This window comes from Calliphora vicina, chromosome 2 (genome assembly GCF_958450345.1).
Source record: "Calliphora vicina chromosome 2, idCalVici1.1, whole genome shotgun sequence".
Taxonomy (NCBI): Eukaryota; Metazoa; Arthropoda; class Insecta; order Diptera; family Calliphoridae; genus Calliphora; species Calliphora vicina.
Window position 1 is genome coordinate 53,615,086 of NC_088781.1, and position 144,179 is coordinate 53,759,264.

A 144,179-nucleotide genomic window follows, 5' to 3' on the forward strand; every position below is an offset into this window, starting at 1 on the left:
GACGAAAATACAAAGAAAACAAGTTAGAACTCAATTTTTTTCACCAAAAAACCGTGAAATGTTTTTTACAGTTTTTTGCTTATATCTCGGCAATAATAGACCACTTATTATTATTATTTATTTGGGGTTTTTCGAATGAAAATTTAAGAAGAGAATTCGTTATTTATAGAATTTATTTCTTATTGAATCATTCTAATTTCTTTAAATCTATAACAAAATAGCTTCAAAAATGTATTAAATGATTACATTTTTCTTCAATTCAAATCCATTATTTTTTTTCAATTAATTTTGTAAATACAAACAAAACTGAATCAAACTGAGTTAATACAAATTTTATCATTCAAAGTTTGAATAAATTCTGTTATTAATTAACTTCAATATTAATTCAGTTTAAACAAAGGCTTTTGAATGAATCTAAAAAATTAATTATTAGGAATTGATTTATGGAATGAAAGGCTGACAGAAAAAAATTTCCCGATTCCTGGGAATCAAAAAAGGTCGGGAAATTAAAAACCCTAGGTATGTTTCCCCCTGGAAGCAGGTTTGATTATTAGTTTTGTTCTGTTTTAATCATAAATAGCTTTTGTTTTTTGGCTTACAATTGATAATTTCTTTTACTTTATGTTTCAATACAGTTTTACTTGGAAATCATTTGTTCCAATTTCTGACATTCCTCCTAAAAGTTTTGCCAATACAATCTATTATTTTTTAATAGAACAATTGAATAAACTTTAAAGCAATTTTTACATGTTTGCAATAAACAATTAATTGCTACAATTTTATAAAATGAATGTAGTACATACATAGTTTGGCCAATTCAAAAGATTTCCAAATTCTAAACGAAAATTGTAGCAACAAAAAAAAACAATTTATTACAACAAAAGTAAAGCTAAAACTGAAGCAGTGGCCCAAAAACAACTAGACAAATATGTAGAATAAACTTGCATTAACACTGTTTACTAACAGAGCAAAATAATTAACATAACCTGTTAAATTTAACATAAACAAAAACAGAAACAGAAATACTCAGAGAAAATTGTTATTGTTAGCTCTCTTTCTCTTGTTATGATATTAACTCCCTCGCTGTTAACTGGTTATTAAAGCAAAGCAAACGTTAACAAAAACCACTCTTGTTTTGTGTGTTATTTATTTTTTGTTTGGGATTTAAACCACTGTTAGTTTAACAGTTTACTAACAATGTTGATTTTAATGCCAAGTCTTAAGAAGATACATTTTGAAAAATCTGCAGGAATGTTTTTTCTTGTTGGCCATTGTTGAATTCAGTCACCTGCAAAGGTTCCAACGCGCCACAACGTGTTCTGTTGTCAACTCGCACTGTACGAATACGAAAGAAATTTAGAATTAACATTTTTTTTTTATAATTTTCAAATTTCCATATAAGAAAAAAAAAAGAAAAGCCCAGCCGTAACGTGGCATTTAAATAAACAAAAACAGTTTTTCAAACAATTTATTTTTTCGTTTTTTAATTTTTGTTTGATTTTCAGTTTGCGGTTTTTTTAAGTTTTTAAAAGTTTTTTCGTTCTTAAAATTTGTGTTTTTTTTATTCACAAACGACTTGAGTGTGTGTGTGTTCAGTTCTAACAACAAAACAAAAAAATTCTGATTTTTATGGTGCAAAAAATTGTTTGTGAGAAAAAGTGGTAAAAGTGTTAAAAAAAATTCTAAATAAATTTGGCCAACAAAAAAAATAGAAAAAAGAAAGAAAATTATAAGTAACGGTTAGTAAATATGTAGTTTAGTGTTTTATTTTTAGTTTGTTTTATTTTATTTGTAACAATTAAATGTGAACCTGTCTTGTCTTGCCAGTTATCAGGTGTATTTTTGTATTCCCCCTCCTTATCTCTCACATTGTGTGTGTTTTTCAAACATGTTTCAAAACAAAAACTAGGAAATAAACGAATTATTCACCCCGTCTCTTAAATGTTTTTTTTTAGTGGTCAGACGGTCTTAAAACTACAACAAGAATAAACACATACTGCTCAATTCTAAACAACATTCTCCAGCTTAAAAATAATAACAAAAAAGATACAGCAACAACAACAACACAATCATCATTATCATGATAAATAACAATAACATTGAATGAATGAATAAATAAAACATTTTTTACCCACAAACTCACACACTTGTGCTCGCTCTCTCCCCTCATTATTTATAATTATACAACAACAAAAACTCCATACATATTTTTCTATTTCACACCAACAAACAAACACACGCTCACCTAGAGTGAATCAAAAAGAAATACAAAAAACAAACTCTTACTCTAAATAAGAGCCTGTGTTTTAGAGAGAATTAAATGTTAGGAAAAACTGTCTATTTATCCAGCCAACTAACTCTAACTAATGTTTCTAATATTTTACAACAAAAATTACCTGTTTTAAAACAACAATAACAACAACCACACCAGTGTTTCGTTTATGTGTGCGTGTTAGTTTTCTTTCATAAAGTGTGCGTGTGTGTTGCCTCAAAAGAAGTGCTTAGAAAAAAGAACGCGGTCAATTCGCTTGATTCGCCTTAAACAATCAACTAAAGCCAACAACAACAACATCGAGCACAAGTAAAACACAAACAGCAACTTAATTTTTTTCTTCATCCAACTCCAAGCTTGTGGGGATTTTATGAGTGTGTCTCTAGTTTTTTTCTAACTTTAATCGGTTACTGTTAAATTTGAAAACTATTTTAATCGATTAGAATTTGTTTGGACTATTTAATAAAAATTCAATGAACGGTTTTTTGTGAAAAAGGAATCTATATAAGGAAATTAATGTGTTAGAAAAGATAAAATCAGGAATTATTGGTTAGTGTTTTGTAGAAGGTTTTATATCTTTGAGTTTGAAATTATAAAAAAAATGTGGTACAAATCTCAAAATATGTAGTTTAAAAAAATCGTAAATTTAAAAGTTTACGCGGGACATTGTAAGTGGATTTTTAAATTCCTCGAATAACTACACAAGGCAACAAAATCGAAAACATTTTAATGTACAAATATGGTCCAAATTTTAAATTCTATATAGAAGTTTTTTTAAAAAAAAAATTTTAAGAAAAATTATAAATTTTTTATATGTTTCTCCACATAATTAATGATAACTCATAAATGATTAGTCCGATGTTATTAAAATAAACTTAGGAAAATTTAAATTTACATAAACTTTAATCCGTTTATATATTGCGATCCAATCGGCTCAGTAGTTTCGGAGTTATAATTACAAAATAAAGCAAAAAATGTATTTTTTACGTGAAAATAGCAAAATTTTTTTGTTTAAAAAAATCATGAAAAATCGAAAACGGCAAAAATTTTCAAGATTAATTACTTCATCGCAAGGCCACATGTAATAGGAACATCATACTATATCTATCATAAATATCAATTGATTATTTTCGAATTTATTCAAAATTTTAGTTTTTTGTTTGATATACATTACATTGAGTAGATAATGTTCTTTTTTCAATCGATTGAATTTTAAAAACATTTTTCGCGTGCTATGTATAAATTTTTACATATATATTGTGTTGCAATCGGCTCAGTAGTTTCGGAGTTATATTAACAAATTGAAGCATAAAATATATTTTTTACGTGAAAATAGCAAAATTTTTTTGTTTAAAAAAATCATGAAAAATCGAAAACGGCAAAAAATTTCAAGATTTAGTACTTCATCGCAAGGCCACATGTAATAAGAATAATATAAGATATCGATCATAAATATCGATTGATTCTTTTCGAATTTATTCATAATTAAGTGAATTCGCTCATTTTCACAAAATTTTAGTTTTTTGTTTAATATATGTACATAAAATTGAGCGTTCTGAAACGTAAGCTATTTGTATAAAAAATACTGGGGAAAAGGTTTGAAACTTGAATTTTTTCCATATAAAATCGTTTGTCGCTGCATTTTATGAAATGAGGCCCTAAGAGTATTTGATTTATCTATTGTTTTTTTCTATGTAATTAAAATATTTAGTTAAACATTTATGTTTACATACAATTATCGCTCATTTCATTCATTGAGTACTTTTGGATAATTTTAGTTCATAGTTCAAAAATTTAACTAAGTGAGCAAAAATATTTGAACTAGTTCATTTAGCTCAATCAAGTGAATCCTACAATTGAACTATTTTGTTCATGAATTACCCAAGTCTAATGTCTGTAAATTAAAAATGAGTTCAATTACTATACCAATTTTCTAAGTCATTTCTAAAAAATCTCGAAAATAACTACTTCTAATAAATTTATAACTTTTTGAAAGGTATTTAATCGAACTCTAAAAATAGTATGACAACGAATAAATTCTTCGATATCTACAAAACTAAAACTTGTTTAAAGACCAGCAGGAAGCAATAGAACCATACTTTTATAAAATGTCTAACATTTTTATAAAAATCATATAAGAAATTATAAGTTACTAATTAGTTTATAATAATTCAGAATAACTACTTAATAAGTCGATAGGGTATATTCCTGTATTGATGTCCGTAATTTCAACAAATATTAGTGCTTTGATATTGATGTGAAATTAATGTCTAGTTACCTTTTAGGTATATTTATCTGCTGGATATCTATTTGATTGAAATTACGGGCATAATTACGGAAATAATTAAAAAACTGTATTAACTGATTTCTAAAATATTTGAAACAAAGAATTCGAAACCGATTTTTGTGTTTCCTGTAAATTTTGTGAAAAAGTACTTGGCACGTAAACATCAGTAAATAATGATTTATTGATGTTTACAAATTAAATTTTTTAGAAATTTAAAACAAGAATCCAGAGAAATTTTCTTTAAAAACTTCTTCATTTTATTAGTTTTATATTTTGTAATAAAAACAAATAAAAAATCGGGCTTAGTGCTTGCTAATCAGAGCTTCGAATTAATTTGGTCAATTTGAGCTTAATTCACTAAAAACATAATGCAGAATTAAATATTGTCAGCCATTTATTCCATAAATCCATTAACAACATATACAGAATTATAGCTTCATGCAAATGCCATTATTTAAATTCATTCAATCATAACAGAATTTATTAAATTTTTGTTAATTAAACATTTACAAAATGAATTGAAAAAAAAGTTATAATAGATTTAAATTGAAGAAAAATAAATCATTCAATACATTTTTAAAGCTAGTTTGTAATGGATTTGTATTCAATACATTTATTTAGATTCAATAAGGAATTAATTCTGTACATACTGAATTCATTAACGGAAAGAGACAACTTTTATTTGATTTTGAAAATTAATTCCGAATTAATTAATAACCCTGTTTTTAAAATAACAAGTTTTTAAATAAACATGTATGTAGATTTTATTATTGAATTATTCCTTAAATATCCGTACAATGTTCGATTTCATGTGCAAAATTGGTGTCAGAAATACAATCAATAAAATTTTATTAGAATTTTTTTTTGTATAAAATTGGTGAAAATTTATTATTTGAAATTACTGTCTTTGGTTACTAATAATCTTCGTTTTTTATTGTGTTTTTTTTTAATTATTTAATATTACTGGTATTCAAATCGAAGGAAAATAAAGTCACGGAAGTCAACAAAGACTTGACGAAAATAAAATTTTTAATTCAAAATTCAATGATAACACAGTGCAAAAAACACACGATCATAGAATCAAATCTACTACTACCAACACCCTATACTCAGTTTGTCCATTTTGGTGACCAATTTTTCTGAAAATCAGTGGGCCCTTAAAAAATTATGTCATCAGTTTTTGGCCAGCTAATTCAAACTAGGTGATACCGCTTAACTTTATATGCCAAACAGTTTTGTTAAAATTTTTTACCAAAAAATAGCTGCACGAAAACACTTTTTTGAAAAAATATAGGAAGAAACATTTTTTTTTTAACTTTTTTTAGAATAACCGGGAACTCCAAATTTTTCACTACCAATATTTAGCAAAGTTGTAGCTACGGTAAACCTGAACAACTCTTGTTAACATATCAATGCATTCTGCTTTTTATATAAGTAGTTGATATTGCTGAAAACCATATAACTTTAAGATTAATATTTTAGTAAAACTAAATAATTTTGTAATTTATTCAAGGACGTCATTTACCTTGAAATCTAAATAAATTATAAAATTGTGATTTTCCATCAAGAAAAATATAAAATTTTAATTAATGTAAAATTTGAACAGTTAAAGATATCATAACAATATTTGGAACTAATATAGATCTAAATGTGCTTAAGTCAACGGCATTACAATTGTTGGCATTCTATGTTTTCAAATACCGAAATTTCAAAAACGAGAAAAATGTGTTCCAAAAAATGATTATTTTTTTCGAAAAGTGCCAACTTTGACTTTATTTACATAGTCATAGTAAAGAAGATTTATATGTATTTAAACAACATATACTTAAAAGCTATGCAATTATGAAGCTTTTTCGATGATCGGTTCTTTGTGTTTTTATAATTTTTTACTTAATCCTAATTATTTTTTTTCAAAATTGACAAAGTTTGAACAGTACTGCGGGGATTTTATTTTACACGCTTATTCATTAAGTTCTCTTTCCGGATCATATACAAATTATATAGTCCCGAAGAAAATTTTTTTCTATAGACGTCAAAATAACGTCAAATATACTGCCATTTCTACATATTCCAACTTTGGATTCGTATAACTCTTCATAGGGATGAGATAACTGTTTAAAATATGTTTATTTTATTCAAATTTTATCGCTAGCTAATATTTCTTGTACTAAAAGAGATAACCTACACAAATCAGTCATAATTCGCTCAACTTATGGACAACTGTTTTATAGCAAAATTGATCTGATGTTTTTGTTTGAAAATATGGATGATCTGGTTGCAACAGGATGGCGCTTCGTAACTCAGCCTTCGATTTATTGAAATCATAATTTGGCGTTAACTTACTTAGATGGCTATAAACAACCATTTAGTTCAGTAGCCTGATTTAGAATAGTTTTCCGTGCGCGTCGATCAAATGCTCTTCGCATCCAATTTCTAGAACAAAATTTTGCTTAAGGGGTTTCTCAATTGTGGGGGTGGTTTTTATGTTAATCGATTCTAAAGAAAACATTTTCCAAAGACAATGCATAAATCACTAAAATTCTAGCAATTTTCTTGAATGAACAATTTACTTTAAAATTCAGTGAACAGTTTTTTTGTTTAAATCTTAGCTTAACATTGTTATTTTCCTTAGAAATCTGTAATTAAAAATTAAATAAATGATTCAGAAACCCACAGAGAAAAATCCATTAAAACCATTATTTAATTCCATTTGTAATCATTAAAACAAATCGAATAACCGATATTCTTTTGTACATCTTTTCAATAAATGGCAAAGAAAAGAAAAAGAACACCATTATAAACAAGTTCTTGTGGTTGTGGCTGCTGCTGCAATTTAATTACCGTTAGTGTAGTGTAACAATTTATTAGAAGCTGAGTTTCAATTTTTCTCTACTTGTTCTATTTAGAATTTAGCTTGTTCTTGTTAATGATTTATTGGCTGCCATTTTAATGTTAGACTCTCTCTCTTTCTTTCAAACTCTCTTATAAGCCAAATTACTCCTATTAACTGTTTCTTATGCTCTGTTATTGTTGTTTTTTCTAGCACTTCTTCTTCTTCCTTCAAGTAATATTTTTTCAATATCGTGTGTGATCATCATTTAGTTTTTAATACTGTTTTTTTTATTCAAACAATTCAATAATTGTTGTTGTTTGGTGGTTCTTTATAATGTTTTTTTTTTCTATTTTTACACAATATAAAGTTTTCAATCGTATTTAATTTCAGTTTATTTCAATTCATTTTATTTCTCATTAATTAACACCTTAACTAACGGCAGTTTTGTGGTTTAAGTACATCATCAGCATCATAATCATTATTATTATCAGCAACATGGTTTTAAATTTATTGTAGTTCTTCTTATTTTATTTTTATATTTTCTCGGTTTTGTTTTTTATTTTTGTTTGTGGCACGAGTAGTAAAACTTTGTTGGTTCGTTTTTGGGAAAGTGTGTCTGAATGATTTTAGTAGTGCTCCAATAAATTGTAAATTATTTTATTATTTTTTCATTTTCTTCGTGCAAAAACAAAAAAAAAATAAAAATAATAAAATAAACTATGTATTTTGTTTTATTTTATAAATAATAAAGTAATTGTAATTGAAAATTGCTGTGTTTAATGTCAAAATTGACTAAAATGTGTTGTACATAAAACTGAGTATTAAAAATTGAAAAATTTAAATTCATTTAATGCACTTTTTTTTGAGTGTAAGTTGAAAATAAAACATGATTTTTCTTGTTTATGTCCAATGTAAATTTGTTTTTTGTTTGTGGACCTGTGTGTTGTTGTAGAGCAAACAGGTTGTGTGTTTATTTTTAATGGTTGTTGTTTTTGTTTATGTTTTTACGTGAAATTGGAATTTTAACCCCTTTTGAAACCGGGTAATTTTGAATTTAGTGAAATATTTAGAAACAGTTTAAAGCGGGATTATTTTAATTTTGTGGAAAATCAAGAATAATATACAAATTTTTTGAAATTGTCATAATTTTGGCTTGATCTCTTCTTTTTAAATCCCGCGAGGCAATATTGCGATAATTCCATAAAATGTCTATATTAAAAACTCGATTTTCCTTTATTATTTTTGTATCTCCTTTACTGAACTAATGGTTCCATATGTGTGAAAATCATAAACAAACATCTAAACTTTCAGAAAAATTACGTTTCCCTCCATTCTGTGAAAGATTCTTGAATATAGACGGATTTTTCTAAATTAAAAATGTTTCTGTAAATTTACCCCCATATGCATAAACAGTTTAAAAATTTATCAAAAGTTTATAAAACAAATTTTGTATGGAAATTTTGTTTGATAAACCTTTGATAAATTTATAAGCTGTTTATGTATATGGGCAATTCCATATCATCGTACGTGACATTTGTACGCCTATAGAGTGGAATAGATTTTGCAAAAATAAGAGTATCTGAAATTAATATTTGGTGTTTATGTTCCATTCAGATGGTAATAGACTTTAAAATAATAAAAAGTTCGTTCGTTCTTTTATTTTTTGTCAAACACAAAATAAATAACGCGGCTTTTGACAGGAGTCAACTGACAGGACTTATTGACCCACCATCGTACTGTGGTTTAGAAACGTTTTTTTTTGGAAAATAATTTTGTATCTGGGAAACTATTGGATACATTTCACATGGTTGGTGCTGAGGTGTAATGGGGGCCAGTGCGTGCATGGCCCCTCAAACTCCATTTATGATCCGAATGTGCTGAAATTTAAAATATAAATAGTTCTTGAGAAGATCTACAAAAAATAAGCTTACAGAGATATTTAGGTTTATTGATTTTTTTTAAAAAAATTTTGCTCGATCTTTTTATGTTATTTTATATATCAGCTATATTGGCGATAAGACAGTTATCTTGTCTCTCTATAAAATGTTTTCCCCAAAAAAGTCCGTATTTTTTCTTTTGTAGAAAAAAATTTTATTCGGGACTATATACAATTTTTATATGATCCAAAACGAAAACTTAATACAAAAGCGTGTAAAGTAAAATTTGTGGACATACATGAGGAGCCGCAGAACAAAAGCTACTTTTTCGCACATTTAAAATTTTTGGGAAAATGTTTTATTTATTTCGCCCTCTTAAAAAACTGCATGAACTTGGAAATGGTAACAAGTTTCTTACTTATCAATAGATACATCTAACTGCCATAAGTCACCACGTTAAATGTTAAGGATGTTTGATATAAAACCATTTAAATATCGGAAAAAGATCCTTTTGTTAAAAAATAAAAAAAAAATAGTACGTTTTGTTAAAAACAAAATTAAAAAGTATGTTCTTTATGAGTTTTTTTTAACGATAATATTTTAAATGAATGTTTTTAATCCTGATCTAATATACATATAAACAAATTACACCATTTACTTAGTAAAAATATTAAAAAATGTTGCTGACTTGATTGTTTCTAGAAGATTTCAACCCAAACACTATAAAAATACCATAAAACCAATTTTTGATAAGATGCGAAAAAGTACCTTTTGTTCTGCGGCTCCTCAACAAGTACCCCAGATATCTATATATATAAAAGTGAATGTGTGTCTGTATGTATGTATATTTATTATTATTAGTTTGGGATCTATAGACGGCTAAACGGCTGAACCGATTTGCTTGAAATTTTTACAGTATATTTATGTATGTCTGGAAGGAGCTATAGGCTACTTTTTGTTTTGAAATTTTAAGTGGGCGTGGTACCTCCCATACAAAGTTAATTTTAAAAATCTAATATTTTGGAAACTATAATAGCTATAGTCCTCAAATTTTGCATGAGCAATTCCACTGTTTGTTTAAATATTTGCGGCAAAAATGGGAGTAGTAGCCACAGAGGGCGAGGCACCTCCCATATGATGATTATTTAAAAAATCTAATATATGGGGATACAATAAGAGATAGAATCCATACATTTTGTACGGATATTCTACCATCAATTTTAATATTTAGGACAAGAATGGGCGGACTAAAATAGTGGGCGTGGCACCTTCCAAACAATCTAAATACTAAAATTCATATATATCTGTATAATTGTAGTATGTAAAGCGTTCAAATTGTGTATGAACTACTTATTTACGCCAAAAATGGGCAAAATAGCAATAGTGGGCGTGGCACCTCCCATAGATGTGATGAACAATTATATATAGGGACAGCTATAGCAGCTATCAATATTAATATTTAGTACAGAAATGCGCGGACTACCAAAAATATTAAGTAAATGTTATATATATAAAAGTCAATGTGTGTTTGTTTGTTTGATTGTTTGCGTATTTGTAATGGCACTCGACTTACAGTAAGGCAATTAATGAACAACAAATTTGCTGACTAATTCTAGAAAATCCATGTTTTTCACATGAACAGAAACTAATTTTAGATAGACTAAATATATTGTAAATCTTTACGGTACGGGTAGCGAAGCACACCGGGTTTTAGCTAGTATTAATATATTAAGTAATAAATTCTAAAAACGCAAAGCACCGATCCTCGAAAAAGCTCCAATATTTGTATAACCCTATATATGAGGAGCCAGGAAAAAAGGTACTTTTTTGAAAATTTAAAAATTTTTGGAAATTGATTTTTTCTAGAAGATTTCAACCCAAATATTATAAAAATACCAAAAAATCAATTTGTAGAAAAATTCGAAAAAGTAGCTTTTGTTCTGCGGCTCCTCATATGTTATTTTTGTTTTGTTTTTTGTTTTTACTATCAAACAGTAAACTAAATTTTTGAAACACAATTTCCCTGTTTAAGAAATTTCTTTAGTTGAAAATAAAAAAAAATTAAAATTATAATGCGATTGATTGAAGGACTTTTGGATGTATGTATATTATTTATAAATTTAGTTTTGATATCTTTAACCGTTAAAATTTTATATTAATTGATATTTTATATTTGTCTTCATGGAAAATCACCATATTATAATGTTTTTAGTTTTTAAGGTAAATGACATCCGAAAGATTGATGTAATTATCTAATTTCACTAAAATATGAATCTTCAATAAAAAAAATATCAAAAAACTCTTCAGAAGCTTCACAAATCTTGCCACCTTTCAAAATTTTTTTATTTTTTTCATTTTAATTTTTTTTTTTATTCGGAACTTAAATGGATTTTCGAATAAATTAGGTTTTTGACAACAGACTTATGGCTCTTTCTTCTAAACAAAAATATATGTATGTATATTTGATACATCTAGAACCTATTCCGACTCATACAGTATGAAGATCACAAGTTCTTGACAACAGACTTTTGATTAAGTAGATACTAGGCTATTCGAATTATTCGATTTTTCTCTTGTTCGAATAAAACGAATAATTCGAATAAGAGCTTTTAACTTGTTCGAATAATTCGATAACACGTTTAAAATTAATCGAATTATTCGAATAATTTATTTTTTTTTAAAAAGTAAAGAATGAAGTTTTGATGTCCGTTTTTAATATTTTATTGTTAAAGAAAAACAAAAAATAACGTTACAGTTAACAATTCAAGTATTGATGATGTTGAAAAACATTCGAAAACAAAGTCGAAGTGATCAGATTAACTCCCGAACAATCTACAAAACAATTGACTAGCATACCCTTTAGTTTCTGTTTGGAAGCAATGCTTTAAAAAATTTGAGTTAGTTGGACATGATCCTGAATTCAAATAAAATATAAACGTATTAAGAAGTTTTTTATGTCGTTCATTAATTCAGGTTTTAAATTGAGTAACTAATTCTTTAGTAAATTAATTATTCACTAATTCTAAATTATTTATAACAAATTGTATTATACTTCAAGCTCTATCAACGTTGCTGAATCTTTGCTTAATAAAGTGGTTTTGGGGAATTGCACAATAAAGGGAATCTGTCCAAAGTTTGATATCATTGTCAGTGAACGTGGCTAATTTGAAGTCAAGCTGTGCATGATTGACGCATTTAAAAATAAAAGTGTATTACCATGTTAGACAAAGATGTTCATAATCAAGTATAAGACGAACTCCATGCTTTTCTTGCAACAAAACGTTAGTTTGCAATATTTGTGTATATCATTCGATTTATTAAATATTTTTCAACACTTATGTACGCGGTTAATAACAACACTTATATACGTATATTTTAAGATCATGTCCTTCATCTATTTCAATGTAATTATTATAAATGTCATTCTCAATATCACTTTCGACGATCGTTTCAAAATCACATTCTCCATCACATTCAACTCCACTTTAATCTAAGTTAAAATTTTGATTATTAATTTAATTTCTAATATTTCGCCAGCTAAAAAACAAATATTTTATTCCGTACCTTTTATTTTCATTGGTTCAAGTCCTAAGTTAAAAATTTTGAAAGATTTGTTTTTAGAATTGTAACTTCTTGCAGTAATATTTATATATTTATAGAAGGAGCTATCGGAACACTCATCTACAGTGATCGAAAGTCCCTTTGTCTTTGGTTATTTCAGAAACAATAAAATTTTTGTGAGTCATTATTACTTATTTAAATTTGAAATTATGAAAAATGTTAAGCAATTTAATAAAATTAAATAGTATATATGAACATTTATTCGTTTTGTTCGATTATTCTACATAAAATTGTTCGAATTATTCGTTATTCGAAAATGGCCATTTTTAAATTGTTCGAATAATTATTCGTAAGAAATTATTCGATTAATCGAACGATCATTAGTCGAATGAATACCCTAGTAGATACTTATAGAGAAAACCTTTTTTCTATTTCAGTATTTTTTCTTTAAATTGTTTAAGGATATTTACTCCCGATGAGGCCATAAACATATCTTACTAAAATTAACCCTCCGTTAATCGCAACTGATCTGGTTGATACAGGCAAATATCTTTTTATTGTAAATTGTTTTAAATACCTTAATTTTACTGCAATTTTATTTTTATTATTCTTTTAAATACTTTGAATTTAATATTGTTTTTAGGTTTTCGAAATAAATAGTGAAGAGATTATTTTCAAACGCGTCTTTCTTTTATTGATATCAATTTGATACATTGCGACTAGTCTCTATTGAAAATGATTTTAACTAACGGAGGGTTAATGGTTTAAAATCTACAAAAAGTCTGCTTGAAGTTTATGTCTCATATTGAAAAATTTGGAATTTAATTTTTCTATTTTCAATAAATTTTATATGTAAAAATGGATTTTAAAATCAGCTTTTACTTTTATTTTATTTTTTAAATTTTTTTAAAATTTTGTTCTTTATAACATTTACATAACTTTCCTTTACTTAAATTTTAAATTTATTTAAATTTCTATAAAAAACCAGCTAAAAACCTTAACAAACAAGTTCACAAAACAACCTAAAAAGTTTATTATATTGACACATATAAAAATTGTGGCTTGACTGCGGCGGCCACAATTTCCTACCTTTAAACAACTACCAACTACATAAATAGTTTCCCATTTAGTTATATGTTGGCTGTACTACTTAAAATTCACATTTTTTTTATTATGTGTTGGCTTTTTTCTTACTTCTAATAGACACTAAAATAAATTATTGAATAATGACAAGCGCTACAAAGAAAGAAAACTAAACAGGAAATTAATATTTCTTTTGATTTTTTTTTTGCTTTTTTGTAAACAACAAAGAAAATTATAAATTGTCTTTATGGTAGGGAAAATGCTTTTCAATACATTTTCTCTGTCTATCGGGAAATTTAATCACAAGTAGTGACAAAAAAAATAAAAAAAACCTATATTAAATCTTTTAAATCTCTAAGAAAAACACTTCCATTTTTTTTATTTATTTTTCTAGTAAGGGAAGCAGAGCAATAGACTATTTAGTCTTAAGCTTTAACAACAAAAAAGATAACCGAAAATGTCATGACTTTTGAGAATTTTGTTGGTGGGTTTTTTAGAAAAAAGGTCAGGATTTCTTGCTTGTTTTAATATTAAATAAAAATTTGGTTGAAAAAACTTAAGGGACTTTTAGGAATGAAGAAGAAATAACAAATAGAGGAATGAGAAAAAATACGCTAAATGAATTAAAAGTAAAAGTTTGTTAACAAACACACCAACTTAAACTAAATAAAGTTTGGTAAACCTTAACAAATACAAATACAGTATACGAACACACTTGCATAAACAAATTATCTGCCCCATGCTAGAAAAGAGAGAATACTTTAAATCTAAGCATCTCAGGAAAAATTTCAGGAAATGTTAACCCATATTTTGGCTTACAACTAATAAAATTGTCCAAAAAAGCAATAGTTCTTTATCAATTCTTCGATTCTACTGACACCGCTTGATTTTATTAAAAGAATTTGACAATTTGACCCCCTCATCTTTACAGAATGAGGATGACAAGTTTTACAGAATGAGGCTGATTTACAACATTATAAATTTTCGAAAATTGAAAAACTAAAGGAATAGTTTTGAATATTTTCTACTAATTTCTATCAATTAACAACAAATTAGCTTCTGTTTCAATAACATGCTTTCATTTTACCAAATGGGGCTGATTTAAAAATCTTTAAAAATTGACCGCCCCTAAAAAACAATTTAAGACAACAATTATTTAAAATTTTTAAACAATTTTAACCGAATTTTCTTTTATTTATTTTTTTTTCTAGAACACCAACCTCTACAACAACAACTCGAGCAACAATTTAAATTCTTTACAACAACACAAAAGAAAAGTAACGAAAGCAACAAAAAACGGAAAAGAAAATAAAAAAAACATCTACGGCCTTCTGCAACTAATCTGAATTAAACAAAGAAATCTGGCTTAAAATAGCAGCAAAATAAAGAAGAAAAATTTATTCAAAAAAGCAAAAAAAAAGAAAGAAAACCGAGTTAGAACCTTAGTAAGACGAGAAAAAAAGAAGTGTTTACTTTTATTTATTTTCAAACAAATTTAAAACAGCCAAACCAACATCAAGAATCATCATTATCATCATTTTCGTTTTTTATTCTTTAACAATCTTTACTTTTTTTGGCATTTACTTAATCATTTCTAACCAAAAAAATTAACAAAAAAAAATATAAGAAAAAACTTATCACAACGCCAACAACAACAAATTTGATAAAAGGTAAGTTAGTAAATAAATTTAGAAATATTTCCCTTTAAACATAAATTAAGATTCAAAACAGAGACACTAACATGAAAAAAAAGTAAAGAAAATCCACAAACATGGAAAATTATAGATAACGAATGAAGAATGTCTTTAACATAAAGCAACAGCAATGACAATTAACTATTGTTTAGCATACAAAGTTGATAAAGAGCCGAAGACTTGGAAGAAAATTAGAAAAACCAAGCGTCACAGATCTAATAGAGCGATAGACAACACACACAGAACTAAAAAACAGACAAAAAATAATGATTTGAATTTAAAGGAAGTGAATTATTTTTAATAATAAGTAGATTTGTATCCAATAAAATAATAATTAAAACTACAGGTAGCTAAAGTTGACACTATCCAGCTGTTCTAGGAGACTGTGTCAAACTAGTTATTTTAGATATCATTTAGGATTACAACTAGTTACGTAACTAGCTACGTGACTAGTTAGTTTAACACGTGCATATCCTAAGCAGAGGGTTGACCCTTTTGGATTACAATGAGACTTTCTGATAGCTGGTCCAAAGTAGTCAATGCATTGGATTCACATACCGGTTTCGTAGAGTCAGTTACCTTACTAGCTTGATCAGCGACATAACTAGAAAGTCCAATAACCAATGGCTTCCTACTTCCTCCGACTACTGTCCAATAAAAAAAGGGAACACAATTAAAATATTCACTATTTCGCTACTGACAAAACAATGGAAAGTTTTAAACTTCTGCAAGAAAGAAGTGTAAAACGAAAATAATATTTAAAAGATCGATGTAAAAATCATCCTGTTTACAGTTATTTTAAATTCTGGTAATTTTTCACAATTTCTTTTTCTAAGTTTTTCGCATAATTGCTTTTTTTAAAGTTAACGAAAATGGCTAAAGTTAAGATTTGTGAAGACTTAAAAAATAAAATAATTAACGATTTTAAAGCTGTTTTAAAACAAAAAAGTATCTGTGAAAAATATTCAATAAATAAATCAGCAGTTTCAAAAATTATAAAGAAATTTCGTGAGACCGGTTCTGTAAAAACTCAACGTTTAAGTGGAAGACCTCGTAAGACTACTCCTAGACAAGATAATTAAATAGCGAGAGAGTTCAAGAAATTCCCAAAAATAACTCCTCGAGAGGTTGTTAATAGCCTAAAATTAGAAACAATTACCCGAACAGTTAGTCGCAGGGCAAATGAGGCTGGTCTTGGTTGCTATCGTCCTGTGAAAAAACCCCTCATTTCTAAAAAGAACCGTTCTGCTCTTCTACAATTTGCCAGGGATCATTTAAACTGGTCGATACAGAAATGGAATACTGTCCTCTTTTCCGACGAATCCAAATACAATTTAAGAGGCAGTGATGGGAGAACATTTGTAAGACGACCAAAGGGAAAAAGATTAGATAGAAGATTGGCGGTGGCAATATTATGGTATGGGGATGTTTTTCAGGGCAAGGTATGGGCCCAATTCATATTGTAAAAGATACCATGACAGGTATAGGATACAGAACCATATTAAACGATGTGATGTATCCATACGCTGAGGAAAATATGCCCCTAGTTTGGAGATTCCAACACGACAACGACCCGAAGCACACACGCAGAGAAAAAATATAGTTGGGCATGGTTACTGTAACCATTTCAATATTTTTACAAGTTTTTTAACAATATTATAGTCACAGTAACCATTTACATGATTGTGGTAACCATAATATGGTTAATTTACGATTCACATGATTGTATCAACCATATATATGGTTACAGTAAACAAATATATGTTTGCAACAACCATTCATATGATGAAGGACTTATCATATTATGGTGCTCTCGGCTTAAGGCTTATCATAATCTGAGAACAACATATTATGATAAAATTATTCATCATAAATATGGTTGCCACAAACATATATTTGTTTACTGTAACCATATATATGGTTGATACAATCATGTGAATCGTAAATTAATCATATTATGGTTACCACAATCATGTAAATGGTTACTGTGACTATAATATTGTTAAAAATCTTGTAACACTATATAAATGGTTACAGTAACCATGCCCAATTATATTTTTTCTCTGCGTGCACCTCAAGGGTTGTAACCAAGTGGTTACAATCCATCGAGGTACGTGTTTTGAAGTGGCCTGCCCAATCGCCAGATCTCAATCCCATAGAAAATCTATGGGAAATTGTAGATCGTAAAATAAGGACCCAAAATTACACACGGAAAGAATATTTATCGGAGGCGGTTATAAGTGAATGGAAAAATATTTCAAAGGAGACCATTGACCCTTTAATTGGTTCAATGCATCGTCAATGTGTAGCAGTTATAAAAAATAAGGGATACCCAACAAAATATTGAGTTATTGCAAAGTTTAGACCATATTTGTTAAAATAATACCTAAGTTTCCATTGTTTTGTCAATGCCGTAATAAAGAAATCTTTTAATTTTGTTTTCTCATTTTTAGAATTTAATTAATTATGTCCTTTGGTTTTTGTTAAATTATGTTAATAAAAGTATACAAATAAAATACTACAAAAATTTTAAAATTTTTTAAAAAATTATTTCAGATTTTAGGCCACTACTGAAATATTTGGAAAAGTTTCAATTGTTTTGTCAACCACTGTATATCAACACAATTTGTATAAATCTAGTTTGTATGAATTACTCACAAAAAAGTATAGTATAGATTGCTTGGAGACAAGTGTCTCCACGCTAGATTAGATGGGATGTATAAAGTAACCAATTGACTTCTTTCTGCACAACAAATAATCCAAAATATATAAATTGAAGTCAGACATTAGTGACAATTACTGTCTATATTTAATACTTTGACTACTTGATTAACTGCTGGGAACTGTATGAGAATTATATCAACACAATTTGTATAAAACCAGCATTTACGAATTACCCCCAGTAACACGAAGTCTGGTTATGACAGTTTCCATACAAATATAATTTAGTTATGGCATAACCAGGCTTCGTGTTAATGGGGGTTACTCACAAAAAAGTGTAGTACAAACTAAACGTTGAAAGTGACTACACTCTACATTACTTAGAGTCACTTAAGTGACAATTGACTTCATGCTTGATTATCAGGAATGAATAAAGTAACCAATTGACTTCTCTCTACACTACAAAGAGTAAATACATGTGAAATGACCCATAATAGATAGACTATAAGGCATATATCGTCCCCTTAATAAAACAATAGTGTATAATTTGTTTGCCATTTCGAAATAAATGAGATTAAAATGTTTGTGTTAGTAGACATCTAGAACAAAAGTAATATTTCAACTGGTCTTTTGAACCACTTTGTGGAAGTAGAATTTCACCAAATTTTGACCACATATAGAATCAGTTATGTAGATTCTTATTATGCAATAAACAAAATAATGGTTAGTATATGCTTATACACTAGGTATTGTTTTATTGAGGGGACGATATAATTGATAGTCTATAAGGCATATATTGACTACTTGTTTAACTGCTGTGTACTTGAAAGAACATTGTATTAAATTTAAGAGAGAGTAGATGGTCATTGGTATAATTGAAGTTGTTTACATTACAATAGGTTTTAACATTATGCTCAATTAACTATCTTTGTTAGTGAATAACCGGAAGTTGTAATTTTCTATTCGTTTTCGGGAATTCTCACACATTAGATTAATTCTTATTATTACAAGGTATGACAAAAATAGATAAATTTTGAAAATATTCTTAATTAATTAAAATTTTGTCAGTTTTGTCAGCAGCAAATAAAGTTTGAAATGTTTTAGTTCTAATAGAGAGTAACAAAATAGTTACGTTCCATTAATTTGCATTCCCTTCATCAAGTTTGTATTATTTACAATATTAATTTGTGATACCTATCATGTGATATTGTCATCATTTCCTTATATTTCACGACTCAGCGGCTAGGCTTACCCGACTCTTAGGCGTTCGGCACAGATCTCTGCTGGTTGGTTACGATAAGACAATAAACATAGCATACATTTTAAGACATTTTTATCTTTTTTAAACAATTGTGAAATATTAGGACATTATGACAATATGACATGATAGGAGACCTAGTGAATTGACCATATATATATATATATATATTCGCAGTCGCTAAAGCGATGTCTGTCTGTTATGTTAGGTTTAAAAGACAGCCAGCAACTGAACTGCCCAATACCGCAGTCTTATTATTAGATATAATCAAGACAAAACATCTACCACTTCCCCCTCGTCTTCCTTTTCAAAACTTCTGCAGAAGTCATTAAAAGACTGATGCAATCTGCTATCACGGCTACCAGACCCCGCTACCAGTCCCGTATGAACTCTATCATAGCCGCCGACTTACGATAATCGTATAGGGGCCACGTATGCTTAGATATCGAGCAAGTATACAAAGTAGAGCATCTGGTCTGATCAAATCCACAAAGTTTCCGCTGTACAAGAGACATTATTAAAATGGAACACCAAATTGAAGTTGGGGAATTTTGACATGAATCCATCTGTATAGATCTCTCGAACAGGTCACATATTGAAGGTGACTTACCCGTTAAGGATATATGAAATTGTCTGTCCAAGAAGGTGTGCAATAGCCGGCAATGTCCTGAGGTCCATCCTCAGAATGATCCTGAGGTCGGTGTTCCTGAATTCAGAGCCAACAACAGGGCCATAAGATCGACAGGCAGCCAGCGCCTCGAAAATCGAAACAATTTTGAAGGCTTTTTAAATCACTACACAATTTTGATGTATTGTGTTTCCAGTAGTACAAGTATGGTCCAAATTTTAAAGTCTATGGAGAGGCTTTTTTTAAAGTTTTAAGTAAAATTATAAATTTTTTTTGACATTTCTTCACACAATTAATGATAACTCAAAAAGAGTTAGTCCAAAGTTATTCAAATAAACTTATAATAACTGAGATTTACATAACCTTTATTAGCTTCGGAGTTATAATAACGAGTTTAAGCAAAAAATAAATTTTTTACATGAAAATTTAAATTTTTTTGTTTTAAAAAAATCAAAAAAAATAGAATGCGGCAGAAATTGTTCAGATTTATTACTTTGTTTTAAAGCTACATGTAATAGGCATAAAATGAGATATCGATCGTAAAAATCGATGGATTCTTGTCGAATTTATTAACAATTAGGCAAATTCGCTCATTTTCACAACATTTTAGTTTGTTTTTTGATAAACATAAAATTGAGTAGTTAATGTTCCACTTTCAATTGACTGAATTTTGAAAACATTTTTCCCATACTATGTACAAAATTTCATATACATATTGCGTTTCAATCGGCTCAGTAGTTTCGTAGTTATAATAACAAATTAAAGGAAAATCATATTTTTTATATGATAAAAAAATTTTTTTTGTTTTAAAAAAATCATGAAAAATCTAAAACTACAGAAATTGTTCAGATTTATTACTTTATCGCAAAGTCACATGCAATAGAAACAAAATCAGATATCAATCATACAAATCGATGGATTCTTTTGGAATTTATTTACAATTAAGTGAATTCACTCATTTTCACAAAATTTTAGTTTTTTAGTTTGATATACATAAAATTTAGTAGTTAATGTTCTACTTTCGATTGATTGAATTTTGAAAACATTTTCCCCATGCTAGGTACAAATTTTCATAAATACATAGCATTTTAATCGGCTCAGTAGTTTCGGAGTTATAATAACAAATTGAAGCAAAAAATATATTTTTTATGTGAAAATATCAAATTTTATTGTTTTAAAAAAATCATGAAAAATCGAAAACGGCAGAAATTGTTCAGACTTGTTACTTTATCGTAAAGCCACATGTATTGGAAACAAAATAAGATACCGATCATAAAAATGGATGAATTCTTTTCGAATTTATTCACAATTAAGTAATTTTGCTCATTTTCACAAAATTTTTAAAGTTAAAACTGCTTATAATCAGTGAAGTAGTGTCCGCATGATCTTTTCGATGGTCCCGATTTATACTGGCATGTTTAAGGCCAGTTCGGAAATATTGTTTTTTTAAGGTTCCAAGGTAAATGAGTTTTTTTTATTACTGAAGTCTTTTTATAATTTCTCCAACATTTTCTGCTCCACATTTTTTGTACATAATTTTCTCACCCTGTTTCTTAATGGCTTTTAAAAATATAATTAATAGTTCATTAGATAATTTACTGTTTATTTTACGACTTCCATTACTCTAAGGCTATAAAACAAGAATCATTCTAAATCTAATTGTTGTCTAACCTTTGCCTAACTAACACTAAAACAATTAAATTAAACAACAAAAATAAAACTTCATGAAATTGTTCAACTTGTGCCAAAGCTGCAACAAATTGTTGATGAACTTTCAAAATAATCTTATTACAGTTTTCAATAAATTCAGCTTTAACATATTCGGCTTTAAATAGTTTAAACTGTAAAACTACATTTACTTTTTTTAACAAAACTATCTATAGCTCCTCTATTCTATTACTAGCAACTGCAACCACCAGCTGATGTTTGAATTCACGCATATTTGAAAATATAGAGATGTTGCATGTATTTGTTGCATTTTTCCAATAGAAAATTCCCATAGTCATGTTTTTCTTAGAGTATGTTTTGTTTTTGATTTTTTTTCTTGTGTAGAATTATCAAATTTCTCTGTTATATTTAGTTTCGTTTTTTTTTGTGGATTTTCTTCATGTAGTTTTTCTTTTGACTAGTTTACAGTTTCTTTTACGTTTGTTTTGTTTTTCTTTTTGCCAAAACTCATGCTGGGTTTTCAGCATGTTCTTGCTTCCAATTGTTTTTTTTTGTAAACTTGAAATAGTTAATGCTTTTTTAAGCTTAGATTTTTAGGAAACTGTATGAAAAACGCCAACAGTTCGAATGCAATGTTGTAAGAATATTTTTAGTTAATGTGAATTTAACTACACATCTCAGTTAGTTAAACCACGATTTTCTACACTGGCAGAAAAATATAGGAAGAAAAATGTGTTAAATCCTAATAAATGCTAATGATTTTATTATTTGAAAAAGTGTTAAACATTGTGTTAACTGCTACATTTGGATTATTAGAAAAAATCAAGTTTGCCACTTAATTTTCCTCTTTTGCTCTTCACTGTGCTATTATATTCAGCACAAGTCCCATAGTGCCTTAAGCTCTTAAACTAATACAATTTAGATTTATATTCAAATGTGCTATAGAATTTTGTTTAATAAAAATAACGTGGGGTTGTTGCTATTAAATATATCATAATATTAGCTATTGTTACCTTTTCAGTTTGCACATAAATGAGTGCAATTATTCATGTATGAAGCGCCAGTTTAACTTTCTCAAAGAAGGGTGTGCAATTATCAATTATGCACGAGTACAAGTATGATTTGTTTAACTAATATTCTTTAAAGTGTAAACAGTTAGTAGTATTCTCCCAACTAAACATATATGAATATAAAAATGCACACTTGCATAATTATATACACATTTACATTATACAGTAATTTGTTATAGAATTATGACAGTTCCAGAAGAAAAGGCTGTATTTATTGGGTGTATGACTTCAAAATGAGAGATTTTTTTTAATTTTTAGTTTTATTTTGAAAAATTTGTACAATATAAATTTCTTCAAAGTATTGGCCATAAATACATATGACCTTTTCCCATCTTTCTGGCAACAAATGATTCCGAGCCAAAAGAACTGTTCATCTTTTTAGTCCAAGAATGAATCAAGCCACAACAAATCAAGAGACTGTTCTGCATCGATCGAAACAGCGGGTGTGACAGAACTTTCCAACCACTTCATTTTGAATACTTTTTAACAGGCATTGCAACATGTGGCCGAGTGTTGTCATGATGGAATATTACTGGGCGTTTTTCCGTCACATACCTTATTTTACGCTTCGAGGTATCGTAATGGATCCATTTGCAAGTAATGATTTGGTGCAAAATAGATTTTGTTTTATAGTATTCAAGCAGCATTTAAGAAATGCAAAAACGTCTTTCAAGACCTCTCGGCTTCAATTTGTATGGTACCCAATTTCCTTGCTTTTGGATGAATTCTGATGCTTGCAAACGATTTGAAATTACTGCTTGAGTGGCACCCAAAGATTTTGCAAGCTGTTGTTGAGTTTCTTCATGGATAATGCCTTCAATTCTTGGTCTTAACAAACTTTTTTGGCTGGCCTGGCCGATCATTGTCATTCGTTTCAAAATACCACTTCTGAACCGCAAAATGCTGCTCTCGCATTTGAAACTGATGGAACACATTCACCATAAGCTTTGGTGAGCAATTAAATTAAAGAAGTAAAACAAAACTTCACGCATATGACGATTCGTTGGCACAAAATTCGACATTTTCGAAGCTAAACTTTGTTGTTCAATAACTAAGTGAGAATAAATGACAGATACCCTCCAAAATTACATATAGTTATTAAAAAGAAAAACCACGTTCTAAATTTTTAAGTCATACACCTAATACATTGGAAAATTCTTAGGTCAGACAAAAAGAGGGAAAAACTGCAGTTATTTCTTAGAAAAATTAAAGCAATCGATAAATTTTCTTAAGAAAATTCAAAATTTCGATAAATATTTCATAGAAATTTCAAAATTCCCATAAATTTTTTATAGGAAGTGCAAAATATCGATAAATTTTCTAAAGAAAAGTAAATTGAAAATATCGATACATTTTGTAAAGAAAATTAAAATATATCGTTAAGTATTCTGAAAATTTATTTTCGATCAATTTTATTGATAAATTTTCTAGTAATTTTTAATGTAAATTTAACATCCAAAGAAAATTCAAAATATCGATTAATTTTCTAAAGTAAATTGAAAATATCGATAGACATTTTTCTATACAAAAATGTAAAATATCAATAAACTTTCTAAAGAAATTTTAAAATATCGATACATTTTTTTAAAAAAAATTTAAAATATCGATAAATTTTTCATAGAAATTTCATAATTCCCATAAATTTTCTATAGGAAGTGCAAAATATCGATAAATTTTCTAAAGAAAAGTAAATTGAAAATATCGATACATTTAAAAAAAAACAAGTATGAGAGCTATATTCGGCTGTGCCGAATCTTATATACCCTTCACCAAATTATACTTTAAAATAAAAATTTTAAATATTTTAGGTAAACAAAATTTTAATTTTTTTTCCTGTTGTTTTTTCGAAATTGTTTTTTTAAATTTTAAAAAAATTTTTTTTTTAGATTTCAAATTTTTTTTTTAATATTTAGTGAAAAAAAATTTTCCGATTTTGACCAAATTACTATGGTCTTATATACGTCGTTGCACAGGTCTTTGAAATATCTATCATTAGATATCCATATTGTATATATTAATGATTTAGTAATCAACATATGGGTCAAAAATAGGTCAAAAATCGAGGTTGTCCTGGTTTTTTCCTTATATCTCAGCCATTTGTAGACCGATTTTCTCGATTTTAAATAGCAACCGAGCCGGAAGAATTTCGGTGATATTGATGTATCATTCGTGTATGTAAGTTATTTGCGGGCTTCAGAAAGTTGTTTCAACACACAGACGGACATGGCTATATCGACTCCGCTATCTATAACGATCCAGAATATATGTATATACTTTATGGGGTCACAAATGAAAAAATGTAGAAATTACAAACGGAATGACAAACTTATATATACCCTTGCCACTCATGGTGAAGGGTATAAAAATCAAAATACGATAAATTTTTTTTCCATAGAAATTTCAAAGGAAATAAATTTTCTAAGAAAATTTCAAAATATCGATAAATTTTCTAAAGTAAAATGAAAATATCAAACGATTTTCCATACAAATTGCAAATTTTCCCATAAATTTTCTATAGAAAAATGCAAAATATCGGAAAATTTTTTACTGAAAATTCAAAATATCGATAAATTTTCTAAAGAATTTTTAAAATATCGATACTTTTTTTTAAAGAAAATTCAAAATGTCGATAAATTTTCTTAAGTAAATTCAAAATATCGATATATTCTCTAAATAAATTTTAAAATATCGATACATTTTTTAAAGAAAATTCAAAATATCGATAAATTTTTCATAGAAATGACCAAATTCTAATAAATTTTCTATAGAAAATGCGAAATATCGATCAATTTTCTATTGAAAATGAAAAAATGTCAATAAATTTTCTAAAGAAATTTCAGAATATCGATACATTTTTTAAAGAAACTTCAAAATATCGATAACATTTTTATAGAAAATTTAAAATATCGATACATTTTTTAAAGAAAATTCAAAATATCAATAAATTTTCCATAGGAATTACAAAATTCCTACAAATTCAAAATATCGAAAAATTTTCGAAAGTAAATTGAAAATATCTATAAATTTCCTAAAGAAAATTCAAAATATCGATAAATTTTTTAATGAAACATTTATTCTCGATAAATTTTATTGATAAATTTTCTAGTCAATTTTAATGTAAATTTAAAATGTCATTAAATTTTCCAATGAAAATTCAAAATATCGATAGAAAATATCTATCAGAAATTCAAAATTTCAATGGAAATTAAAAATATTGATAAATTTTGTATGGAAAATTTAAGGTAACGAAACATTTTTACAGAATCTTGAAAAGATCCATAATTTTTTATAGAAAATTGAAAATTTAGATATAGTTTCTGTAGAAAATCAAAATATCGCTATGCTTTCTATAGAAAATTGAAAATACCGATAGAAGATTTATTGATGTTTTCTATGGATTTCGATAAATTTGTGTTGTCGATAAATTTACTGTGTAAAATTAATGTTATCGATAAATTTTCTAAATAAAAAAAATCAAAATATCGATAAACTTTATCTAGGAAATTAAAAATATCGATGAAATTTCGATGTAAATATAGAAAATTTTAATTATCGATTAATTTTCTATAGAAAATTAAAGTTATTGATAGATGTTCCCTTGAAAATTAATGTTACTGATTTTTTTTTATATAAAATTAAAGTTATTGTTAATTTTTTTATATAAAATTAACGTTATCGACATCTTTTTTATTGAAAAGTTATGTTATTGAAAAATTTTCTATAGAAAATTAATGTTATCGATAAATTTCCTATTTAAAATTAAAGTAATCAATATGTTTTCTATTGAAAATTAAACAGTCTGTTTGATTGCTTGCAACTTTTACTATTTTCCAATATTTTGTTTACTTTTCGTACTGAAAATTTCTAAAGCTTGAAAAAATAGTAATAACTAGTAAACTAACGAACGAACCAAAAGCTATCGGCAAGTTTTCTATAGAAAATTAAAGTTATCCACAAGAAAAAAAATTCATGTTATATGTAGATTAGAATTTGTTTGTGACCAGGTCTCTTTATTTGTTTTTCGGGTATCATTATTTTTCTGAAGGTTTTTGCGTAAATAAAAATAATGGCGTCCTTTTTTTTTGGCAAAATTTTAACTCCTTGTGGTGGTTCAACGCACCTAAAGACGCGCATTTTAAGGAAATTTTTCTGTAATTTTTCTCCCAACCTCTTCTCGTAATTGATATTCCCATTTTTATATAGTGCGGTCCCCAAACTGACAAATTCTATATCCATATGCATTTAGCTTGAGTGCATCTTTGGTCATAATTCAATGATTAAATATTGTACATTACTGCTCGCATTTATCTAATATGAAGCATGTAATGCTCTTAGTTTAGCTGTTGTTGGTGGTTTTCGTGTGTAAATTTTAGCATTTTATACATTTATGTATGATGGGATGTAAAATGCATGTGTGGATAGATGTTTGTTTGTAAATTGCACCCGCAGTAGAGTAAATTGCTTAGTGGTTGTTGCTCTTAATGTATGTATGTTTGTAGTTGTTGTAGTCAACTATGTTGTTGCTTGTTGTTATTATTATGTACGAGTATTTTTGAATTTGTAGCATTTGTATCGTATTTGTGCATTTATTTATTTGTATCCTCTAGTCTCAGTCTAAAACTCTGAAATGTACAGAGGTCATTACTCTCCTCATATAAAAATATATACGTATTTACTAACATACTAATGTACACACACACATACCTAGTCATACATTAATGGATGTGTGTGTTTGTATGTATGTTAACTCTATTTTATTTTTTTTCAACGAATTTTTTCTACTCATGTTGTTGCTGTTGAATATTTAATATTTGTGTGTTTTTTTTCATAAAAATTTTGTTGCATTTATGTATTTTTCTTCTTCTAAATTTGTTGTAAATGCTCTTAATGATGTTGTTGTTGTCGTTGTTGCTGCTTGGTTAGTTAGTTTACCAGGGATAAACGACCAGCAACAACAATCATGTTTTGATAATCATTATAAGTGGGTACATTTTACATTTTACCTTTTTATGATTTCTTTGAGCTGTCTCGTGTTTTCGAGTCGAGTGGAGTTGAATTGAGCTGTATTGGGCCTTTTAAAATGCAGCTAAATGTGGTGTAATTTTGCTGGCCATTTAGACATTTTAACAGTCGTAATTATTTAAGTATCTCAAGAACAAATACTCATAGTAAGCAGAAGAGTTATAGAAAGGAATTATTTGTAGGTGCAAAGGGAGCCTGGACAAAATTGTTACATTTTGTTACAATTTTTTTTGTTGAAGTTTTTTGTATTTTAGCTGGAGTAGATGATAATGATGCTAGAGGCTGCAAAAATAAATAGTGAAATAAAAGCTGTTTTGAAAATTAGTTTTTGGAGCAAATTAAAAATGAAACAATTGGGGTATGAAATATTAATAAACAAATATATAACTTCTTTATGACAGGTCTAAGGATACATATTCTATAGCAAATTAAAGTTATCAATATAATTTTAATATAAAATAACAGTTGTTGTTAACAGTTAATAAAAATCTAGATTATCGAGAAATTTTCTATAGGAAAATAAAGTTAAAGATACATTTTCTATAAGAAATTAAAACTTGCGATAACTTTTTTTATATAAAATTAATGTTATTATTAACTTTTTTATATAAAATTTAAGTTATCGATAAATTTTCTATAAAAAATTAAGTTATTGATAATTTTTTTATAAAAAAATAAAGTTATCGATAATTTTTCTACAGAAAATGTATGTTATCGATAACTTTTCTATAGAAAATTAAAGTTATCGATAAGTTTTCTAAAGAAAATTTAAATTATCGACAACTTTTCTATAGAAAATTAAAGTTATCGATAACTTTTCTACAGAAAATGTAAGTTATCGATATAAAATTATAGTTATCGGTAACTTTTCTAAAGAAAATTAAAGTTATCGATAACTTTTCTATAGAAAATTATAGTAATCGATAACTTTTCTATTATAAATTAAAGTTATCGATAACTTTTCGATAGCAATTTAAATTATCGATAACTTTACTATAGATAACTAAAGTAATCGATAACTTTTCAATAGAAAATTAAAGTTATCGATAATTTTTGTATAGAAAATTAAAGTTATCGATAATTTTTGTATAGAAAATTAAAGTTATCGATAATTTTTCTGTAGAAAATTTAATTTATCGATAACTTTTCTACAGAAAATTAAAGTTTTCGGTAACTTTTCTATAAAAAATTAAGTTATATATAACTTTTCTATAAAAAAAATTAAGTTATCGATAACTTTTCTACAAAAAATGTAAGTTATCGATATTTTTTATAGAAAATTAAAGTTATCGATAAGTTTTATAAAGAAATATAAAGTTATCGATAACTTTTCTATATAAAATTAAAGTTGCCGATAAATTTTCTATAGAAAATTAAAGTTATTGATAATATTTTCTATAGAAAATTAATGTTATCGATAACTTTACTAAAGAAAATTAAAGTTATCAATAATTTTTCTTTAGAAAATTAAAGTTATCGATAACTTTTATATTAAAAAACAAGTAAGAAAGTATGGTCGGTCAAGCCCGACACTAAGTAAAAGAGCAAAAACTTATTTGGAACGCAATTTGTGGAGATACATTTATAAATTAAACATTTATGACCGATAAAGTCCAATTTCGGAAGGACATTTGTATGGGGGCTAGGTAAAATAATTAACCGATTTCAGCCAGTTTCAAAAAAAAAAATAAAAAAATATATATGATATCGATTAATTTTCTATAGAAATTAAAAGTATTTGATATTTCACTCTTAGAATTGTTAGATTTTATTTGTCTCTAACAAAATTTGATTTCTATTTTAAGTGTTATTATTTTCTTTAATATTTACGGTCCAATGGAATGTAAAAATTGGTCTTAGCAAATAAATTTCATCTACATATTTGATATTTAAAATATTTTTTAGTGCATAGGTCTAATTTTTTTGAAAAATTTTGTTATAAAAGGGTTAAGTCCAAAATATTTTAAATTACAAAATCATAAATTAGCAACCCAAGGAAGTAATCCACAATTAAATATTAGAAAATAGAAAAATGTTTTTTTAAGAAAAAATTTAAACAAATTTGTGACCAAAATCTAAATTTCCTCCAAATTTCCATTTTTCAAAAAATTGTTGAGAATGCAAAATATGGGATTTTCGTATCAAGTTGTAATGGGGTATAGATGTCAGACAATTTTTATATTTTACTAGCTGTCCCGGCAAACGTTGTTCTGCCATAGCTCACACAAAGTTTGAACACTCCCACTATAATAGTACTTCACATATGCAATAAAGTATTTTTATATTGTATGGGAGGTGCCATGCCCATTGCTCCTATATGGGTCAATTGTAAATCTAAACCATCCAGGGACCCACTGAAACACACACAACAAATTACATCGAAATCGGCCCAGCCGTTAAGGAGGAGTTCAGTTACTAACACACGTACAGAAGAATTATATATATAAAGATATTTAAACATCTATGGGTAAATGGAATACAAAAACAATTTTTTTATTGCATTTTTGGCCATTTAATTATTAAATTTTTTTTAAAATAATTTTAGGGAATCCTACTAAATGGTTCCATTTACCATTTAATCATTTTAATACTTTACCACAATCAATTTAAAATTTTGCTGAATTTTTTATTTAGATGAAATTGATATAATACGCAAATTATTAAACCAATTTGTAATATTTATGTTTATTTGCTGTATTAACAAGTTTATATGTAATCGAATAAATCTGATAAATTCAAAACCAACTAACATGTTATTAGAGATTCAAAACTAAAAACCTTGTAATAATAATAAAACTTGTTTAAAAAACAAACAAAAATACAATTTGACATTTGTCATCCAACAGATCAAATTATATATAGTGTCAAGTGAACACACTCACATAGAAATGAAACTAAATCTTACTTAACCTTCAACTTTATTATAAAGATTTGCGATGAAATCTATAGTAGTATGAACTGCTTGCTATATTATATTTCTACATAAATACTGAGACATGTATAAATATAGCTTAGCGTTTTATATTATTAAAGCTACAGATAGTTATCATACCATATTTGTAAGTGAGCTCTTTTTATACATGTGCCCATATGATTTTAACTTAAGATATGACACCTTCATACAAAAATAAAAATACTTGTCGCTGGATTTCTGTTTGATGTCTTTTACATACATATTTATTTATCAGGAATGGAAAATGAAATATTTGATATGTATCAAAATAATAATAACTTTTCTCAACCCCAGAGTACTAACTAAAACTGACATGGAATAGACTGTTATATACAAATGTTTCTATAGAAACAAATTATTATGCATAAATGTTTCTATACAAAAACTGGTATACACAAGAAAACTGCTATACACAAGTTTTTCTATAGAAAAAAATGTTATACCAAAATTATTCTGTAAAAAAACTGTTATACTCAACACTTTTACATGGAAAAAAGTGTTATACACACATTGCACAAAATATTCAATAGAAAAGCTGTTATACAAAAATTTGTTAATAGAAAAACTGTTATACACACATTTTTCTATAGAAAAACTGTTATACACAAATGTTTCTGTAGAAAAAAACTGTTATACAGAAATTTTTCAATAGAAAAAATTGTTATACACACATTTTTCTTAAAAAAACTGTTATAATCAAGTTTTTCTATATAAAGAACTGTTATACACACATTTTTCTATAGAAAAAGCAGTTGTACACAAATTTTTATGTAAAACAAACTGATATACTAAAATTTTTCTATAGAAAAGACTGTTATACATAAAATAAAACTGTTATAAACACATTTTTCTATAGAAAAAACTGTTCAAACTGTTATACACACATTTTTCTATAGAACAAAATTTTATACACAAATGTTTCTGCAGAAAAAAACTGTTATACACATTTTTTTCTAAAGAAAAATATTTGTATAACACAAATTCACAAATTTTCTATATAAAATACAGAAAAAAAGTTTTTCTAGAGGAAAATCAATTTTACATAAATTTGTCTATAGTTGAAGAATATCAAATTTGTCACAGTAGTATCACGGTACTTTTCAACACAAAATATTATAAAAATAGTACAATCGCATCAACTTTTCCATCCCTGTTATTTATATACACACAAGTTTTATTACTCATCTTTTGATTTTGTTCAATCTCTCTTTTGTTAATTTATTTTCTAATTTTTTTTTCCTTCTCTATAAATAAAAATCATAAAAAATCGTGTTAAATTGACAAAGTGAAATCTTTAAAGTAAACCTTATGACAGTGTAAACTAAAAAAAAATCAAAAGCTTTAAGCTGTAAAAGAATTTTCTAAGTAGTTTTTAGAAAAAAAAACTGCATAAAAAATATTATCGAATTGCCACTTGAGCACACAGTAAGACGCTCAAAAAACTGTTCTATATTTCCAAGATTGTTTTTTTTTTTGTAGTGTAATGTTATTTTTTTGTTTGTTATCTATCTAAAGATTGACTGAAGTGTGTTCAATTCAATGGTGATTCAATTAAAATGTTAAAAGAAAACAAAGAAATTACAAAAATGGCAAAAGCAACTAAAAAAAAAGAGTAAGAGTATTCAAATTTGATTTGGCCTAATTTGAATGTTCTTATAAAACTACAGGAAGCGATAATAAGATAAGAACACTGCTATTATGGCTATATATAAAGCCTGTTTTGAAGCTCAAATTAGTTAAAATTTAACCAGAACACTTAAATTTAAGTACTTAAAAAAAAACTCCGATAGATTTTGAAGTTTTTAGGAATACTGACCCGCAAATTACTTATGATTTGAAGTAACTAGAAAATACAGTTCATAAAGTACACATATGTATGGAATAGTCTATTGGAAATATAGCCTCCATGGTTTTACTGGCACATACACTCTCTTCAACCGCAATTTTCCTTGACCATTTTTCATAAATGTGACTGAATTTTATTGATGCATCGTTTTAATTTCATCCCTCAATGTACGATTGTGGGGTTTCACAAACCCTACACTGTCAGCTGTTTTATTGTTTGGTTGTCAAAACTATACTGGACTATTGGCGTCTGATTCATGTATTTTGGGATACCCTATATATAACACTCTTTCCATTATTGTTTCCTGTTCAGGCTTATTACACCGTTAATAGTTTCACTGTCGAGTTGACAGTTTATGGTTTCATCCACCTTAACTTAAACAGTGCTTATGTACTGTCTCCTCAGCAACTCGCTGTTACTACTTATGTAAACAGCGCCACCTTCTAGAAGTGTCATAAATAATCTAACATAAATTCTAGAATGTTCCATTTCCACAATGATTACCTAGAGCTTTTAAATATGCTTCACAGTTAATGTTGTCATTCTCATAAATAATGTTAATAACAGCGCACAGTGGTATGAGAAAACAAAAAAGATGGAAATAAATCTGTAACTTCGAAACCCTTAGTCCAATTTGAATGAAATTTCACATGCGCAAAGAGGAAGTGTTGTCGGGTTTAGGTTTTGAATTTGGACCTCCTAAAGTACGACACCTCGGGTATGTTCAATTTTAAAAATGATCCTATTTCTTCGTTATCCTAAGTATTGAAAAATTCCAAAAATGGGATTTTTTCGTTTTTGGGCTATAATATCCATACTTGAGGCGGGGTTATCGGAACCCTTTACAAAATAATTAAGAACATATTGGGCCATCTAAAATAGATTATTATAATTTGATATAGACTATGCGATTTGAGAATTTTAGCTCTAAAGTTGAATTTTACATAAAAAATAAGCATTTTTTGAATGGACCTGGTCTCCTCGGTATCAAAAATTATAATTTTTTTTTTCATTTAAAATATTTGATGTAAAGTTAGCTTTTTATAAAGTATAAATTCATTATGCATCCTCTTAGAATTTTTTTAGATAACTTAAAAAGAATAAAAGTACTTTTTTCCCCAAAAAATAGCGAAAAATCGCCTTTTTTATTTTTTTAAATTCAAATGCATGTAACATTGGACTCAGTCATGATTTTTAACCAATTCTTTCTTTGTTTGATATATACATCTGTTGTTAATTCTATAAAAAAGTGTAGAAAATCGGGAAAAATTTGGAACCGCTGTCATCAAAAAACTGGAGTAGGGTGGGTAAAAATGTTGAAAATTTAATTTTCAAATGCGAATATCTCCTAAGCTATAAAAGATAATTGATTGCTACAACGAGGTTTTATGTAGTGCTTGATGAGAAGATTCTATATATGTAAGTTTTTTGAAATCGCAACACAAACGAAGAAATAGGATCATTTTTTAAAATTGCCAAGACCGGGTAGTAGTAGAAGATGTGCATCATCGTCACCTCCTCTATTTCGTCATGAAAACTCCTACAAAATTAACAATATGTGAGTTTCAGTCTCTAGCATGCACCACAGATATTCCGTAGTCGATAACGTGGAATGTTCATAACACAAGATATCTCAAGTGATCATTTAGTTTGCACGCAATCACAGAGTTCCCCCTAGACCTTTCGTTTGCACGATAAAAACGATACACCAATCAATCGGTCAACCTTATCATCTATGAGTGTGAGAAATTCCGTTCAATGTGAATCACTTTGTCCTTAACTTCATCAATCATCAATTAAGAAAATTGTAAATTCAAAGGAAAATTTTCCGAATTGGTTCTATAATAACTAGTTCTAGAACGAATGCAATCAGAACCACTTAAGTTTCTTTAATGACAGCCTTGGAACTAGTGATGTCGCAATTTTGTGGAACGCTATTGAGATTCTAAAACACTTCTATAGGGTTTTTAAGGAACTAGTGCCTTGACACTAGTTATACATTAGTTCTTTAGAAGAATTATTAGTTCTGAAACAAATTGCACACGGTGGACAATGCCGATATTGTGTGACTTGCAAAGAACACACAATTGACAACATTTCGCTCTTTACTCGAGAGCCAATATATCACGAACGGTCAGCAATAGCACTTGGATACCCTAGCACAAATATCAGTCATTTCACCAAAGATCTTGATCTGGGGATCAATGGATAACCGTAGAACTAGTGATAAGACTCTAGTCAGCTGAGAATTTAAATTAATAAACTCTAACCACCAATGAGGCCAGTGCAACCTCGGAGCCCTGTTTTCGCTCCATATTTACTTTTAGAGCATAACATCAGGTGTAGAGTGACCAAAAAACCGGTTTACGGTTTAACCGAAAAAGTGTGTTTTTGAAAAAACCGGTTTTGATTATTGTCTTTAAAAAAACAGTTTAAACGGTTTCGGTTTTTGTCTTAAAAAAACCGGTTAACCGGTCTATATTAAATTTTTATTTAATATGAAAAAGGTCTCCTTAAAACTATTTTTATTTAACCCGCCAGTGGTGTCGCAAATTTTACTTCCATAAATGGTGACCTCGGTCTAATGCACTAACAGTTGAATCTTTTCTTTTAAATTTATGTTTTTTGACAATAAAACACAGATGTTTAATCAGTTTAAGATCTTTTCCTTCAATTTTAAAATTCATAAAATTTTTTAAAAACAATAACGGAGAATACATTTATTCGATTTTTTTAACACACCCGGTCTAAAAGACATATAGGTCACCATTGGCGGGTTAAGAATTGTATAATAAATCTTTGGAAATTGATATAAATATATTTCATTAAAACCAGTTAACCGTCTTACAAAAACCGATTTGTCAAAAAACCGAAAAGTTAAAAAAACGAAAACCGGTGGAGTTTACAAAGATGAATAAACCGGTTGACCGGTTTTGGATACTCTAATCAGGTGTGAGTTTTCAATAAGGAATTCCTTTTCAATGGAATTCTCTTTTGACATCTTTTACAAGGGTCACGAATAACTTGACAAATATATTCGTTAAATATAAGTCTTCTAAGCCCAGTTCTTTAAATTAACCACAGAAAGAATAGAAATTCATCATCTACATTGTAAACTTGTTCCTAACCTAACAATTTTAAGCAAAAACAAGTAAGAAAGTATGGTCGGTCAAGCCCGACCATATAATACCCTACACTAAGTAAAAGAGCAAATTTTTCTTTTAAAATTTCAATAATTTATATTTTTGAGTGATTTTCGGAAGTGGGGTTATATGGGGGCTATGACCAATTATGGACCGATCACCATGAAATTAGGTCGTGTGATTTATGTCTATATTAAAGTTAACTATGTTGAATTTTGTGTGTTTACCAACATTTTTAAGCGATTTATGCACGTTAAAGTGATTTTCGGAAGCGGGTCTATATGGAAGCTATGACTAATTATGGACCGATCGTAACAAAATTTGGTGACATGAATTTGTGTATATAAAACTTATTTGGAGCGGAATTTGTGGAGATACATATATAAATTAAACATTTATGACCGATAAAGTCTAATTTCGGGAGGACATTTGTATGGGGGCTAGGTGAAATAGTGGACCGATTTCAGCCAGTTTCAATAGGCTTGGTCCTTGAGCCGAAAAAATAATATGTACCAAATTTGATCGAAATACCTTCAAAATTGCGACCTGTACTCTGCGCACAAGGTTTACATGGACAGCCAGCCAGCCAGCCGACCAGACGGACGGACGGACGGACATCGCTTAATCGACTCAGAAAGTGATTCTAAGTCGATCGGTATACTTTAAGGTGGGTGTTAGACTAACATTTTTGGGCGTTACAAACATCTGCACAAACGCATAATACCCTCCCCACTATGGTGGTGTAGGGTATAATCAGTGTCGCACAGTGGTATGAGAATAAAAAAAGAGGGAAATAAATCTGTAACTTCAAAGAGGAAGTGTAGTCGAGTTTAAGTTTTGAATTTGGACCTCATGACCCCACCAGGAGCGGAACCAGGGGTTCCCAAAGTAGGACATCTCGGGTATGTTCATTTTCAAAATTTTTACCCACCCTACCCCAGTTTTTTGGTGACCGCGGTTCCAAATATTCTCCAATTTTATCCATTTTTCTTGTATAGGATTAACAATAGATCTATATATCAAACAAAGAAAGAGGTGTTTATTCTTTTTAAGTTATCTAAAAATTTTCTAAGAGGATGTATAATGAATTTGTACTTCTTGAAAAGCTAACTTTACGCCAAATATTTTAAATGAAAAAAACATTTATAATTTTTGATACCGACGGGATCAGGTCCATTCAAAATATGCCTATTTTTTATGTAAAATTCAACTTTAGGGCAAAAATTCTCAAATCGCATACTCGACATCAAAATATAGTAACCTATTTTAGATGGCCCAATAAGTTCTTAATTATCTTGTAAAGGGTTTCGATAACCCCGCCCCTATTATGGATATTATAGCCAAAAAACGAAAAAAAAACCATTTTTGGGATTTTTCAAGATTTTTTTGGAATTGCGGGATACTTGATAACAAATTTCAAAATTTGTTTTTATTTTTCCATTTTAAATAGAAAAATCTACATAACTGTGAAATTTCATTAAAAAATATTCATAAATAAAAATTTTATTTCAATTTGAAAAATTTGTATCTATGCAAAATTCATGGAATACTTTTTTGTCATATTTTTCAAAAAAGTATTCCATGAATTTTTTAATTGTAAAAAGTTATATACTCTTTTGAAAAGTAGACAAAATCCGCTATCCATTGATATATAATATGTCTACATTGTCTTTTTTACGTGGCAAATTAATTAGGGAAAACTTAACAACTCGCAGAGAATTTACCTAACATAGAAATTCATAAAAAAGCATGTTGCCTACATAATAACATTTTTATGAATGTAAATAACAGTGCTAGGTAAATTCTCAGCGAGTTGTTTAGTTTTCCCTAATTTATCTGACACGTAAAAAACATAAGGTAGACATGTTATACATCAATGGATAGAGGATTAGTTATGGAACTAATACCTTTTTTGTTGGACTATTAAAATGTTGACAAATAATTTATTTAATTTTTTTGATAAAAAAATCTTTAAGATTTCTTTCATTAATAAATAAACTCTAACTACCTTTTAAATTTCTGATTTAAACTAAATTTAAATAATTTAATTTTCATAAATTCTTTTGAATTCCAATGAATAGCTCTTACATATGGCAATTATTAATAATAGCAAATAATTTTATTCTGTTTAACTTAATAAAAAAATACAAGAAATTACAAAACAAATAAATTCTTAAACCACATTGGTCTTATAAAATGTGGTTAAATAACGTCTAATTCACCTGGTTTTACAAAACAAAGCGAGAAAAAGAAAAAAAAAACTTTTTTTGTTTGAAAGCTTAATAAAGAAGAAAGAAGTAAATAGAAAAGGAAACTTTTGCTATTATAACATTAATCCACTTAAGTGTAGTTGTAGATGTGTTTGAAACCATGCGTGTGTGTAAGTAAATTTTGCTTAACGTATAAAACTTACTAAAGTATTTCTATTTTAGCAAGTTATATTTTTATTTTCATTTGTTGCAAGTATAGAGCTACTTACTGTTATATAGTTAGATACCTACCGGTATATCCTTGCTTTTGGGTTTTATTTTATTTTGTTTTTTTTTTGTATAAAAATTTCAATTCAATTGAGTTCTAGTAACACACTCACTTATATACATGTGAATGTATATTTATGTACATGTATGTAGTAGTTACTTTGTGCTTACACTTGGTAAAGTTAATAAAATAAAATGAATTACAAGAATATGAATGAAGTAACTAGTAATAATTTTAACCTTTTTTCAAAATTTTACTTGTTTTTCAGCCATAAAGAATTTAACCTTTAACATTTTTTAATAAGTTTTATATTGCATAAACAGATTGTTACTTACCCAGCAGTTTTAAAGATTCAAATATTCAAACTTACTCTAGATTATGTCGAGCTTACCATGATTTTGGTTACTACATACAGTTTTTTCAATTGACACCCTTTGCATTACCATTCACCTATAAAATCGCTAGTTTGATATCATTATTAACTGAAATGATCTAATAATTCCACCAGTAAATGGTTATGCAGAGGGTGAATATTCCACAATTATATTGCCTTCATTTGACACTCGACAGTTGTATGTAGATTAATGATGCTTTATTTTGTATCTCAAATATTCTCTTATGCGCAACTAAATAGTTCCAAGCACTGCACGGCTTTGCATTTAAAAGAGTGTGGTGGATATGAGTTTCTACATACTTACTTGCTACATACTTTGCGAGCACATTTTGATGCATATAACAGCAACATTCACATTCAATTTTAGCCACTCATTTATCTCTTTATGTTGTAAATTTTATATATTTTTTTGCATGTTTTTATAGAATAAATTTTTGTAAAAGTTAATAAGTTTTTTTTACATTTTTTTTCATACGAGTTGCTACCATTACAAGGCAGGATAATATATGGAATGTCATATGATATGTAACATATTTAACAAGATACAATATTTTGGGAACTTTTTAAACAAAGGATTTGATTGAAGGGCGTCATTATTTTGATATCTTTTAAAATGGTATTTCATTAAATTTAAATAAAAAAAGTGTGTATGAGAAAGTCGATGATCCAGGTCAACCATTTGTGGGGGCAAATTTAATTTTTCATGCTCCCTGGATCCGCGCCTGGTATGAGATAACGAAAGTATTTATATTGAAGCACAGTAACGCCATTTGAGTTTTTTCGTTGAAAAAATCATAACTTTTGAACCAAATGAGATAATCAAAAAATTTAAATGGAATATGATAGATAATTGATCAGCCTACGAAATGAGTATTTGAAAGTGGTTTTACACCTTTCAGATGCCTACTTATGGGTTAGCAAAGTTGAAATTTGTGGAAAAATCAATTTTATAAGAAGTAAAATAAATATTTTTTAAAATTTTGATTTTTTACGTTTCTTTTTAAATTTAAAGCCTTTTATGATTTAAAATTATTCCAGAAAAGATTAAAAAAAATTTTAGTTGGTTTTTCTCGGTTATATGTCACTTCTGAAACCATGTCTTTTTTAAAAATTTTATCTCTAGCCAAAAATGGGGCAAGAACGGGCAGTTGGAACATTTTGCATTAGGTAAAGAAATAATCAAAGAATTTATTTTGAAAATATGGCAAATATAGAAATTGATAGTCGTTTTTTTATTTTCCATCACAGTTGAGAAACATTGAAAAAATGGATAGTTGGTAAATATCATTTACCTGGACAAATACAAAGCATACAGCATAATTTTTGTTTATTCTTTTCATAATATGTAAATAGATCTATCAATAGAAGCAAAAGTAATGACGATCCGCTACATAGTTTTCGACATATTGTATCTGATTACTTCAAAATTGTCTGTTTTTTGAAAACTGAAAATCAGTAAACTTTGAATGGCTATATCTTCTGAACCAAAAATCTAATTGTATTAAGAGTGGCACATTTGAAATCGTTGGACAATTTACTGTATAATAGGTTTATACAATATGTTTTAGGGGCACATGGAATTTTTGTTTTTTGCAACCTCACTTGTTCTACATATGTGCGACGGTGGCTGGCTCCCATCTAAAATATCCAATTTCCCACGACTTTGGCGGATAAATCAGGCTGAATTTGAATGATGGCTTGCTGTGGTTTTTGGCTCATTCGCAAAGACTTACGACTTAAGAAAACCACACAAGAAGAAATTTAACTGGGTTAATGCTCATGACCACGGTGGCTAGATCACATCACCTCTACGTGCGATGACCATGCCCTCAAATCGCTCGTGCATAATGACCAAAGTTCTATGAGCTGTGTAGCACATAGCGGTGTCCTGTTTGAATCATATGTCGTTGATGACCTGGCCAACGTCGTTCTCAAATAAATATGGACTGATTTTGGTCAGTTGAATTTTGTACTGGCCCAAGTCACGACACAAAAACAAAAATTATAGAGAATTATAGTTAGAAAACAAATTTTAGAACAATCCGAATAGAAAACAGTCAAAAAGCATTTTTTTGGTATATTTTCATAAACTTTTTATAAACTAATAATTGAAATTAAGCTATCAGAAAATTAAATTTATAACCATATAACGAGGGAAATGCTGTTTATTAGGGTGTCAAAGTAGACCACTTCGAGTTTGAAAAAGCATGTAGTATGTTTTCATGCCCTTCATCTAATTTCTAAACTACTGATACCATTGCAACATTAATTATAAAGAAATTATAGAGTAGAAAACATCTTTTAGAAAATTAATCATATAGAAATTGTAATGCAAAACATGCTGAGTTACAGGGGGCCAAAGTTTACCACTTCGGATGTGTAAAAGCAGCTTATTCCTTCTGATATATTTTCATGCCATTTTTATTTTATTTCTTAGCTATTAATCCAATTTAGCAAATTAGTTTTATGGCCATTATATTCGACCCCAGTATGAGTTACAGGATTTCAAAGTTGATCATCTCGAGTTTGAAAATGTCCTTTACTACTACTTCAATGCAAAATATTAAAAATATTGTAATTATAAATAATTTACATTAAAAAAAGTCATAAAATTGATAACATTAAACGAAATATTTAAATAATTTCTTTATCTTTCTTTTTTGCAGGTACGTTGACAATTTTCTATTATTTACAAGGTAAATGTTTTAATTAAATCTATGAAATATTTATAAAATAGTACACAGAGAAAACAGATTCGTGATAACAACTGAATTTATTGCCAATCGAATCATTCGGTTGCACACATAGTATTTTTCGGTTCTATCAACAGAAATTCAGTTGATAAAGAAGAATTTCGGTTGAAGCAACCAAACGTTTGTTACCCTTTCTAAACTTTTGTAGCCACAACTGTAAAATTCGGTTGCTCACAGGTTCATATTTGTAAAAGTTATTTGACATTTCTTTCCTTCACCAAACAAGTCCGACTTTCAATTTTTTTTTAAATTACTCTCTTACATTTCGAGTAAATTCATCCTAAGCGCAGAAGCATATTTTTACCTTGATATCTTTGCAATTCATCAAAATTTCCGCAATTGGTATTTAGTTAACCCACAATGTGATTGTCGTAAAACAAATGCATCCACAACGTGTCACAGTTTGGAGTGGAGTTTGTTCTGGAGGCATCATTGCACCATAATTCTACCAAAATGAGGCTGATCAAGCAGTGACTGTTACTGATGCTCGATATAACGACATGATAGCAGCTTTCTTTCTGGTCAAATTCGATGACACTGATGTGGAGGATTTGTGCTGCCACCATCCATATAACCCCCGAAACAATTCAGTTACTGCATGGAAGATTTCCAAGTCGTATACTCTCTCGATTAGATTTCAGGATAGACAATCTAGATCATGTGATTTAACACTGTTCGATTTATTTTTATAGGGTTATCTAAAGTCAAAGCTTTATGACAAAAAGCCCACAAACATCCGGGCATTGAAGTAGGAACTTTAAAGCTGCATCAATGAAATTCAGCCACATTTATTCAAAATGAAAATGGAAAATTTCCATAAAAAGGCAGTGATGTGCCAGCAAAGAATTGGTGCCATTTACCCGATGTGCTATAAAACTCAATCCTGTGTTCGTTGTACTTCAGTAAGAAATTGCACATCTAAAGAGAAAAGCTGTGGTTTCCATTTAATTCAAATCTTTCATTAATTTTGTTAAAAGAGTTCTAGCGGATCTCAGCAGCACTTGACTTGAAGCAATTTCACAGCAAAATAGTGACGAATTCGGATTTTATAAATGTGTTACTTCTAAACTGCTGGCCAGATTTACTGGTGAAACATCTGCTTTTTGTTGTCTTAAATTTATCAATTTTCCCCCATTTATATATAAAGCTTTAGAACCACATCCGATCACTATCCCCGAATAACCAGCCACATAACTAGTTCTGTATGTTCCTTTCCCCTACAAATCTCAAATTCGTCTTTGACTTCTCTAATACTCCTTTTTCTTTTCCTTTTTTCCTCTATTTATTATTCTTAAAAATCACTTAAATTGAAATTGTTTGCTTGATTTCTGTTGTTGAAGTTTGTAAGCCAAAAAAAAATCCGAAAAAAACTCTCCAAAGCGGAAGTTAATAGAGTTAGTTTTTTTCATATAAGCATAATAAGTAAGAAAAACTATCGATTGCTGTATAGTTTTGCTTCACTTTTCTTCTTAAGTATTGTGCTGATGTTGTTGTTATTGCTGATGAAACTTAGCAAATGTGGCAAATAAATGTTACTGACATGTTGATGGCAAAATTTATACAAACTGACTGCTACTTTAGCGTGGCCAATCATGCTCACCAGTGTCCTGTATAGATGGTTTTATATCAAAAAAAGTTATTTTTAGCTAAGTTATTTTTAGTTTAAAGGTCAAAGCGAAAAATAATGTTAATAAATTTCTAGGAATTATTAAATATTTATGGCCTAAGAGAGAATAGACAGCACATTTGTTGCTATTAAAATGAAGGTTAAAATAGTTATGAGAGGTTTTCCAAGAATTTTCAAATATCATTGAAAATGTGAAAATAAGAGAAAAAGCTTAAAAACATAGCAAACTAAAATAGTTAGTTAATTAGCAAAAATTGATTTTATTTTGCAAATGAATCAATATATCATTCAATCCACCATAGATCATTCAAAACTATACATTAGACCTTAAAATTTTGTTAATGTTTGGCGCACACTTATACGTTATGGATTCATTTAGGCATTTCCAAATTTAAATTTTGAAAAATTTTGAAAAATATTGAAAAATTCGTAATTTATTTACCAATTTCGATTTTTAAAAAGTTAAAACACTTTGTCAAATTTTCTCACTTTTAGAAAATCAAAAATCCTGAACTAAATCGCGAGTTTTTCAACATTTTTTCTAATTTCAAAATAGAAATGTGAAAGTTGCTCCTGAGATAGAGCAAAGTCTTCAGACTCAAGGTCATAAAATGGATTTTTTTTATTCTTTCATGAAATGAATGATTTATGAATTTATTGAATGTGTGTTAAAGTTTCTCATATTTATTGTTTTAGATATTTTATGGATTTTTGTTCCTACTCCTTCTCCCTGTGCTAATCTTTTCCATATTTTTAATGGTCCACATTAGTACATCAACGTTAACATCATCACCATCATTATTATTGTCTTTATCATCATTTTACTATTACAAATGCATCATTATAGTTTATTATGCCATTATAACATTCCAAAGGATAAATTAAACAACAAACAACTAATAATACAACAACAGCAACTACAACAATAACAATGCCAACAACATTATCTTATTGTTGTCCTCGTAAAAGGAGCAAAACAAAACCAAAACACCAACAACAACAATATTTTACGCACCGACAACACACATGACAACCGAACAAAGCGATATAAAAATTCTTGAGCAAACATTAACCCGGTCATGTGTGTGCTGCCCTGCCCAGTGAATCAAGGGGTCAATGGAGGAATAAAAGTTTTGAAATAAATTTTGTATTTAACACTGGAAACTTTTAAAAGCTTGACAAAGAAGAAGAAACAATTAGATATGAGATAGAAGTTGTAATGGAACAATACTAAATAAAAACAAGTAAGAGAGCTATTCGGCTGTGCCGAATCTTATATACCCTTCACGAAATTATACTTTAAAAAATTTTTTCATGAAAAAAAAATTTGTGTAAAAAAATATTTTTCCCGATTTTGACCCATTGTAGGTTCAACTTACTATATATAGCCTTATCTACATCGTTGCAATGGACTTTGAAATATCTATCATTAGATATCCATATTGTCTATATTAATGACTTAGTGATCTAGATATTGATCAAAAATAAATCAAAAATCGAGGTTGTCCCGGTTTTTTGTTCATATCTCCGTTATTTATGGACCGATTTTGCTTATTTTAAATAGCAAACTTCTCGAAAGCATGTCTGACAGAATTATTGAAGATTTGGATCCCGAAGATATCCTGGGGTCTTCAGAAAATTGATTTCAACAGACAGACAGACAGACGCACATGGCTTAATCGACTCCGCTATCTATAAGGATCCACAATATATATACTTTATAGGGTGGGAAATGAAAAATGTAGAAATTACAAACGGAATGACAAACTTATATATACCCTTCTCACAAAGGTGAAGGGTATACAAAAGAAATAGTAAAATATAAGGAGTTAGGGTTGTGATGAAGGTTTTGTTTTCATCCGGGGAATGCTTAGTTCGTAAAGGTTCTTCAAGGGTCTGCATCCTTTCAATGCTACTTTACCACAGAAAAAATTATAGATTTACTACGAATACAGTCGTACTCCTCTACTCCTCTCCTATTGTCTTGATTGTTTTATTTCATCCACATTTGTCGGTTGCGATTACTTAATACACTTCCTGTTTAAAGTAACCTCAAAAGAAAAAGTCCGGAAGGTTGAGCTGCTTGAAATGAGCCTGTAATTTTCTGCGTAATTCGGCTCTAACCGGCTGGGCTATATGTGCAGTTGAACAATCATCAGTTGAAAGGCGTAGTTCCGGATAAATAGAAAAATTCTTTTAGCTTGCTTAATTAATGGTCTCCAGTTACCGTAACGCCAGTAACCGTCCGTTTTGTTCAAAGAAGTATGGCCAGACAATACAGTGTGAAGAAAGTGCACACCACACACACTGTGATGCAAATTGGATATAATTCCCTCGCATGCACTATTTCTGGGTTGGATCCACTCCATATGCTACAATTATGTGGGTTTACGTTGCCGTTACGTTGCTGAATTTTATTGATACAGCGTTGAATTTCATACTTCAATGCGAGGATGTTTGTGGGCTTTTTGGAATACAGCATTGGCTTTAAATAACCCCATAAAAGGAAATCGAATTGTTTTAAATCACACAATCAGGATTGCTCATCCTGAAACCTAAACGAGAGAGTAGACAACTAGGAAAAGTCCCAAACAGTAACCGAATTATTTCGTAGACTGTATGGATGGTAGCACATCATATCGTCCACATCAGTATCATCGAATTTAGGAAGAAAAAACTTCAAGTCCCGATATCAAATATCAGTAACTGCCATTGCTTTATCAGCCTTATTTTCGAAGAATTAATGGTGTAATAATGCCTCCAGCCCAAAATCCTCACCAAATACCGTTGGATGCATTTGTTTTTCGACAATCACACGGTGGGATCCCTAAATACCAAATACGGAAATTTTGACGATTAACAAAGACATCAGGTAAAAATTTGCTTCATCGCTTAGGAAGATTTTTTATCGAACTGTGGCCGCCAAATTCAAGATATGGTTCAACAATGTTGTGTAGGAATCGTGGAACTAACATAATCATTCACTATTTTTACGAATATCCAGAAGCTTACCTGAAAAAATGCAGCTCGTGATTCAAAATTCCTAAAATGTCGAATTTTTTCGTTTTTTCACCATTTTTGGCCCATTGCTGCCAAACTGTGAGAAATTCAGTAAAGTAATATTGAGAAGAGCCTTTTTCAATCGCAAGCAACCTGAGCTGAGTATATTGCTGTTTAGCTAGTTTCAAATCTGGAAATAATGCCACTTCCGAAGTTGAAAGTGGCATATTTGTAAGACCAAAAATTAACTTATCTAAACAAAAAAATATAGCTCGGATTAAATGTGGATCAAATTGTTCCTAATATTTGCAATCCTATTAAATTTTTGATATAAATTTAAGTTTTAGAAACTCAATGAATATGTAATATGTAATAAAATCTTTATTTATTAACGAAACTCAATGAAATTTTCAAGGTTTTTTAAGTTTCTTATTCTAAATAACAAGACTTGTCAAAAGGTTAAAGGTAATCCTGCAAATCCTAAAAATTGGAGCGAAAATCCCACAAATGGTAGTTTTTACAATTTTGCCTATAAGGTCCACATTTCCTTCGGGGCTGGGAAAATGCTTTGGCGATAAATAGGGAACATATCAAGGTTTCCAAGGCTGCTTTTTGTTTTCTGATCCCAGCTTTGGGATTTTAGAAAATATGGCCCAAAGTTGAAGTTTTGACAAAAAATAGGTCAAATGACGAAGGGCGTAGGGGCGACATATTTGAAAAATTTGACAAATTGTTATAAGTTCTTAAAGAAAGTTTTTTTTTTAAAGAAAAAAGTGTTAAGTCACCTTTTCGCCTAAAAAACAGCAAAAAACTACTATTTTTAATATTAAAATTGAAAATCGTTTATTTTTGGATCCATAATAGATATTGACTTCAAATCTTTTATATATTATCGCTAATTTAGTTGTCTAACTAAAATTTGGACCATTCGCTCCAAAATTACTCCCTATATTTTTCAAATAGAGGGATAATGTATGGCCAAATTTTAAAATTTCAATTTTTAAATGCTTTGAATTCGGATATTTTTCTTAAATTCATTTATTTGCAATCTATTTTACAAGAAATATTAAGCAAAACTTAGAATAAATAAATTACAATAACTTATTTTATTAAGCTCCAGTGAGCTTAATAAAAAAAAAAATTACATGATTCATATATTAATTAACTAACTTCTAAAAGGTAGATCAAGAACATGGTATCTCTTAAGCCTTCGTATCTCATCACTATCGTCTTAAAGTGTGATAGCCAACAAATTTGAATGATTACTAAGTCTTTCTAAATATCTTTCACTAAAACTATTTATCTCTTCCTTTATTGTGGATATTCTAAGGTCATTATGTAAGCAATTGTTACTTATAAACCAAGGAGTGTTAGCCAATAATCTTAAAGTTTTTGACTGATATCGCTGGAGTATTTCAACGTTGGAATTACTAGTTGTTCCCCAGAGTTGAACACCATAAGTCCAAACCGGTTTTAAAATTGTCTTGTATAGAATAACCTTGTTTTCTAAACTTAACTCTGATTTTGGTCCTAAGAGCCAATACATCTTTTTGGTTTTAATATTCAATTGTTCTCTTTTCGTTTTGATATTCGGATATGAAACAAAAAAATTGCACGTGTTTAAAAATTTTACATGTCGAAGGTACTCTTCTTTGAGCCCCCATATCGACGCCCCTAGAGCATTTGTATGGCCCATTTTAATAACTTAAACTCGAATGTTCCTTGGCTACGCCAACGTAAAATTTTATTGGACCAGCCGTTTAGAAATGCCAGATTTATTTCCAAACAATTTCGATTCTGCCCCACTGTGCGTGCCGGCAAATTTCCTCTATGTTGGAAGGATGCTAATGTAACGACAATTTCTAAAAAGGAAGAGGTTACAACCCTGAAAAAATTCGCCCAATAGCAAATTTTTTCTGCACTTTCCAAAGCTTTGGAGAGTATGGTTAACACCATCTTTTGAAATATTTAGAGTTCAACAATTTATTCAATGACTGGCAGTATGGCCAGAGGACGCTCTACGGGAGACTTACTAGCCTTACTATCGGAAAAATGGTATCTTTCCATTCACCGTTTTGGTGAAAGTAAAGTGGTGGCTCTAGATATTTCTAAGGCGTTTGATAAGGTGTGCCATGGTGCGCTTTTATCGTCTTTTATATGGAGCTTTATCAGAGATCGCAGATGGAATCTCATCAAATGACAATTCAGGAATACCACAAGGCTCCGTTCTTTCCCCTTCTCTATTTCTAATCTTTCTAAACGACATTCTACGTCAAACTTCCAACCTTATCTATTCTTTTACAGATGACAGCAACATTTGCCATTCATATTCATTCAATTATAGACCAAGCCTATCGGATCATGGTGCTCCATCTGTTTTATGGTTGGTGTAAATGATAAGGAATCAGAAACTCTTGATGTTCTAGGCATGAGTATTCAGTGCGATGTCCGCTGGACAAAACACATTTTTCAAGTACCTTGGTTTTCTAAATCGGTGTCAGAAATACTTCACTCCATCCTTACTGTTTATACTACTTATCTCCGACCCAAAAGGAAATACAACTCTCATGTGTGGGCTGGTGCTTCGAAATCAATTTTGGAGTTATTCTACTGCGTACAGGAGAGGACGAAGCTGCTTATCGGTGACAGTAGGTTATAATGCTCTATTGACTCACTGGAACATAGTCGCAATGTGGGTTGTGTTTCACAATTCTACCGATACTGCAATGGTATGTGCTCTGCTGAAATTAGGGAATTTGTTTTCGAAACCGGCGTATTAGTAATAAGTGTTTTTTTATCCGGGTGAGGGCTATTAACCCGCAGTCCAACCAGCTTGAAGGCGAGGGACCTGAGATAAAAATACCTTAGCATATTGCATGGCTCCAATATTTCGCCATGACGATTGGAGCCTCTACGGCACTCACAACTTAAAGTTACACGTTGCCAGTCGTATTCATCTGAGACTCTATTCTCCAATCCTCTGAGTTGTCCGCCACTGCTTATTTACTTCGCAGTTATCCTCCATACTACATGTTAGGGTTCTGCACTATCCGAAGCACCTCTGCTTTGCTTCCCGAAAAGGTTATTTTATATTTATATCTATGTAGGAAGAAATCCCGAGGAAGAAGAAATTTAAAAAAATACCCGGGGGGGATTAAAAGGCAAGGGCTCATCAATTCGTCGTCGACTGGGCAGTGGATCGAACAACATATTACAGGGACAATTCGTTATTTAGTCCGTATGTGGAATAAGATTCCTGCTGATGTCTTTCCTGTCACTTTCAATATAGAAAAATTCAAAAATACTACTCCCACTATCCTGCCTCCCATAACCTCCTAGTTCCAACACAATTCATTGCATGAGTAGGGGTCATTCCCTGAGTGCTGGTCTAAGAAAACAAACATATACTAAGTGTTAGAACTAAAATTGGCCATACCCACGAGGAAACAGGCTAATTATGTGTCTGTTCTCTTAGGGTTATTTTGAGATCAAGATGTGGAGTCTGTCATAATTTCCAATATTTCTGTTTACTGGGTTATTAACCAGTTAATGCAGCAAATAAAAATGAGTGAATAATAATCATTTGTAGTTTGTTATTTTATTATTTTTTTTTTATTTTCTGTGAATTAAGCAGCAGCACGACGACTGCATAGAGTCGTCTTATAATGATTTCACTGAGAATTACCTTCCATAATCCTTTTATTCAGATGTATTTATACGACGAATGTATGTAGTTTCAGTAACATGAAATAAAACGTAGTCATGCATGTTCACAATGATAATGACTGTGTAATGTTTGTTGCACGTTGAAAGCAACTACGACGTACGTACGTACGTTGGGCTGAGTGTCTAGTGAGACTGACTATCTTTATATTAAACAATTCACAAGCAAATAAGAGCTGCAAAATAATACAAAAACCCAGGTTAATCAGAATGTAACTAGGGCTTTGTTTCTGGAGTTTTTTTCTTTTTTGGTTTGTGTTGTTAATAAAAGTTCTTAAAGATTTGTGTGTAGGAAACATACAATAAATGGATGGATGGATGGTTGGTTAGTTAAATAACAAAAGACCTGTGTGACCTGTTAGAGCATTTTAGTTAATGTGTTAGATACAAATAAACCTAGAGAGATGTAAGAGACTGATGTAACCTAAGTATATATTATCAGAGATCCTATGACGACGACCTTAATAACAACTTATTAAATATCTTATGGTATTTGTACTCCCTTAATCTCCATTATTTTAGTAATCATTATTATTTGATAATTTTTTCTTTTTTTCTTTTGAAAGACACCACAAAAGAAACCTAAAACGAGCTCAGAGATGAGTTGATTTTATTTCATTTAAATAGAAGAGTCTATTATGTTGAGGTCTTTTCAGTTGTTCATTATTATTGTTGCATAGAATAAATATGCTGCTGCTGTTTTATGATTACTTGCACTTTAAACAATCAGCAGTAGTTGGTGGACTCTTTGTTCCCATTCCCGTTCCCATTCCCAATTCTTATTCTCGTTCCTTTTATGTTGTATGTTTACATTATGGGAACATACATTTGTTGGTAATTGTGCTGAAGCGTCAGTTGAAGTAGTGGGAGGGGGTGCTACATACTTAAAGCATAAAAAAGTTAGCTTAAAAATTGTAACAATGGATTTTGAAATACAAATGTTTTCCAACACTCCTCTACTATACTCTTGCCAGAGCATAAAGAAACTACAAATTCTTTTGTGTATAATCAACTTACACTGCCAGAAATTGTTTGTCTAAAAGAATTTTCATAATTCTCTTTGTGCTATTAACAATTTATGATAAGAGTTTTTTGTTTGAGAGTTGTGAAAATTAGATGTATTGTCAAAGTGAATAGATTTGTACTTTGTTAAAAGTAAAGATAAAAGAAAATGAACAGAAGAGGTTGGATAACAAATATCTACTTATGTTTTGAATGAACCCAACTTTCGAAACATTTTCCCAAAGTTGTCTGTCTACCGTTACCCCTAAAATACGGACTCTAAAATTACAATTACTCTTAATGTAGAAAATACTGTTAAAAGACCACTATCGAAATATGTTTCCGAATCGTAAGTATTTACGAAAGACTTCTTCTCATTTGTACCAATTCATATTCTACCTAAATGTGGAGAAAGGTCCAGTTTAGAGATGCTGAAGATTACAATGGAGAACTATAATAATCGTAGAGTAGATGAAGTCATCTATCGATTCATTAGAACATCGCCAAACAAAGCTATTTGTCTAAGATTCAAAGATGTTTTCATGGGAGATGCAGCAAGTGTTTAGTTTTAATATACGATTAAGTGGTTTATAGATCGCATTACACAATATGTTTAATGCGATCTATAGCGAACGAGTACTTTGAGTGGAAATTTAACATGTGTTTTGTTATTGTAACAAAAACAAAATACATGTAAAACGTCCACTCAAAGCACTCGATCGCTATAGAAAAACAGCACATAATTCTTTATTTATTCGAACTGTACGCATTAGGAATAATGATCGTATCCATTTTAATAATTTTATGTAGAATAAACGAATAAAACCTAGTAAGCACCAAAGCCCCATAAATTCAAGCACTTGAACATTTTATTGGAATTTGACTTGAATGCAAATGTAATTACTAGGGGGCGGATTTTCATGCATTTATTATTGGAAAATATGCGCCTAAAATATGCTTCAAAAAAATCAAAATATGACCTATAAATTTAAAAAATATGCACTTATATTTTTATGCAGAAACATAAAATAATTAAGTATGGATTAATTTTTATCTCGTAATAACCCAGCAATTAAGCAATTAGTAAATGTATCCCTTATAAACGGAAAATGTTAATATCTGATCACTTGGCTGACTCCAATTTATATATTTTGGGTCATTTGACGTGCTATTTGTAATGCAGAGAGAAGTCAATTGGTTACTGTATACATCTCATGTAATCTAGCATAAAGACGATTGCCACTTAAGTGTCTCTATGTAATCTATAGTGTAGGGACTTTAACCTTCGCTTGACCAAAGGTTTTTTATGTACATGGTTTACCAATACCAACCCGGGTGGTCTTGCACTTCTATACATATATGCGACGAACAAAATTTTTAAAAATTAAGAAAACCTTATAAAAAGTTTAAAATGTGTCTATTATATTCTATAGAACTCTAAAATTTGTTCAGTGAGTATAAATTTCATTTAAATTGAAACAAAATTAAAATCATATTAAACCAATAAAAACGAAGTGGGTATTGGTAAAGCGAAGGTTAAACGTTAATTGTGTAGTGCATTTGCTCTAAGTTATCTAAAATCACTTGTTTACGACAGTCTCGTAGAACTGCTTGCAAATGACTGTCAGGAAGTTATAAAATCTTTCGATAACGAAATCACTAATAAATCGAATTTGCAATGAAAACAAATATGAATGTTTTTCGATACATTTAATGAATTTTTGATACTTAAAAAAACTAGACTTTTTTGAAGAATAATGTTTTGAAATGATAATTTTCAATTACTGATAGAGAAATGAAGAACTTAATGCCAGTTTCTCGATGACGAAAGAAGTTGGTCAATAACATTTACTGCTATTTCTATAACAAATTCGACAAAAAATTTTTTGTCGAAACAATGTATTGCCCATTAACGACAAAAAATTATATTTTTATTAAAAATTGGCATAATATGCATATAAATATGCATTTTGAAGTAAAATATAACAAAATATGCATTATCAATAAAATATGCAAAAATATGCACTAACAAATCGATGCCATTTTGCAGAAAATGTGTGATTCGGATAGATAATTAGTCTACATTGTATTTGCACGTTCGAGAAAAAACATGCATTTGCATATAAATCCGCCCCCTAGTAATTACATATATTTTAAACATGAAAAATATTTGAAAATTTATTTATATTTCAAACAAAAAACATATGACTTGAATTTATGTCTCCTTTTTACTGGAGAGTGCTATTGAAATAAAGTGTAATACAACAGTAATTCAATTGCTTGACTATAATTCGAGGCTTGAATTGCACTTGCTTTCAACTTGAATTCCAGTAAAAATGTTTATTGTAAAAAATTGATTTAATTTTCACTTAAAAAACAAAAACTATTTTACAAAAAAACAAGTTTTTAAAATTTTTTACAAAAAAAAAAAATATTTTTCCACCAAAAAATTAAAAAAAATGTTTTCACAAAGAAAACGTTTTTAAATCAAAAATTGTATTTTCACAAAAAAAAGTTTTGTACAAAAATCCGTCTTTATACAAGAATATGTTTTTACACGAAAAACCATATTTACAAAAAACATTATACAAACATTTCTTAACGCAAAAACGTATTTACAATTAAACGGTTTTTACAGTTAAAATATTCTACAACGTTCTTTACACAAACAACTTGTTTACGCTAAAATAATGTATATAAAATGATTTTAGTGTAAACAAGCTGTTTACGTTTTTACACTTAAAACGTTCTTTACACCAAAATAGATATGTGCTCAAATGACGTTTTTACACTAAAAACTTTCTTTACACAAAAAAAGGATTTTACAACAACAATTTTCTTTACACCAAAAAGCTTTTTAAGCTAAAAAATGGTTTAAAAAATACATTTTTTTCACACAAAAATTATTTACGACAAAAAATCCAAAAAAAAATGTTCTCAAAGAAAACAAAAAGTTATAAACAAAAAAACGTTCTTAAAGCAAAAAACTTTTTTCTACACTTAAAACATTCATTACGCAAAAACAGTTTTCACAAGAAAACATTATTTACAAAAACAAATAAACTATTTACACTTAAAACGTGCTTAAAAAATAAAAGGATTTTACACCAAAAATGTTGTTTACACAAAAAACATTTTTCCATTTAAAACGTTTTTTGCAAAAAAATAGTTATTTACGCAAATGACGTTTTAAAACTGGAAACGTTCCTTACAAAAAAAATATTTTACACAAAAAAGAGTTTTTATACCCTTCACCTTCGTGAGAAGGTTTGTAATTTCCACAATATAGTTTTCCGACCTTATAAAGTATATATATTCTGGATCCATATAGATAGCGGAGTCGATTAAGACATGTCCGTCTGTCGGTTGAAATCAATTTTCTGAAGACCTCAGATATCTTCGGGATCCAAACCTTCAGTAATTCTGTCAGACATGCTTTCGAGAAGTTTCCTATTCAAAATCAGCTAAATCGGTCCACAAATGGATGAGATATGAGGAAAAAACCAGAACAACCTCGATTTTTGACATATATGTATCTGGATTACTTTGTCATTAATATAGACAATATAGATATCTAAATATCTAAAGACTTTTGCAACGACGTATATAAAACCATAGTAAGTTGGACCTACAATGGGTCAAAAAATATTTTTTTTCACAAAAAAAAAATTAAAAAAACAAAATTTTTTTTTAAAAATTTTTTTTTAAAAATTTAAAACAAAAATTAAAAAAATTTTCCAAAAAATTAAAAAAAACAACTTTGGAAAAAAAACAAATTTTGTTTACCTAAAAATATTTAAAATTTGTATTTTGAAGTATAATTTGGTGAAGGATATATAAGATTCGGCACAGCCGAATATAGCTCTCTTACTTGTTATACTTAAAACCTTCTTTACACATTATTAGTTATTTACGCAAATTACGTTTTTACACTAAAAACGTTCTTTACACAACAAAGGATTCTACACCAAAAATGTTCTTAACACAGAAAACATTTTTACACTAACAAACTTTAAAAGTTATTTAAACAAAATTGATTTTTAAACCAAATACAGGCAAATCCCGGTATAACGAATCTCACTTTAAAGAAAATCCGATTTAACGCACGGTCGAATTCGTAACATTGACCACCTTATATAACGAACGTTTCAAAAATTGTATGCTCGATATAACGTATGATGAGAAAAAACAAACAAAATCAAATAAACGACCAATTTTTTTAGCATTGACAACCTCATATAGCGAATATTTCGAAAATTGTACGCTCAATATAACGAACAGAAAGTATAAAAAACAAAAGTAGTAAAGAATGTAAAAATAAGAAAATAAGTCGTTACAGTACCGTTTTAATGGTTAATAATTTTTCAATGGTTAATAATAGGTGCTGTAATTTTTTCTATAGTGGTTTTAATTGCTCGTTATCACAATATCGAATGAAAGATTTCGTTCGCATTCTAAGCGAAAGAAAACTTCGTTCACATAAATATGAAGTTAGGGAATCCAAAATCAGTTTTCTTTCGCTTAGAATGCGAACGAAATCTTTCATTCGATATTGTGAATTAGGCTATAATTCACGGGAATTAAATGTGGGAAACCGTAGAAGAATTTCATTGAAAGAAAAACTAAAAATTTAGATGAATGAATGAAATATGGAATAACAAAATTCTCAATAAAAACAAACATTTTATCATGACTAATTGTTTCCTGTAAATTATCTTTACACAAATTAAGTGGAATCTATAATCTTCAAAATCAGTTTTTTAAAATGTTTGTCTCTGAGTTAAATTTTCATTTTCCAAATCGAAATCCCTTACAATGAAGGCCTTATTAATCGTGGATAATGCACCAAGCCATCCTCCAGAAGAACGATTAGTAAAAACTACTAAAGATATACACATTTGGACGATATTCATGCCTCCTAATGTCACACCACTCATCCAACCTAGTTTAGTTGATTTCCAATATAGAAAAAGTTGTCCAAAATTAAAAAAATAACATCTCGATATAACGAATTTTTCAATTTAACGAATGGGCCTGACAACATATCGTTCGTTATACCGGGATTTGCCTGTACATACTTTATAATACAAATAACGTTACTTTATAACACAAATAACGTTAGTGCTAAAATACTTATGTATGTATGTATATTAATCAAAAACCGTTTTACGCAAAACTGATTTTTGTTTTTATGCAAACACGTTGTAACACAAAAACTTTTTTACACAAAAAATGTTTTTAGAGAAAAGCTTAATTTTTACAAATTTTTTTATTTGCACTTAAAAAAATAAAAAAAAGTTTTTCTCAAAAACATTATTTTAAGAGCATTTTCACACAAAAAAAAAACAAGAAAAGATTAGTTTTTCACAAAAAAATTTTTTAACGCAAAAACTATTTTTTATACAAAAATTAATTAATTCATAATTTTTAATTTTTTACACAAACAAATTTTTATACACAAAAAGAAATTTGTTTCATTATTTACACAAAAATTCAGTTTTTACACAAAAAAAATATTTTTTTTACACAAATATAGATTTTACACAAAAAATAAATTTTTGCAAAAAAAAAATAATTTTTACACAAAGATTCATTTCTTATGCAATTCATATTTTAACCAAAAATAATTTTTTTACATTAAAATAATTTTTTTTTACAAAACTACATCTTTTGTACAAAACTACATTTTACACACAAAAGAAATAAATAAATAATTTACACAAAATTTGTTTCAAAGAAAAATCTATTTGTTACTTAAAAATCTATCTAACCTACAAAAATCGATTTTAAGCAAAAACATTTCACAAATAATGATTATTACCAGGGAAACCGAAAATATGCTCTAAAAAAGCATTTTAAGCGCTTTAAATATGCAGTAAAAACTTTAAAATATGCTCTTAAAATTTAAAAATATGCTCTTAAAAAAACAAACTTTTACATAATTTATAACCAAAAAATATACTTTTATTTAAAAAATCAATACAATTTATTTCTAAAAAGGTAAAGTATAACAAAAAATAAATACAACATAAAAACAATAGCAACTTAAGTTATGCAAAGGCCTCGAGGAGTATTTTTTGATGATATTTTATATAAATAAAAAGTCACTTCTTCAATTATTGCAACAAAATAACAAAATGTTGACTTAAATTTTCAAATAGAAATCGTCTATTGGATCTGAAAACTTTTTTATACATAGAAAATGTTCTTTCGACATCAATTGATGTTATAGGAGCAAATTTAAAAGATAATATTTCTTTAACAATTAGAACGGTTAAGTTTGAATTAGAACTAAAATTTGATATTTAGATGGCGCTATTATTAAAATAGTGCTTATTTTATATTAAAAAAAAAACAATATATTTTTCAATTTTGAATTTTAAACAAAGGAAACAAAATATGTTTTTGATAAAGTCAAAATATGCTATTAAACAGTAAAATATGCTCTAAAACGCAAAGATATGACATAAATATGCTCCTAAAACAAATATATGTAAAAATATGCATTTAAGATGCCAAAATTCTTAAATAGTTCTGAAACGTATAAATATCTTATCAATGTGCCCATTAGACTCACCAGAAAAAACATGCATTTGAATATTTTGGTTTCCCTGATTATTACACAAATATAATTTTTACACATTGATTTTTACGCAAAAACTTGTTTGTACTAAAATAATAAAAATATTCTATTATAAACAATATAAAAAGTGTTTAACTAAATTTTCGTTCAGTGCTCACCGCTGTTCCACTAAATCACTCATAGTTTATTTACCAGAGTCTATTTTATCTAGTTTGCCTTTTATGTCTGTTGATTGCCTGCCCCAGCAGTAAATATCTGAAACACAGTTCATTTTATATTTATTTATTTTTTTTGCTTTTATTTTCAAAAAATTATTACCAACATGCTGATGATGATGATGATGGTAAACTACAAAAACCCAACTAAATACTAAAAGTATAAAAAATCCTAGTTTTAGATATTATGGAAGAATTTTACATATATTGTAGTTAGATAAATGTTGGTTGGTGATGTTAGAACATGGAAACACCAAAACTAAGCTGCAGCTTAACAACACCTCTTTCTTCGACTGCAGCTACAGCATCATTACCATCATCGTCATCATTATTATCATCATCTATCAACGTAGTCACCATGGGCAAAGGCATCGCCATCGCTATTTCCATTACCGTCGTCACAGTCATCAGCTTCATTTCTATCATCGTGTGGCAGCATAACCTTACAGCTTAACACCACAAAAGATGATTAAGACCATTATAAGCTTAAAATTTATTTTTATCCTACACTCTATTTACACACACAAACATTGTTTATTCCTTTTTTTTGTTCACTTACACACCCAAACACCCATAAACATCGGGGAAAATATAGAAAAATTTGCTCAAAAAAAAACATAATAATAATGAATGTAGAGTAGAAAATAAAAGAGAAAAATTGTATATAAAAGACTTTTAGTGTTCTGGAACTAAACTGAGTTGAATTTGCTGCAACAAAAAAAAGCTTTGTAACTCATATCTAGCGAATGTTTCCAGATTTAAGTTCACACAAGCGAATGAAAAATGCATACAACTGCCACTGGCAACACCAAACTATGTTGCTGGAACACAATTCTTACCTACAAATAATACTGTGTGTAACACTAATGCTAACTAACACAACAGCCACCTTAATAGAAGTAGTAACAGCTACAACAAAACTATATAATATATCTTTTATGTAGCGAAGCTAACAAACGTTTTAAAGATACTTTACGACACTTTGACTACGCTACACTGGAAGACTACACAACCTGAACTGAGTAGAAAGAAAACTCAGCTGAACAACTCATAAGCAAATGTTGTAAAAAAGTGAATAATAAATGTTTTACACAAAAAATAAAAATACCAGAAGAAGGCCAACACTACGAGGTTACAAAGAAAATTAATTTAAAAACTACAGAGATTTTTCTGTTTTTCGATATTTGAGAATATGTCGTACATAAATTTAAGCGCAACTTCAACATTTTACACAACAACTGATTTTATACAAAAACTTTTTTTATACAAAAAAGTTTTTTACACAAAATAGTTTTTTATACATTAAACAACCTTTTCACACAAAAAAAGTTTTTACACAAAAAAACTTTTTTACACTTTTTTAAAAAAAACTTTTTTACATAAAAAACTAGTCTACACAAACAAGTTTTTTACTCTAAAAATGATTTTTACACTAAATACGTTTTAGAATTTAGTGTAAACTGGGTTTTTACACGAAAAATATTTTTAAAAAATAAGTTATTAACACGAAAATCGTTTCTTAAACAAAAATAAAAACGTTTTCAAAACAATAAACGTTTTTAATTCTAAAAACAAAAACGATTTTTAAATAACAAACAATTTTACGCTAAATCAGCGATTTACATTAAAATATTTTTTACACAAAAATGGTTTTTTGCACCATCAATGTTTTTAGACACTTAAAACGCTTTAAACAAAAAACGGTTTTACTCATAAATTACATTTTTACACTAAAAGCTTTTTGATGAAAAAATCTTTTTACACCAAAAAAAATCGTTTTACACCAAAAATGCTTTTTTACACTAAAAACTTTTTTACGCTTAAAACTTTTTTACACAAAAAATATTTTACCCTAAAAACGTTTTTACACTAAAATAGTTTTTTACACGAAAAACATTTTCTTTTTTGTACGAAATAAGTTTTTACAGTAAAAACTTCTTAACAGAGTTTGTTTACGAGAAACGCTTTTTATACAAAATACGTTTTTCAACAAAAAGTGTTTTCTGCGAAGAAACGTTTAAACATAATAACAGTTTTTACACAAATTTAAAACGTTTTTAACACAGAACATGATTTTACATGAAGAAATACTTTACTCAAATAATTTTTCACAAAACTTTTTTACATAAAACGTGATCTTACACAAAAAACATTGTTTACACAAAAACATAATTTTACACGAAAAAAATTGTTTACACAAAAACATGGTTTTACAAGAAACTATTTTTTTGCGCCAATTATGGTTTTACACGAAATACATGTTTACACAAAAAACTTTCTTATACGAAAAACGTTTATTTTACACCGATAATTTTATTTACATGACAATGGTTTTCTACACTAAAAACTTTTTTTACACAAAAAACATTTTGACACGAAAGAGGTTCTTTTATAAAAAAAAAACGAAAAACGATTTTACAGGAAAAACGTTTTAAAAAATGCGTTTCAACACTTTTACATGAAAAACGTTTTCATGGGCTTTGTGAATGCTCGTTTTTTTAATTTCTGGGATTTTTGATAAATCTATTGGGTGTATGAATTAAAAATGCGGAATTTACAATAGATGGCGTATCTTTGGAACGCGGTTTTTGTTTTTTATAACTTATATGTCATTTTGAAGGGTACATATCTGTCATTTGTACTCATTTAGTTATTGAACATTATAGTGTAAACAACGACATTTTTTTTTGCTTCGAAAATGTCGAATTTTGTGCCAACAAAGCGTCATATAAGGGAAGTTTTGCTTTATATCTTTAATTTGAAAAAAAGTATCGCTGAAGCACACCGATTCCTCACTAAAGCTTATGGTGAATATATTTCATCGGTTTCAACGTGGGAGTGATGTTTTGTTCGGTTCAGAAGTGGTAATTTTGACACGGAAGACAAAGAAGTTTTAAGAAAAAAAAAAGAGATTGTTGTCAAACTCAACAAGAGCTTGCAAATTCATTGGGAGCTACTAAAGAAGCAATTTCAAAATGATTGCGGGCAGCAGGATTGAAGCCGAGAGTTTTTGAAAGATAATTTTGCACTATAAAAGGAAATCAATAACCCAAAGCGTAAGAAATAGTTCATGAAGCCTGGCCAGCCAGCCTAATCGACACCAAAGCCAAAAATCCATAGCGCTAAGCTAATGCACTCTATTTGGTGGTAGCAAAAGGTTCCTATATATTATGAGCCACTTATATCTGGACAGACCATCATAGGGAAAATGTACCGATCGGAATCCATATGTTGCCAGAAAGATGGGAAAAGTTCATAGCTAAAAATGAACAATTCTTTGAATACATTTATACTGCAAAATAAATGCTAAAGATTTTAAAAAAATTCACATTTTTAAGTCATACTCTCAATATAAGGAAATATTATGTAATTTTAGGAGAACTTAGTCTTGCAGGAAATGTCAAGAGTGAAACTGTACTGACTTACTATTGACACAGTCACCAGTACTAGTGACTTATGCTATTTACTGTAGACATTTAACATGTGCGTATCGTTGGAAATCTACTATTGACGGTAGTACCAATGGCTAGATACTATTTTTGGGACCATATGTAGACATTGGAACCAGAGACTCACTAGTACATTTTAGTAATTCTAGTCTACACTTTTGGTACTTTTCTGAATTAGATATCGATAATGAAACTGCATATTTTGTTAACGTTTTATTAGAAAAATGTAAAATAGGTACTAATTCATTTCAGTCTTTTCAAAAGAAGTCTTACAAATAGAGGAACATTTCAATAAAGCTTAAATTTTTTGTGTATCAGCTATTAAAATTATAAAAAATTAATCTTCTTTGTTGTAAGCGTCGTCTTCAAATTCATGATTTTCATATCTTTTTTTCTCATCAAAGACAGATATAAAAACAAGTAAGAAAGTATGGTCGGTCCAGCCCGACCATATAATACCCTACACTAAGTAAAAGAGCAAAAACATTTTTTTTTTAAAATTTCAATAATTTATATTTTTGAGTGATTTTCGGAAGTGGGCCTTATATGGGGGCTATGACCAATTATGAACCGATCACCATGAAATTAGGTCGTGTGATTTGTGTCTATATGAAAGTTTACTATGTTGAATTTTGTTAGTATACCAACATTTTTAAGCGATTTATGCACGTTAAAGTGATTTTCGGAAGCGGGTCTATATGGGAGCTATGACTAATTATGAAACGATCGTAACAAAATTTGGTGACATGAATTTTGTATATATAAAACTTATTTGGAGCGCAATTTGCGGAGATGCATTTATAAATTAAACATTTATGACCGATAAAGTCCAATTTCGGAAGGACATTTGTATGGGGGCTAGGTGAAATAATGGATCGATTTCAGCCAGTTTCAATAGGCTTGGTCCTTGGGCCGAAGAAATAATATGTACCAAATTTTATCGAAATATCTTGAAAATTGCGACCTGTACTCTGCGCACAAGGTTTACATGGACAGCCAGCCAGCCAGCCGACCAGACGGACGGACGGACATCGTTTAATCGACTCAGAAAGTGTTTTTAAGTCGATCGGTATACTTTAAGGTGGGTGTTAGACTAATATTTTTGGACGTTACAAAGATCTGGTCAAACGCATAATACCCTCCCCACTATGGTGGTGTAGGGTATAATGAAGACAATACGTTGACAATGTCGGCCAAATATCACCAAAATAATCGACAAAGCTGGTGACTTAGGGACTTACATATCTGAAAAGTATTTGTTGAAGTTTAAAATTGATATTGAAAGCAAAAAATTAAAATTAACCCTCAAATGCAATTAAGCCCAAAATAGTACTGACATAGGTTTTAAAAAATGTTGATTCTGAATGTAAAACATGATTAATTTTCTTTTAAAAGTTTACAATAAAAACATAAGTTTATTTTTGTATTTGATCTTCAAAGCCTTTTCTAACTTACCCTCCTAAGAAAACTGTATTGTACTTCTCTACTTATAATATAAATACACACTATTATTTGTATAGCTATATTACGAAAAAACATTAAGAATTTAAGCATAATTTTCCATAGCTTTAAACCAAAAAATGTTGTGTGTCTTGTAAAGCATCCTCGTTTCTAGTGATAAACTACTTAAAACCCAAAATAGCGCAAAGTAGTACTGTAATGTGGCAAAAGGAGCTGCTGCCTGCCGTATACATTTATTATCATGAACAACACTTTTATTTTACATCTTCAGCTGTGTGAATGCTACAAAGTTGTGTGAATATAATTTATCTACTTTTGACCAAGTTACTTAGTTTTTCAGACTTAAAACTCTAAGTAGGAATGCAAAAAAAGGAAAAAACAAGCAGCAAGTGACAAATTAGCACAATAGGCCTAAAACTTAAGGTGTCATAATTTAAATATGACTTTATCGCATTAGCACTTGCTTTGAAGCAAATGCTTAGTTTATGCTAAATTACAGCAGAAAAGAGGTAAAATATTTCATAGATGTCTGCATAAGTTTGTATTTAATTTATAAATTTAAATTTTAAATTATTATCCTTTGAAGATAATAATAAATTTAGCATCCTTTTCTACATATTTTTATTCTCTTCCCTCATACATCATTGTGTGGAGGCATGTGGCAGCAACCAACCAACCAACGAACAACAAAACTATTTGTAACATTCAATAGAAAATCGTGAAATTGATGAAGTGTATCATCGTCATCATCATCAGTGAACAAAGAAACAAAGATTGTCAATTATTTAAGTAAAAAATGAACGACAAAAAATATAAATGTGAACACACACCAAAATTGCAATAATGTCAATTGTTGACAAAATTTGCTAACAAAAAAAAAACACATACCCATCAGATGTATGTATATTTATGTATGTATATTTATGTAGATAGTTGCTGCTGTTGTTTTAAATAAAAAATCTAAAATAGAAAAAGTTTTCTTTTTCTAAAGTCCTGCTTTTGTAGAAAGAAGTGTGATACGAAATGAAAATGATGATGATGCTTCAGAGATGATGTGGAACTGTCGATGTTGTTGATGATGTTTCATTTGTAGCTCAACGTTAGTCCGACATTCATTGTGTTATTTTTTTTCAGGAGGAGGGGGTAATTTTTAGGAGTGGATTTGTGGGTCTGTAGGTGAATGTCGTGTTTTTATTTTCTTGTTGCACACTTAAAGAAAATGAGTAAAAAATTAAGTTAAACTTTTGTAAAAAGAAAACTATAAAAATTGGAATAGGAAGAAGAGTTAAACTTCAACGATTGAATCGTTTATTTCAAAAACCAGTCAAGCAACAAAAAATCCAAAATCATGTTATTGGGCGATTACTGTTTTGTAATGAAAAAAAAATTAATACTGCCAGAGGAATCCGTGTTTAGTGCAGAAAGAAGTCAAGTGACAGCGCTTGACTGGTTTCATACTATATAATACTAGGCCCTAATCTATTTTTTTTATAAATATTGTAGGTCTCAATTAATGTGAAGAAAATAAAAGCTTTACAAGCTCTAAAACCCTGGGATATGAAGAGTTTTATGAGAATATTTTTCAATGGAATACAACGGAAGCAGAGTGCACTTCCCAGTATATGATGACGAATAGTTATTTCACAACAAATATGTAAAGTTTCTAATAAAATTAGAATACTTCGTATGAAATTTACAATAGTGATGTAATATTTAAATGGAAAAAATTTACACATTTCAATGGTTAAAAAATAGACAAAGCTAATATTTATCACTCAGCTAGAGCTTCCGGATAAAGCTGTAAACTGTACTTCATGGATGACAACTGTATGGATAACAGAGAACCAAAAACCTAAGTTTGTTGTCAATAGTGAAACTGTACTGACTTACTATTTTCACCAGTACTAGTGACTTATTATACCCCAGACGATGCTATTTACTGTAAACATTTAGCATGTGTGTATCGTTGGAAGTCTACTACTGATGATAGTACTATTGACTAGATACTCTTTTTGGGACCATATGTAGACATAGGAACCAGAGACTCTCTAGTACATTTTAGTAATTCTAGTCTACACTTTTTGTAATTTTTTGAAGTAGATGTCGATAATGAAACTGCATATTTTGTTAAATTTAACATTGTATTATAAAAATTAAAAAACGTCTTCAAATTCATGTTTTTCCAGATCATACTGATTATAGCATTTCAAAGCCCATCTTCTCGAGAGACTTCTGCCTTACAATCACGGATGGTACGAGATCCATGTATGGCCTTTCCATTTATACAGACGGGTCTACGAAGGTGGAATGAATGGTGTACATTACCCGGAATTTACGATAAGACTTTGCTTCAGTTTATCAAATGTGGTGGGTTATTATGCAGGCTACATCGGGAATAATCATGGAAAGTCGACATTTAGTATACGCAGAGAAAAAGCATGGTTCGGCATGGTCAGGACAACTACAGTGATTTCCTTGAACTATATATCTGTGGACTTTTGACAAAACAACTTAAGTGGAATTTTAAAATTTTTCAGGACAGCGTAAAAACTGTTGAATTGGTCGATAATTATTTGTCCTTGAAGAATTTCGAAAGCTTTGTATAGTTCTTTGAGACCAATAATAAAGTTCTTCAATGACTAATCTATATATGTAAAAATAAAATGGTCCATGTATGTAATGGCATCACGTGAGAACAGCTGGAGCGATTTGGCTGACTTTTTTTTCGATTCGAAATTTTCAGGAGATGCTTTGTAAAGAAAAAAATAAAAAATTTCGGGTAAAACACGGAAATTTTTTTGAGTCCATTCAACTGTAATAAAAAAGCTCCCTAAAGTATGCAGTACAAATTTAGATATTTTATTTCCAAATAAACAGGCATGTGTATGTGGGTTGGAGAAACTTGAAGAATTAAATTAGTAAATGCTACAGGGCGAAGCATCAATTCAACTGTTTTTACGCTCTCCGGAAAAATTATAAAAATTCCACTTAAGTTGTTTTGTCAATGACTGCCCTTGAGATTTTTTAATTGTCATTGCGAATACAAGCCGTACCGAAAACTGCAAGCGTTTGAAATCGAATGGCATGTCGGTTGGAGCCATTGGGATCTGTGGTATCAAAACGTCTTCTTCTTTGTACTTTCTTTTAAGTATAGTTCTATAACGTTATAAATTGTTTATCGCAAGTCGGGTACCATTACAAAAACGTGATTGTTTATGTTTCGTAACATTATGATCACCGATTCGACTTTCAGTTGGCGATTGTGAAGCGGTAATTCCAGCGAGTTTAAAAATACGGTTGGATAGTTGACGGCATCATATTGACAAGTAACAGAATCCACTGCTGTGTACGTCATCAATTCGACAGCAATTTCACTTTGAATCTTAAAATTCAACACGTCGACAGATTTGTTGGAAGCAAGAATCAATAAGTCTGATTTCGAAAATTTGTTTTAGAAGAGTCGAAAATTGAGAAACCGAATTTGATATACAAATTCAACAAAACCCAAATCTGGGGGCTAATTTTAGCATTCGAACGCTACCGAATACTTATTGGAAAGTGCGAGTTGCTTTTTACTAACTAACTAACTAACTGAACGTTACCATGACCAGAGAGTCGTTATGCTAGAAAGTCTCGCTATATTGCAAGATACTCGGAATATTCGATTTTTTAAACAAATACAAACTGGGAATAGTTTTGTTTGTCTGCAGATACAGCCAGAGTCTGTAGCGGGAATCGAACTCGCAACCCTTAGATTAATAGTCCAGCACACTATCGTCTATTCTATCGGGACACCCATGTAAAGAAGACAGCTTTTAGTCCATAAACTGAATACCAATACATATATAAATGTCACTAGATATTCGATAATACCTAACCCAGTAAAGAATCCAACACCAACCATATTCCACCTTTGGTGCTACCAGTAAAAGCCCATCTGTGGGGGTAGATATTAATTATGAGCTTTGCTAAGTATTAAAAGTCAAAGGTCATATCATTGTTCAAAAAAGAATTTGATGTATCTCTTAATCTTTATCTTTAATCTTCAATATTTAGTGGAGAAGACAATTTATTTATTGATGCCTTGAAAAACCTTATTTAAAACTTTGAGACAAAATTGTGTCACATTGCAGGTCACTAACAGTCAAAGTTGAAACTTTTGAATATCAAGGGCCTATATTCAAAACCCTGTATTTTTGATTTTCACGAAAATTACATTTTGATGGTAAAATGTTCAGTAAAACAGCCTTCATATATGTTGTACATTTTATAACAAACATGTTTCTTTTTGCTGTTTTATTTGCATTTTTGTTATTTCTCTATCTACAAAAATAATTTTTCTGAATGCAAAACCGTCTATCTTTTAAAAAAAAATTATTTTCAAATATTTTTTGGAAATAATTTCTTGAATAAATAAATAAAGTTATCTTAAATAAATCACGTTAAAAATTGCCAGATGGCATAAATGAAATCTAAATAATTAATTTTTATTAAAGTGCAAAACCCTCTATCTGATCATTTCATACATACACATTGAATATTTTTGAAAAGCAAATCCATCTATCTATAAAGTCCTAATGCAAATTTTTAAAAACCAATTATATGTGAAATTAAGTAGTTGCTTTAAAAAAATACTGCAGAATACCGAATTTTAATAACTGAAGTAATACGTATTTTTTTAGATAGAGGGTTTTGAATACATACCCTCGATATATGAGTTTTTATATCCTTCACCATGAGTGGCAAGGGTACATGTAAGTTTGTCATTCCGTTTGTAATTTCATTTGCGACCCCACAAAGTATATATATTCTGGATCGTTATAGATAGCGAAGTCGATATAGTCATGTCCGTCTATATGTTGAAATCAACTTTCAGTAGTCCCCAAATAACTTACAAACATAATTGATATATCGGGAATTCTTCCGGCTCGGTTGCTATTTAAAATCAACAAAATCCACAAATGGCTGAGATATAAGGAAAAAAATCAATATCTGGATTACTAAGTCATTAATATAGACAATATGGATATCTAATGATAGATATTTCAAAGTCCATTCCAACGATGTATATAAGGCTATAGTAATTTGGACCTACAATGGGTAAAAATCGGAAAACATATTTTTTAATCCGAATTTTTTTTACCAACAAATTTAACTTTGTTTAAATAAAAATATTAAAAAAAATAATTTTTAAGTATAATTTGGTAAAGGGTATATACGATTCGGCACAGACGAATATAGCTCTTGTTTAATACATATTTGATATTTGTTTAAACAGATTTTAATTTTAAAGTTGTTCAACTGTTTCTTTAAGTGTAAACCCAGATATTTTAGAGTTGTTACAAACCAAATGCCAGCCCGGGTATATCTTCAAAACTGTGTATTATTTTCATATTTGTTGTTATGTGAACGTTTGTGTATGTGGCTGTATCTGTGAGAGCCGGAGTAAACTTCTCATATGAATTTTCAGTTTAAAATACAATTTTTTAACGCGTGCTTCAATTGTCTACACGAATGTCTGTCTGTCCGTACGAATGTACGTCTGTCTTTCTGCCAATCAATTTGACATTACAGCAAAAGTGTCAGATGTAAAAAATGCGCTTAAGGCATCATTTGCGTAAACATGTGTATGAACGTACATATATAAATACATATGTACATAATTGTGTATCTGTGATAATACTTGTATATATGACTAAGTGAGTGAGTGAGTGTTTGTATATGGGACACACTGATTATATTTATAGTTTTATTAGATTAAGTGTAAACACCAAAGCAAAAAAAAAATCCTCAATTTCAAAGCTGATGGTGTTTTATTTTTACACTTTTTTATGAGATTTTTTTTAAACTTTTTTCTTTTTATAAAGAACGAAAAAAAAACGTATCAACGTCTTTTAAGCTGGGTTTTTTTTTGCATTATTTACTGCATTTGCTGTTTTATTGTCTTAGAGAAAGTAGTGAAACTGTTTTGTTGCAAAGCAGAAAAATTTACATTTTTTGTGGAAAAAGGGGGCAAGAGACAACCTCATCATAATTGATGTTTCAGACAGCAACAAACAACAATTGTGCCAACTGGGTTTAATGAAAATGTCACCTGTGTTAAAGTGTTGATACAAACAAAAAATAAAAATTTTTATAAAAGTGAGTGGCAGCCATAAATTTTGCAATTGCAAGTAATTTGTTATTGTTTTGATTTTCAGAAGCTGTAATAATTGAGGCGTTTAACAAACTACTGAATAAAACTGTTAGGAAAAATGAAAGTATTGGGGAAAATTTTTAAATTTTATGAGCTTAAATTTGATTTTTAAAATGCTGGACATTTTAACAAAATGTTTAGTGGCTATGTAAAAATAAATGAAAATATGTTAATAGCTTAAGAAAGACTTTCATTACAAAGTAATGGCTTTAAATGCTAATATAATCATACTGCTCTACTTGTACAGTGGTATTTTAAGTCGTTATTTGAAACCGGTAATGGCTTTGGAGATAACTGCTTACCATGTCCACTTACAAATAAGGACTATAATAACTCATTCCTCCTGACAACTTACAGAAATCGTTGTAAGTAGAAAACTCAATGTTGGATTAGTTACTAACATACGATAAGGATATTAAACAGACGACAGATGGTTTCGTTCTTCAGAAAAGCTTAAGTACAGCTTGATAGGACTGGATCGGAATGGGTTGGTTAAAAAAGTTGTGTAGCACAAACTCATTATAGATTTGTTTAATTTATGATTTCACTTAGTTGTTAAAGATTTTTTTTTAATTATTTTCTATTGACCACATTAGCATGACCTTTCACATAGTGTAATACAATTTACATTTGCAAATTAATTGAAAATTAATTAAAAATGTAATGTTTGATTTTATTTTCAAACTTTGACTCTTATTAATTTAATTATAACTTGAAATTTATTTTATTTATCTGTTTGGTTTTTTTCTATAAACTTGCCATTTGTGTGTTGAAAGTGCTATTTTTAAACAAAACAAACAAAAAATAGACAGTCAGTGAAATAATTGTGGGGTAAAAAACCTACGAAATTCAAATGAGTGAAATAATTATAAGGAAAATAAATAAGAAAGTATAGTCGGTCAAGGCCGACCATATTATTCTATTAAAATTTCAATAAATGTTTTTCGTAAGTGATTTGCGGATGTGGGCATGGTCAAGTGAAGGAGGCAATATATTAAAAATTAAATTTTTTTTCTTTACAAACCATCTCCTGAAAATTTCGAATCGAATAAAAAAAAATCAGCCAAATCGTTCCAGACGTGCTCACTGGATGCCATTACATACATGACAGGCTTCGCCAGGTGGCATTTACTAATGTTAGTTCTTGATGTTTCTTCAACCCACATACACCTGCCTGTTCTTATTTATTTGCAAATAAAATATCTAAATTTGTACTGCATACTTTAGGGGCTTTTTTATTACAGTTGACTGGACTCAAAAAAGCCGGTTTTAGCCGGAATTTTTTTAAGTTTTTTTCTTTACACACCATCTCCTGAAAATTTAGAATCGAATAAAAAAAATCAGCCAAATCGCTCCAGCCGTTCTTACGTGATGACATTACATACATGAACCATTTAATTTCTATATATACAGATACGAGTTATTTGTGTGTTTAAATATAAATCAAGCATTTGTGGAATTTTTAAGTCCTATTTCGGGGTGACATTTGTATAGGGGCAATATGAAATAATGGACCCGATGTGTCCCAGTTTCAATAGGCTTCGTCTTTGGGCCGAAGATAACACATGTGTCAAATTTTATCCAAATATCTTCGAAATTGCGACTTGTACTTTGCGCACTAATTTATATGGACAGCCGGACGAACGGAAAGACAGCATTAAATCGACTCAGAAAGTAATTCAGATTTGATCGAAGTTTAAATGAGTTGGTTGCTTTTAAGGACCAAATCTTAAACTTAAAAAATGTTATTAAAAATTTCTAACTATGCATAGCTATATCATGCTTCTAAAAATGATATATTTGTTGCTCTAAATAAATTTTCATTTAAATTTCAATATCGAAAGAGATTTTGTTGAATGTTTGAATTAAATTTGTATTACTCTACTAACAACTGCTTTCAATTTCAATAATTTGAGCCACTTGTAACAAAAATAAATAGAATAATTTTAATTTAAAAAATAAATATTTCCATTTACTTATTACTATTTTTATTTACTTTGCAGGTACGTTGACAATCATGTATAACTTTATGATCAATTAAAAAGGTAAATATTTACGTATAAGCTCTAATTAAAGAGCGTAATTTGTCATTATTTTGTTCCCTTTATGCAGCAACTGGTACTTCTGTAATAGATGATCAGATTCATCGGAACCACATTATTGGGACGGTAAATCTTTAAAAAAATTTTATCGATTCAAAAAAATAATTTTTGCTAAAATTTTATAAATTTTTTTAGTTAAAAACCCAAAAATATTAAATATTTTATTTTGACATTGAACCACTGAAATGTTTTCTTTGAATTAATACCATAAAATATAGCTATAAACGATAATTTCTTAATTTTTTTAACAATATTGTAAAAATACTCTTGAATTAATATTAATCATACGCTCCCCAAAACAATTTTGCTAAAATCGCTATAACTAAAAAACTTTCCAAGATCATTTCAGAAATATAAAAGGTTGTTTACAGGAAGCAATCAGACGACTCATTAGGTCATAAATAATCTATATATAAATCAAACATTTTCAATTTGATTAAAAGGTTTTATGTGTGAAAAATAAATTATTTTTGCTAAAATTTTAATAAATTTTTTTAAAAGTCTAAAATCCTTTTAGATTTATTTCTGTTTTGCTAAACATTGCAATGTTATCTGTCTATTAATATAACGCAATATAGAAATATCACAATATTTTTAACAATTTTATAAAAATTTGCTTAATTAACTAACTAAAATCGTTATAATTTCAAAACTATAAAAGTTATTTAAGAAATTTGTAAAGTTTCTAATAGAACAGATATTTTTTTGTATTAATATCAAAATATATGGCTATAATTTAAAATTTCCTTATATTTTAAACGCTTTTGTAAAAATACTCTTGAGTTAATATTAATCATACGCTCTCCAAAACAGTTATGCTAAAATCACCATAACTTAAAAACTTTCCCAGATTTTTTTCTGAAATATAAACGGTTGTTTACAGAAAGCAATCAGACGAAGCATTAGTTCAAAATAATCTATATATAAATCAAACATTTTCAATTTGACCAAAATTTTTATGTATGAAAAATAAATTGTTTTTGGTAACATTTTAATTAATTTTTGTTAAAGTCTAAAATCCTTTTAAATTTATTTCTGTTTTGCTAAACATTGCAATGTTATCTGTCTATTAATATAACACAATATAGAAATATCACAATATTTTTTTAATATTTTTAACAATTTTATAAAAATTTTCTTTAATTAATTAAATAAAATCGTTATAATTTCAAAACCATAAAATCGATTTTAAGAAATTTGTAAAGTTTCTAATAGAACAGGTATTTTTTTGTATTAATATCAACAAATATAACTTATGTTATATGTTTTAAATGATTTTCTACAAATACTCTTGAATTAATATTAATCATACGCTCCCCAAAACAACTTTTCTAAAACCACTATAACTTAAAAACTCTGCAATATCTTTTTATAAAATTCAAAGGATTTTAACAGAAAACAAACAGACGAATCTTTATTTAAACATAATCTGTATAAGTTTAAGATTTTTAAAATAATTTGAATGAATTTTTTTTTTTGAAAAAAAATTTTTATGAAATTTGAAAAAATCTAAAATTATTTTTAATTTATTCCTGATTTGTTTAACAATGAAATGTTATTTGTCTACTGATAACAATTTTTCAAAAATTCCTTTGAGGGTTAACCCGCAAACTTTAAAAAGCTAAAAAAAGTTGTCGAATAATTTTTTTGTATGGTAATTTTGACCCAATAAACTCCGAAAAGCCATCAGAAACAAATTTGGAATTTAAGTTTAGGAACCAGTTCAAAAAGGTGAAGTGTGCCTCAGGTCACTGTTGCCGGTTTAGGTGTAAAAAACAATAATTATGATACGATTTTATTGAAAAACTAATGAAAAAGAACTAATAAAAAATATTTGGAATAGATCGGGCGACTAAAAGTTAGTAAAACTTTGATTAAAAAAAAAATCACACACAAAATTTCACGTGCTAAAATTATGACATCACTCTCAAAACAGCTGACAGAACAAAAACTAAAAGTAAAAGTCAGAATGCATTTCGACCTTCGAGGGAAATGTTAACAAATCTGCTCTCTTGCGGGTTAGAGGGTTAATATTAATCTCTCGTTCCCAGAAACAATTTAACTAAAATCGTTATAATTTCAAAGCCTTGTAGTCTAACGGGGTGCTTACAATTTTTAGTTTCTTAAAGCCTATGTCCTCCTCTACGATTCTTTGTTACATGATTATGTAATCGGGCTAGGAGTTTAGAAGATCCAGATTTATTTACACTTTTTTCGATCGAAATATCTATTTTGGGTGAAAAAATATTGTTGATGAAAAATATTTATTTTTTTGTGAAATATTTTGTTACGCATCGATTTTCCGAAAAGCTACATTTTCGATACCATAATCGACATATTTGATAACTTCGGAAAGTTGATTTCAACACACAGATGAACATTGCTATGCGAATCAATCCACTCTCTATAACGATCCAGAATATATTTACTTTCCTGAAGAAAACCTGGGGACAAGTGTCTCCAAGTCACCAGTTTTGTCGACTATTTTGGTGACCTTTTAGCGACCTTGTCAACGAAGCGTCAACGTCAAACGTTCTTCAGAAAAGTACCAAAAGTGTAGATTAGAATTACTAAAATGTACTAGTGAATAAGTACCTAGTCAATAGTAATATCGTCAGTAGTAGACTTCCAATGACACGCACATGTTAAATGCCTATAGTAAATAGCATTATCTGGGGTAAAATAAGTCACTAGTACTGGTGACTGTGTCAATAGTAAGTCAGTATAGTTTCACTATTGACACTTCCTGCAGGGTTGTTTGTGTGATTTTTTGAACATTTGTTTTTGTTGGATGTTTTTTGATAGTTTCCTCTCTATATGTATTTATCTGTGGTTTAAATTCGTATGATTGATAACAAGAAATTTGTAATTAAAAAAACTTATTTAAGCACTTACGTTACTATCATTTCAATAAATTTCTTTGTAACTGCATGTAATTAGTTTCTAATTAATTGGAAATTATGATTGAATCATGAAAACTTTTGATTTTTCAACAACTTCTGTAGAGTCATTAACAATTCGATTTTAACTGAAATTAATTTTTTTTTTATTTTTTTAATATTCACATGATTTTTACAGCGTTTTTATATGAGAGCTAAAGCTATGCATTTGCATATGTAATTGTATGCATTTGTAGCAGTGTTTGGGTAGTTGACCCTGCAGTTTAAAGGGAAGCAATCGTCAAGTTGGCACTAAAAACATCTATGGCTTGGTTCTGAATTTATGAACATAAAAATAATGCAGAAAGTGTAAATAAATGACTTGCAAGTAGATTACAGGGTAAACTATGCTGTGTTTTTTTGCAGCCAAACACACTTGAAATTTGCAATTAACAACTATCGGGTTAATACAATTATGCTGGTATGTAATTTATAATTTGTTATGAAAACATTTATGTTAAACTTTTCTACAAAAACTAATTATATTTACTGTCCATCATTTATAGCCAATTAAAAGTTTACTACTGTGGTGTGGCGTCTGTGGTGTGGTGTGGTGATGGTCAGTTGGTTATGCCGCTGCATTGAAACCACAATATCACCACCACGCCCCCAAAAACCCTGGTCTAGTAGTGAGTGGTGGTACTTAATAGTGGGTACTGTACACTTTGTTTTTTATTGCTTGTTATTATTTTTACATAAATAAATAAAACGTATAAACAAAATTATTTTAAAGCCATGCAACTTATGCTGTGAAGCATTTATAATTATTATTTTAATCATCCACATACTTGTACATCATCATCAGCATCAACTATTAAATAAATTAAATTTACATACAACTTACACACAAACCTATAGAAACCGACATATGAACAAGTTTCATATTTACATAATTTGTTTAATTTATATATATATAGTGTGCACAATTATACTTATGCATTAAATGCAGAGGATATACACAAAGAGAAATAACTGGGGTGATTTAAGAAAATATTGGTAAATAAAAGCGATGTATTTATAGGAAATTTCCTATAAATATCATACTGCTTCTTGATACATTTGTTTAAGGTACTCACGTTACTCTGTATAAGAAATCTGCTGCTATAATAGACATTGCTTGACTTTCTCCAACAGTTTTACAAGTATTCAATGTATACTTTTGTGATCTAATAATACTTTGCTCCCGGGTAACAAAGCATAATTAGGCGAGGCCATAATTCTTACTTCGTAGTTAAAATCCGTAGTTAGCAGACCGAGAGCCGAAGCATTTATCTCGTCGGATTGTTAACTAGTCATAGTTGTAGTTTGCCGAAAAGAGATGAAGAATTAATCTCCTCGGATTGCATCCTTAACAATATTTACCAATAATTAGTCGTCAGCCGACCGAGAACCTAAACATTTATCGCGTCGGATTATACTCATTTACTAGTATTAACTCAAAAGTTCTAATTAGCCGATGAGCGCTGAAGAAGCCACGGATTGCATACTTAAGACGTTAGTCGTTAGCACTCGGTCGGTTACCGACTAGTTATGGGTAGCTAGTCCTAACTTTTAGTGCCGGCTAGTCCTAATTTATAGAGCCAACGAATTCATCTCCTTGGATTGCAACCGTTATATTTACTTTAAGTCATTAGCCGACCGAAAGCCGAAGTGTTTGTCTCCTCAAATTCTCTATTAGAAGCATCGCCTATTAGCAAACATATCCCAAAGATACAAGACATCCCAAAGGAAGCAGACCTTTGAAGAACCTGGACAGACTAAGCATATTCCGGATGGAAACAGAAACTGCATCACAAATGGCGCCCGAGTAGCGACCCGACTCCTAACCCGAATGTAGTGAAAAAGCGACGAAAACAACCATCAAGGAAGCGCAGCGGAACCAAAGAATAACCACTATAGTAGTCTTGGAAATGCATATACCCTTCAGACGGTCTCGGTTGGGTGGAGTTACCTCTTACGAAAGAACAAGCTAATAGAAGTCTGTTACCAAAACGGAATAAACACGGAAGGGACAACAGTAGAACAACGTAGACGTGTATTGGGAGAGTTGTTTCTTAGGAAGCTAGAATGTGATTCGTCGGAAAATTTACTGCAGAATATTAGAGGAAGAGAGGAAACGAAGGACCAGTATTAATCAAAGTTCAGTGATAGCGAGGTTATGTCCACCATAAGACTATGGGATCTAACATAAGTTGTATTTAGCCGATGAGAGCTGAAGAATTTATCTCCTCGGATTGCATCCATAAGCCATCCATTTAGCCATAATTAGTCGTTAGCCGAACCGAAGCATTTATCTCATCGAATTGTACTATTTAGCTAGTATTAGCCAATAAGTTGTAGTTAGCCGATAAGACCTAAAGAATTTATCACCTCGGAATTTTCTATTAGAATCTTCGCTCATTAACAAACATATCCCAAAGATACAACACAGCTCTGTGGTAAAGAAGATTTGAATGAAAAAAAGAAGACCTTTGAAGATCCTGGACAGACTAAGCATATACTCCGGATGGAAACAAAAACTGCATCACAAATGTTGCTCATGGACCCGACTCCAAATCCGAATCTAGTAGAAAAGCGACGAACACAACCACCTACGAAAGCGAAGCGGATCCAAAGCATAACCATCTTGGAAATTCATATACCCTTCAGACGGACAAAGTTGGGTGGATTTACCTCTTACGAAATGACAAGCTAATAGAAGTCTTGCACAAAACGAAATAAAAAACGCGGAAGGGGCAACAGTAGAACAACTTAGACGTGTACTGGGAGATTTGATTTGAAACGAGAACGAGCTTTGTGGGAAAATTTACTACTAACTTTGGAGGAGGAAGTATTAGAGGATGAGAGGAAACCCATTAAGGAATCAACAGTACTAACTGTTCAATATAAGCTACACTATTCACCAAGTGATAGAGCGCTAAATTCCATCGTGAGTCGATGTGATATAACTTATGAAGGAGAGGAACACTTAGTAGAGCTTATTAAGCGACTGAAAGAATTAGTCGAGTGTTACTCCTTCAGCCGAAAAAAGACTATTGTTTGCTTTATTAGAAATCCCTTAAGGCCGTTTCCTCCAATGGAAGATGTATAAAATTACTTTTTGGGAAGTGTTTACAGAACAAGCTGTTCGATTTTTTATTTCGAAGCGGCACTTGGCTCATTTGGAGGACCAAGAGAAAATGCAAAATATTACATAATGACTAACAAAATTAAACCAAACCGACCGAACATATATTGTGGTTTGAGGTGGGAATACAAGTTGTAAGTGCTGCGTACTTGTATTATACAACACAATGCAAGAACAGCCAACGATTTTTCTGCACTAGATGTATAAAGGAGTATTGAATACGAGCAGACTAAGCCAGAACTAAGTCATTATATGGGTACTACGAACATCTCAATCCCTTATGTACCCCTTACTAACTGTTGGAGGTGCAAACAACAAGGGCATTATAGAACACAATGCAAGATCAGGCAAGATTTTTTTGCTCTAGATGTGGAAAGGACGGCGCATTTTCCCCAGACAGTTCTTGTAGATTAGCGAAAGAGGAGAAAAGAAATTATGGTCCTTATTACCTCTCTATAGTCGGAGATGACTTATCGATTTGAGCATTGGTAGATACAGGTTCTACATTTACTTTCTTAGGTGAAAACGTGGGACTACATATCGAGAAAAGGAGCACAGATCGGTTTAGTTAGCTGAGAAAGTGATCGTATACCCGATAAGCGTAAATTTTAACGGACAATCTACTACCTTTTATCGGCCTGACCCAACTTAGCTGATCCAGTTATCTTAGGGATGGTCTTCCTACTAAGGCGACAAGTAGAGCTAAGCATCGATGGTGTTCGGTTGGATGTTTCAGATCTGGATACTAAAAGCTTATGCCCTCCCCCACTTCATGCTGTAGTAAATCACAGTTTCTTCTCAACAAACCAGGAAAATGAATTAGAGTCATTCTAGTGAGAAAAACGAAAACTTAATCACAATTTTTAGACATTAATATAATGGCAAATTACTAAACTTCCTCCAATTTATATATTTTTTGGTCTTTTGGTACGATTGTTTTATTTATAATGCACAGTTAAGTTAATTAGTAACTTTATACATCCCAGGTAATCAAGTGTAAAATCAATTGCCAATTTAGTCACTCTAAGTAATCAAGAGTGTAGTCACAATTTTTATATCGTTTGTGCAGATGTTTGTAACGCCCAAAAATATTAGTCTAACACCCACCTTAAAGTATACCGATCGACTTAGAATCACTTTCTGAGTCGATTAAACGATGTCCGTCCGTCCGTCTGGTTTGCTGGCTAGCTGGCTGGCTGGCTGGCTGGCTGGCTGGCTGTCCATGTAAAACTTGTGCGCAGAGTACAGGTCGCAATTTTGAAGATATTTCGATCAAATTTGGTACATATTACTTTTTCGGCCCAAGGAACAATCCTATTGAAACTGGCTGAAATCGGTCCATTATTTAACCTAGCCCCCATACAAAGTCCCCTTGAAATTGGAGTTTATCGGTCATAAATGTCTAATTTATCTATGTATCTACACAAATTTCGCTCCAAATAAGTTTTATATATACAAAATTCATGTCACCAAATTTTGTTACGATCGGTCCATAATTAGTCATAGCTCCAATATAGACCTGCTTCCGAAAATCACTTTAACGTGCTTAAATAGCTTAAAAATGTTGGTATACAAACAAAATTCAACATAGTTAACTTTAATATAGATATAAATCACACGACCTAATTTCAAGGCGATCGGTCCATAATTGGTCATAGCTCCCATATAAGGCCCACTTCCGAAAATCACTCATGAATATAAATTATTGATTAAAGAAAAATATTTTTACTCATTTACTTGGTGTAGGGTATTATATGGTCGGGCTTGACCGACCATACTTTCTTACTTGTTTTTAATGTAATGTAATTTATAATGTGTTTATTATATAGTACTTACCCACCAGATGTAATCTTTTGGAGTGACAATTGAAACTTAATGACGTTTTGTAAGCTGAAGTGTAGACTCTTAATTTTTTTTTATTATACCCTTCACCATGGTTTGTAATTTCTACATTCACACATCATTTGAGACCCCATAAAGTATATCTATTCTGGTCTTTTAGATAAAGCGGAGGCCATATAGTCATGTCCGACTGTCCATTCGTATGTTGAAATTAACTCTCCGAAGCTACTAAATAAGTTACAGACATGATTGATACATTAACATATCCGCTATAGTCCAACTTAGAGCCGATTATAGCACTCTTACTTGTTTTTCGGTTACTTTTTAACAAGTTCCTTGTTTTTCTGCCTATTCCCTGTTGCAATATTTCCTCACAGTGCACCGTATATATTGCTATAAATTACAAATATTTATTTGTATTAAAACTTGAATAGTTATATCTTTTACAAATTCATATTAGTTTATGTTTTATGTGTGTGCCCTGGTACTTGAATTTGTTTATTTATTTTTTTAATTAATTTTATATATTTACCACATTATTGTCAGGATAAATGTTTAAAACAATAACAAAATAGATACAGAAAAAAAACCAGCAGCACAACACAATAATAATGATTATTATTGTTGCATTATAAATAAATTAATCCAAAACCATACAAACATGACGATGATGAGCTGCAATTTTTTCCACTCAAATGATTATTTTTATTTGTATTTTTTTTTTTTTTTTTAATTTCTTTGTTTGTAATTACAATTTACAATTGATCTATTGTTGTAATTGTCATGTGGATTAAAAAAGCATTTGCAATTGTTATTCCCTTACATGACCTTTGCTTTGCTGCCGCCCTTTATTTGGCCATAAATTTAATTAAGTTTTAAACAAATTGTTAAAAGGATAAAAATAGGATTTAAAAAAGTAATAAGCTAAAGCTTTTTAAAGGCATATATGCAAAAATTATAATGCAAAAGACCAACAAAAAATATTGGTAATTTTTATTGTTAATTTCACTTAAACGGAAATATAAAATTTTTCTTATAATCAAGGAAAAACAATTTAAAATCAAATAATATATTTTAAAAATTAGAAAAATTTGTTTAATAATTTTATACTCTTTACTGTAAATAAAATCATAAGTTATAAGTCATATAATATGTAAAGAAAAGTTCATTTTAATTTACAAAAAAATTATCAACAAATTACATAAAGAACCTTAACAAATTAGCTTGTATGACCCTGAAATCTGAAATCCTATTAACTATCTATAAACTTCTATTAAGTAAGAGTAGTTCTGAAGCAACTTAAATCAGGATGGAGCAACAGCTTTGATGTCTTTGGTCCCCCATAGACCGTGCCTACTTCAACTTATGACCAACATGTGGTCAGGGTCCTCATAACACCCTCTTCAAGTGTCCATTCAACACTACTTCACTTCGTCGTGTGGATTTATGGACTCATCCAGTCGAAGTAGAACAATTCATTGGACTTGAACAATATGCAGAACCCTCTGATGAAATATTGTAAATTTGTTTATGCTGCTACATCAACAACGAAAGGAATTTTCCTCTCATTGACATTGTTCTTTATCTTGTGGATGATTCCATTAGGTGGTTGGTCTCCGTGACCTGAAGCTAGATACCTGCCATATTAAGCTGATTTTACTGGATCAACGGAATACTGCTACTGTATCCTCATTGTTGTAAATAGATAGAATGTAGATATTCAGTGAGATATTAGCCATCTAAGATGATAATTGATTTGAGTTAGTTTCACCTTGCTTCAAGATAGTTCTCGTCAACCAACTCATCCATATGGAATGAGTGACGTCAACGCCATTTCGGTATCGTTGTACTCCATGCAATCGGCAGACTGCATGTGTTTGACATCGTCATTGGATATGTTATAATTTTTGTTGTTTCTTCGATAGACTCGCTTAACAATCGTTCCAAATACATTCAGGACAACGATCAACTTCCTTAAAGATTTCTCTGCGTCTGTAAATTTCACAAACTTCCAATAACGCGTATCATGTAGTGGTATACAGTACTGCTGAATATCGAAGATCTCTTACACTTTAAATGCCTCAGCTGGTAGTTTAGATATGGATCTGGGTTATGGTAGGTTAGGTTCCATGAGCAGCCACTCGTCAAGCAGCTCACTTGGGTCCATTCAAAACTGATACCTTTGTGATACCCAAGAATTAAACAGCAGGATATTTACACTACATCCGTTGTTTTCAAGCTGAACTAAACTGATTCTCTGATGAAGGAGTGGATGCGTCTTTGATTCATCATTGATAAACGAAAGGGGGAAATGGGTTCCAAGGATACTTTCCCTCCAGTTTGACCTAGCCTGGCATTGACAGAATAGGTGGGATGCAATCTCTTCCTCTTCTTCGATTCGACAGGTTCAATAGTAATCGTTAAACCGTAGGCCCAATCTTCTAGCATGTGTTCCATTTATGCAGTGTCCTGTGATAAAGGAAACAATTAGCTTTATTTGATCACGGCGAAATTCGTCATGCCGGCATCGTATACGTACCTCGCGATAACACAGATTGATTCACCTAGTCCACTTAGGTTCTAGGTTTTTGGGTTATGTCTTCGAGCCTAGATCTCATCCATCCTTCAACAAATGTTGCTATAGTAGTGTTGAGTAGACACGCTGACCGTTCATCCACACAAGTCATCAGTTTAACGAGACCTTGGTACCAATCAGCATAATCGCATTGAAAAGGAATGTCCGGCTTCTCTTTGAGAACATTCTAGAGCACCTCAATCAGTTTTTGCTTCACCATATCCCAATTTTATTGGATCCATCGCTATCATGATATCCAGAACGAAGTTGCCTTTGACAACCTCACTGAACGAACTTGTCATTGACTTGTCTGTTTGGGATATTAGGATCGCAGATACTTTCTCCTATTTGCTTCAACATCCTACGAATAATGCCGTTTAGACACCGATGCTGTGTCAGCTATAAGCGAACCTAGTTGCTGCTTAGTAAGCTCCTTGTTTTTTTAAAACCGAGTGATTCGCAACCCGCCTGGATGGGTTTTTGTTCCGATTAAGATAGTTGAAGACTGAGTTGGCAGGGGAAGAGGCATCTACCGAAATATGGTCTTTAAAGATGTTAATAATTTGAACATTAACAGCTTTGGAGAAGCCTGGGCAGAATTTCATAGGGTACTCATACCTACGAAATCACAACCACGAATAGATTTTTTGTTTTTTACATTCTGCCGTCAGGGATAACCAGATTGACCACATGCGATAGTATTAGCTAACAAACTATATGCTCCCGGTATATGGGTTACGTTCGTATTCGACTGCATTTCACAAGCATCTGCTGCTAGGCGTGGATAACTTCCCGGTACTGCAGACCACCAGCCGCCCAATATGAAAACAGATATTGGTGGATTTCGGGCGGACGTGCTCATCAAAGTAGTTAGCCCTTTGGGACCAGTTCCATCAATCGCCCCTCTAAGTGAAAGGGAACTTGACTTGATAAATCATCTGATATTCGCTCAAATGAGAAACAGACGTTATAGAGAGTTTTCTTTATAGTTTTGCGCTCATTTTTGTCATATTTTGTATGTTTTCAAAATAAATAGTTATTTTACAAGCTGTTGAGAATATCTCAAATTAAACTTACTTTACTTTAGTAATTTGTTTTTTCGAATATTTAAGCCATGGAGCACTTAAGTAGTTAACCTCGCATTACACAAATTTAAACACCTTTATTTAGTCCCCATGTGCCCGTTCCCACACTGTGCACATAAAAAGCTAAACAAACTCTTATAATCAAATCTAAGCTTTCAGTAAATTAACAATAAATTTAATAACCTTTTGGTTATCCGGTTCTCCTCCTTCCTTTCCTAGCTCAACAACCCCAAATTTAACTTATATCCAGTAATAATTTACCAAATATTTGGGTTTTTATATTGTACTTTTCTTAATTTATGTCTGTCATTATAAAACAATTGCCATAAATAATTTTATGTTATTTGCTCAAACAAACAACAAGTGGAGTTTTTTTTCTGGTTTCGAAATAAATTTCTGTTGTTACCTGAGTAATTCCTAAGGTGATTATTAAGCAAATTAAAATAAGAATTTAACAATGTAAAAAATGGATCTAAAAAAAATATGAAATAAATTTAGCAGCGTTTCCATTCAAAACAAAACAATTATGACCAAAAAGGATTTGAGGCAACAAATGGCAACAGGAGTTGGTGGAATGTAACAAAACTTAATTTTATTTCATTGTTGTTTATAAGCTTTGGACATTGTGCTGCTGCTGCTGTAGTACAGCACACAAACGAAATAAAATTTAATTAGTTTTGGCGAGTAATAAAAAAATGTTTAACATTTATTGCTTTGTAAAGGGAAATACGTAAAGGGTATTTCATTAAGAGCTTCCTGTCTTTAAATTTAAATAAAACAAAGTGTTTTATCGACATTTTTTATTCGTTTGAAAGAACTATCGACTCCATTCTGTATGGAATATAACATCGTGCAAATGTAAGCCGCAGTTTCGCAGGGTGTTGCTCATCCGAAATGTTAAATTTTCCATGACTGTGGTTCATAAATCGGGCTGAATTTGACCGATGGCAGGGGTTATGTTGGCTGTGAGGGCTTTGTGGTTTGTGTGTTATTCGCATATACCTGCTTCATAAGAAAACTCTATAAGAAAAAGTCAGACGGGGTCAAATTTCACGATCTCCGTTGCTAATTCGCATCACCTCTACGTGATATGACCATGCCCTCAAATCGATCAGCTGTGTGGCACAAAGCGACGCCCTGTTGAAACCTCATATCGTTGGTGTCTATATCATCCAATTTAAATCAAAAGGAGTTGGTAATCAACTGACCAACGTTGTTCTCAAATAAATATGGACCGATAACGCCGCCAGCCCTAAATCGACACCAAACTGTAACTTTTTCGGGAAGTCCCAAATTCGACGAATTTCTTTGTTGACGTACCCATTCACGCAGAAGTGGTCCTCACCAGAAAAAGGGCGAAGAGGGCGGAACGCTGCCCAGAATACCCATTTTGATAAAACAATTTTATCCTTTGGCAAAACAAAATGAATAAATGACAGTCAATTCGACAGATGAATCTTTCACAATATGACCACTATCAATTTTCAACGTTGGGAACTCCCTATTGGAAGACCTTTTATAATAAGCATTAGAGTCCACGGCATTTAAAAAGTAACATTATAATTTCTCTTAGTGTACCCCGCCTAATAAAACAGCAATTTCCTTTTGTGGTAAATTATTGTTCAGTAAAACAATGCAAAAACCATCAAAATGTATATAAAAATGTATTACAGCAAGACATTTAAATAATTGTTTGTACAAATACAGAAGAAAACAGACCAAATGAGGATAAACAAAACACAGAAGAACATGAAAAAATAAGCAGAAAGACAATAAAATGCGAGAATGGAAAAAAGGACAATGACAATGATGACAATTGCAAAGTATGAACAACATTTTACGGGCGTTTTTACTCTTCTTTACATCATCACTACTTTTCAGTTTTCCTTTTTTTTTAAATAAATGAAAAAATCTCTTCATGGCTAAAGTACTTTAGACTGTATGAAAAACGAATGAATGAATGGCGTAAATAAAAAATGCACTATATATAAGTAAATAAGTATTTACTTATGTATTGTTGTGTATATATACATGTATGTATGTATATGTGTATTTGTAAGTGTATAAGTGTTACTTACCATTCATTTTATGTACTAGTTGTATGTATGTATTTGTGTGGTTATAAGTACTATTGTGGCGAAACTGTCATATTTAAAACGATGATTTATAATGGTTTTGTTACTTAACCAGCTTAAAAATATGCTCTTATACAGACACACACAATTCCATATATACATAATACATTGACACGCATACATACACACATACATGGCTTCATTAAAATTCTTATTTAAGTTTTAAAATGTTCAGTTTAAATATTCTGCAAGAAATAGTACTTACTTTATTAAAGGTACTTTAAATATTTAGCTTATTTTTTTGTGTAAAATAAAGCTTACATTACCTAAAAGTCCTTGAATAAGTTATAAGAAAAAGTTATTTTTTTAAGTACCAAAAATATTTGGTACTTTTTACATTGTTTCGAATAATTTATTTTTAAATTCTATTAAACAAGAAGTTTTTAAAAATTACAAAAAGTTTCTTAATAATACAGCATTTTATATAACCTCTACCATGAGTGGCAAGAATATATGTAAGTTTGTCAGTCCGTTTGTAATTTCCACATTTGTCCAAGGTCCCAACATTTGCCGAAGGCCCCCCCCAGAAAATGACATGAGCATTCATAATTGTCTTATAGTTAATAATCAATATCGTGATCAAATTGGACATAAACAAGTTTTATATAAACCTAAATCTTTCTACCAACTTTTTTTAGGTGTATAATTGACCCTACCCTCCATATAACCTACATTTCCACCGAAATTCTACCCAGACCGATAAATTAAAAGTTAATCAATTCTGATCAAATTTCGCTCCAATAAGTTTTATATATACGGAAGTCATGTCACGTAATTTGTTCGGTACATAATTAGTCGTAGCTCCCAAATAAGTCCCGCTTTCGAAAATCATTTTAACGAGCATAAATTTCTTTAAAATTTTGATATCCACATAAAATTAAACAGAAAAAGTTTCATATAGACATAAATTAAGAGACCTAATTTCATGGCGATCGATCCATAATTGGTCATAGCTCCCATATAAGGCCAACTTCCGAAAATCATTTACGAAAATAAAATTAATAAAAAATATATGAAATGGAAATTAAAGTAACTTAACGTCATGTAGCGTCACATCAGATACTAAGGCTAATAACTAAATAACAAGAAAAGATTTTTCAATTTTATACAAAAAGTCTTGCCCAATTGGCAGAGTTATCCAATTTTGTAATGCAAGTCATACCAGTCTTCTATTTCTGATAACGTCACGCAATCACATATTTTTGCTAATAATTTCAACTCCTTAGGGTCAATTGTTTCAATATTGTGTCAGAATAAAGTGGTACTAAATAATTCCGCAAATATAAAAAAAACTTTTTACAAATTTGTCTTTTTCATTATTTTTTAACATTTTATAGAACAAATGTCACTTCACGCCACAATGGAAATGCCCATATCAGAAAAATATTTTATTGGATTTTTAAAAATTTTTAGCATTTATTTTGAAATATTTGTACAACATACATATGTACGTACATACATTTATTCAAAGTATTGACCATTATTAGCTATGACCCTTTCTCATCTTTCTAGCAACATATTGATTCCGTGCCAAAAGTCATATTTTGAGGCCAAGAACGAATCAAGCCACTTTTTTCTGAAGTAAGCACATCCCAGAGTGAGCGTTCTGCATCGATCGAAACAAATAATAGTCGGTCGACAAAACTTCTCAACTACTTCATTCTAAATAGTTTTTAATAAGTATTGCATAATATGGCCGAGTGTTGCCATGATGGAATATTAGGATTTCATGAATGGCCGCATATTCTGGGCGTTTTTCGGTGATTCTCTGGTCAGATTTCAGCAGCTTATAATATATATGACCCTTTAACTCCCACCAAATAGAGAGCATTAACTTAGCGCCATGAATATTTGTCTTCGGCTGGTTAGTCGGGCTTCGCATACGATTTATTACGTTTCGAGTTATCGTAATGAATCCAATTTTCATCGCAAGTAATGATTCGGTGCAAAAATTATTTTCTTTTATAGCATTCTTACAAGGTCTTCAAACTGCTTATTAAAATGCTTTAAAAAAGTACCTTTATAATTAATCACATTTGTTCGACTAATGCATCTTTTTGTACTGATTCTTTTGCCATTATTCAAAAAGAAATTCTAAATTTTTCAAATCACAAAAAGAAACTTAATTATTTAAAATATTTTATTCGTTTTGTTTTTTTTTGTACTGTGTTCTCTATTATAATGAGTAAATCAATTACCAAACGTTTGTTAAACGTTTTTTTTTATCAAAATGTTTCAATATTGTTCTTACTCTTTTCTGCGTACGTTTATATTAATGTACAGTTTGCGCTCATGAGCAAAAACAATACAAAACAAAATGGGACAATCATTATCATTGTTTATGTTTGGTTTTTATTTTACTCACTGCAAAGAACAAAACAAAACGATAGCAAACGTTTCGATTTGTTTATTTCCGTACTCTGCCTAAAATACTGCTTATGTCTATTCGGTCCATTCCTGAAGCCGATTTTCGAATTTTTCCATACAAAAATTTTCCACTAAGAAAGGATTTTTGGAATTTAAAATTTTATGGCAGTAAAAATTTATGAAAACGGGTATAATAGGTATCTCATCTCCGGAACCAAAAATCAAATAAATGGTGTGTGGTACTTTTGATTTTTGTAGAGAGATTTGGTACTATTTTTATATCCCAAAATGTATTTTAAATGGATTTATAGTCCTTCTAAATAAATGTTAAATGTACAAGGGTTCAGATTGATCCCTGTTTTTTGTACTTTTTGTTACATAAATATTTTGTATTTATTTTTAAAATTATTCAAAAAATTTAATTATTTAAATAAAAAGGTACCATATACCATATATTTTGGTACCAAAATCTGTTCATAATTACTGTTTTGCATTCACAACACAAAAATTGTATCAAAAATCTTAAAAAAAAAATAGTTCCTGTATTAATTTATTTTCCCTTAACTTGGGTTCAAAACTGTTTAAAGAAAGATATGTATGAAATAAATTCTGTGAGTGTGTAAATGTTCCTCTAGATGAATTACAACTTTCACACAATATCTTTCTTAGTTGTTTTTATTATCAAGGCACTGAAAATTGTTATTTTATATCCTTTATTGCAGACTTTCTCCCATTCCACACAAACATTTCCTTTAGCCTTTAGAGTTACTCACACCAATATATTCATAAATAAAATTAAAGCAATAAATATGAATTCGTAGTAAAATTCTGTTGAACTTTTGTTGTTTCGCATTGGTTTAAAATAAATGAAAAAGCGAACAACAAACAGCCTCATAAAGTATATAAAAAGCGATAATAAGTAAATTCCTTAATAATGTTGTTCATCATTATTACATTAATATTTAATATTATTATTATTATTGCTATTACTACTGTAGTATTTGTTGTTCATAAGGGTGGCCCTTAATTTGGTACTTTTTTGATTTTGGATAGTCCCAAGGTTCGAGGTTTTAAAGTTGGAGCAAGAAACGGATAACTTTTAAAGGTTGCACATTTTAGTTGATGTTTAGAGTTTTTTTCAGCATTTAGTTTTTATATGATGGAGAACAATTTTAGAGCCTAAACACCGACATATCTGGCCAATATAGCGGGACATTTGAAAATCCCAAAGTACCAAATAAGGGCCGCCTTAATATTTATATATTGTGATTGTAGTGGTTGGCTTTGATTCAGCTCAGTACGCATCTTCTCCTCTGTTGGCTGTTTCGTTTCGTTTTGGTCTGGTTTATTATGGTTGTGGTGCTCCACAGTGGATGTGGTAGAGACTTATGGTGGCAAAAACCAAAAATGATAATAAGTCTTTATATGTATGTATATAAATGTGTGTCTGTGTGAACATATTTGTATTTTGTAAGTGTATTAAATATTATTTAATGTGTGACATTAACAGACCATAATTCACATTTTATTTCCATAAAAATCTCTAGGAATAATAACAACAACTACGACAAATGGGTAAAAAAAAATATCAACTCAACTTGAACTAAACGAAGACAAATGTTTTAGGCTTAAAAGTGATAAAAATAAATAGGAAAATAATAACAAATAAGTAATAAAGTGGCAATGTAAAGTAGCATCGATAAGTTCAAAACTTGTAATAACTAAAGCGAAGAATTTAAGTTTTCAAAATTGTCTGTAAAAATGTCATAGCATATTAAACCACCTGGGGCGTCAGTTACAGACAAAGTTGAACAGCTTGAGTTTAAAAGTTCCCCCATAAAAATTAATAAAATTTGTGTTAATTTAAAACCTATTTCATCTTCTACCGTTTTCTTAAATAAAATCAATTAGAATTCTTTCTTTAGAAGTCTTAAAAAGTGTTACTTTAAGTGTTACATGTCATATAATTTATTACTAATTTACATAAATTATTTAACTTCTTTTGTAGGGTAGATGGGTAAACAATAGGCACAACTTTTATTTTGAAACATAAATCATTAGCTAATTTTAATTAATGGCATAATAACAGCATAACCTTTATTATAATTTAGTCAACATTATATGAGATTTATTAATACCTGCAAACTGTTATTATTTACTAATTTTTTTTGTATAAGCTCATAATTTAAAACGACATAGGTTTATGACAGGTGTCGAGAGCTGTCATTAAATAACAAGATAAGCATGGAAATATATTAAGGAAAGTAAAATAAGAGTTATGAAAACAGTTTTTTACAAACTAAAATTACACAACTAATGCTTAAGCCTTTTATGGTGGCATCTTTGATATTTGGGCTTAAAACTTAATGACTCTTTGTATTCCACTAATATAGCACTGATGTAATAGTAATTTTGGTGTCTGTATGTAATCTAGAATTAAAATTAATGGCCACTTAATGTCCCTCTCTAGAAAGTAGTTAGTTTGAGTTCTAGTTCAGTTCTAGTTCTAGTTCAGTTCTAGTTCAGTTCTAGTTCAGTTCTAGTTCAGTTCTAGTTCAGTTCTAGTTCAGTTCTAGTTCAGTTCTAGTTCAGTTCTAGTTCAGTTCTAGTTCAGTTCTAGTTCAGTTCTAGTTCAGTTCTAGTTCTAGTTCAGTTCTAGTTCAGTTCTAGTTCAGTTCTAGTTCAGTTCTAGTTCAGTTCTAGTTCAGTTCAGTTCTAGTTCAGTTCTAGTTCAGTTCTAGTTCAGTTCTAGTTCAGTTCTAGTTCAGTTCTAGTTCTAGTTCAGTTCTAGTTCAGTTCTAGTTCAGTTCTAGTTCGGTTCTAGTTCAGTTCTAGTTCAGTTCTAGTTCAGTTCTAGTTCAGTTCTAGTTCAGTTCTAGTTCAGTTCTAGTTCAGTTCTAGTTCAGTTCTAGTTCAGTTCTAGTTCAGTTCTAGTTCAGTTCTAGTTCAGTTCTAGTTCAGTTCTAGTTCAGTTCTAGTTCAGTTCTAGTTCAGTTCTAGTTCAGTTCTAGTTCAGTTCTAGTTCAGTTCTAGTTCAGTTCTAGTTCAGTTCTAGTTCAGTTCTAGTTCAGTTCTAGTTCAGTTCTAGTTCAGTTCTAGTTCAGTTCTAGTTCAGTTCTAGTTCAGTTCTAGTTCAGTTCTAGTTCAGTTCTAGTTCAGTTCTAGTTCAGTTCTAGTTCAGTTCTAGTTCAGTTCTAGTTCAGTTCTAGTTCAGTTCTAGTTCAGTTCTAGTTCAGTTCTAGTTCAGTTCTAGTTCAGTTCTAGTTCAGTTCTAGTTCAGTTCTAGTTCAGTTCTAGTTCAGTTCTAGTTCAGTTCTAGTTCAGTTCTAGTTCAGTTCTAGTTCAGTTCTAGTTCAGTTCTAGTTCAGTTCTAGTTCAGTTCTAGTTCAGTTCTAGTTCAGTTCTAGTTCAGTTCTAGTTCAGTTCTAGTTCAGTTCTAGTTCAGTTCTAGTTCAGTTCTAGTTCAGTTCTAGTTCAGTTCTAGTTCAGTTCTAGTTCAGTTCTAGTTCAGTTCTAGTTCAGTTCTAGTTCAGTTCTAGTTCAGTTCTAGTTCAGTTCTAGTTCAGTTCTAGTTCAGTTCTAGTTCAGTTCTAGTTCAGTTCTAGTTCAGTTCTAGTTCAGTTCTAGTTCAGTTCTAGTTCAGTTCTAGTTCAGTTCTAGTTCAGTTCTAGTTCAGTTCTAGTTCAGTTCTAGTTCAGTTCTAGTTCAGTTCTAGTTCAGTTCTAGTTCAGTTCTAGTTCAGTTCTAGTTCAGTTCTAGTTCAGTTCTAGTTCAGTTCTAGTTCAGTTCTAGTTCTAGTTCAGTTCTAGTTCTAGTTCAGTTCTAGTTCAGTTCTAGTTCAGTTCTAGTTCAGTTCTAGTTCAGTTCTAGTTCAGTTCTAGTTCAGTTCTAGTTCAGTTCTAGTTCAGTTCTAGTTCAGTTCTAGTTCAGTTCTAGTTCAGTTCTAGTTCAGTTCTAGTTCAGTTCTAGTTCAGTTCTAGTTCAGTTCTAGTTCAGTTCTAGTTCAGTTCTAGTTCAGTTCTAGTTCAGTTCTAGTTCAGTTCTAGTTCAGTTCTAGTTCAGTTCTAGTTCAGTTCTAGTTCAGTTCTAGTTCAGTTCTAGTTCAGTTCTAGTTCAGTTCTAGTTCAGTTCTAGTTCAGTTCTAGTTCAGTTCTAGTTCAGTTCTAGTTCAGTTCTAGTTCAGTTCTAGTTCAGTTCTAGTTCAGTTCTAGTTCAGTTCTAGTTCAGTTCTAGTTCAGTTCTAGTTCAGTTCTAGTTCAGTTCTAGTTCAGTTCTAGTTCAGTTCTAGTTCAGTTCTAGTTCAGTTCTAGTTCAGTTCTAGTTCAGTTCAGTTCTAGTTCAGTTTTAGTTCAGTTTTAGTTCAGTTTTAGTTCAGTTTTAGTTCAGTTTTAGTTCAGTTTTAGTTCAGTTTTAGTTCAGTTTTAGTTCAGTTCTAGTTCAGTTCTGAACTCGAATCAATTGTCGCTTGATTTTTATGGTTCCATGTTGGAAAGGTTGCGTTCCATGGGCAGCCACTCGTTAAGCAACTCACTTGGTTCCATTGAAATATGAACCCTTTGATGAAGGAGTAGATTTGTCTAAGATTCATCCTTGATAGCTCATCCAAGCATGATAGGAACTGAATTCCGTGGATGCGTTCCCTCGGGTTCTTCAAAACCGGGCATTGGCAGAAAAGGTGGTACACAGTCTCCTCCTCTTCTTCATTATGACAGCTTCTACAGTAATCGTTGTATCGTATCCCAATTATGGAGTGTCCTGTAATAAAATAGACAATTAGCCTTTTTTGCTCACGATGGAATTCCATAAGTAGATTCTTCCTGCTGGCAGAATATACGGTCCAAGTCGACCTCGTTGTAGCACAGGAAGGTTCATTAGTCCACCTGTTTTGTGCAGTCTCATATAGTTTCTGCTGAACAGCCATTTTGCATTTAACAAGGAAAATACCAGAAAAAGGGTCGATTTCCTCCTCATTCATCATCGCACCCCCATGATTTCCATTGTGTCCAGGAACCCATATAAGCGTTATTCTAGCAGTTAGGTAGCCTAAAGTTTTCAATATGGAAACCTCCACCGGCCCTAATGCCCCTTTTAGAGACATCAGTATATAAGAGGTCTCTGTTGGAAACAACGTTCGGCCAAAGTATTGGCAATATTTTTCGCAAGCGCCGGTTAATAAATACTTGCAAGAATTGTATGTCGCTTGACATAGAGTGCCAGGACTCACATCTACATAGCAGGGTGGAGCGAACATTTTTAGGAGAAAAAAAATGTTACTTCCTAAGTAGCGAAATGACTACACATCCTCGAGCTCTATGTTGTTGACTCTGAACTTGAAGAGATTAGTTGTATTGATACGTGAACCTTTTGAACCTTAGAAAGTTTTGTCGAAGTTAATATAAAGACCAACACCAGATGTCAGCTGATGTATCTGATCCAATTTGTATATCCTTAGTTTTGTCGAAGATAATATAAAGACCAACACCAGATGCCAGCTAATTGATGTATCTGATTCAAATTGGCTGATATGTCGCTAATGTTGCGAGTGCGAGCAGGCAAATATCATAAGCGTGGTCTAGATCATCCAGTCGACCATTCAAAACCCGTGTAATACCTCTTCTAATGCAGGCTGATTGCTGCATAATTGAGTCCAATACAATATTAAATAACAGCGGAGGTAGGATACATCCCTGTCGTACCCCAGTGCTTGCACCAATCGAATTGCTTAACATGCGTTCATGCAGAACTCGGCTTGTTGAGTTGCAACACAGAGCTCTGATAAGGTCCATTAGCTCAGGTGGAATTCCCTTTCATCGTAGTGCGTGCCAAATTGCCTGATGGTGGATAGTATCAAATGCTTTGGCGAAGTCGATAAATATCAGATATACTGTAGATCGCCATTCTACCGATTGTTCCACTATGATCCGTAGGATATTTTTGTATAATCGGTGCAAGATCGGTGTGGTCTGAAACCAGCTTGCTCATTTCGAAGATCTCCATAGATTTGAAAATCCGAAGGACTGAATACGGTCAAAATCCGATGATACAAGGTTAAAAACTTCAGCTTTTTATTTATTCTTTAGATAAATTCATAATGCTAGTTTAAGGTCCATTTATCCATCATTACCGTTCGATTTCATTTGAGCTCAAATACTTATTTTTTAGTTTTAGTTAACAGATTTGAATAACTATTTAGTTTATAAGAAGCAAAGTCAGATTTTGGCAAATGCTACAACCCTGCTAAAGACTATGAACACAATTTTAATTGCTGACAAGTTCCATGCTAGTTGTTTTTCCCTCTCTAAAAGTAATTTTAAAATGTCATTGACAAAAAAACATTTATTTTTTTTTATTATACAGCTGGAAAATTTGTCATCACTTTATGCGATAATGGCAGGATTGTTAAAACAACGACTGGTTTTTGTGTAAAACGTTGTTATTGTCTTTTTTATAAATATGGAATTATAACAATTGCTGCTGTAGTTGTTGTTTTGGTTTTTGTCCAATAAAAACATACACTATTACTTGCCATAAGAAAACTATAGAAAAAACTGTATGAATGAATGAGTAAAATTGTGATAACAAACAAAAAAATCCATTAGAAAACATCCGGATATAAACGCCACTTTTTCTTGCAAGTGTAAGTAGTGAGTTACCGGCAGTTTTGATGGTGGTAATTGTTTACTAAGGAACTAGTTATAGCGCCACTTAGAATGCAATTAATGACAAACTTACTACAAACTGACTAGCAACTTTTCCTAAGGAATATTAGCAAATCTCGAGGTAGTTGTGGTTTTTTGTTCATATCTAAGTAATTTATAGACCGATTTAGTTGATTTTAAATACCAAAATTATTATATTTGAGAACTTCGGTAGGTTGAATTAAATTAACATACGGACAGATGTATACCTTTCATTTGTTATAGATATTGTCGATGTACTGACTTTAGTATTCGAGATATATATTTGATCATATTTTTGAACTAAAACTCTCGAACGTACATCTCATACATTGACTCCCTTCAACTAGTTCCCAGTGATGCAGGTTACTAGCATGAGTGTGTCTCTCACTGTGTATGTTTATTTCCGTATGACAGTATTTTTCTCAAATACTTGAAGTATTTGTTTCATATGAGCAACAACAACAAAAAAAAAATGCAATAATTCACTATTTTGCACAAGTTGTTATATTCTTTTTTGGTAAAAACTTCATACAGAAAAATTTCCTTTGTAAATGATTTTCAAATATTTTGTTTGTTTGTTATTCAGTGAATTTTTGTAAGACTGTCTGCAAGTTTGCTATACTCTCTGTACAGTAAATTTAGGTTGAAGTTTTAGTATTTGTCTTGCTTGAGCATTTGATAAATTTTCAAAGTTAAATTAATGTGTGTATGTTTTTTTTTATTGTTGTTTGCAATTTTCTATTGCAACATTTATGTATGTGCATTCGCATTAACGCACATTTGCAATTGTAGTGTAATACAAATACAATTGCACAGACACATTTATGTTTTTCTACATAGGAGAGTAATTTGAAAATTATTTACATAATATCTTATTAGAAAGAAAACATTGAATCCTTTAGAAAACACTTTTCCGTTTATCCTCGTTTCTATTTGCAAAATAGCAGATGCAGCAGTTTGTTTTATTTACATTGCATTGTTACAGTTTTGCTGGTTTTACAATTTTTGTTGCTATTTGTGTATGTGTTCTTTTTACCAACAAAAAACACACACACTCATTCATTCACTCACTCACTCTCTCTCTAACTGTTTTCCTTAGACAAACCCGGAAAGTATGCTGGGATTTTTTGTTTGTTATTTTGTGTTTTTGTCGCTCCTAATGAAGAAAATAACAAAAACACAAACTAACGGTTGCGAGTATTTTTGTTTGCAAGTATGCGAGTGTGTTTGTTGTTGTGCATGAGTAAAATGAAAATCAAAACAAAAACAAATCTAGAACAAAAATATGCACTATCGTCATCATCAACAGCCAGCATCATTGTGATGCATTCTCGCAGCAGACTGATTTCACACCATGAGTCTGGAAGTGCCTTTCTTTACTGTCATTGTTGTTGTTGTTCTCTACTCCCTTCGTTTGTATAATAGTTTGTTTGTTAGTTTTGTATTTGTGTCAAATATTTAAGAGTTGCGTATACGCCACAATGACTTTATTGAATGTTTTTTCTGTGTTTTTTTTTTCTATTTCTTTGGGGAATGCATGTGTTTTTTTTAGAGTTTATTTGTTTTAGCATAAAATTCTATCTAAGTTCTGTGTCTGCGTTTTTTTCTAAGGCTGCTTGCTAGCTTGTGTTTGAGTGTGTGCATTTGTTTTTTTTTATTGTTTTTCTATTATGTATACATATTTTTATAATGGTCTCTATCATATAAAGTGCATCAGATTTAAATGGGTGTATTTGCTGAAGTGTGTGTCTGTGTGAATGAATAAATATTTACTGGCATTAAGCAAAAGAAATGTAAAGGAGTGTAGAATTTTTTAAATGATTTTTAGTATGAATTATTTATATAAAAATCTTATACAAAGTAATACAATTTTCTTAAATTGAATTTTAAAATTGTATATGCATTATAAAGAGGATATACTTATATTTTAAATGTTTGTTAAATTAATAATCTGTTTAAGGAAAAAAATGCCCAAAAAATTAATTGTTCAACAAGCATGTCATCATGGAACACCAAACATTGTCAAGTAATGCCGGTGCTCTTCAAAGCAAAGCACATTGGAGCAGAATCAAATAAAACTGTCATTTCTAACTAGCTGATTCAATTCACATAGGCGTAGCAGAGGAGTATTCGAGTTTATTTTTTGAAGATGAACCCCAAAGTAATGGGGTCTCAAAGTAGGGTACTTCAAGCATGCAACATAAAAGCTTGAGAATTTTTGCTGTTCGCCTAAAGCTCTTAAAGCTCTCCATTACGCTATGTGCCCATTTCCAATTTTTGCGGCAAAAATTCAAATGTTCAACTTTCGCTTTTTGAAAAAAAAAAAAAATGTTACGGTTCAATTCCGAACACTTCGACGACATAAATGCCAATTGGCTACTCAGTTTATATATAAACAGCTATGAAAGTTTACATTTTTTAAATAGAGTTTTCAAGCTGAAAAAAGTAAAACAAATTGCATCAGGGAAAAAGTGATTTTTTTTTTAAAAATTGGTTATAATTAAGATTTTACCAATACTTAAAAACCAACTTAAAATATTTTACTAAGTGTTTATATTATGTGTAAAATTTCGTGTATTTATTAGTAATGTTTTTTGTGAAGTTATGAAAAAGTTTTTTGTCGTCTGTAGTATAGAACTTAAGTTGCCTGAATTTACCCAAGGAATGTTACATATGTGGATATTTGTGGGAAGGTCAGGCTTCATCCCCTACTCAAATTTTTTGCAACTACTTTTACCGAAGCATGAGAGCTTAATGTAGCAAGTTTTATAACGATAGCGAATTTCAAAGATACAATTGCTTACCCAACATTAGCTTAAAGCGGAGCCCCAAGAAAACGCCAAACAAACGAAAAAATGCTATTTGTAGATATTGTTATGAGAATATAAATTGAATTTTTTTTGAGAAATGTTGGTGTTGGCGGGGTTATAAAAAAAGTGAGGGTGGGGGGGGTCTAATGGCAATTTTTTTAAAATGGTATTTGTGGAAAGTGCTGTGAGAATATAGATAGAGATATTTTTTGAAAATGTTTGGAGAGTTGGTGGGGGGTTTATCAGAAAAGAGGGGAGGGGGTTATTGCCAATTTTTTTAACAGCATGGGTCTCTACACAAAGTTTTATGATGCTTGATCCCTTGGAAATAATTTTTGCCGCAATTTTGGCTTTTGGACACATAGTGCATTAGGCCTATATAAACATAATAGCGTATGCTATTAGTCTCTTATAATTTATTTTATTGAATCTTATGTAAATTTGAATTCTCCAAAAATCAATATTTTGTACGAGTCCAAAAATTGCTAACTTTAAAGTTGAATGTTACAGAAATTTTGAATTTGATAAATTTATAGTCCAAAAAAGTAAAACCCGTGGAAAAAATATGTTTGCAAATGTAAAGAGATTAATCTTAACGAAAACATGTAAGCGTGTTATATTCGGTAGTTCCGAATCTTGTATACCGTCCATTAATATATATTTTTGGCTTCTATACTGACTTGAATCAATTAATTCGAAGTGTACAGAATTCCGGGAGGACATTTGTATCGGGTCTGAAATCATGGACCGCTATTTGTGGAAAATCAACCAGCTAGCTCATTCCGTTCGGGCCCTATCGTGTTTTCAACAGACAGACAAGGGACGGTCACAGTTACATAGTCTTAGAATCTTATGAGGACCCAGAATATATATACAAATGTTGGTTTGCGACAAATACTTTGATGTTAACGGACTAACAAAACCAATATATCCCACATCTTTTCTAATGGTGGGTATACAAATTGGTCCTGTTTGGAATAGGGGCTTCCAAAGTATACTCGTTTTATGTCGAGACTTCGTATTAGCTTAATTGTTCTAAAATCCCAAAGCTGGAAATTCCTAACGGCATACAGTTTTATATACCCTAGTAAAGCTGGGTTTCCGCATACACCGTAATCGGCGCCGAAACTGAAAAACGTTGGTGTTCGTCACCGTCTCGTTTCGGCATAAAACAGAAATTAAACTATTTTTTAATTTTTGATGTCGCACATTAAATAGAATTTCATTATTTTTGACAAAATCTATTATTTTTTACTCTTCCAATAAAGAAAATTAATTTTTTTTATTCATTTTGATATTCTTTAAATTTTAAATAAAAAAATAATTAAAATAATTTCGTTCCTACAGCACCGAAACCAACCTACTTGAAGTTGTCTTTGTTGTTACTGATCGGTGCCATTTCGTTCCCAATTTTCGTTGCCGGTTTCTGAAACGAACTTTATTTCGGTGCAAATGTAGGCATTTTATTAGCCTCCGAAAAAATTGTGGTCCAAATGTGCAAAAATCTTATTATTATTTTTATATTTAGAATTACATAGTCTTCCTAAGTTCATTGCAATATGTTAAATAAGAAACATTATATGACTTAAAAATGCGGGACTTTTTGAAATTTTTAGCTTTTATTTTGAAACATTTGTACAATATATGTAAATTTATTAAAAGTATTGGCCATGATATTTCCCCAATGGATTACGAGACAAAAGAAGTGCTCATCTTTCGAAGCAAAGAATGAATCACGAATCAACTCTATTGCAAAGTGAAGCGTATCCCAGAGAGATCGTTCTGCTTCGATCGAAACAAATATTAGTCGGACGGGGCAAGATCTAGACTAAACTTCCCAACCACTTCATTCTAAATAATTTTTAACATGTATTGCAACATGTGGCCGAGTGATATCATGATGAAATATTATAGTTTCGGCCTATGGTCGCTTCAAACGAATCATTTGTATTCAGAACAGGTTATCTGTGATGGTCTCGTCACATATCTTCACCTCATAATAAATAGCACCCTTTTATAGAGCATTATCTTAGCGCCACGTATATTTGGCTTTGGTGTCGATTCGGCTGGTTGGCCGAGCTTCATGTACGATCTCATACATTTCAGGTTATCTTAATGGATAAATTTTTCATTGCAATTAATGATTCGGTGAAAACATTATTTTCTTTTATAGCGTTCAAGCATCGTATCAAAATCATAATTCAAGGTCTCTCCCCATCAATTCGTATGGTACAAAACACTTGTAAGAGTAAACACATCAAACAAATTTGTGCTAAAAAAATTGGTTACGCTTTTTTGAGTAAAAAATTGCCATGTGTGACCGTACAATAAGCCTTGGTGAGTAATCGGTGTGCTTCAGTCGCACTTTTTTTCAAATTAAAGAAGCAAAGCAAAACTTCCCACATATGACGCTTTATTGGAACAAAATTTTACATTTTCCAAGCAAAAAAACTTTCTTGTTTACACTCTAAAAACAACAGATCTACAAAAAATATGCAAGGTTTATTTATTTATTTTTTTAATTCTGCTCGATTTGTTTGGCTTATTAGATATGGCGGGACTATGGAGGGATAACTTGCTACCAGTTATCTCGTACCCATAAAAAGTTACATGCATCAAAAGTTGGAACATGTAAATAATGGACGTATTTTTTTGGTTTTTTGCCAAAAAAGGCTCTATATTTTTTGTTTTGTAGAAAACAATTTTCTTCGGGACTATAAAAAATGTTTATATAATCGAAAAGAGAACCTAATGGAAAAGCTTGTAAAGTAAAACTTGGCTCACTTATGCGGACCAGTCGCTCCCAAACCTATTCAAACTTTGCCAATTTAGGTAATTAACCTCACAGTAGGGACTTTTCTAAAAAAAACTCAGTTTTATTTTTTTATGATAAACTACCATTGTTTTCATCAAAGATTTAAGTCCTTTAATGTCTCAATTGTTATACTGGAATTTCTTTGTTTAAATATTGCAACAAAAAAAAACGCGCTTAGTTCATATACAGCAATAAATGTCATCGCCATTTTTTTTCGAGAATTTCGTTAATTAAGTTTTGTTGAATTTATAGTGAATTCTTTAGCAAACAAAATTATATGACAAAAAAGTTTTTCAATTGTAATTGTGAGCATGTTAAAGGGAGGAAGATAAAAAACATTATAATGAATTACTAGCAAAAAAAAGTTTGTAAAAATAAACCACTTAAACAATTTCCAATATTATCCTGATATATATACAGAAATGTGTACAAATGATATCCCCTGACTTTCGCATAATTTTGATGAAATGTCAGCAGGACAAATTCAGCAGGTAGTAGCTTGCACTCCGATATTTAAGTACTGTAGAGTAAAACCTTCGAATTTTGTTCTGCTTATATTTAACTAAAAGAACGAACAATATATGAGATACCATCAGGATTTTTATATGAAGATTAAAATATTGTTACGTTTTAACCTTTTCAAAACTTTGGTTTATTTCCTTTAAATAAACCGGATACTTTTGATTGCAAATAAAAGCCGTTTAGTAGTTTAAAAATTGTAACAACTCTTTATTTATTTAAAAATGTACAACAACCACAGAATTAAATAGTCACTCAAGGTTTTTTATACACGTTTATAAATTCGCAGAAATACAGACACACTTTATAATGTACACGAATTCACTTGAAAAACAGCACACTTTAAGGTACTCAGTTGATGTTTATTCAAATAGCATCGCTGATAAACTCTCTAACGACTGCAACCTCTGCCACTATTTATAACACTGCCATATGCATTCTAGATTGCTCTTTAACTGTCTAGAGCTTTCTAATACATACGCCATCTGTGGTGTACTTTCTACAATGTTCTTTAACTGAATATTCGAATTCGAATATACGGTCGCAGCAAACAGTGTTGCCATACTTACGATCAATGGTGAACTGAAAGCTTTTATTCAATATTAATAATGCCCACAGATATGTTAAAGTTTGCTATTACAGCACTGCTATTTGAAAGCATTGTACTATGTACTTTTAAATCAGCCGTTAAAATTGTTATATTTGAATTCAAGTACAATTTCGTAACAATATCATTAGAGTTGTTAATTTATTACTAGAAATATTGAAATACTTGATAGTAATAGTGTTTTACTAATAAATATTTTTCTTATTTTTTCAGGTACGTCTACATTTATTTGCTGATTAGTTTTTAAGTAGTTAAGGTAAATATAAATGTAATTTTATATAATTTGTTTTGCGGTTATCTCATAACTTTTTTTTATATTTAACCGACTTTTGTGATTTTCAATACCAAACTATGATAAAGCTTTAATTTATATTGGTTTCGTCAAACGCTCATTGTTTTCTCAAATAAAACATTCTACATCTCATGATGATGTTGTGATGATTAGTAATACTTTCCAAAATGTTAAAAACCCGCTAGCTAAACGAATATACCCCCAATTAAACCAGCCAACTTTTTTTTGGTTCAAACATTTAGTTTTTCCCCACATAACTTTTTGTTGCAACAACTTTTAACTCAATTCCTCTATTTTGTATTTCTCTTAAAACACCCACAAAAATTTGAAAAATTTATTGTCCAAACGAGAAATGATTTTAACCAAATCCAGCAACGGGAAAACAACATTTTCACACATACTAAAAAAGTTTTTAAACAAAACAAAAAATAAAATAAATATATTGTCCAGCAACGACAGAAAAAAAATAAAAAAATAAATATATATAAAATAAAGCGGTGTTTATTTAAACGTTTATATATTTTTTTGTATTAAACTTTTTGTTTAAACATTTTATTTTGTTCATTTAAATGAACACAGGACCACTTGTTTTAAAGTGGGGAAAGAAATGAAAGCAAATACGGCAACAACAGAAAATAAACAAAACAACTGACAAATGCAATGAATAAATAACAAATGTTTTCTTTTTTATTTATTTATTCTTTTTAAGCGGCAAAATTTAAATAAATGTTTCAGCACATTGTAAAAAATGACAATTGGTATTTTTTGTTTCAAAACAAAAAACTATAGTTTTTAGTACAGAGAGGGAGAGAGAGGCTATAGTTCTTATTATAGAAACTCAATTACTGACTTCAATCTGATCCAAGTCATACTTAAACAAGGAACAAATTAAAAATACAACTTTGGTACGGTTTGGTCGATCAGTTAAGGAGCGATTTCAGTTCTGATTTTTATCCAATTTAGCTTATTTTTCAATGGCAAAGGCCTTGTGATAATCCCTGATATATTGATGTAATCTGCATGTCCTTTTATTAATTTGGAATTTCGAATGGACGTACGGACAGCCTTACGGACATTGCTAGGTCATATCCTCTACCTATAAGAATCCTCAATCGACATTTCTAAGCCCACTTATTGGAAAGTTGAACTCCTCTTTTATTAACATTGCACGCTTTGTAGATAGATTTCATCTTTAGAAGTTTTATATTTATGACCATTAATTCTGCTTTGTGATCTCTGTTCACAACTATTTCAAAAACAAATAGTAGCGGCATTTTGCAATTGAGTTATTGTTGCTGGCAAATACATGTTAAAAATAATATTTTTATTTATTATTTGCAAAATAAATTGAATAAATCATAAAACAATATATTTTTATGCCAGCACAAATTCCAATTCTATGATTGATAGTAGTGAATGAATAGTCGGCTAATAAATAAGTTTAGATTTTAAAATTTGGCTGTGTAGAATATAAAATACCCTGCTCTTAAAGCTAGAATTACAATCATGACACTACAACTTTTATCTCAACATTGATGCCCTTTCACACACTCCCAAGCATACACACAAAAAGTTTATGATGTTGCTGATTTTTAACTTAAATAGAGACAACAACAACATACAAGCTTGTGCATATTCAACTTCTGTACACATTACAACAACATGTAAAACAAATCAATCAATGTTGAAAATTGCTTTCGTTGTTTTTAAAATTTTTCGAGGTTGTGTTACATTTTAGTTCATAACTTTTTTCCTAATTAACCAATTTAGCTGATATTCAATATCAAAATGCCTAGAATAATGAGAAATACTTAAGAGGATTTTCATTGAGTTCAGTTTTGTGTTGTAGAAGTCAGCGTGTTTTACACAAACACAAAGTAGAATATAGCTTTATGGACATAATAATTCAAAAGAAACCATAATAAATACACACTTGTCTTAGAAGAATATTTGTAAATGTTACACATAGAATCTGGAACTTATATATTGGGTGTATGACTTAAAAATGCGGGATTTTTTCAAATGTTTAGCTATTATTTTAATACATTTGTACAATATAAATCTACTCAAACTATTGGCCATTGTTATGATCTTTTCCCATCTTTCTGCCAACATATGGATTCCGAGCCAAAAGAACGGCTCATATTTTTAGGCCAAGAACGATTCAAGCCAATATCGGATAATATGTTCTAAAGTGAAGAGTATCACAGAGATAGTTTTCTGTATCGATCGAAACAAATATCAGTCGGACGGGGCACGAAAACTTCACAACCTCTTCTTTCTAAATAGTTTTTAACAGATATTGCAACATGAGGCCGCGAGTTGTCATGGTGGAATATTATGGTTTCATATCTGGCCGCAAATTCTAAGCGGTTTTCGGCATATTAGGCTCACTTTAAACGAATCAGTTGCGTTCGGTACAGGTTCTCTGTGATGGTCTGGTCATATTTCTGCAGTTTATAATAGACAAACACTTTCGCTCCCACCAAATACAGAAAATTACCATAGCGCTATGAATATTTGGCTTTGGCGTCGATTCGACTGTTTTCCGGGCTTCACATACGAATTAATACGTTTCGGGTTATCGTAATGGATCCATTTTTCATCGCAAATAATGATTCGATGCAAAAATTATTTTCTTTTATAGCGTTGAAGCTTCATTTCCGACACGCTAAATCGTCTTTCAAGGTCTCTCAGCTACAATTCGTATGGTTCCCAATTTTCCAGCTTTTGGATGAATCCAGCTGCTTGCAAATGTTGAATTTAACAACAATCTTCATGGAGTAATACCTCCAATTGTTGGTCTTCAAACTGTTTTGTCTATCCTGGTTGATCTTTCTGTTCTGTGTCAATATCGCCACTTCTGAACCGCTTAAACCATCTCTCGCACGTTGAAACCGATGGAACCATAAACTTTGGTGAGCAATCGGTGTACTTCAGCGACTCTTTTTATACCCTGCACCACCATAGTGGGGAGGGTATTATGCGTTGGTGCAGATGTTTGTAACGCCCAAAAATATTAGGCTAACACCCACCTTCAAGTATACCGATCGACTTAGAATCACTAACGATGTCCGTCCGTCCGTCTGGTCGGCTGGCTGGCTGTCCATGTAAACCTTGTGCGCAGAGTACAGGTCGCAATTTTGAAGATATTTAGATCAAGTTTGGTACATATAATTTTTTCGGTCCAAGGACCAAGCCTTTTTAAACTGGCTGAAATCGGTTGATTATTTCACCTAGGCCCCATACAAATGTCCTTCCGAAATTGGACTTTATCGGTCATAAATGTTTAATTTATAAATGTATCTCCACAAATTGCGCTCCAAATAAGTTCTGTATACACAAAATTCATGTCACCAAATTTTGTTACGATCGGTCCATAATTAGTCATAGCTCCCATATAGACCCGCTTCCGAAAATCACTTTAACGTGCATAAATCGCTTAAAAATTTTGGTATACTCACAAAATTCAACATAGTAAACTTTCATGTAGACACAAATCACACGACCTAATTTCATGGTGATCGGTCCATAATTGGTCATAGCCCCCATATAAGGCATACTTCCGAAAATCACTCAAAAATACAAAGTATTGAAATTTTAAAAGAAAAATGTTTTTACTCTTTTACTTAGTGTAGGGTATTATATGGTCGGGCTTGACCGACCATACTTTCTTACTTGTTTCAAATTAAAGAAGTAAAGCAAAACTTTTCTCATATGACATTTTCGATGCAAAAATATCCCGCATTTTTTTCTATATTTGTTGTTAAAAAATAAAATATCTTAAAAAAAATCGGAAATATTTGGATTCGCTATTAAGTAATTTTCAAATATGTATATCACATAAATTAGAAGAGATAATATGTAGCTATAAACACGTTTTATGTACATTCTAGTACCTTGACCTTTTAAAAACGGTGGTTTATTTTCTTTAAATAAACTGTATTTTTTTAATTGCAAATAAAAGCAGTTTAGTAGTTTAAAATGTTTAACTACTATTTATTTACTTAAATTTACACAACAATTTGAATAGTCACTCTCTTATAATACACATACTTATATTACACACTTTAAAAACACACTTTATAATTCCCAAGAATACACTGGTAATACAGTCGATGTTAATTCTTACAGCTACTATGATAAACTAAAACTGATATTCAGTGCCATATTCCAGCAGTTTCATGAATTATCTTAACGGACAAAACTAGAATGTTGTATTTTTAGAGCTTTTAGCAGCATTAGCATTTAATGTTGCCATACTTACGTACAATATTAAAAACTGATTGTTATCAACATTGTTGATAAGTATAAGTTTCTACTAATGAAAATGTTTATAAACATGATGAATGTTGCAAGCAGTCTTTACAGATCTTTAAATTCAAATTGGTAGTGCAATTTCGTAATAATATATATAAACGTCTTTAAAATCAAACCCGAGGTATACCCTTTGGAGCTATGAGACTCCGCATTCGTGTTTAAATTTTAAACTTAAACTCAAATATACCTCCTCTAAGCCTTGGGAAACTTTATTAAAATCGGACTATCCGTTAAGAAGTTAAGGATTAATTTCCACTTTTTGAGATGTTGCAAATTTATTTCCGCTTTTTTCAATTCCCTTACTCTACACTGTGGCAAAAATTAGACCAATTTAAGCGTAAAATGGAGAAGAAAACTCACAAAAAATTATCTATGTATGCATGTGTTTTTTAACAATTTTTGGGAGAGCTAAACAACAATGAGTTCACATGATCCTGGATAATTTCGCCATCAGTACAGATAGATATTTGGGAATATATTGCAAATGAATAGACGATAATAAGGCTTTCAAAAGGTTGAATACAAAATTTTTAAAAAAATTGCAGGAAAGACGAAGAAATATTGAACGATTTTCCAGATTATTTTAAATTTTTCCTTTAAAAATTTAAATTTTCTTGTATTTACTGCTAAGTTGTGTAACGATTGTACAAGTAGATTGTTCAATGCATAATCAAACCCATTGTGCACCAACATTTTTAGCCATAAAATTAAAAAAAAAAATCTTTACATTTAAATGCTACAAAATTGCCATAACGAAATTTACATGAAAATTACTTTGTAAATTGATGCTTTTATTTTATTTATCCATCTTTTTTTGGAGTAATTAGACACATGTTTAAACTGTGATGTGTGTGTGGCTTCATTCAAGTGATATTTATTGTATGTTTGAGGAAAAAAATTAAAAAAAAAATAATAATAACTGGTGATGATTAATGGTATTTAACTGACTTTAATTGAATGATGAGTATTTATTTGACACAATAATTGAAAACGTTTAATTTGAGGCCTTTTTAGCCTTTACAGACTATTAAAAATGTCATAATATTGAATTAAAGGAATATTTAAATCATTTAATAAATAACTGTTATTGAATATTGTTTTGTAATTTATTGTAAAAGGGATACTCCATCCAGTAATGGATAAAAAATAGATAATTTCGGATTCGATGTTTGTGATTTCAATAAATTTTACAACAGATTCAATGGAATGACCGAAATTTTTGCTTTATTAACTCACAAATTTATGGCATTTAAAAATAATTTCTGGTACACGCAGAGAAAAAATATAGTTGGGCATGGTTACTGTAACCATTTCAATATTGTTACAAGTTTTTTAACTATATTATAGTCACAGTAACCATTTACATGATTGTGGTAACCATAATATGGTTAATTTATGATTCACATACAAATTTTTTTTTTTGGTTAAAAAACAAAATTCGGGTTAAAAAATTTGTTTTTCCAATTTTGATCCATTGTAGGTCCAACTTACTCTTAGTACTCCAGATATAGGTCAAAAAAGGTAAAAAAAATCGAGGTTGTCCTGGTTTTTTTTATCATATCTCAGCCATTTGTGGACCGATTTTGCTGATTTTAAGTAGGAAACTTCTCGAAAGCATGTCTGATAGAATTGTTCAAGATTTGGATCCCGAAGGTATCTGGGTTCTTCAGAAAATTGATTTCAACAGACAGACAGACGGACATGGCTTAATCGACTCCGCTATCTATAAGGATTCCGGAATATACAGTACGAGACACAAATGTGTAAATAAATTTGGAAATATCTATAATTTGAATTTTTATGCTCAACATTTACCAATCTGACAATATTTTTTACACAATATGAAGATCATGATTAGTGAAGTATAGCAATACAAAAAAATTAATTTCAAGTAATGGCATTTAAATACCAGGATATCAAAAAGATAAAAACTGAATTACACAATTTTGTCGCATTTTCTTTAAAGTTAAATAAACTTGTTATTATTATTTAGAAAAAGAACAATTTTAATCAATTTCATTAATGACAGTTAGTTAAAACATGTTACTAGTTAACAATTTACAATTCTTTAAGGAATATTGAATATGAAGAAGATTATCACCGAAGTTGCAAATTCTGTTACCGAGCAGCTGAAAAATGGTATCTCCCATCGAAAAATATCCACCAAATTCAATATTTCTTTTAATCTGTTGAGAACATAGCGAATATATGTGGTTTGTCTTTTCCAGCACAAATTTGTGGACGGAATTCAATTCTATTGTTAAAAGATGGTCTCACTGTATAACGTCTAGTTGCATCAGGAGAAGAAAATAGTCCCCGTGAGGTACAACCAAAACTATCTTCATGCTACCAAATTAAGATTTCAAAACGTGCATCTCTTAGAGAAATCAAAAGATGTGGTTTTTATGCAATAAAGATTGTTAAAAAACCTCGTTTAACTGAAAGACACAAGTCTCTCCGACTAACATTTGTAAATTTTTTAAGAAATGGACCCTTGATGATTGGGAAAAAGTTATCTGTACAGATGAATCGAAAATTAACCATTTTAGAACTGATGGACCAAAATATGACTACCAAAAACGAAATGCGCCATTAAAAGACCGTGATTTTATGACGACTATGAAATATGGTGATTGAATATTTTGTGGTTGTTTTTCTGCGAAAGGTGTAGGAAACTCCATAAAATTGGTAGTAATATGAATGCAGAAATGTATATAGACATTATCAAGACAACAGATGTGGATAGTCTGAATGATTGGCGTGGACAAATTGAAAACACTGTGATACTACAAGATAACGACAACAAACATAAGTCTAAAAAGACGCTTAATTTTTTAAAAACCGCCAAAATTACATTGCTAGATTGACTCCCACAATCTCATAATTTAAATCCGATTGAGAATTTGGTGCGAATTCTAAAACGTCGCGTTTATAATTATCAAAATGCATTTAGAAACACAACTCAGCTCTAGGAGCGCTCCCATGATATCTAGGGATCTGTAATGCAAGAAGAGTGTCGCAAACTGGTGGAGAGTATGCCCTCCAGAATTCAGGCTGCAATTGACGCGAAAGCAGGTTATTCGAAGTACTAAAAAAGTTACTTTAGTAATCTGCGCCAAAAGTGTGTAAATGTGTTGCAGTTATTTTTTTTAGATTACTGGAGTATAATTAAGGAAATATTTTATTTATTTAGTCCTAAAATATCCTTAATAAATATTGTTTAAAAAAACACAAAACGTTTCTTTATAAACATTGCACTTTAAAAATGGTGTCACAAAGTGTAAATATATGACCATCATTTACACATTTTTGTCTTACACTGTATATACTTTATAGGGTCGGAAAATTATATTGTGGAAATTACAAACGGAATGACAAACTTATATATACCCGTCTCACGAAGGTGAAGTGTATAAAAACGTCAAACACCCTTCATTAATATGACAGCTAGTTTTACAGCTATCCCTATCAGAAGTTCTATACGTCATTGGCTTTCTGACTGCAGGCTGTTTCTGGTTTAAAAATATGATGTTTTGTCTTTACTTCTACTTTCTGATTTTCATTTTATAGATAAATATTAATATTTTTTTATTATTTCAATAACTCAAAGGTAAATTCAGGGAGTACAAAGTCCAAAATCATATACTCATCTCAAAAGCCGACCCTTTTAAAATACCTCTTCTATGTTTTAACATGCACCCTTATTTAATTAGGAAATTATGAGCAAAACTATTACATTTTCTCCTGCCCCTTTAATTTGTGGCAAAAAAGAATCTAAATTTTATTGATTTCATATTTATTTCAACTAAATACATTTTTCCTGTGAATAAATTTCAATAAATAATATTTTTAAATAGCAATCAACCATTCACCCGCATTCATCAGGCATAGTTTTTCTTCATTAAACATTTAAATAATAAATATAGATTTTATTTTATTTATTTTTACCATACTATACATTTTTAAATTGTTGGCATATTTTTTCAAATATTATTTATTTTTTTTTTCAATACGAACATAAATGTTTTAGCAAATAAATTTTTAATCAATGACTTTTCATATAAATTTTATTTATACACATATTTTTACTGTTTTTTTGTAATCCAATAGAAATTTTTAAACATATTTTATATATTTTGTTGTTGATTTATTTTACAAAATAAAAAGTACACAATTTATTTCTTTTATTTAGCACAAAAATCAACAACAGAAAGTGTAGAACAAAAAAAATTTCAACAAAAAAAAAAACCTGCAGTAAATTAAATTTATACTTTGAATTACACATGTTGTATTGCAAAACTTACTTACTGTAAACTATTTACATACAATTCATACATATGTACATAAATATAGATGTAAATATTGGTTTAAATATTTGAATGTACGTAGATACCAGCAGTTTTACAAGGTGTCGATGATGTTTCCCTTTTAGACAGACATTTTTAGTAATGGCTGATTCCAATTTAGTGCTTCAATGCCAATATTAGGCAATTGGATACTTTATATATCCCAGGTAATCTAAAGTGAAGTCAATTGCCACTTTGGTGTCTCAAAGTAATCCAGAATGTAGTCACTCTCGAAATTAGTTGTTTTACCCATCTTTGTAATATATAAGGGTTAATTAACTTCCGTTTAAGACACGAATACGTTAAAATAACTAGTCACCTAGATAATTCTGTAACCACCGGTGACTCTAAATGTTAACTAAAATCAGGACAGTAACCCAGGGTTGCTGGGTTATATGTTTATTTTATTTTATTTGGTATTACTATAAATAAACATGTATTTAAACAATGAATATTATATTGCTTTTGGGGGAAATTTTTATATTGCAAAACTAGAACAAAAAGCACTGCTAACTACTATGGCTTAATTAATGATACATAGTAATTTAACACAATTCTACAATATTCCAAAAAAAGTTTTGTTTAAATTGTTTTTTAAAAAAAACTTTTATAGTTTTAAAATTAATCCAAACATTTGTAGCAAATAACAAATACTTATGTGTTATTAATAATAAATAATACAAAAGAATTTGCTGGCAGCACAATGAATGCAGAATGAAAGTCATCGCAAATTGTATTTCTAATCTACCAAATCTTAACATACATATTTTTATACCCTTCACCTTCGTGAGAAGGGTATATATAAGTTTGTCATTCCGTTTGTAATTTCCACAATATAATTTTCCGACCCTATAAAGTATATATATTCTGGATCCTTATAGATAGCGGAGTCGATTAAGCCATATCTGTCTGTCTGTTGAAATCAATTTTCTGAAGACCTCAGATATTTTCGGGATCCAAATTTTCAATAATTCTGTCAGACATGCTTTCGAGAAGTTTGCTATTTAAAATTCAGCAAAATCGGTCCACAAATGGCTGAGATATGAGGAAAAAACCAGGACAACCTCGATTTTTGACCTATATCTAGATTACTACAACATTAATATAGACAATATGGATATCTAATGGTAGATATATGAAAGACCTTTGCAACGACGTATATAAGACCATAGCAGGTTGGACCTATAATTGGTCAAAATTGGGAAACAAATTTTAACCCGATTTTTTTTCACCAAAAAAAAAAAGAAATTTTAGTTTTCTTTAGTTTTTCGAAAACCTTTTGGGAAAAGGGAACTAGCTTATCCCCCAACAATAAATTTCAGTGAATTTATCAATTATTGGGACACTAATTCTTAACAAAAAAAATTAATTTTGTATTTCCGTATAACAACTTTTTGAAAAAAAAAATTTTAAATTTAAAAACAAAAAAATTTAAATAATTCGAAAAAAATATTTGAAAAAAAAAATTTGTTTACCTAAAAATATTTAAAATTCTTATTTTGAAGTATAATTTGGTGAAGGGTATATATGTAAGCTTCGCCACAGCCGAATATAGCTCTCTTACTTGTTACACTATCAAATAAACTTTGACATTTCATATATATATATATTTTAATACTGGGAGAGTCCATCTTAATGCCGATAACATTTAAATTCATAAATTTACATTAAAAGTTAATTTTTCCACTACAGGAAAATTTGCTGAATTTTACTATTTCATATTCATATTATATATTCAATTTACATTAAAGGATCGAAAATAAATTCAGAATTCTTAACGAAGACAAATTCAGAATACTTAACGATATTTTAAATTTTCTATACAAAATTAATCTATACTTGGAATTTTCTTTATGGAATTTGTCGATATTTTCAATTTACTTTAGAAAATTGTTCGATATTCTCAATTTTCTATACAAAATGTATTGATATTTTGAATTTAAAATTTAAATTTATCAATATTTTAAAATTTCAATAGAAAATTTATCGAAATTTTTATTTTCTCTAGAAAATTTATGGGAATTTTAAAATTTCTATGGAAAATTTCTCAATATTTTCAATTTACTTTAGAAAATGTATCGATATTTTGAATTTTCTTTAAAAAAATTTATCGATATTTTGAAATTTCTTTAGAAAATTTATCGATATTTTGCATTTTTTACAGAAAATTTATGGGAATTGTGAAATTTCTATGGAAAATTTATCGATATTTTCAATTTTCTTTAGAAAATTGATCGATATTTTGAAATTTCTTTAGAAAATTTATCGATATTTTTCATTTTTTATAGAAAGTTTATGGGAATTTTGAAATTTATTTTGAAAATTTATCGATATTATAAATTTTCAATAAAAAATTTAAGGGAATTTTGAAATTTCTATGAAAAATGTATCGATATTTTGAAATTTCTATAGAAAATTTATCGATTACTTTAATTTTTCTAAGAAATAACTGCAGTTTTTCTTGTCTGACCTAAGTAGACACTAAGAATTGTCCGATGTATGGCTTCATAATGCGTGATTTACAATAGATGATATATGTTTTAACGCGGTTTTTAATTAACTTATGCGTCATTTTGAAGTCTACATCTGTCATTTATACACAATTAGTTATTGAACATTAATATAGAATTTTTTTGTCAACAAAGCTTCATATGCGGGAAGTTTTGCTTTACTTCATTAATTCGAAAAAAAGTGCCGCTGAAGCACACCGATTGCTCATCAAAGCTCGGTGAATCATTCGGTTCAGAAGTGGTGATTTTGAGACGAAAGTCAAACATTGCTCAGGCCAGCCAATAAAGTTTGAAGACCGAGAATTGTAGACATTACTCCATGAAGATTGTTGTCATACTCAAAAAGAGCTTGCAAAATCTTTGCGAGCTACTCAAGCATAATTTTCAAAACGTTTGCGAACAGGAGGATTCATCCAAAAGTAGGGAAATCGGGTACATTAGAATTGAAGCCGAGAGACCTTGACAGACGATTTGGCATTTTCGAAATGATTGCGATGACACATCGATTCATTACGACAACCCGAAGCCTAAGAGATCGTACGTACACAGAAAAATTTATATTTCAATTCAAACATTTATCACATATTGAACTGGTTTCAATTATTTCATAATTGAATCAAGTATTCATGTGCTCAAAAACTAAATTTTCTGATATTTCCTATTGAATGTTTAGTTTTGAATTTGATAATTTTGACAATTGAATATACAATTTTCGTTATTGGCTGAACTTTAAATACAAAAATTATTGAATAGATAATTTTCGTAATTGAAAACACAAAAAATAACAAAAATGTGTTTTCAATTACGAAAATTATATACTCAATAATTTTTGTATTTAAAGTTCAACCAATAACGACAATTGTATATTCAATTGTCAAAATTATCAAATTCAAAACTCAAAATTCAATAGAAAATATCAGAAAATTTTGTTTTTGAGCACATGCATACTTGATTCAATATATTTGAATTGAAAGGGTTTAAGAAATAGTTTTTTCTGTGTAAAGTCCGACCAACCAGCCGAATCGCACCAAAGTCAAACATCTTATTCTCTAAGGTAATGCTCTGTATTTGGTGGGAGCAAAAGGGGCATAATAGCCTCTTAATAGCTGCTTAAATCTGACCAGACCAGGCATGAAATCGTATTACCCCATCATGACAGCGCTCGGCCACATCTTGCAATACCTGTTGAAAACTATTTAGAATGAAGTTGTTGGGATGTTTTGAATCACCCTTTTTATAGTCCAGATCTTGCCTCGTCTAACTACTATTTGTTTCGATCGCTACAGAACGTTCTCTCTGGGATACGCTTCACTTTAGAACAGAGTATCCGAAAGTTTCTTGATTCGTTCTTGGCCTCAGAAGATGAGCAGTTCTTTTGGCTCGGAATTCATATGTTGCCAGAAAGATGTGAAAAGTTAATAGCTAGCAATGTCCACTTTGAATTAATTTATATTGTAGAAATGTTTCAAAATAAAAACAAACAATTTTAAAAAATCCCACATCTCAGTTGCCTTTTATTCATTACAAAGAGCACATACGTGTCAAATGATCCAAAATATATAAATACGAGTCAGTCAAGGGACCAGACATTACTGATACATACTGTCTATAAGAGATACATTGACTACTTTTTTTATACTATAGTTTTAATTATAATTTTTAAAATTTTAAATACTTTTTGTTATATTTTCTTCCCACAGAACTCCCCTTTTTAAATATTATTGACCATCATCATCAGTATTTATGACTCATATTTTAGAATTCTCCTATAATACTGCTTATTTGTGCAGAGACTAAATTTTACCGCAGAAATTACTTGCAGCTATTGGCATTTAATCCTTACAATCGTGTTCTTAAATCCGGTGCAACAAATAAATGTTGGTTAAATGTATAAATAATTGTTTTATGTTGTTTTGTAAACATACAAACGATTTGTAATGGATGAATGCAAAATGTTTTGAACTTGTTTATAAATGATCTTTTTAACTGCAAATAATTATTTACAAAAACAAACAAACAAACAAACAAATATATATTTAACACACATTTATAATAGGGTTGCTCCAAAACAAAATTATTTTGTGGATGTTTGCAACTAAAATCAATAATAAATTCATTCTAAGATACAGATTCTGAAAATTTGTGTTCTGAGTTCTGTATTTGGTGATATTTGGATAAAAGGATAAAAAGATCCATTTTTATTCCCATCAGAAAATAAAATGGGTGTATATTGATTTCTTATTCCGTTTGTAACATATCGAAAAATTGGTCGTAGGACCAAAAAGTCCTCATAATATTCTAAGACGATCTAGCTATGTCTATCCGTCAGTCCGTCTGTTCAAAACAAGACATGGCCCAAACGAAAGGAGCTAGCTGGCATAAATATGTTTATTATGCGGTGGGAAACATCGACACCTTATTTCTTCTCAATACAAATGGAACCATCCTAATGTATACAAATTACATTACAAGTAAAATGTAATGTGTTGTGTTAAATAATCCTTTAAACACGGTTTATTTGGTTGGTTGGTGGGTATTATAGTAGATGCATGTTTAATGTTTATATAACCACTTTATGTTCACAGTCTTTATCATCATCACTTTGGCTTTTAAAGCTTTTGTTAGTAATTCGGAGTATTTAATTTTGTTGGGCTACTGTATGTTTGGTGTTGTTTGTTGAGCATGTTAACAAGGCTTAAAACATTGACTGCTTTTCTGCTTTAGTTGCAGGATTCGGTTATTTTTCGAAAAATAATTTTTTGAAATGTCATTGGCAAAGGATATAATGGGTCTTTCATTAAGCGCTACATATCTTTCATTTTAAATAAAACAAAGTGTATGTGAGGTATGGTCTATGGTCTACATCGTCCGCAGCGGCTTCGCTGGGTGGCTCGCATCCGAAATGTTAAATTTTCCATGACTCTGGCTCACAAATCAGGCTAAATTGGACCGATGTCATCGTTTATGTTTGTTTTGAAGGCCACCGTAGTGTGTGGATTATTCACATAGACTTGCGACTTAAGAAAACCCAACAAAAAAAGTCTAACAGGGTCATATCTTACGATATCGGTGGCCATTTCACACCACCTCCAAATGAGATGAATATGCCTTTCAATCGCTCGTGAAGAACTTCCAATATGGCATGATCTGTGTAGTTGTTGTCCATATCATGCAAATTGGTTCCAAAAGAAGATGGTAATCATCCAACTATAGCACTCAACGTTGTCGGTGATTGCCTGGTGAACGTCGTTCTCAAGGAAATATTTACCGATGATGCCGACAGTAACTTTTTCGGGATACATAGGAGACTCCTTGATCTCATGTAGATTGGTATTGTTACGAAATTGTACTTGAATTCAAATATAACAATTTTAACGTCTGATTTAAAGTTGCATAATGTTATTTGAAAGCAGTGCCTCTCAAACTGTAACATATCTGTAGGCATTATTAACATTAAATAAAAGCTTTGAGTTGATCATTGATCGTAAGTATGGCAACGCTGAGTTTTGACAGTTAAAGAACATTGTAGAAATTTCACCAGATTATACGAGCTTTGACAGTTAAAGAACAATCTAGAGTGCAGAGGGCAGTGTTATAAATAGTGGCAGAGGTTGCAGACGTTAATGAGCTTATCAGAGACGCTATTCGAATAAACATCAACTGAGTGCCTTAAAGTGTGCTGTATTTTCCACCGAACTCTTGTACATTACAAAGTGTGTCTGTATTTCAGAGAATTTATAAACGAGTATAAAAAAACATTGAGTGACTATTTAATTCTGTTGTTGCACATTTTAAATAAATAAAGAGTTGTAACAATTTTCAAACTACTAAACGGCTTTTATTTGCAATCAAAAGTATACGGTTTATTTAAAGGAAATAAACCAACGTTTTGAAAAGGTTAAAACGTAACAGTATCATCCCAAATTCGACGATTTTGTTTTTGACGTACCCATCCATACAGAAATGGAACAGAAGTTCGATTTTGATAAAACAATTTTATTATTTACACATGTTGTGAAATGCTGTATCCATCCATGCACAGTGAGGCAGAATCAAAATATTTTAGAGATGAATCTGGCGCTTCTATACTGCTGGTCCGATCGGATTAAAATTTGACTTGTAATATTTTTAATGGACGGAGTTTTAAAGTGAAATTTTTAAGGTTTTCTAAATAACGAAGTGTAAAAAAAACATGTCAAAAGATCAAAGGTAATCCCGCAATTCCTAAAAATTGGAGCGAAAATCATAAAAATTGTATTTTTTACAATTTTGCCTATTGGGTCCACATTTCCTTCCGGGCTGGGAAAATACTATGGAGATAAATAGAGAACACATCAAGGTTTCCAAAGCTAATTTCCGTTTTCTGATCTCGGCTTTGGGATTTTAAAACATGTGGCCCAAATTTGAAATTTTGATGAATAAAATAGGTGAAATTCCGAAGGGTGTAGGGGCGAAATATTCGAAAAATATGACATATTTTTTATATCAAAATGTTCTCCGTGAAGATATAAAATTGTTATATGTTCTTAAAGAAAGTTTGTTTTAATAAAAACCATTTCGTCCAAAAAACAGAAAAAATCTAATATTTTTTGAATTTTTAAATTAAAAATCGTTTATTTTTGGATCTATAATTGATATTGCTCTGATATCTTTCGTATATTATTGGTAATTTAGTTGTCTAACTAACAAAAAAACATTAGAGTCCATTCGGTTTAAAAGTACGGCCTACATTTTTAAAAAAGTGGACCAAGGTATGGCAAAATGTTTAAATTTCAATTTTGAAATGTTTATAACGGAAATTAAATGAGATTAATAGCATACGCAGCCGAATGCTTTCCAAAAATATAAAAATCATTGAAATCGGATGGGAAACAAAAAAATTGGCACGTGTTTAAAAAAGTTACATGTCAAAGGTACCCTAATTTGATCCTCCATAGCGCCACCCCTGGATCATTTGTTGGATCCATTTTAATAACTTAAACTCGAATTCTCCTTGGCTATGCCCAAGTAAAATTTTATCCCATTTGGACCAGCAGTTTAGAAATGCCAGATTTATTTCAAAAAAATTAGATTCTGCCCCACTGTACTATGGTGCTTTGGCAAAACAACCAGAAAAAATTACAGTCAATTTGACATACCTAGCTATTTTGGAAGTTCCTATTTGAATACCCTTTATTTTGTTACTGTTTGTGACTTATTTTAGCACCATACAGAGAAAACAGATTCGTGATAGCAACCGAATTTGTAGTCAATCGAATTTTTCGGTTCCATCAACAGAAAATCAGTTGATAAAGAAGAATTTCGGTTAAAGCAACCAAAGTTTTGTTACAGCTTCTAAAATATTGCAGCTACAACTGTAAAATTCGGTTACTACGGTAGAATCATTCGATTGGCAACAAATTCGGTTGCTATAACGAATCTGTTTTCTCTGTGCATCCATTGCCGCTTTAATTTACTACAAACCTTAATAGATGCCAAGTTTTTGATAGTAAATAGATCGAACAGTAGTACAATGTACTACTTAAATCTTCATTTGGTACAAGAGCATATCGTACCAAATATTTTGATACTATTTTTGTCTACAGATACCATTTAATAATCGATATAGGCAGCTTTAAATTTATGATAACGAAAAACCATTCCTTGAAGTGAAACTAATATCTTTAAAGCTTTTTTATCGCGCAATTTAAAAATTCATTTTATATTTTATTAGTTTCTTCAACTCCCTTTTTTTGCTGCAATTGCCAAAAAACCCAGAGCCAAACAAGAATACTTAACTACCTGTCTTTCTCTTTTGACTAAGACTTTTAGCTAAATATTTTAAACGTTCTTGACCCACTGACAATATACAGTTTATATATTTTACGAAAGATAAGAAAATTTATTGCATTGCTATTAAAAAACTAAAAATGTGCTGCATAAACTGAAATAAACTGACATAAAATAAATACAATTTGCATATAAAAATCTATATTTAAAAATAAATTGAATTTTCGCATGTCATTTTTAAAATGAAAGTAAATATTTTTATATTTTCGCAAGTTTACTCAGCCACCCCCAAATTTACCTTATTTTTACAGCAAAAGCTAGTAGAGTCTTGGTGATAAATAATGAAATTTTAAATTTTATTTAAACAATTTTTATGCTAAAGCTAATTCTAACACTACCAAAAAAAATAAAATAAAAAAAACTGCCAAAATAAATAATAAATAAAAAGGTTCTTTTGCTGCTGCTGTGTGCATTAGCTAAATATGCATGCAGCAGCAATGTAAGTTGCCACAGCCATATAAAATTGTTGCATTTATGCAAAACCAGTTACTATATAGATAAATTGTTGTTACTGGCAACAAAAAAAACTAAACTATAAGAAATATGAGCAGAAAAAAGCTAAAGATAAAACGTGAAAAATTTGTATTTTTCTTAAAAATTTTTTTACTTTTACACTCGGCAAGAAGTACTTACTTAAAGTTTGTTATTCACGCGTTCAGTTGTTCAGTATTTGCAACAACTTTTATTTAGTTTAAATGTAAACATAGTTTTGCCAGCCTGCCTGCCACCCATCATCATCTAACATTCATCTTCTTTCAAATAACTTTGGTGACGTTGTCTCGGTTAGTCAAAGGAGAGCAACAGCAACAACAAAAACTAAATAAAATAACTTTATAGAAAACGTTACAGCAATCCAAAGTAGTAAAACTTCTAACGCTCATCTTTTTCTTATAGATTTTCACCTAGTTTCTAGGTTTTCTTGTTACTTTTTCTCTTTGTATGTCATTCTAGTTGAAATAACAATTTCAAAATTTCCCAACATCTTTTTTGCATTTTCGTTTAGTTGAACGCCTTTTTTTGGCGCAGGGGTAGGGGAAATACCGGAATTCCTGGCAAAAGTAGTTGCTGAAGGCACCAAATGCCAAGTTTGCCTCTACAATGGGGAAGGAGTAAAAAAAACGTGGCAAGATAGGAATCATGGTACCAATGGAGTAGAGTAATTGCCTGTATGTTGTTGGCTGCTACTTTAGAAAAGTGTGTGTTTTTGTGTGAGTAAATTAGAATATCTTCTTTAACTTACATAAACATACATACAAGCTTTACAAATACCTTAACACAAACACACTTTTTAGCCAGGAATGCAGACGCGTAACTTTTAGTGTCTGTCTGTCTATCTGTCTGTATGTAGAGCACTTTGAATTTTGTCAACACATTTTTGTGAATGACAGTCAATTCAGATTTTTGTAGAAAGAAACAAGTTTTCACTTACGCTACTTTTTTAAAGAAAGTATGTTCAAGTTTAAGTTAATCTTAAAGTATATAAACCTTTTATATTGTTCAACTGGGTCTTTATAACGGACTTCTATTAAAGCTATACTAATTGTTGCTAAACCATAATTGAAGTTAAATCCAGACTTTGTATTATGGTCAACGATTATAGTTAAACTAGGAGTTGGTAACCACGTTCGATTGTAGTTAAACTGGGAATTTAGAACAGCTTGCGATTAAAGTTAAACTCGGATATCTTAACGCCATATACATATGTTAAACCGAGACTTTTTATTATGGTCAACGATTATAGTTAAACTGGGAGTTGGTAACCACTTTCGATTGCAGTTAAACTAAGAATTTATAATAGCCTCCGATTATATTTAAACTGGGATATTTTAACTAACTACGATTAAAATTAAACCTGAGACTTTATAATAATCTATAATTGAAATTAAATTGGGAATTTACTGAAGCTAAATTGAGACTTTATAACGGCTAACCCCCAGTAACACGAAGATTGGTTATGTTTTAACTATTAGTTATACTAACAGTTTTCATTCAAAAATAATTTTAACCGACAGTATAACTATTAGTTAAGGCATAACCAGACTTCGTGGTAATGGGGATAACAAAGAAAGTTAAACTGGGCAATTTTAATGAAATACGATTGAAATTTTTACTGATCTACGATTAAGGGTCAACTTTATAAATAACTATGATTGAAGTTAAACTGACACTTTATTGAAATTAATTTGGGATTTTATAACATAGTGCAATTAAAGTTAAACAGGGGCTTTATAACGACCTGCAATTGAAGTCAAACTGTCGCTTTATTGAAATTAAACTGGAACTTTATATTAACCTACAATTGGAGTTAAACTCGATATTTATATTAGCTTCCTATTAAGGTTGCACTGGGACATTTTTAAAACCACTTTCGATTAAATTTAAACTCGGATATTTTAACGTTTATGATTTAAGTTGAACTGAGACTTTGTCATGATCAACGATTCAATTAAACTGGGAATTTACTGAAGTTAAATTAGGACTTTATAAAGGCTAATAAAGAAAGTTAAACTTGTCAATTTTAACGAAGTAAAATATACATTTTATAAAAGACAAACTGGGACATTATAACAACCTACGATTGAAGTTAAAATTTAATTTTTTACTGATCTACGATAAAAATTAAACTTGGATTTAAGTTAAACTTGCACTTAATTGAAATTAAATTGGTACTTTATTAAAGATTGCGATGAAACTGGTACTTTATAATGACCTACTAGTTAAACTGTAGCTTTATTGAAATTAAACCGGAACAATCTAAAATTAAAGCGAAACTTAGACTTAATAACGATCTACTTTTAAACTGGGACTTTATAATGGCGAACAGTTGAAATAAACCTGGGATTTTATAACGAACTACGATTGACGTTAAACTGGGAATTTAAAGAAGTTGAACTGGAATTTTAAAGAATTTTAAGTAGGACTTTATCACGGTGAACAATAGAAGTGAAACTGGAATTTCATAACAATTTATTATTAAAGTTGAACTGGAAATTCGTAGAAGATACACTGAGACTTCATAACGATTTAAGTTAAAATGGAATTCATTAATGATAAACTGAGACATTATAACGATCTACGATTCAAGTTAAACTGGGAATTTATTGATGTTAAACTTTGACTTTTTAACCATCTTATATGACAGTTGAACTGAGAATTTACAACGATCTACGATTAAAGTTAAACTGGAACTCATTAATGATAAACTGAGACTTTATAACGATCTATAGTTTATGTTAAACTAGGAATTTATTGATGTTAAACTTTGACTTTTTAAAATCTTTTAATAAAGTTGATCTTAGACTTTATTAAAGTTAAACTGGAATGCACTGAAAATAAACTGAGACTTTATAACGATCTAAGATTACAGTTAACGGAGAATTTATTGAAATTAAATTTGGACCTTATATTAATGTTGAACTTAAACTTTTTATCAATCTATGATTAAATTTAAACTGTGAGTTTATTGAAGTTATACTGCAACTTTAGAATGACCTACAATTGAAGTTAAACCCTGATTTTAAAAAGGCAACAATACAAATTAAATTGAGAACTTATAACGAAATGAGACTAAAATTAAACTGCGTCTTTAGGACGTCCTACGATTGAAGTTAAACTTAATTACAATTGAAACGAGTCTTCAATGAACAATAATTATAGTTCAAATTGTTCTTAAAAACAAACTATTGAAGTTAAACTGGGTGTTTAAAGCTGTCAAAATGTGACTTTTCAACTTTATTCAATTGAAGTTAATGTGATAATTTATAGTGAACTACGATTGGAATCCAACTAGTACTGTTACTTTATAACGGCTTCTTAGCCAAGTTAACTGAAGCATTATAACTGGGACGATTGTAGTTAAACTGGCACTTAATTGTAGTTAAATTGAAACTTAATACGATTGCAGTTAAACTTGGACTTTATGACAACAAACGAATGATGTTGAAATTTAAGATGATTCAAGATTGAAGCTAGACTGGCTCTTTATAGCGACTCGATCTTTATAATGACCAAAGGCTGAGAATAAACTTTGATTTTACAGAAGATAAACTGGCTTACAATTAAATTTAAAGTGGGACTTTATAATGACATGCGATTGAAGTTAAATTGAGACTTAAAATTAAAGCTCAACTGGTTCTTCAAAACGATATAAGATTACTGGGTGTATAACTGTAGTTAAACTGTGTATTTAAAAATACCTAAGATTAAAGAGAAACTGGGCGTTTACAACAATCTACTATTTAAACTAAACTGGGACTTTATATAAGTCAAACTTTGACTTTACGATGGCATATAATTGAGTGGTTCTTTATTACCACCTAAGATTGATGTTAAACTAACACTTAAGATTAAAGCTCAACTGGATCTTCATAATCACCTACGATTGCAATTCAACTGGGTTGTTTTTAAGGTCCTATGATTGTAGATAAACTGAATCTTTATGACGACTTAAAATTATCTACAATTAAGGTTCAATTGGGTCTTTATAGCGACATACGATTAAAGATAAACTGGAACTTCTGAAAGATCTAAGAGTAAGTTCAACTTTATATCGACTAATGATTAAATTCAAACTGTTTCTTTAAATCGACCTATGACTGAAGTTAAACTTGGACTTTAAAACGACTTAATATTGAAATTATACCATGAATTTAAAGCATCCCAAATGTATGATATTGAACAGTGGCTAAAAAGAGACCTTCAATGTCGTTACACCAGAACTCTATATAACCCTGTAAATTAAGATAATCTTCAGTTCCGTAAAGACCTATGTCTGATGTTAAACTGGTACTACTTTAAACATGTTCCCCTCTAGGGATAATGTGTCTTCTCTTGGTTAAATGTTTATTATAACTTCCCTTATCATTACATATCCTTTTTAGTGAATATCTTCTTCCTCGGATGTTATTTTAATTTGCTAAATGTTTTCTGTAAAATGTTGTTTAACCATTTTTTGGCTTAAATAAATAGTTAAGTTTGTTTAAATTCAAACTAACAACCATAATGATGGTGGTGATGATGATGCTGCCAGTAAAGGTGATGAAGACGATGATGAAAATTTATTGATTACAAGCGAACTTTGTGGCAACTAAAGTTGTTGAGTTAATAAAAAGCATTTTCAATATGTCTTATTTTATGTATATATGTTTATCAAATAGGCATACCACCTGGCCTAAGATTCAATTTTATTTGAATTTTCATATATTCAACAAAGAAAAATGTTCGCGAATTAAAAGGGAATTGTTGAAAATAGGATCGCACACAAAATTCTTTAAAAAAATATAAGTTATAATTGGTTTTCAGCTGCTTAATATGTCGAAATTAGGATAAATATCTTCATAGATTTGGTTGTGATAACCCAATTTGTAACTGATCGAATCATTCAGTTTTAAAGTTGTGGCTGACAAATTCAAGTTAGATCCACAAGAATTTGGATATTGCAACCGTAATTCTTCTTTCTCAACTGACTTTCTTATGCTGTAACCGAACAAATCTGTGAATATAATCGATTCATTCGATTGGGTACTAAATTGGTCATGTTTTCTATGTATTGTTTTATTTATTTATGTAGTTTTAGCGATATAAAGATTTTGGAGCCATAAATGAGGGAATAGCTGACAACTTCGCTCACTTTCGTCATCAGTATTAATATGACTGATTACCAATGGAATGAATGTCTTGTTAAGTGAATCCAGAGAGCTGTCAAAAGCTATGGTTAAGTGGTTTAGCATCTGTCTCCCTGTAGGAGTGTGTACTCGAGTGTGTCTGTTTATATTTATTTTTGGCTTCTTACAAAATCTAAATTAAAACCTTAATTTACATGTTTGCTAACCAAATAAAATGAAAAAAAGTATCAAAAGAAAATGAAGAAATGTTGGCAGTCATCATTGAAAAAACATCTTCTATTCACACCTTTTAAAAGTTTTCAAATTAAGTGTAAATGAATATAGCAAGACATGGCAACACATTTGACGTAATCAAAATAATTTTGGCAAACTAAATAAAGAGTAATTTTGTTGTAATCTTAATAGATAAAGACAGGTTGGCGGTTGTCTGTAATTCTTTTGAAATCACAAAATTTTACTCTGAGTGTTTTTAATAACCAGCAAGAACAGAAGGAAAGTAGTGTAAGTAGCATGATAACTTAATGACATCTCCAGACATTCTAATATATTTGGTAAAATGTCAGCAGAACAAACTGAATAAATGGGAATAGTACTTTAATATCGTGAGAGTGTTCTTTAGGTGTCATCAGGAGATTAAAAGAAATAGCAGGTTAAAATTTTACCATGAGTGGTAACTGCTTATATAAACAGCTATTTCTTGCCTTGATTTGTATGTTGAAATCAACTTTCACTTTCATCTAAAGTATGTTAAGAACTTTTGCTTATTTATTAATTATTCTTATAGTACTAAAAATAATGCTATTTAAAATCACCAAAATCGGTTCATAAATGACTGAGATATGCAAGAAATTATAACCTTGCCTCTGAAAATTAATGTCTAAAATGCTTATGTAAACTCCTGAACGCTAAAGAGTAAATACTTTGCAAATCTTAACCTTAAATCCTATTAATCAAGTCCTAGGAATACCCCAAATACAATATTGTTGCTAAAATTTTATGTCATAATAAGCTTTTACTTCACCTTGCTCTCCCTCTTAAACACAAACACTTTTCAAGAAAAGCATTATAATGGAAACCCCGAAACCACTAACTATTCACCCGATGACACAGACAAACCAAAACCTCAACACAAACCCATTATAGATGAACTAAATTCTGTCTGACTTGACTGTCTTCAACGTATTGAAAGGGCTCTCAAAATTGATTCTTCGCAAAACTTTGGCTATAAACAACAAGACAAAACACACTGACAGCCAGTTTAACAACTTGTTCCCGCACTTTTACTTCCACACACAACACACAACTTGTACTTGCAGCTACTTGCTGCCAATAGCAAACCAAAAAGTTTCTTTTTATAACGAAGAAATAAAAATAAAATATAAAAGTGTTATAAGAAATATATATAAAAACCTCCTTAAAGAACAACAAAATAATCTTAAAGCTGGTAACAATAGTGTAAGTAATGAAAAGCAGAAGCCGAGAAAAGTCAATAGCAATGACCCCCAAAACCCCTGAACTAAACCCCAGCATAAAAAATCCATATATACTTTACAAAGAGTAACCAATTCTTAACTATTTGCCATTGGTTATTATTAGTATACATCTCTATTATCAAGGTTGGTCAATTTATCCAGCTCTGTGTATTTTTTTAAATAATAATTTAAACTTTTAAGACTTTTAGCATTTGACATTCACAAAAAATAAATACAAAAACAATCAACAACATTTTTAGCAAACTAAACAGTCATTTGAATAAATATTTATTTGGTAAACAAAGTTTTGTGTACTACAATAAATATTTCTGCATTTACAATGTAAAATCTATCTTGTAGATATTTTGGTTTGCAATAATTTTTAGCTAAAGACAAAAATATTAAACAAAACTACTACATATATCTTTATTTATATCTTTCGTACATTTATAGAAACCTTTGAACTTTTAACATTTAACCATATAACAATCAACAACAGCTACATAAAATATTTTATTCTTAGAATCTATTTTGAGTTGTACTCATTGTGGAAAGGCTGTCATGGTTTGAGGTAGCCAGAGGTTATGAATAATTTGAATAAATTTTTAAATTCTAAATACTTTAGAGAGTAAGGAACTAATGTAGAACTGCTCTCATGATTGTGGATAAAGAGAGGCTGAAGTTTTAACAATTTATAGCAAATAGACATGTTACTTTAACATGGGTGTTTATTCTCCTCAGTCCCAAGGAAAAACCAAGAGTCGGAAGTAGGGTTCCTAATTTCCCGGACTTTTTTTTTCAAATAAATTGACTTATAATTGTACCAGGGTTTTAAATGAAGTATAAAATAACTATATTTGGTTGTAGAATGTTGGTACAGCCTTTATAAGGGTTTCTAATTTAATAGTGGAATTTTATCGGCATTACGACTGTAGTTTTAATCAGTATAAAATCAATAAATTCTTTGTTTAATTAAACAACTTAAGAATTTCGACTATGTTAAATCTATAAAACATGCGTAGTCAGAAACATTTTTCATATCTGATTGTAGATAAAAAAATTTGAACCACTATTATTTTTATTATTTTCTAAATAATAAATATGAATAATATTCATTGAATATCCCTAAAAGTTGTAATGTTAGGCATCTTAATTCCTTTAAGAGCATAAACTTTAAATTAGATTCATTCTTAATAACCAAATTTTTCTGCTGTGGCTTGAGTTGAGTGATTAAATTCGGTTATTTCAACCGTAATACTTCTTTGCCAACTGTTGCTAGAACCGTAAAAATCTATGGATATAATATAATGATTCAATTAACAACAAATGGCCTTCGAACCGAATCAGAAAAGTGTAACTTTTAGAAGAAAACTTACGAAGAAATTTCCGAAAAATTACCGAAAAAATATTCCCAGGAATTCGCGAGAAATTTTTCCCGCGTAGGAACCCTTGTCGGAAGTCTTCAACATTATTTTTTTTATTCTTCTGGAAGAATCAATAGAATACAAAATTTGTTCAAGAACTAAAGGATTCTGAGATATTAATAATAAAATAAGGGCCTAGCAATAAATTTAATGTAAATTGATGTACCTTACCTGGAATTGATGTACCTTATTGAATTGTTAACAATAAAATTATATATTTCTTTTAGTTTTTATACTTCATAACTTTAAATTGAAATGGTTAAGTGCTTAAGGGAACTTGTTCTACGAACAACTAATCACAAAAATAAATAAAAAAATGTTTAAAGTGGCCTGCTTAAAAAAATCACGGTTTTTAGAACAAAACACATGTTCAGCTAGATGTATAAATGGTCGAAACACGAAAAATTATTTTTTAAGCAGGTCTGCAGACGTTTGAAAAATGTCCAGTAGGCTGCACGCCAGGACCGAGGAGGTTATAATGATCCACGATAAGGGAAATTGATTCTTTGTAACAACCTAAGATTGAAGTGAAAATAGGATTTTGTAACAACCTATGATTGTACAATAACACTGTGTGTAATTTGATAAAAGACCAAAGAATTGGGGCTCGGTGTCATTTTTGCAAAAAAGTGATCATTTTCTCAGGCTCATATCTTGCAAATAGTTCGGAATTTGGATTTAAAGAGCCAAAATTGTGAACATATAAAATCAAAAAATTTTTTTTTCCTTTTTTCCCCTGTTCAGCATCTGTGTTTTACCATATTAATTGAAGTTGATTCAACTGTGTTCTGTTTTCCATTTGCTTAAATTTTTATATGAATTTATATGAAAAAATGTAGTTATAATAACATTTTTCTTTATAACTCCTGAACAAATCGAATCTCCATCGAAATTAGAGTTTCGTGTTCGGTTTTAATCGAAACCGAAACCGCGGTTTTTCAAGGCCTAAAACCGAAACCGACAATTATTCTTCGGTTTTTACTTTTAATCTATTTTCCGTAGAAAAATTCAAAATTTAGAAATGAAAAACAAACTTTTTCATCCAAAGATTCAGCCAAGTATTTCCTGACAATTAAAATTCAAATGACTGTTTATTTATTTAATTTAAAAAAAGATTCCAAAGTGTTTTTAACAAAGACTTAGTTATTTTGAAATATCCAATAAATGTATGGAGTAATTGCTGACCCGGTGCGCTTCGTCACCCCAATTAGAAGAAAGAAATGGTACTATTAAATCCCCCTTTGTGAATTAATAATAATCCAGGATAACATGTCACTTGTTTCAAGTTTATTGTTTCATTGTAATGTGGAGTCTAGCTCATTCGAAACGTATTATTAGAATTAGAAAAGTACCATAAAGACCCACATTTTGTATTACCAATCAGAATCGTGATTGGGAATACAAATGTTCATATTTCTGGGCCCATTATTATTGAAAATGCAAAAGAAATGTACCACTAAAGTCACCTTTTGCGAATTCTAACTCATTCAGAATAATGTGTGTCTAATTTTTATGTTTATTATTATAAAATAATTTAATATAATAAAAAGTATAAGCTAACTAATTTAATATATTAAAAAGAAAAAGTACCAATTTTCCTTTATTCTCTTGAACACAAGACGTCAAGTTTGAGTTTTAAATTTATTAGCATTTCTGATTTTGTTTCAATAACACTTGATATTTAATAAATTATCACAAAACCGACCGAAATCGATCGGTTTTCAATTTTTTAAAACCGAAACCGCGGTTTTGAAATTCTTCGGTTTTTTGGAAACACTAATCGAAATTATTTTGCACGAATATAGCAGAGAGTATAGGTGTCCTCATACCATGTTCTTTTTGAATTTTTAACACCGCTATCATTGATATTTTTGCATTGAAATATATACTCTGAAAATTGACCTTTAGCCTTTTGGAAGTAAACAAATTTATGCACAGTTTCAATGTTAATGGCAATTATGTGTACATACATACATACATACATATATAATATTAGACAATTTTAAAAAGTTTTTCAAATCGCAATATTTATGAAATGGAAAGGGTTTCCGATGAAAAAGTCATTGATTTGAGAACCCTTTGGAACCGTAAATATCATTAAAATCGAAGATATAAAATCCGAAAATAGCTGTTTTCTGTCCGTTTTGATCTGGATTCTCCCACGTGACTTTCTTTTTTGATCTTTTATCACGTAGTGGTGTCCGTATATGGTTATATTTTTTCGTGTTGCGCTGTGTAGTTATACAGGAACTTTATGTCAACCTAATATTACAGGGAAGCTGTGTCTTTATAATGATCTACGATTGAAGTTAAGGATCTACGACTAAGGTAAACTGAGTCTTTATGAAGATCTAAGCTTAACACAAACTCGGTGTTTATAACAACCTATTTATTATTACTAGGATCGCCTGGTGGTCAAAATTCGACCACTAATAACGAAATTATACAGTTAATTTTGAGTATACGCAAAAACATTTTTCACGTTTATGTACAAATACACGTGTATTTAGGTGTGCATAAACATGTTGTTGTTGTATTTCAAGCAAATTTAAAATGCTTTTTACCACTTTTATGGAAAGAATTTAATAAAAAAAAATTATCTGCAAATCTAGAGAAAATAACCTTTTAAACCATATATGTTTCATCAATATTGGTGGACAATAACATACTTAAAAGTGTACCACAAAAAAAAGTGTGGCCTATTTATATATTAGATTACGTCCTGTGGTTACTATAAGAAACAAAGGTCCTTCACAAACTGATTCCATTCAGTTCAGTTAGACGATTTATGCTTGATTTCTCTTCAGCTAAGACCACTTTGCGTTATCTCGCATTCAATTGGTTCTGCTCCACAGATTTGCGTTTGATATTGTTGCAGGCCAGAATATCCGTAGAATTCTTCGCAAGTATCGGTTGACATAAAGGAGCAAGGATTTGACACATCTTTATTTTTGGTGTTGAAAGAGATGACGGTTTATTTCCATATTGGACTTAACATTCCGAAAGCTTGATTGGATTTTAATAATCAGTATGCCACATCATTACTAGAAACGCCAGTGTTCGAAATGATGCTACCAAGGTAACAGAAAGATGTTACATAATCCAGATCGATGTTGCGTATTTTGAACCTAGTGGTGTTAATGGTATTACATCGCATGCTTTTCTCTTGGCGGTGTTTATCTTTAGGATAGCCTTTGCCGCTTTGATCTCTAAAGCGTTGAGTTTTGATACCATATCTCAGTGGCTATGTGACAGTAAGCAGATGTCATCTGCATATTCAAGTCATTCAAGGCCTTCATTCCTCTGATAGTTCCAGTTGCATTTTGTATGATAACGTCAAGTACAATGCTGAACAACAATTGTCTGAATCCAGTAAGTACTTCGAAGCGAATGCTTAGGGTATTGTCATGCATAACTCCGCAAAAAACATTGGATAAGATTTATAAGTTTTGGTGGAATACCTTTACAAGCAAGAGCGCTCCATATCTCTTCGTTTATTATGGTATCCAAAGCTTTTTCGAAGTCGATAAAGACCAAGATTTCTGTTGACAGAATCCAGCTTGCTTATGTCGAAGTTCCGGCAAAATTTCTTGGGATATTCTGATATTTATAATGTGCGCTATGTTATTGTTTACTGCGCTGAGAATATACCTCTCCAACTTTGACATTCCGTAAGGTCTCCTTTTTTGGGAATGTTTACGATAATACAATCTCCCGGCTGGGTATCTAATTCGTTAGTAGACCAGAAGGTTTGGATCAGTGGTTATAGGAAGGACAATGATGTTTGTCTGTCCGCATTGAGCATTTCATTTTAAGACTGAGACAGCGTTTAATACTACGTTAAATTCAAGATAATGGCCTATGTTGGAAGCTAAATTGGGTTTTATATCGATCTACGATTGAAGTGAAATTGGGACATAGTAACATTGATTAACATTTTTAGTGGTTTTATGACGACCTAATATTAAGCGCAATCTGTGTCTTTATAATGACTTTATGAAATCCTAAGATAATGGCCAAACTGCGTCTTTATGATGAGCTACTATTAAAACAAATTTGGCGTTTCTAACCAGAATCCTTCTCGAATCCATTTAATAGCAGCAAGTACATGTCAGTTTGAAACGATGTTCTCTCTTATAATTATGAGATTACTTTGTTAATTAAACAAGAATTTCTTGACCAAAGTTTCAAACACTGAAATCTGTACAAAGTCTTCCTAACCCAATGTGGTGAACTTTGACACCCTGTTTATCAACTTTTTTTTAAAGCCTATGTCCTCCTCTACGATTCGTTTAATCGAGCCAGTAATTTAGAAGATCCAGATATTTTACCACTTTTTTCTTTGATGTCCTACGCTTATATCTATGTAGTTGGAGACGCCAAATGTTACTCGTATTAATGTTAAGACTTAAATGCAGCATGAGTACTTGGAAACAACTGAGGATGGCTCAACAGATACGTCACCAGTGACTTCATAATATCGCTACGTATTCATTACATAAATGGTACTCATATTTCGTTTAATGACACATTTATTGCTCTTCAAAGATAATTTTAATTATTTTCTATCAAAACCAAAACTGATTTTTCACTATATTGAATAAAAGAAAACTTTGACTTTCTTAAACTTAAATTCCAGCAACTTTTGAAGATTTTCTTTTCTTCAATATTCCTGTGACTTTTGCTAATGACATTATGATTAAGTATACTTTCACAGTTTAACAACTTAAAGAATAGTTGGCCTAAATTCAGCTTGGTCACCCTTTATTTGTTAAACAAAAAATGTCACTTGAAGTATAGTTAGTTTTGTTCTTCATCTCCTTCTCATTTTTCAAAACTATTTTTATATATTGTTGAAAAGTTTATCTAGCAGTAAACAGCAACACAAACTGCATGCAAACAAAATTGCATACAAACAACAAATGCATTTGACGTTTTAATGAACTTGACTTAGTTTTGAAAAGCAAAAAACTTTCTTACAAAAATAAACACACGGAAATAATTGCAGAAAAAATAACAAAAAATAGTTGAAAGAGTTTTTCTGCCTTGTAATTAATTAAATGGAATTTAATAAAGAAAAACAATCTCATTTCGTTAATTATGTTTATGTAGATTTATTAAAAATTTTCTCTTTTTTTTGCAGGAATTAGCAGCTCCATCCCTTGCAGTGTAAAAATCGGTAAGTACTGGCAATTAAACAAAACATCTAAGTTTACTTTGATGGTAAAGGCTGCTTTTAAATTCTGGTATTTGGTCTCATTTTGTTAGAAATAACTACTTTTTTCATTATTTTTTGATGTTAAAAGTTGTGTTGTATGTTTGTAATCGATTGAATTTTTTTTCGTTTGTATTACAAACAAAAATGCCGCTACATGTTCCAGCAGTTTTTCAAGTAGACAATTTATCCCTTTTTGATATTAATTTTCAATGTATATACTTTTTGAGTAATTTTCATGTATGTAATCTTTGTAATGCTAATAAAAGGCAACTGGTTACTTTATACATCCCAGGTAATCGAAAGTGTAGTCATTTGTCACATTAGTTTGTAGGCGGAAAACGAGATAGATAGCAACACATTCCGCTGGGGGCACAAGATTCTTCGTGAAAGTTTTCAAAACTGAATGCAAAAGTAAGCTTTTGACAAACTTCATTCATTTTATTTAAAAAAGTTTTTTTATTCAGCATTAACATTTGAATATGATTGCGGGCATATGGACCTCGGTTGTTCTTCACGAAGCTCATTCTGGACGTCCAATTTTTGGCAACCTTTTCGTGCCATATGGCCTGCAATTGTTACGAATAACACGAACAGTGTTGGCCACCAAGGCATCAATTTTACAGATTTATCAGCATAAACCAGTAACTTCACGTGTTCCCACAGGAAATAATCGAGAGGTGTCGCACGACAACGAAGGCCAATTGGTAGGTCCATTTCTAGAAATCAAGTTAACGCCACATTTCATCTCGCCCGGATCAATATCATCCATATTTTGAAACAAAAAACAAGTAAGAAAGTATGGTCGGTCAAGCCCGACCGATAAAGTCCAATTTCGAGAGGACATTTGTATGGGGGCTAGGTGAAATAATGGATGAATTAATCGACTCAGAAAGTGGTTCTAAGTCGATCGGTATACTTTAAGGTGGCTGTTAGACCAATATTTTTGGACGTTATACACATCTGCACAAACGCATTATACCCCCCCACTATGGTGGTGTAGGGTATAATCATTGATCATGGTGCGTTAACGATCTCCATTGACCATAAAGCGAGCTCCGGCAAATTTTTTTAGTAAATAAGATCCGCTGATGCCACCACACAAAATTGTGCATTTTTCTGGATGTAATTGAGTCTGTAGGGTCTATTGAAACCAATGTAACTTCTGTAGTTCTAATTTTAATTTCAGCGTAACTAAGATTTAGCTCAACCGAATAAAGCATTATTGTATTGTTCATGTACAATGTTTATTTGAGTTCTAGGAGGTGTGGTATTAAAAATCAGCCAAATCGATCCAATACTTTGCAAGATATGAACCAAAATATTAAACAATCTCAAGCAAATGCTGCAATTTTGTTTATTAACAAAATCATTAAGACAAAACTTAGCCTCATCGCTCAGTGGTTTAGAAACATTTTTTTTGGAAATAATTCGGTATCTTGGGAACTATTGGAGATATTCTTACGAAATGGTTTCAGCTGAGGTGTTTTCGAGTTGATTTACACTTGTTCAGCTTCCGACCGCTAACGCCAGTGCGCAGCCCCTCAAAGTTGACAAAATTTTTTTTAAAAATTCGGAAAAAATCCATTTCTGATCCAAATGAGCGGAAATTTTAAATATAAATAGTACTTGAGTAGATCTACAAAAAATATGCTTAAAAGTGTAGGTTATCTCTATAAGTTGAAGAGATATTCAGGTTTATTGATTTATTTTTTTTTAATTTTGCTCGATCTTTTTATGGTTTTTTAGATATGGCGGGCCTACGGAGGGTCGAAATTTATTTCTAAAATATCAGTTATATTGGCGATAAAATTTTAAATAAAATAAAAAACTTGCCAATAGTTATCTCTTCCCTATAAAAAGCTATACGCATCCAAAGTTGGAACTTGTAAACTTAATAAGCCATATATTTTTTTTTGTAGAAAAAAATTTTCTTCGAGACTATATAGAAATTTTATATTATCCGGAAAGATAAGTTAATGCAAAAACGTGTAAAAAAATTTGGCTCACTTAAGCGGTCATATCACCCCCCCAGACCTATCCAAACTTGGCCAATTTAAAAAAAAAATTCGGTTTGAGTAAAAAATTCTAAAAAGGCAAAGCACCAATCCACAAAAAAACTCTATATTTGTATAACCCCAAATGTTTCATAAATATTTGATAAGTCTTTGTTTACTGTCACACGGTAAATAACGTCACAGTAGGCACTTTTCTAAAAATTACTCAGTTTTTGGAATACATTTTCCCCGTTTTAGGAATTTCGGTATTTGTAAATAAAAAATTTCAAAAAGTCTAATGCCATTGATTTAAGGACATTTGAGTCTAAATTGGTTCCAACTTTTGTTAAGATATCTTTAACTGTTAAAATTTTACATTAATTAAAATTTTATATTTTTATTCGTGTGAAAATCGCCATATTACAATTTTTTTAGTTTTTAAGCTAAATGACGGTCCAAAATTTTATAGAATTATTTAATTTTACTAAAACATCAATCCTCCTTGTTTGACCAAACTGTAGTCATTTCGAAAGTTTAATTATGTTTTAATTTAAGAAATAGTTACTTTAATTGCAGCTAGAGTTCCCAATTTGTGTACTAGGAGCTATTTCTTAGACTATTATTGGTGAATTAGCTTCCCTTAGGATAGTTATATAGCTTGTCAATTAACCAGTTATGTAATTTCTAAGTGAACTGACTCTGAGTATTTGGTATGTAAATTCCATTAATTGGCTACTTTGGACCAGCTAGACGACAGTCTCCTTGTAGTCTATATATATGATCATTTGACTTCATGTTAGGACATACATATGCTTAAATAACTAGTCATATTCACAACTAAATCTGTAATCAGTGATGATCCTATATGAGAGGTCAAATCACTATTTCGGGACAATCACCCAGAACTGTTGGAATGTGTTGCAGCAAGTGCATATTGAAGCCAATGCACTCATTTAAAACACCAACAGCAACAACAAAAAAATGCAAAAACTGAAAAACAACCAACTTTAAAAACATTCAAATATAAGTATAAAACATTCACTTCATACTCCCCTAACAGAATTTTAAAGGTATTCAATAAATTGAAATGGATATTTGTACTATACAAAAATATGTAAAGAAAATGACTGAAATTGAATTTTTAACAATCAGAAACTCCAAAGCGTTTTACTTGTCCGCAGATACACCTAGAGTCTCTGGCGGGAATCGAACCCGCAATCCTAAGGTTGACAGTCTAGCCAATATCCAGCAAACACCCACATAAATATCATCCAATTTATGCAAAAATAAAGAGATATCGAGCACCTGTCACAATCGGTGCTTGACCAACATAATTTGCGAAGATTTATGGACCTATGATATCTCCAGTCTCCAAATCCACAACAAACAGTTGTGGATGTATTAGTTTTTCGATAATCACGTGAGAGTTTGAGTTTGAACCCTAAATGCGGCAATTTTTGAAGATTAACAAAGCCATAAATATGAAAATGAGGTTCGAAAAGTGCTTATTGATTAGCAATAAAAAAGCATTACAAGCTCCAATTTTACTGACACTCAAATTTCTGCTGGCAAAATGTTTTTATTAGTTTTGGTTGAAAACACTTTACTGTTGCATGAGTTTTAGGACACCATTCTGTACAAATGTTTATTTAAATATCCTATTGGTTCTACTTTTATATATATTTAAGAGAATTTGTATTTAATTAAGCAATTATTGTGTTTTAAGTAAAATAAAATGTTTGATAACTCAAAATTAAAACGATGGTTTCTTTTTATATTAATTAAGGATTCATTTTGTTAATAGAAAATAATGCAAACTTAAAACATAATGAATCAATTTTTTTCTGAAATTTTAATTCATGCCTAGTAAGTTCAAGTCCTAGCATTGCTGTCTATACTCTATACTCCTTTAAACTCCTGCGAAAATTAACTCCAGTCTGAGTATTTCACTCATGTGCATGGCTTTTAAACAGTGTTAGTTTGTCTACTGCATTCAAACATATAGGAGCTGAAAATCATATGAATTTATGTAAAAATAATTTAGTTCAAAGCTATTTTTCTGTTCGCTTTTTAAACAAATCGAAAGAGTTAAAACCGAAAACAAAACAACTACAAACGTTTTTATTTTTCTTTCAACTAAATAATTATTATTTTCTTTATTATTATTATTTTTTTTTTGTTATTTTTCTTGTTCATACTCTATATACACTCTCAACTAGACACAGTTTTAGCCACACAGGGGTATAGTTAAGCTATAGAAAAACTTTCTCTGTATTTGGAGTAAAAACTGAAAAAAAAATAAAAAAAAACACAGAAACTAATATTAAATCAAAACCAAAGCAATCTAGTTAGTTGCTTTAAATTGCAAAAATATTAAAAAAAATAAATAATAAAATATAAATTGTGGCTAAAGTTTCAATTGTTTTGTTTTCTAACAAAGTAAATTGTGGCAGTTAATAACTTAAGACAAACTAAAAGTATTGAACACAAATATAATTTTCAAATAGTTTTTATGGATTATTAACAAGTAAATTATTTTATTGTTAAACAAAATAAATAAACAAACAACTTTTTTTGGATTATTTTGCTACAATTTATATTGAATGAGGTTAAAAATAAGTCAAACGTTGCATGAGTAACTCTGAGAAATATATATATTTTATATAAATATATGTTTTATAGATTCTTCTAACTCGATTAAGCTATGGTCTGTGATATGTGTGTGTAAAACCTTTTCACGTCTAAACTACTACAATAAAATTAATTATATTCTTGTAATATGTTTACTAGATTACTAGGAGGTTTGGTATTAAAAATCAGCCTAATCGGTTCAATGGTTTGAAAGTTATGAATCAAAATGTAAATCAACCTCAAACAAATTTGATGTTTTTAATGAAGCCTAATTTTTAAAATTATTATTGTTGTTGTTGTAATGTGTGTATTAGGGTGGCCCATAAAAAACGAAAGCTGTATTTTTGCCAGTCTCACCCACCAGTAAATCGGTAAATCGGTTGGGGTTAAGAGATGCCGAAAGCCCTCTGAATTTTTGAGATGCATTTACAAGGGGAACAAATGCATTTTTTCAGTTTTTGTAAAAATTTTATATAATTACATTTGCAACATAATTTAGTAGACTAGAAATGTGTACGTAATTGTCGTTCTAATGAGACATAAAAACCAGAAATTGGTCAAAAAATTTTAAAGTTATTAAAAATTCCTCAGGCCATTAACGTATCTCAGCCCACTAGAACAAGAGATGTAGGAACAAAATTAATATATTTTGAGAAATATTCAAATAAAAGCTCATGTTTACTTAAAAGATATCCATATTTACTTTAACGGCAGTTTCAAAACTCCATTTTCAGAATTTTTTGATTATCTTACTTGTGATTTATTGCGAACATAATAGGGAATAAAAATACATATATTAATAAATACGAAATTAACCGTAAGCTCTCTTTTGTTGTGTCTTATTTCTGACTTTCTGGTTGAATTCCGTTTTGGTGTATTTAGGGACTTATAGTAAAATTTCACGGATAATATTTTTGCGGAACATTTTAACCCCTTAAATCCCTGTTTTAATGGTGTTTGTTGCTCTTTTCTAAAAGAAGGACAAACAAGATTTAGAGGGTTAACATATTATACAAAAATATTCTCCGTAATATTTTGCATAAATTTGCTGAATACATTTTATACCTAAAATGTTCTTTAAAATGAAATTCTTAATAAATGCGAAATTAACCCTATATTCTCATTTGTTATGTCTTATTTCTGACATTCTAGTTGAATTTACCGTTATGATGTATTCAGGGACTTATAGTAAAATTTCACGGATAATATTTTTGCTGAACATTTTAACCCCTTAAATCCCTTTTTTAATAGTGTTTGTTGCTCTTTTCTAAAAGAAGGACAAAAAAGACCCATGCCTTGTTGATTTAGAGGGTTAACATATTAGACAAAAATGTTCTTCGTAACATTTGGCATAAATTTGCTGAATACATTTTGTACCTAAAATGTAAGGATCACATGGTTCCTTATGACGATTAACAATAAGAATGTGCCAGAGTTGGGAAACTTTAACCCCCCCTCAAATGAAATTCATATGTAAACTTTCAAAACGCCGAAACACTTGTCTTTTTTTTGGTCTCCTCTATCAAAATTTATTGGTCGGACCTTTTAATTTTGGAAAAAATTTGATTTTATTGTATAGTGTTATTGGCGATATTTTGGCGAATGAGCTCAATTTCCTTACTGTTATGAATTTGTGTAAAACCTATCCAGACTATTATAGTCCAAATAATTCTAAATGTACTCTGAAAGTTTTACTAAAATTGGAGAACGTTAAATCGTGATGGTCAAAGGTCAAATTTTTCAATAAATATTTAGAATTTCTAGTTTAAAGATAGCGAAATGTTATTTATTTTTGAGCCGATTTTGATGAAACTTAAGAAAAATATAACATGAAGTCCAGTATTTATAATAACAGCACAAAAATTAAAATTAACCCTTAATGGGACTTGGGATTAAAATGATCCAAAACTTTTAAAAGACATATCGCAGACAGATCAATAAACTATTGGAGTAAACTAAACTTCCTCCGACAACTCTCCAATATATTACTTCTAAAGTGCGCTACAAAATAAACGTTTATAGTGACTTCGTTATTGGTTACCAAGAGACAATAAAATTGCTATTGACCATGATATAAAAAATACAAGGTAGTTTCATTTTCTCTTTATGTCAACCTAATTAAGCATTTGACAATAAAGGGGATTTGAAGTTTATTTCTAAAACAAAGCTACCATATTCATTAAACGATTTTTGCCTTTATTGAAGTATAGATATTTCAAATATAAACAAAATAAAAAAAATATTTTATTCAAAATAGTATTGTGCGTTTATCCAAGGCATTGACCAGCAACACAATTCTGGCATAACTATCTGCAACTAAATCACAAAGCTTTTTGCCGGCACAAACCTCTTGCACCTCCACGAATAAGAGAACAATTTTACGAATGTACAACCGTTTGTGTAATCTCTTAATAAGAATGTAATTTTATTGGGACAACTGTCAGATACTTGGTATGATGAATGATACAGTGGAATATTTGACGATATTCCACTATATCATTAAACAGCTGGCTCTATTATGGTTTTATATTCTTATCCGCCACTAAAGATTCTAAAATAAACTGCAAAGTCTCCGGCAATGCAATGGAATTGTCCCTTTACGCCGCGCTTTATCTCAATAAACTGCCACACTATCAGCTTGTTCACGCTCTATAGTTTTCAATATAAACTTCAGGAACTTGCCATAATCACGAACATCCCGAGCAATAAATGAAAAACGGCATAATTGGTAACATGTTCTTCATAGCGTCTCTCATCCAGCAAGGGTGGTATACAATTGAAGACAAGGCCTATATTGCGTTTCAAATAAGGCTTAAAAACCATAAATAGATAAGCGAAACACACTAAATGTCCACTCCAATTGGTTAGCATCATGACTATTAAGCAAACATATTAATCTATCAAGGACACGTTGAAAATAGGGATAAAAGTCTTCTCCCAAATCTCTAGCCAACACATAAAGTAGTTCCAGTAAAGACTGCAGTAACACGTTTGTAGCACAGGCTAGTTTAGAAAGTCGACCACAAAATTTTCTTGATGCAACAATCGAGGTAACGTTAGAATTCCTCTGATAAATTTAAAAACATCCATTTTTTTAAAGTCTGATTGAAAAAGGTATCACTATCAGTGTAGCCAGATGTGGGGATTTGTCCCCAATTTGGGGATTTCAAGATTTTTTTGGGGACAGAATTTCGTGGGGAGGGATTTGGGGATTTTAACAAAATTTGGGGATTTACATCCATTTTTGGGGATTTTACATTTTTAGACATTAGCGGTATTCACAATGTAGAGTACTTGGCCTAGTAATAAAGCAGAAGAGCTATTTATTGACAAACATTTCAATTTCTAATCTATTTGGTTTTATATTTTGTTTAAATAATCATATTTTATTTCTTTCATTTCTTCAGAATTTGATGAAAAACACAAAAATTTTAGATTTTTCGTTTCCAGGACACTATTTTGATAATAAAAAAATTAAAAAAGGATTTCATCAAAAGTTCACAGATATTAAATTGTTTTAAATTCTTGCTAAACACAGAAAGCTGAATCATTCTCTAGGAGCCAATTTTTGACTTCGTATTTAAATGTTAATTACACTGTGCGAAAGTGAAAAAAATGTCAAAAAATTTCAAAAACATCCTCAAATTCAGAATTTATTCAAAAAAAAAAGTTTTCAATGATGTTCTTCAACTTATCGTCGACCTGTAACTTAAGCTGGCCACACACGGTTGATTTGTGATTTTGATTTGGTCGTGTTCGACATCTTGTTACTTGTTAATGGGGATGTGCGCGATAAAAATCACAAGTAATTGAAAATTTTCAATCACAAATCAGGCGAACAAATCATTCCGTGTGGGCCAGCTTTAGTCAGTTTTTGTCCGACTTTATATTTTTCAACGGGTTTGGAAAGAAAACTGATTACGTTTTAAAATACCGTGCATCTTTTGATACATTTGTAAGTTATAAGTATTGTTTTTGTTAAGAATATCTAAAAAAAAAACAAAATTTGATTTTAATAGCATTTCAATACTTATTTTGATATGAAAGCTTATACCAATGCATTAATATACATTTTTATTGCAATGTATAAAGAAAATTTAGTTCTTAACATGTCTTCTGTATATGTGTATGAAAACTATTTGTGTTGAATTTTATTTGAGTTTGAAATATTTTTAAGAAATCTATACTCATTAAAATGATTTTCGGAAGTGGGCATTATATGGTAAATTTGGTGAGGCAGGTTCGGCATATATAAAATTTATTTTTGCTGAATTTGTTTTTTATATCATATAACTAAGATATTTATGACAGCTTAACTATTTTCAGATAGGGCAATCGTATGGGGGCTATGAGAAATGATGTACCCATTCTAATCAAATTCAATAGGCTTCGTCCTTGGAGCAATACAAGAGCTTGTACCAAATTATCTTTGAAATTACGACCTGTAGTTTGATTACAAGGTTTACATGGACGGACGGACATCGCAAAATCGACTCAGAAAGTGATCCAGAACATATTGGTATACTTTAAGGTGGGTATTGGGACAATATTTTTGCACGTTGCAAACATCAGCTCTAACTCAATATACCCTTCTTTGGAACTTTTTTCGAAAAAGTTTAATAACTTTTGCAAATATAAACCGATTTCGACAAGTAATGTTTATTTCTATATATTCTATTGTCTTTAAAACACTGTGTAAAAAAATAGGTTTTCATAGAATAAAATTAAAATAACTTTGTTGAATTTGAAAAACGACGAAAAAAATATGCAAAATGTGTGAGTTAGAGGTACTAAGTACTACTTAAAACAGTTTTTTTCAAAATAACTCAAAATTTTGAGGAAGTTTCAAAATCTTTGAAAACGGTTTTAGTATTCCCTCACCTAGGTCTACAACCACCATTGGGTCGCTTTTCAAGTTCTGACAAAAAGTTTTATTTTGCAGCAGAGTGTTATCTTTAAGTTCTATTTTAATACGACAATGAGTTTTTCAATGCTTTTTTTAAATTATATTTTAATGGATTCCACTTCCGATGCGGTGAAATTATGGCTTATTTTGTCCATTTTTTACAAAATATATTTTCTTTTTCTGGAATAAAAAATCGAATATTATAAAGCTCTTGATTTCTCAAGGAGTTATAAAAACTAATTCATACAAAAATCGGATAAACATCAAGAATTCTTTGGCAGGTTTCAAAGTAAAATGACATCTTCCAAACAACTTGTTCCAAAATCGATGAATCAACATTTTGAAAACTGACAATGAGGTAAATAGATGTAAAAATGCTTGTCGTATGTTATTATGCCAGATTGCAACTTTAGTTTGTTAAACTCAACATAGTAAAATTTAGTATTAACAATATAATTTAATTTTTTTTATGGTGACAAAATTGGGGATTTCAATTTTGAAATGGGGATTTTTTGGGGACATCGACTTTCAGATTGGGGACATAAGATAAACTTTGTCTGGCAACACTGATCACTATCTTGGGGCAGCTTAGATTAATACGTTTTTTATTTATTTTAAATATAAATTGCAGTATTGTGAACTGTTACATACTACACATATTTCATTGAAAATTTCTGGGAGTATTGTAACATTTTTCTAAATGTGGCAACGCTTCACTGAATATTTAAAAATAAAATAAACTTCAAAAATCCCCTTTCTTGTCAAAAAAAATATAAATGAAACTACCTTGTAATTTTTTTATATCATGCTATTGACTTCACGCTATGTTACATGAGATATCAGTATACTTAAGCAAAAATACAAATAAACTGTATGAGAATTATATCAACACAATTTGTATAAAACGAGTTTGTAGAATGTTTACAGTGACTACACTCTTGATTACTTAGAGACACTTAAGAGACAATTATCTTCACAATAGATTACCTGGGATGTATAAAGTAACCAGCTGACTACTCTCAGCACAACAAAGCTCACATACATGGCAAATGACTCAAAACATATGAATTAGAGTCATCCATGTTAACAAACATTAGTAACAATCTAGGGCTAAATTGACCACTTGCTTAACTTCTTATTGTTTAAGAAAACTCTAAAATAACATACACTGAAAGATTAAATACTCATCAATGTTGAAACGACTGTAATCCAACTATAAATGGGGGTATTCTAGATTCCTTGTAGATGGATTCAGCTTTCATGTTGTAGTTTATTTTTTGATTGGGAAAATTTGTTGTAAAAACTCACAAACTTAGGACGTTTTTAAAGGTTTAATATACATTTAGCTGTTTTTGTTTTGAATAGTTTGCAGCTTAAGCTCTAGTTTGTTCATAAATGTTTTAAATCAATCTTATTACGATTTGTGTGTGTGTAAAACACTATCACATCTAAAATACTACACCTAAATTAATGAGCTTCATACAGAATATTTATTCGTGTCCTAGAATATGTGGTATTAAAAATCAGCCAAATCCTTTCAATCGTTTGGAAGTTGTGAACCAAAATATAAAACAACCTCACGAAAATTTAATGTTTTTAATGAAAACAAGTTTTTACCAATATTAATGTTGCCTCAATTGTTGTTGAGATATGTGTTGTTGTAATATATACGCATGTTGTAGTTTTGATTGTTGTTGTTGTTTTTGGTTTAACACTATTAGCAAAATACAACAATAATAATATACACTGAAATGTTTATGCTGCCATGAGTGTTTGCATAACCATCAATGTTGAAACGAGTCTCATTTGTATAATTCTAGCTAAAAATGGAGGTTATTGCAGATTCCTTATAGATTAATACAACATTATTTTTTTTTATTATTTTTGTTGGGCTAAAACTCAATAAAAACTTTAATGCTTCGAACAAATTGTAACATTTTTAAGGGTTTAATGCACATTTAGCGCATTTTATCTTGAGTAGTTTGTAGCTTAAAATCTTTTTTTACTCTTAAATGTTTTAAATCATATGTATGTTTGTTTGTGTGTGTTTTTAAGCTCATTACCAATTGCCTGCATTCAAGAGTGTTGCGCATGCGTAACCTTTTTTTGCTTTAAGCTGTCATTTTGTAAATAAAAATCATGCAGTTTTTGCTATTGTTTTTACGTTTTTAGCTTGTAATGCTTACAGGTGTTTACAACAAATTGCAATCTAATAATGGCAATCTAATACGTTGGAAAAACAAATAAACAAACAACTAAACAGTGAGTTAGGCAAGTAGTTGTTATTAGGCAAAACCTCTTAGACAGACTTGGACTTAATTGCAAGTATAATTTAAGTTTTTTGTTTTTGTTGTTGCAAGTAACCGACACTTGAGTAAATGGCTTAGAGCTGTATGAAAAACTGGGTTAAGAGTGTATTAAAAAGGTTTAGTGGAATTTTGAAACAGAAACTTTTACCGAACTTCTAGAAAAAACTCAAATAGAGCCGCTTGTCAAACAATTTTTGTTTTTTTAGTTACTTTCTATGTGGTCTATTAAATAATTCACTACAATTTCTTTGGCTTAAATTTCACCAAAAATAATCAATTTTCCATAAATACACAACTGATATAAATGAATGTTAACATATGTTAATCGATAAAAATTCCACATATGTTTTCCCTGCTGCTTTTAAATTTAATTCCTATAAAATGCTAGCAGCAATCTCATACATAAATTGGCCAATTTGCAATTCAAAGCTGTTAAAAAAAAGCCCAGGAAAAAGGTTTCAACTTTAATTACAAGAATTTTGTGTGGTTTCTTCATTGGTTCGGACAGCCATCCATGCGTTTGTAACTTTAAAATGCAAACAATTCAATTGCATTTTTGTAATTACACTCTTATATTGCGTAGCTCATGTATTTTTTTTATGTTTTGGTCTTTCTTTGATATTTATAATTAAGTTGAAACTTACGCATGTTGCCATTGTATAAATAATGTTAACAGGCTGTTGCATGTTGTAGTAGTAGTATGTAGCAATGTTGCAAGTTGTTTTTATTTAACGATTGCCTTTACTCACACACACACACTAATATAAACTTGTGCAACAATACAGACAACAGACGCACCAAAAATTGCCTTTAAGCGAAAAATTTAAAACCAAAAATATATATAAAAAAACCCATAAAAATAACAATGAAATACAGTTTTTATCTGTAAATTCATTCAATTATTTTTTTTTGTTGCACATTCAATCATTTTATTTTGGTATTTTCATGGATATAAAATTGTTGA